This window comes from Dipteris shenzhenensis, chromosome 21 (assembly GCF_047967505.1).
Source record: "Dipteris shenzhenensis isolate YYH24624 ecotype China chromosome 21, Dip_SZ_1.0, whole genome shotgun sequence".
In the NCBI taxonomy this organism is placed as follows: Eukaryota; Viridiplantae; Streptophyta; class Polypodiopsida; order Gleicheniales; family Dipteridaceae; genus Dipteris; species Dipteris shenzhenensis.
Window position 1 is genome coordinate 10649876 of NC_141616.1, and position 144179 is coordinate 10794054.

Here is a 144179-nt window from a genome sequence, read left to right on the forward strand (position 1 = left end):
CCTCCGATTCTCAAGCTGACGTTCCTGCGGCTCATGTATGCTAGTCAGCTGGCAGCACTGCTCCCTTTCTCCGGCTTGCTATGTCTCCCAAGAGGGTGCTGTTGCACAGGCTAGTTGGAGAGGTTGTGGACGAAGGTTGTGCTGCAGCTTTGGAGTCGGGCTTGAGAGCAGGCCGTGATGCCGTTTGGAGCTGCAAGTCAGTGCTGAAGCGTGGCGTGGAGAGACTTGTCCATTGAAGCTCATGGACTGTGGAGAGTCCTATGTTTGCAGGTCACCCGTGAGGTTGGACGTCATTGGTCGAAAGTGAAAGGCCTGAGTGCTGGACGTAAGGGAGGTCGTTTGTAGGCTAGAGACAGTCTCGGCCGCAACGATATCCTGAGGCGACTCTTCCCTTCTCACTTCATACTCATGGAGTTTCCTCGAGTCTTTGCCTGAAGTTTTTGCTTTCCCAAGAGATAGGAAGCCGTGACTCAGGTTGAGCCGACCTTATAAGGTCTTCGAAACAGGAGGCCTTTGCTTGAAGTTGATATCCATTGATGAAGGTCCGAGGCTATAGCTAGTTTTGGAGCAGGGACCTTGCTTGGTGAATCTCTTTGACTAGTCGAGGACCTACTCTCAATCACCAATACTCAAACAATCTCCAAGACACTATGAAACTTGAACATGGAATGGAACCAAGGATCTCTCTCACAATCTAGAAAGCGTCACTATATCTCTCGCAAAGGAAAGAGTATATGAACGGAAATATTGTAAAGAAACCTATGGAATGGAAATTTTTTTGACAAAGAACACTTAAGAACAACACTCTCAATCTAAAACTAAAACTAACCTAGGAGAAAAACATGAGCTCCTAAGGCATGCCTACAACTAATCTAGGAGACTAGACCTAAGCTCTGATACCATGACAAAACATGCGTGCCTCAGGATCTATGGAGCGTTCTAAGGTGGATGGAACCTATGTGTAAACATGATGAAGAGAATGCTCATGACATGTACCTCAAGTCAATTAGGTTCCAAGATAGATTAGCTTGGACTCATAAATCGAATCTTGAGTGAATGTGCATTTTCTTCTATTCAACAATACATGATAGGCCTCTTATATAGAGAGTGCCCTTTGAATAGTCAACACTTGTGGGATCCTCTCATCCACATCTCTCCTTGTGGATATCCCCAATCCACATCTCCACATCATGTAGTCCACATCTTAGGGTGGCTACTTTAATTCTTTCCTATACCATACCTTAGCCCTTTAATCTATGTGCTCATGGCACCATATCTCTCAACACTCTTTCCACTCACGGATCTCGTCCGGAGTCATGACTGGTATATCATCAACTGTGTGATGTGGATAACTCCATGATGGAGGCGGTTTGGTGCTCTGTGCAAGAGGCTTACCCGTGTACCGGCGAGAGTGTCTACCCATGAGAACACTGTAAAGGAGCTGCCACTGGGGGCTTACGCTAAACTGTCAGAACCAAGTCATGTGAGAACTGATGTGTGTGCCAAGGATCAAGCCTGTAGTAAAGTGATGACAACTGTGTGTCGGGAGTAGCCAAGAGGCTATACAAGGCTGATGTATGTGTGTGGAAACCAATGCCAAAAATAGTCAACAAATGTGACTGTACATGGGTGGCATGTGTGCGTGCAAAGGTGCAACAATCCTGAATCCGAGGAGGAAGATCACTCTGCCAAGTGTCACACTGAGTGATGAAGTGCCAAATGCCAAGAGGACTGAACTGGTGTCAGATGTGTGAAAGTGAATACCGATGATAGATCCGATGGGACTGACGCCGGTGGGAACTAATCGGGTAATGTGGCAATGGCTGACTTGGCTTGGTGGAGTTGAATCTCCTCTATGGCAGTGCTAGTCTATAGCTAGACTACACGTCGATGCGATAAATGCAGCAAATGAATTTTATCTTAATTCATTTTAAGTACTGGGTATGCTGCAAAGGATCAGGAGGTGGTTCCGATGAAGAGGAATCAATGATGCTAGCATGTGGAAATCTCGGATGGCAGATCTGAGGTGCTCAGCGCGTAGAGCATGATCTGGCAAGCATTTTTGCCTTTTACAGCTCTGCGAAATTCCCTCTGGATCAAAAGATACAGCCCTCGGAAGGATAGGCCAAACTTTGATCCCAAGAAGGCCAAAAATGATGATGTGGCCTAGGGGGTGATGTGGCAGACTGGTGATCACATGCAGAATACAACTGTGCCTATGAAGAGGCAACTGTGCCTGGCTGGCACTCTGTGTGCTGAGGTGGCACATGGGTGACTGTGCTGCTGAGGTGTCCCATGCTGATGTGGCAGGCTGACATGTCACTGCTGATTGGGCAGGTGAGGTGGCTAGTGACTAAACCAAGGGGAACTCCACCTAACCCTAGCTAGACCACCAAACTAACTTGACCAAGTCCTCAACTAACTTAACCAAACCTATCTCTTTAGGGTTGGCTTAAGTGATGCCACGTGTCATCTCCTAAGGTTTGAAACCTTGGAGGAGATGGAAATGGCGACGCGCTGTAGGTTCGCTGGTCGTCGCGCAGAAGAGCTCGTTTGGCTCACAGAGTTAGAAGCTGCCGCCGTGCGGCCTGAAGTTTCTTTGATGGAGTTCGACCGTCGATGAGGCTTGTGTTGGAGTCGAGCTTGTCAGTTGTTGAAGGAGCCGGTGCTATGGGTAGTCGTGGAGCTTTGATGAAGCTAGGAGGTCTGCTATGTCGGTTGGAGCAGCTGGTTGTAGTGGCGCTTGGAGTAGCTTTGTTTGAGGCTCGTTACGTGAGATGCTGCTTGGTCCATCGGGAGTGCTGGGTCGCCTTCTTGTGAGCTGTCGATGAAGTGTGGAGTCGCAAGAGCGTTATGGAGCAGCCTAGCACATGGGTTGATGCTGGAGAGCCGTGATGCATTGGAGGCACTGATGGACAGAGGTCGATAAACGTTGCGGGAGCCTTGAAGCTCATCGGTGGTTGTTGTTTGAGGCCAGGCTGCTACGTGAGGTCGTCAGGCTGTTGGGGCATAGTGAAGCTGGTTGGAGAGATGTAGAGGCAAGATGCTGATCACAGCTTTGCTTGCAACGCTCTCCCCTTTGCTCTGGGTCGCCAGTGGCCATCTACCGGGTAGGAGCGCCTTGATCTCATCAAGAGCCTCCGTGGGCGTTGATGGAGGAGCTATGCTCAACCGTCTGTGCGGTTATGTGTGCTGGAGTGTCTGCTCGTTGAAGAGGCTGTGGGCATAGGTGAGAGCAGCTGAAGGAGCCGCCTGTGGAGAGGCGGCCGTGATGGTCGTTGGAGACTTTTCGTGGAGCACTTTGTTGAAGCTAGGGGCGCTTCTAACCGTTGAAGAAGCTGGAGTGCTGGAGAGCAGGCCGTTGGAGAAGCTGGGAAGGCCGTTGTAGGCTTAGAGGCTGTTGTGTCGGCTTACATGTGCGCCTCGCTTGGAGTGGCTTTGGCAACTGAGCTTAATGTCGAGCTGTAGACACTGTAGAGAAGTCATTGTGGCTGAGTAGATGCTATTTGGAGGTGCCGACTGCTTCTTGTCCGTCGCTGCTGGAGCTCGCTTTTGCATAGAGTAGGTTGAGGGAGCCGTTGACAGAAAACTCGAGAGGGGGAAATAACCTCTCATAAAACTCTCTAAGTTCTTCTCAAGAAAACCTTACAGAAGACTCAAAAAACAGAGAATACACTCTATGAAAGAACCTCAAAATATGAAAAGGACCATATCTCAAGCTCCATGAAGCAGAATGGAGAGCTTTTTGACTCAAATCTGAGATGAGGATGATCTCTACAAGAAGAGCTGAAGAAGCAACGAAGGTGCCTCAAGGAGAGGGCTTGTGCCTTGACGGAGCAAGGGCTTGCGTGCCTTGATGAAACAAGGGCTTTCACTCTCTCTGATGGAAATCTCTCTCAATGGAAGATGCCTCACACAAGGAGGGCTTGACACTCATGAAGGGAGTGGAGCACCATTGGCTCTGATACCATGATGACGGAAATGAGAGAGAGAGAGAGAGAGAGGAGTGCACACGATATAGCTACCTGTACACTAAGTGTATTGACAATGAACATGAAGATATACATGTGAACCCCTTAGGGTTAGGGTTAGGGTTTGCCCCTATGCCCTATGTGGATAGTGCAATTTACACTATCTTTAACATATTGAGCCACGATACAAGATTTATTCCAATCCCAAGCATTAGGGTAAGGGGCTCTTGCAAAATCGGCCAGTCCAACATAATGGAATCAAAGGAGACCCACCTCTTTCTTATGTCAGTGGTTTCAATGTCTTGATGAATTCGATAATATGGAGTGATAACAAAGGACTTCATTAACTATGATAATGATTCGGGTTGTGAGAGGGGCATGAGCTCATAGATCCTCTTAGGGGAAACAACTCTTCCTCTTTCTCTTAGGCTTGGTTCAAACTGCATCATCCCTACCCAAAAACCATTTCCAACCATTGATATGATATACACCCTAGATTTGTGTGGTTGACTTGGTAGATGAAGAGCTTGACAATGCAAATAAAGATAATTTTGATTGGCACTGTTGCAGAGAGCAGCCAAGGGTAGGCAAGGATGCCAAACTAGAAGCCTTTGCTTGGAAAGTGTTCTTGAGGTATCTCTCTAGCTTAGCTTGGGGATGGACATTGCCATTGAATGCTAGGAACCTTGCTGGCCAATTGTCCTCAAATTATTCATGGGCCTTGTAGTTAAGTTAATGCCACTAGGTTTAGTGTGAACTATGTCTTAGGGAGGATTTGCAAGTGTTTGAATGTCTTGACTGGGAAATGGTGTTTAGGCATTGATGTATTTCACACGACCGAACATTGCAGTAGCTTATACCCTTTTGATTTGCTCAACATGAGATGGGGCCCTCAGACTTTCACTATTGTTGTTCTCTACACCCTTGGGCGGTCTACTCAAGTTGGATGGGAAAAAAATACATTGGACATGAAATTTTACCAATTATTTTGTACCAACAAATTTGAATGCTCCTTCACCCTCCCCTTGTTTGGACATTTGTATGAGTTCACAACAATTGATAACCAAACCTCTGACTGCAGTACTGTAACCATGCCACTTGCACGTTTGGATGGGACGAACGTTTGACAATTGAAATGACTAATTATTGGCAAAAGCTTGGAGCAATAATCTATGATTGGTGGAGATTCCACCAAGCAACTGGGCCTTGGGTGGGGGAGGTGTTGGATGAACCCTCCATCTTTGAGATATGCAAAGCTCTATTCGCCTTTTGCTAGTTCTATGAGCACCCTTGTCTGAGCTATGGCATCTGGTTGATGTGAACCCATTGTGAGTGTGTTGCCCTCTATGTAAGTTGAATTGGTTCCCTCTATATTTTAAAGGATAAAAAGGAAAAGATAAGGATAAGGCAGAGTTTACTTGACATTACTTGCTTTTAATGAAGTGCTTGAGACTCCACACAAATGCTTAAAAATGATTACATCGTACCGTGACATTATTTGCTAATCACTTTCTTCAGTGGGTCAGCTTGACCAAAAGTAAAGGAAAAGAGGTCGTAGTCCTTGATTATGGAAAAATTAGTGCACTTTCCATAGACCCTTAGGCAGGGTTCACACCACCCGGTGGCCATCCTCCAAAACAAGAGTGGCCAAAATTCAAACGTTTGGCTAAGCTGGGGTTGGTGACGATCCAAGATGCTTTGTTGCCTTTCAAAGGTTCGACAATACTTTCGGGTTCCTTGTAGACTATGCTCAATTGTGGAAAAAGGTGAGGGTTTCCCTTAATCATTTGGTAACATTCCACAAGTGTATGACCAGCAACTCTAGTTGGATCAGACATTTAGAAAGCCTCAAGACATAGTGCAACATACGACCAATCAAGTATTCCATATGATGGTGAAGGAGAAGCATTGTCTCACTCAGAAGGCTAATCAAGTATGGCACACACGAAAGACTAGGGTATGGTGGAAGGAGGTACTTTTTTCAGAGATTCCATATCAAGAGAAGGTGTTCATCTAGCACATACTACTGGGAGGTTTACCCATCAGAGACCAATTGTGAAAGCGGCTGATCGCTCCTGGTAATTGTATTTTTTGCACTACATGCTTGGAAACATCTCCGCATCTTTTCATTTCATGTTCGATGGCAACACTAGTGTGGGATTTCATTTATTGCATAGGACTTCATTGACCAATCAGCCCATATCAGTTAAAGATTGGGTTTTTGGCAACATTCCACATGGATTGGATCACATAGAGTATTCACTCTTCTTAATTTTTTTAGATGGACAAATTTATGGCACATATGTTAAGGAATACTTTCATACTTGAGGCTGTAGTTGGTATTCAAGTTCACATTGGTCGTATAAAAGGGCTAATGTGGTGGCAAGTCTCTTCTTTAAAGTCAACCTAGTTGGTGGAGGATGACCTCGCTATATATTGGAGAGGGTACTCTGAGCTACTTTAGTGGTTCAAAGGACCTAGGGAGAGGAATCTTGGTTTGCACATGGTAGTCATGTGGCTATTTATAAAATACTCTCTCTCTCTCTCTCTCTCTCTCTCTCTCTCTCTCTCTCCCCCCCCATACATACATACATACATGGGTATATGCATGGTGAGGTGGTACACTTTTAACTGGTTTTGTGAAGCCTTGAGGAAGTGGTTTTGAATATGAACGTGTTTGAAATTTAAAACTTGTTAACAGATTGCTATAAAACAATCATCATGTTAACAGCTTGCAATCATCAATGCAATAATACTTTTCCATGCATGTATTTCCCTCCACACTTTGCATCGTCACACTTTCAAGCCTGCCCTACCCTGTGCTTGCCTCGCCCACATAGGTCAAATGCACACTCTTGAGCTCTTTGTTGGGTACGTTGTGTTGGGAGTGCTCCAGTTCGAGCAATGCCTCCTATTCATCTCATCATTGGTAAAGGAAAGAACAAGGCGGATGAATATGTGCCCTCTCAAAGGTGAGTTTTTGGTATTGGTTCTCGTTTTTCAGTTTTGGCTCCATTAGTTGCTTAGTCTTCAGTATTCAATCAAATCTTCATAAGGCTCCTTTTTTGCTTTTGGTAGAAGCAGCGGGAACACTAAAGGCCTTTTGCAAAACAAAAGATAACTCCAATTGTGAGTATGGGTTGTGTATGGAGGGAGAGAACCCGAGGGGGCTTGCCAAAAGGGAGCTAAAAATGAAGGATTGGCTTAAAGTGTTTTTGGAGCTTCCTCAAAGGGGCCACAAGGTAAATCTCAAAACTGTCAAGTAGGAACACTACACACGATTGTATACATTGTGTTATTAGGGGCCTCTACTAAATTCTGAAGATAGTCTTGCATTTGCAAGAGAATTTGTATTTGAAGTGTGCACAGGGCCAATTAATTGGGCCGAGTTTGGAGAGAGTGTTGGGAGTAAACTAAGTGCGAAAGGTGGCTTTCTCATCAGTAAGCTACAAAAGTGGTCCCATGAAACTACTAAACCAATTAGTGGCCTCCTCAGCATCAATACTAGAGCATCCATTGATATAGCATGTACTTTAGGCCCAAAAGAATTCAACAAGTAGATTTTGGTAGCCCAAGTTGGTGATGCAGGTGAATCTTTACTAGCAAATATCCTAGGGTTGGTGTAACAAAAACTACAGAAGTCCCTGTTGTCTATGGATTCGTGGCTTGGGAATGTGGAGAGTGCAAAGTCCGAGCTGCATCAAAATGAGGGAGTATTTGGATTGATGGTAACCCTCAGGGAAAGGCTATGTACACCAAAGAAGGCCTTGGAAGAAGCAAAAATTGTAGTGTCGACTGATGCTATTGTTCTAAAGTAGTTCGAAGATGAAGTGGAAGGCTTATGAATAGCATTGTAGTACACAAACCCTTCTGGTGTGGAATCATATGACAACCTGAAAACCTCATTAAAGAAAGCATAGGTGATGACTTTGTTGACTAATTGTTCTTGATATTTATCTTCTTGGAAAAAATAGGAGTTATTTACCCTAGACCTCTCACAATTTCTCACTGCATTACTTTTTCTCATGTACAGCATGCTTACATGGAGAAGCCCACGAAACTGGAACAAATGAGATTGCAAGTTGCATGATTCGTCAAAGGGGAAGCATTTCATTTTTTCCACGACTGCCAAAGCTATAGAAAGAGATATGCATACTTATCATCACTGACAATTGCACTACTTGTTGTAGTATGCACTTATCTGAGAATGATGATGTGCTACATCTTTTGATTTCTCCGTGCAAACACCCATACCACTCGTTCTGCTTTGCACATGCATGTCCTTCCCAAGACAATTACCTGAATAGTAAGTGCGACCATGAGATTCCTCGTTCTACAAAAGAGATGGTGTTTAGAAGATGAGGGAGATCTATCCTGAATATTCCCAAAAGAGGTGAGAGATCAATAGTAGAGATGGTTTTGATATTAGTTTCCACAAAATTAGGCTTTACATTAATGCTATCACAATGGGGATTGAATAATTATGGATATTATGTCGGTGGTATAAATTGGTATCTATCCCTACTAATCTTGGAGAGCTACCCTTCAATATGTTGTGCACTCTATAAAGTGGTATTTATCTTGGGAGAGCTACATTTCAATATGGTGGATATTGTATAGAGGTATAAAGTGGTATCCGTTTCTATGAAACTTGGAAAGCTAGCTTATTTACCATCTGATCATAGGAAACCTATTGTAATACCTATATTGTACTACTAACATCATAGTTATGTTCTTAATATCACTATTAAATTTGTTCGGATATTGTCTATTGGTATGAAGTGGTATTTGTGAGAAAAAACTACTATTAAATTTAGGAGAAACAAGATGTTGGAAAGTAGTAATATCACACTTAGTGTAATACCAGTATTTTACTCGTAGGACTATTATAATATTATTAATGCCACTATTAAATCAAATACAAGTTTTCTATTTGTTATGAAGTAGTATCTACTGGGATGAAACCAAACTTATATTATTAACTCAATACCTATGCAGATGTTGGAAGGTCACTAGTGCTTTTTGTTTGTCAGTCAAGTCATATATGTGATGGAAAGTACTATTACACTTAGTGTAGAACCGGTATTAGACTCCTAGCACTACTAGTCTATTATTAATACCACTATTGAATAAAATACAAGATGGAAGCCAGTGCTTATACACTATTGGTATGAAGTGGTATTTACATTATTAATGCCACTATCAAATCAAATATAAGTTTTCTATTTGTTGGTATGAAGTATTATCTCCTTAGGCACATCACATCAAGGATGTTTTATCAAACTTACACTTATATATTAAGATTAAATCCTAGCAAAAGTTTATTTATATTTTTTTATAACATTCATAATTTTGATAGAACATATCACAATTTAATAAGAAAATGCAATACAAAGACAATATAGATTTTTGACACCAATACAGAAGCCACGCATCGCATACATAGCCTTGGCCTTGAATACTCTACAACTTCTTAAGTCTCTCGAACATCTTGCAAATTTGGTGTTGGAGAAGTTGCCAATTATTTGAATGTCAGAAGCTCCCTTTTGCCATAATCAATTAGCATTTTTGGATCCTTGATCCCGCACATCAAGCCGTACGCTGTGTATGCTAAGTATTAGTTGCTTCTAAAAGCGTATAGGCCAGGACCTTGGCCAAAAGTTCTAATAGTAAACTGCTTCTCTAAAGAAATTATCTTATCTGCTTTCCACTATACATGATACCCCCCAAGATACCTAGATGGTGTTTTTATTATGAACAAGGGGAATTATGCATTGCCCTTTGAGCACCTCCTATGGATTATTACAACCTGTGGAAATTTAAAGTGTTTAGTGTATACTCCCAGGGACGCATCTTTTTCCATCCCCCCTTGGTGTTTGCCTGAAACACGCCGCAAAAAGTCATCCTCATACACGACAAGCTGCAAGACAACCTTAAGAAAATACAGAATGCTAAATATACATCATTATGAACAAACAAATCTTCTGATTCTCATCATCAACAAGTTAATGATCCATCCATAAGTCAATTGATGTGTTGCTCTCTTACATATTGCTCGGTTGAACGATAGGGGTAACTAGTTCCTTTCCCATGCGCGTAATGTTTAGTCTCTCCTTAATTTCTTGGAATTCACTTTCATTGGGAATGGTCCCTTGATAACGAGCTGCATCTTTGTACATCAAGGCTAATGTGTCTGCAATAGAGAGGAACTTAGAATCTTTCATTTTGAGTCCAATAGTAAATATTTATCTATATCTGGCTCCACAAACTCCTCATACACGATAAGCTGCAAGACAACCTTAAGAAAATACAGGATGCTAAATATACATCATTATGAACAAACAAATCTTTTTCTTCTCATCATCAATAAGTAAATGATCTGTCCATAAGTCAATTGATGTGTCACTCTCTTACATATTGCTCGGTTGGATGGTAGGGGTAACCAATTCCTTTCCCATGCGTGTAATGTTTAGTCTCTCTTGAATTTATGGGAATTCACTTTCGCTGGGAATGGCCCCTTCATAACGAGCTGCATCTCTATACATCAAGGCTAATGTGTTTGCGGTAGAGAGGAACTCAGAATCCTTCATTTTGATTCTAGTAGTAAATATTTATCTATATCTTGCTCCATGAACTCTTCATCTTCCTCGAGATTTTGTGCTATGATTGCAAGGCAATAATCCTCCCTTATTTGAAACACCGGTTGAATATCTGTAATCAAAACATATTTGTTGTCACCAATGTGATATGTGAGGAGGATTTGAGTAGGAATGAAGTCAAGATTCTCCTCTAAATTAGATAATTGTTGGAGACTTGAACCACTTTGAGTTTTCTCTCTTGACTGCTTCAATATCAAGCCTATCAATTAACTCCCTCTCTACCTCTAAATCGATCTCCTCAATAATCTCATGGGCTTCATCATCTGCTTCCCTAGTAGTATCTTGTATGTCCTCCTCTCTTTGTTCCTACTCATGGTCTGCCACCCTTGTAGTATCCTACCTACTTTCCTCTCCTACTTCTCGAGTGTCCTCTTGAAATCCATCTTCTTCAAGCAACATATGTAGATAACAGTTTCTTTGATTTGTGAACAACGAAGCTCGACCAATAAGCATTGTGGCCATGCTGAATTGTGAAAATCCCCAAATGTACCCCTCATCCTCTGGAGGATGTAAGTCTGCCACACTTATAGAAAAGTGTGCGAGACTTGTATCTTCTTCTTGCGGATCCTCCTGATCATCAGTATCCAATTTTTCACCTAGTTTTAAATAACCTGCACTTGAACGATTTGCACATGGAGTAGGAGTTATTTTGGCTCCCTTTCTGGAAATAGCTGTGGAACTTGAATCTGCTCCACGATCACTCTTTCTTGTTCCTGTAGTTGCAGCAGTCGATGGTGTAGGTACAATTGGAGATACTGTAGTTACGGCCGGAGATATTGTAGTTACTCTTGCCGGAGATACCGTAGTTATCGCCACAGATATTGGCAGTACAACTTGAGGGCTACATGTTATAGATAGCGTACTTACTACTGCTGAAGGTAAAACACCACCACTTGGAAATGCATCCCACATTTTCTTCAATGCTTCCAAGGTACTAAGTAATTCTTGGGATCCCTCAATTGAATTTGGTAAGGGCTTCAAGAAGTGCTTGTGCGTACCTCGTAACTTGTACACTAGATTGTCATTCTTCCCTTTGCACACAACTTCTATCAAATTGTTTTCTTTAATGTTGATGGTTGAGACCATGCCTCCATTTCTTACTACCTCTGGAGAATATTTCACGCTTGACACATTCTCGGTAGTGATCACCAAAAAATACTTTGATTTGCGCTCCATAAAATACCAAGCATGTTCAAGATATTTCAAAGACACCTTGGAACCAAAACTTGAAGCCATAGTTTTCTGCAAAGCAATCAAAAACAAAAAATGAGAATTACAATGATTTTCAAACTCAAAATATTAAAAAAATTGCTAGTTAAATATTTAAATATTAAAAATTAAAAATTAATTAAATTTTTAAAAGTTCAAATATATTTTTAAAAATATATTTTATTGAAATTTCAAAAGTTCAAATATATTTTTAAAAATATATTTTTATATTTCTAGATACTATTTTTTTATCTAATATTTTTTTACATAAATAATTTAATTCAAAATATTTTATAAACAGACAAAAAATTTTAATTTTAATTTTCTAAAATTCTATTTGATTTTTTAAAGTTTTATTTTATTTATTTAAATTTATTTATTTATATATCTATATATTTAAATTTTAATTTATTTTTTTAATTAAATTTTTTTAAATTTTATTTATTTTTTTTTATTTTTTTTTTAATTTTTAATTTAAATTTAATATTATTTATTTTATTTTATTTTATTTATTTTTTAAATTTTATTTTATTTATTTAAATCATTTAAATTTATTTATTTATTTAAAATTTATTTTATTTTATTTTCTTTCATTATTTTTTTAAATTAATTTTTTATTTAAATTTAATATAACATATTTTATTTTATTTTATTTTATTTTTTAAATTTATTTATTTTATCTTATTTTATTTTATTTTACTTTATCAAATCATTTAAATTTATTTATTTATTTAAAATTTAATTTGTCTTTTTTTCATCGTTTTTTTTTTTTTAAGGCCTAAAGGGCCCCCACTTAAGGGAGGGGTTAATCACCTCCCCCAAGGCCCTCGCGGGCCTCCTATTGCGTGCGCAACAGGGGCCTTAGGAGAGGGGATTAATCCCCCTCTCTTCTCCCCCCTCTCGTCTCCCCACTTCCCCGCCTCCCACCTCCCCCCCTCGCCTTCACCTCCCCCTCCCTGCCTTCGCCTCCCCCCTCGCGCCTCTGCCTTGGCGGTACATTATGTTCCAGAGTCTGTTGTTGGAACAGAGTCTCGAGTACAATATCAATACTCTATGGGGACAAGTCATGAATTGTCTCTTGAGCTTGCTTCTCAGGCTCAAATTGAGCTTGTTCCTTTTGTACCCATTGTTGAAGTGCCTGAAAACAAGCCTTCTCCACTTCTGCATTTGGGTATGGAGCTGCTTTTATTTGACGCTTAGGAGTTGATGTGGATGAGCTTGGCTACTCATTGCTTGGCGGAGGTAGAGGCATTTGTGCAACCTTTTTAAGAAGTCGTCTTGATTGGATTGGAATGTTAGGGTCCTTGGTGGCCTCTTTCTGCTGGCGTGTAATTACATTCACATGTTGTGATATTACACTTGCCGCCGGCCTCAGACTTTGATGGTCCACCCCAATAATGCCGATTGGGACATCATGCTTAACCTCTATTTGCTGTGGGACCTTATTTTTCATGGGACAATCCATGCAAGCATGTCCTATGCCACAATCTCTACAGAGTGGTTGGAAAGTAGCGGGGCTACCACAATGAGGGCACTCCGGTGATTTTCTCCATAACCGTAGCACTTGATTGGCGCTCCATATGTATTGGGTCAAAAACTTGATTTGCATAGACTGATATTAGACCTTCTGCACCTTCTACATAGTACACTGGGTACTGTTATGGATAAAATTGCCTAAGGAAAAATGCATTAATATGTATGTGTGTTTGTATATGTGGCAATAGTATAATGAAATATGGTGTGCATAGGGCCCAAGGTTGAGGTGGCAAGGCATGACCATGTGCCACCCTTCCATGTAAGAGGACCCATAAGGAGTGTTGTACATAATCCATGATAGTAATATTATAAAATGCAAGGTGGCATGGCTCCTCCATGTGCCACCCCTCCACCTAGGATGCATTAAGTGAGATATGGCTCAAAGTCCATGGCGAAGCAATATAAAATGGGTGGAGATGGCTATTATATTGAGTTATTCCCTCCATATGAGATAGGCTCATGTGGGGGAGGTATAGAAGGACAAAGAGAGCTAGTTAAATAATGGGGAAACTAGGATGAGGTGGCAAGATTCCTTGTGCCAACCCTCCACTTGTCCTCCTAGAGGTTTGAACCTATTATAAAATTGGAAAGAGACCAAGGGAGTATCATAGACTTGAGATATGGGGCTTGATTTATGTGGAAAATTGAAGCAAAGGGTTGTCACACACAATTGAGAATGCATACCCACCTAGCCCACATGGGAGACTTTCCCACACACACCATGCATGTGGGAGGATACATTAATGTGGAGAGACCCCCTCTTTTGGCTATAAAAGGAAGGGGCTATTCCTTGATGAGACACGCTCATTCTTGTAAAGCCACCTAGCTAGTATTTTGATATTTCCCTCTCATCCCTTCTTTCCAATAAAGTATGGTTCACTTCCCTTGATGTCTACATCTCAACATTCCTCCTCCTATCATGTTCATGCTTCTCTTCCCCCTCTCCCTTTCCCCTTGTGTCATAGTCTCCCTTTTCCTTCCCTCCCCTTCTAATTCCTTTTTCACCCCTATGTCATCCCTTCGCCCTCATGCTCTCCTCTTCTCTATGGCCTTTGAGCGTCGCCATACTTAGTCTATAGCCTCTGGTCTCGATTACATTTTCGGCTAAAAGTTTTGGTGTGGTTGCTGGGATACGAATCTCCACGGCTGGTGGCGAATCTTCTATTCGTACGGGTTACATCAACAAAACTATACCATTCGATTTGTGCGTCTCCTGCGCAACAGTTCTCTGGACTGTTGCGACTTCTAGTTGCGGACAGTTTTCTGCGCTTCAGTTCTCTGGACTGCTGCGACTTCTGGTTGCGGACAGTTTTCTGTGCGACAGTTCTCTGGACTGCTGCAACTTCTGGTTGCGGACAGTTTTCTGTGCGACAGTTCTCTGGACTGCTCTGGTCGCGGACTGTTTCCTGAGCCCCTGCAAAAGAGTAACAGCAGATCCCGCGCCCCCCCTATCTCTTCTCTTCTTCTCCTTCTCCTTCTCTTCTCCTTCTCCTCTTCTCTCCTCTCTTTTTATTAAAGAGTAGGATTGGAACCCAAGACCTCCCCCTTCACAAAAGAAAGTCTTATCATTGGGCCAACAAGTTGGAAGTGGTAAAACTGTAATGATTTTTGTTCATATATTGAAATTGCGGGAGCTGTAACTCTCTAACCATAAGGAGTTTGCTCTTGCTGTAAAAAGCAAAAATATTTTATTTTATGTGCTCTATCCACGTCTCTTGCTAGATTGCCAATTCAGAACTTCTCCAAGCTCACTTCACGAACGCACGCCTCACGAGAAGGGTGGACATTTATGTCACTTCTCGACGCGTTTAAGGAATTGGTGCCTGTTCCTCCGCACCTTACAGCTACCAATGCACGAGATGTCTTCCTTGATCTTCATGTCGACCTTCAACGGCTGATTGTCCAGTGCATTATTGATGGTGATGACGGGTGGAATGACACACCGTGGATGATTCATGGTGACGAACTACTGATACGCTGGGAGGATTTTGACTTTACTTCTACTCATTGTGCGGTGATCGAACTACTTGCTGCTTCAGAGGTAATCAAAACGGTTTCCTTCTTCGAAGGGTGGGATGCTCCCCAAGCTTGGGGGGAGATTTGGCGCATCTGCTTGTTGATTCCTGTGGAAAAGCTCGTCCTAAATGGTTTATTCACAATCTCATTACAAAGGTTTCTAGGCCTTTGGCTATGGTTGGTAATGTTTCGACCAAGGAATCCATTTGTACCTAATCAGCATTTTGTGCCTCATTTCAAGCTTCAAATTGTAATTCTTTTTGGGCTTAAGATAAACTATCAACAAAGAATTGCAAGTTTATTTGGTGCTGAACGTTTGGCTCAAGTGTTGAATTCTCCCCACCCTCTCCTCCTACCTATCTTGGACTACCGAGAAACTTGGGATGTCCGAATTCTCGTCTTGGTGTGATGACATCTTGGATTCTTCAATTTGATGGAGCTTACAAACCTTCGACCAAGGCGGCTGGCATGGGTGTGAAGCTCACTTCACCGGGTGGTGAGGAGTTTTGTTACAGCAAGTCTTCGCCCGCAAGTACTTGCAATCAAGCTGAGTACTCGGCGCTCATTTTTGGGCTACAAAAGGCACAAGAACATCATGCCAAGCAATTGGAGATGCAAGGAGATTCTCAACTAGTGTGTGAACAAGTTAGTGGAAGGTGGAAGGTGCGGAGCAAAGGCTTGGTTCCACGACATCAACAAGCCTTGGAACTTTGCAACCAATTTGAAGAGGTAAAAATTCAGCATATCCCTCGAGCTCGAAATCTTGTTGCTGATTTCTTGGCACGTGAAGCTTGTATTTCAATCACGCATGACGCGAGTGGAAGCGCCACCCCAACAAAGCCGCAAGCCATGAAGGAGGGTGATCGTTTGTAAGGAATGCAAAGGTTGTGGTCATCATGAAACTAAGTGTTGGGCATACTTGATACGAGTTCACCGACTTCGAAAAATCATCAGGAGGGTTCTCAAAGACATTGCTCAAAAGAAGGATGCCAGACCGCACACCCCTTGAAGAAATAGCATGGCGACTACAAGAACTGGAAGAAGTAGAAGGTGATGTGCAAGCTCTCCAACTGTTGACATTTGTCATGGCATTCTTGTTTGCCTTGATGAACAACCTCATGCAACGCCGCACCTCTAACCCTCGCGTGTAATGATCAATGTGATATCATGAGGGTTGGTCCTTTTAAGATTGTCTATGTGCTATTCTATGCTGAAGATTCTTCTCGTGTAATATTTCACACTACACCAGTCACACCCTACCCTGCCTATGTGTGCTTTTTGGATGTATCTTCGCCCGATTTTCAGTTCAAGCTTCCTCTTACTATTGTTCGTCCATAGATAAGCCCCTCTTTTCCATCTTCCAAGCATGGCTGACATTCCCGTGTTTTGTGGATGGGTAGAGGAAAATCCAAATGAGTATCTTGTGGCTTTCAAGCGCCGTTGTGTTTCTCTCAACTTTCTTACTGAAGACAGATGGCTATTGGTTCTTCCCACATTTCTAGAAGGTTTGGCTCAAGTGTGGTATGAGAAGCAAGCCGAAGATGTTCGCCAAAGCTGGCCAAGGTTGACAGCAGCAATGATTGAGTATTTCGGCAAAGAAGAGGAGCGGGAGAATGTGTACCTGCAGGTGGCAAATTTGAAGCAATCAGAAGGTGAGACGGCGCGTCGATATGTGGATCGAGCGGCCGTGCTCCTAGACCGTTTGATTGCCACACAGGATGACAATGCCGGGTTTCGAGCTGGAATGACTCAGCATGTGCTGGGCTACCTTGTAGCAGGGAGCGAGTGATGAATTCCGCCTCAAGCTTAAATGGGAGAATCCAGAAACTATGGTGCTAGCACATGAGATTGCTCAAAGGTTTGATAAAGTTCAGTCTGTTGACCCCGCTTCAAAGAAGACGATTGTCCCTCCGCATCCCCCTCCATTCCTGCAACAACAACCTGGGGGGTCTAACTCAGGGGCATACCCCCACCCCTCATCAGGGATGTATCCACCACCTCCACCTCAGATGTATGGTCCTCCCTTAGATGCTTACCCTCAACAAGGTGGATATCCTCATCCTCTGCCTCGAAGATTTCCCCAGCCTCGCCCACGAGCTCCCCTCCTCTCTACTCCCGTGGCCCCTCTAACTAAAGAGGCCCCCCCTGCAACAGAACCTGGAGTCAATGACCTAGCCAAGGCCCTGAATGATCTTCGGCTTGAGATGGTGGGCATCAGAAATCAAGCCAACCGCCCTCCAAGAGATCGTGCTAATGTTGTATGCTACGAGTGCCACCAGAAGGGTCATTATCGCACAGAATGCCCCAATATTCCAAGGGTGAATCTTCTAAGTGAGTCGGGCACTGAGGATTCTGATGTGGAGATCCTTGATCTCGGGAAAAGAACTCGTGCTACCTCGGACCCCTCTCCAAACCGTGGACCGGGCCGCCCCAGGAAGAAGGTGTCTTTCTCAGAGCCCTCAGATGCTGAGATGGCAGACCCACGAACAGAGAAGACTAAAAGATCTCGCAGGAGTAAGTGGTCACCCTCGGATTTTCCCATCGGCTCAGGGCAAGAGGACTATTCAGTCGTTCAGGACCTTGCTCATCGGTCTTTGAGCATCACACTCCCTCAACTAATAGCATTAAGCCCTAAGGTGAGACGTGAGCTGCAGCAAGGTCTCTCAACAAGGAAGAGCAAGAAGAAGGGAAAGGTACGAGAGGTATCTTCTATCTCTGAAGAAATTGATCGGCACCCACACACAGTAGATGTCATCATAGATAATTGCCGTGTCAAAAATGTGTGTGTTGATGGGGGAGCTGCATGTAATATCATGATGCCCCGCATCATGAAGAAATTAAATTTGAAATGTACAAGGCGTTCCTCCACTCGCATTAAGGTAGCAGATGGTCGACGACTCGCCACCATGGGAGTCATTGAGGATTTGCCCATCACTGTCAACGGATTGACCACCACTGTCAATTTCTATGTAGTGGACATTAAAGATACAGGCAGAAGTTACCCAGCCATACTCGGGAGACCATGGTTGAGAAAAAGTGATGCAGTCAGCTATTGGAAGACAGGACACATGTCTTTTGGTGCTTCCAAGGAGAAAATCCCTGTGCAACCTGGTGCCATGGAACCGGAAGAAGAAGAGGAGCATGACAGTGATACTATCTCATCTTCAGTGTCTGAGTCCATGGAAGAATCAGACGGGGGGGACGAATTCTCAGAGGAGGAAGTTTACATGATGGGGGTGTCTCCGACCCTGCCACCTGCAGAAAAGATAACAGCTAGTCCTCAACAGCTCGAATCAATGCTTTCTCCAGACCTCACTCCAGGTGAGAAAGATGAGTTTCTTGAAATGTTCAAAGATTTCCCTGACCTCTTTGCAACTAGCTACCACCACCTTCGCCATGTGACTGCCATAGAGCACAAGATAGAGCTGAAGCCTGATGCAAAGCCTGTGGCTTAGAAGTATCAGAGATTAGGGCCCCTGCAGACCGACGCTTTGCGCTTAGAGTTGTAGAAGCTTGTAGAGGCTGGGTTTATTGTTCCGGTTCACAATACTGAATGGGTTTCACCAGTGGTAGTCATCCCAAAGAAAAACAACAAGTGGCGGGTCTGCATCGACTATAAGAAGCTCAATGCTGCCACCAAGAGGGATCATCATCCTCTACCCTTTCAAGACCTCATTCTTGAGAAGGTAAGTGGTCATGAGATGTATACTTTCTGTGATGGTTACTCTGGGTTTTATCAAATCAGAATTGCCGAGGAAGATGTGCTTAAAACCACATTTGCCACACCCTGGGGGACATTTGCATTCAAAGTAATGCCATTTGGCCTCACCAATGCTCCTGCCACCTTTCAAAGATTTATGCAGATGGTGTTTGCTCCTTATTTGGGGGATTTCTTGGAGGTTTTTTTAGATGATTTTTGTATATTCTCATCACGAAAGGAGCACATCATGAAGGTTAGATTGGCCTTCCAAAGGGTCAATGATGCAAATGGCAGTCTCAACCCTGAGAAATGCACCATTGGAGCCACTCAAGGGAGGTTATTGGGACATATTGTCTCATCCGAGGGCATCAAGCCTGACCCCGAGAAGGTAGAAGCCATCCTCAAACTCTCCCCACCTACAACCAAACGTCAGGTACGCTCATTTGTCAATCTAGCAGGATACTATCGCCGCTTCATTGATCAGTATGCTACTTTGACACGGCCCATGACTATGCTATTAAAAGATGGGGTTGATTTTTCTTGGGATGAGGATTGTGATCATGGTTTTGCACAAATCAAGAATGCTCTGGCTTCAGAACCCATTCTACGCAATCCAGACTGGTCAAAGACCTTCTATATCAATCCTGGGTTTGGTGAGCACACTCTGGCAGGTATTCTTCTCCAGCAAGGGGAGGATCGATTCATGTACCCCGTTCGATTTGCTTCTCGACAATTGCTTGACACCGAGCGACGCTATTCAGAGGCCGACAAGCATGCCTTGTCTTTGGTGTTTTGCATTGAGAAATTTAAGCATTATGTGGCTGGAAGGTCCTTCTTTATACTCACTGACACTGGTCTTGCAAAGCAAGTTCTTCAATCACCAAATCCCATGGGCCGGTTGGCCAAATGGTTGGCAGTTCTACAAGAATATGATTTTTCTTTCAAAATTGTAAAAGGGGGTTGTTCCAACTTGAAGAATGCTTTGATTGATTTAGAGGAGTGCCTTGATGTAACCCTTGTAGCAGCCATAGAAGTTGGGGATCCTTGGTATGGTGGTATCTACAAGTTTTTGACCGCTTTCTCCTTTCCTTCAGAAAGTACTAGCTATGAGAGAAAGAAGATCCACAGAGATAGTAGGCGCTATACCCTCCTTGATGGGGTGTTGTACCGTCAAGGCATGGATGGGGTGCTCAGACGGGCCATTGATGCAGATGAAGTGCCTAAGGTATTGAAGCATTATCATGATGGATTTTGTGGAGGCCACTATGCCAGTGACTATACAGCTAAGAAGATTTTACATGCTGGATACTATTGGCCGACCTTGTTCAAGGATGTCACTTTGTATTGCAAAACCTGTGAACCATGTCAATTCTTCGGTAGGAAGGATTTGCGTCCCGGGCAACATCACCCAGTGATGTCCATCCATCCGTTTCAGAAGTGGGGCATAGATTTTGTCGGACCCTTGCCCATGACTGCCCGCAAAAAGAAGTATCTTTTGGTAGCCACTCAGTATGTCACTAAGTGGGCTGAAGCTATCGCCCTCTCTGCTGCAAATGGCAAGGCAGTTTCAAATTTCATCTTTGAACGTATCTGCACAAGGTTTGGGACACCCATGGAGATAGTCTCTAACCATGGGAGTCCATTCTTAAATGAAGCAGTGGAGTTACTCATGGATCGCATGGGCATTGATCATCACACTTCTAGCATCTATTACCCAGCATCCATGGGTCAAACAGAGCGGACCAATGGCCTCCTTTGTAAAACCATGGGAAAAATGGCCGCAGGGAATAGGAGCCAATGGGATCAGAAGAAGGTCACTAAAGCCGTGTGGGCTTACAACATCACTCATAAAACATCTACCGGTCACACCCCTTTTGAGTTGGTGTACGGTACTAAGGCAGTTTTACCACTAGAGATAGAGATTCCGGCCTTGAGATTGGCGCAAGAACAGAGGATGACAGAAGATGAACATGTAGAGGCCAGATTGGTACAACTTGAGAAGTTAGATGAGACCCGACGCCTTGCACTACATCAAACAGAGATCCAAAAGAATCGACAAAAGGCCCGATTAGATGCTAAGATTCACAAGGGATGGGAAAGACACTTTGCTGAGGGGGATGTTGTGCTATGCTTTGATAATAGATTGGACCACCAAATGGATAAGAAGTTTCTGCCACTGTGGGCTGGTCCATACAAAGTCATCAAAGAACGTAGCAATGGGTCTGTACAAGTTCAGGAGCTGCATGAACCATATGGCAAGAAGGTGATCAACAAGCGTTACCTCAAGCCTTTCTTTGTGCGTGATGGTCCCAGGCATGGAAATGCTGTGCATTCCCTGCCTGGGGGGGGAACTGTTATGGATAAAATTGCCTAAGGAAAAATGCATTAATATGTATGTGTGTTTGTATATGTGGCAATAGTATAATGAAATATGGTGTGCATAGGGCCCAAGGTTGAGGTGGCAAGGCATGACCATGTGCCACCCTTCCATGTAAGAGGACCCATAAGGTGTGTTGTACATAATCCATGATAGTAATATTATAAAATGCAAGGTGGCATGGCTCCTCCATGTGCCACCCCTCCACCTAGGATGCATTAAGTGAGATATGGCTCAAAGTCCATAGAGAAGCAATATAAAATGGGTGGAGATGGCTATTATATTGAGTTATTCCCTCCATATGAGATAGGCTCATGTGGGGGAGGTATAGAAGGACAAAGAGAGCTAGTTAAATAATGGGGAAAGTAGGATGAGGTGGCAAGATTCCTTGTGCCAACCCTCCACTTGTCCTCTTAGAGGTTTGACCCTATTATAAAATTGGAAAGAGACCAAGGGAGTATCATAGACTTGAGATATGGGGCTTGATTTATGTGGAAAATTGAGGCAAAGGGTTGTCGCACACAATTGAGAATGCGTACCCACCTAGCCCACATGGGAGACTTTTCCACACACACCATGCATGTGGGAGGATACATTAATGTGGAGAGACCCCCTCTTTTGGCTATAAAAGGAAGGGGCTATTCCTTGATGAGACACGCTCATTCTTGTAAAGCCACCTAGCTAGTATTTTGATATTTCCCTCTCATCCCTTCTTTCCAATAAAGTATGGTTCACTTCCCTTGATGTCTACATCTCAACATTCCTCCTCCTATCATGTTCATGCTTCTCTTCCCCCTCTCCCTTTCCCCTTGTGTCATAGTCTCCCTTTTCCTTCCCTCCCCTTCTAATTCCTTTTTCACCCCTATGTCATCCCTTCGCCCTCATGCTCTCCTCTTCTCTATGGCCTTTGAGCGTCGCCATACTTAGTCTATAGCCTCTGGTCTCGATTACATTTCCGGCTAAAAGTACTCGACTTCATACTTGAATGGCGAGTCTTTTTCCTCAGCTTGTAGTTGTTGTATTGCAACTGCCTGAGGGTAATCGAAGGGGGCAAGCAAGAGAAGAGGGGAGGGGGAAGCGGGAGGAGAGGGAAAGGGAGGGGGAGGAGAGGGGAAGGGAGGGGAGGGGGGAAGCAGGAGGAGGGAGGGGAGGGGGAAGCGGGAGGAGAGGGGAAGGGAGGGGAGCGAGAGGAGAGGGGATGGGAAGCGGGAGGAGAGGGGAAGGGAGGGGAGGGAGGAGAGGGGAAGGGGGAGGGAGGGAGTACCTGGGTAGGGAGGTGGTGGAGGAGCTCGAGGAAAGTTGTGAGAGAGAATGAGGAGAAGTAGAGTTTTATAGGAAATGGGTAGCTTTTAGGTCAAGTCATCTTTTTTTAGTTTTTTAGGTTCACTATAAGTAGAACGTTCTTCATTCTCTCTTTCATTCAAAATTCATTCTTTCACACTCGGCGCTTCTCTCCTCTCATCAACCTGTTGCAGGATTCTCAAAATTTTCAAAATGTTGCAAGAGGTGAGTTCATTTCTAACCTATTGCATACGCAAGAACTTCTAAGAATCAAGTTTTTGTAGATTTGAATTTTTTTTTCAAATCCGATTCTTTTCTAAAAAACCTGTTGCGTACGCAACAACTTCAAAAAACCATCTTTTACATTAAATCTTTTTTTCCACAAATTTCCCTCTTTACCTCAAATTCTCACAACCTATTGTCACAAATTTCTCTCAAACTCAAACTCTCCCAGCCTATTGGGCACGCAACAATTTTTTCAAAAAAATAAATTACAAAACAATCTATTACAAATTTCTCTCTCAACCTCAAAACCACTCAAACTTCCCTACCTATTGCGTATGCAACAACTTCAAAACAAAATTAACCATAAATCTCTCCAAAAACTCTTCTCACGATACTTTATTAATATGAGAAATCCATTTATAATATTTTTACTCCATAATATAATAAATTTTTATTAACTAATGTTAAAATATAATTTTGCTAAAAATATATATTGTTAATCTATAAATTAATATAAATATTATATAATTATTATACAAATACATTAATTAAAAAAATATAACAATGAAAATATTTTTAAAAGGGAGGTCTTCTAGCATATGTGCTTTATATAATACTTATTCTTCAAACAATGAAGAATTAGTGAATGTATTTGTAAGGTAGTTCTTAATATGAAAAATCTCTATAATATTCTTCCTGCTATTAACTAGATATTAAATTTTAGTTATAATAAAAATATACATTATTAACTTAAAAACTAATATAAATATAATGTAATTATTGTATAAATTTAAATAAATATATATTATTATTATTATACATTAATAACATTTAAAATTATGTATATTATATAGTAATAACCTTTAAATTTTAAAAAGTAGTCAATCAAAGAATTGAATTAATTTAAATATTAAATTTTACACACGTGCTTTTAGCATATCTTCCATGTGTATAATACTTGTTAGTTGAAGAATGAAGAACTAGATAATGCATTTGTAAGGTAGGTATTTAAAACCATAGAATCTGGAAGAGGTTTAGCATACTTGCTTATCTTTGTTACAGTATGTAATACTTTGCAAAAGCCTTAAACTTTGTTTAAGGCTTTGCATAAAACTACAATATCATTGAATCCATATTATTTTTCTACTTTAGCAACCACCAGATATCCATGGTATGAATCCATGATATGGAATACATATTTCTTCTGAATATTTCTTATCACATACTTCCGATACACCATGCAGCATGAATGTAAGAAAATATGAATCGGTGTGCTTTTAGCCTATGTGCTTGTCCCTAATCAGTAGGATACTTTGACTAGGTAGACTTATAATTACTTAAAGTAGAGCCTTTGTAAAGGATCGTACCTAGTATTGGATATAAACAAAACACTTTGGAAAGCATATAATTTATAGTCTATATATATCTAAACTAAATACTTTGGAATGCATATTTTATATAGTCTATATACCTTAAATCTTACACCCTAAATCTTAAATCCTAAAGTTCCCTAGGTTATACAATCTAAGCTCTTAAGCTTATATAACAGTTCTAATCCCTAAATCCTAAACCGTAAACCGTAACCTCTATAGCTTAAATTCTAAAACGTAATTTCTAGATCTTAAACCCTAGATTCTAGACTCTAAGCCCATGACCTTATATACTAAACCCTAAACCCTAAATCTTAAAACAATAATCATAAACCCTAAACCCTAAATGCTAAATCATAAATCCTTAACCCTAAACCCTAAACCCTAGATCTTAAACCCTAAACCCTAAATCCTAAACCCTTAGCTTTAAACCCTAAACCCTAAAACCATAATCATAAACCCAAAACCCTAAACACTAAATCTTAAATCCTAAGCCCTAAATCCTTAACCCTAGATACTAAACCCTAAACCCTAACCCTAAAATACAACCAAAATTCAATGATTCTTTTCAATTTATGCAATAGGTTTGATATATCCCCCAACCTATTGCAAGTAGAATGAGTTAATGGTGCACCCAACCTATTGCAAAAATCAAAGAATTTTCTTGATTTGTGCAACAGGTTGGATATATCTCCCAACTTGTTGCGAGAGGTTGGGGGGTATATCCAACCTGTTGCACAAATTTAAAAAAATCATTAAATTTTGGTTGTATTTTAGGGTTAGGGTTTAGGGTTTAGGGTTAAGGATTTAAGATTTAGGATTTAGGGTTTAGGATTTAGAGTTTTGGGTTTAGGGTTTAGGGTTTAGGATTTAGTGTTTAGGAGTTTAGGATTGAGGGTTTAGGGATTAAATGTTTAAAGTTTAGGATTTAGAGTGGTTAAAATGTTTTGGTATTAATTGTTTAAAGTTTAGGATGTAGGGTTCAGGTTTCATGCATTCTCTGCTAGTTTTAATATAAATGTTATTAAGTAATAATAAGCTCAATGATTATTTATTGTGTCTTTTTTTGAGTTGCTAATCTATTTTTGTACATAAAACAGGTATTCACCCTAACAGAGGGTATGGATGTGGTGTTATATAAGAAGAATGAAGTGGTGGCTTTTGGACGAATTCATAGTCTTGATCCTATGAATGTGTGTCATTTCCAACGTTGTGGTGAGAGATGATGTGTAGTGATAATCACCAACGTTGTAAATCCTGAAGTACATTTAAAATATCCACGTGGAGACTTTGAAACATTGGGAGATATCTTACAATGTGACATATTTGATATGCAAGCACATAGAACACTTTGGGACCAAGACGAAATTGTTCCAAAGACATACTTTCAAGATATCAAGAAAATTTATTTTGAGGGGAAAAAAGTAGAGATGTTATCTTGCTCCGGAGAAGTTTTAGCAATCGGCAACTTTAAGAGCTATGCTCAGAGTTTTCTCTGTATAGTGGAGATAATTAAGTTGACTAGTGCAGGTGTCATTCAAAATGCAATGGATAGTACTTCACATCTAGACGTCCATAATACTACGTCTCATCTACAAGTTCATAGTACTTGTAAATGGGGGTTAGCTTTCTTGAAATCAAGTTTGCCCAAGACAGTTTCCTTCAATGTCATGGAAGACACAACAGAATATTATCAGAAGAAAAGGACTATAACACAAATGGGATCCAAATTGATAAGAGGCTATAGTAGTGATCAAGAGTATCATAGTGGCATGCTCACAGGTATTGAGGACATTATAGTAACAGATGTTGATGCAGAAAAGGTTTCTTGTGTTGCAAGTGACTCAAATATACTCATTGGTATAGAAGACTTGTCTTGTGTTGCAAGTGACTCAAACAGGCTCACTGGTATAGAAGACTTGTCCTATGTTGCAAGTGACTCGAACAAGCTCACTGGTATAGAAAACTTGTCTTGTGTTGCAAGTGACTCGAACAGGCTCACTGGTATAGAAGACTTGTCCTATGTTGCAAGTGACTCAAACATGCTTACTGATATAGAAGACTTGTCTTGTGTTGAGGATAATAAGATGGGACCAAAAAGAAAAATACACGCAAAGATCAATGGGATAAGTGATGCAATAACAGGAATTGATGATATTAGTGACAATGACCACGATGTTACTACTCGAATGCAGGGCAAAGGGGGTAGAGAATCTGAGACTTATCATGTTGTTCGTAATATTATTGCTAGCATGCTAGAGAATATAGATGGAAGAATCTTGAGTTACGAAGGCGAAAGAGTTCAACCACAAAATTCAAGAGGCATTGGCAACAAATTGACATCAATGAACATGTCTACTAGATTGCCATTTCCAAGATATTATAAGGCATCAAATAATTCTCAAGCCCACACAGCATTTGATTATAGAGATGAAGATTCAAGGGAAATGGATTCGAGGTTTGATGGTCTTACAACTGAAAAACGCAAGACACTATTTACAAAAAGAAAGTATGTGAGTGTGAAGAGGCGAAGAATCATGGCATCAATTCCAGAACCAAAGAGACATGTAATGTTATCCGAGGAGAATATGGAAAGGATGCTTATGCGAGTTTGTTGCAAGAGACTTTGCATTAGAAAAGTTGGGAAAGATGATTGTGTAGCCATACGCCTTGGTATTTGGAGTAAGACAGCGCCTAATAGACATAACTATCTTCTTCAAGAGTTTTCATGCTTTCTTCATCAAGGCACTGATCAAGATTTGAGCACAAGACACTGTAAACCTAGATTGAAACCCATGGTTAATGGGAGACCCATTTGCAATCGAGGATATCAATGGTTAATTGGACTATCACATGGCACATACTGGACCATCTGGGTTGGGGTTTGGCCATACTATGGGAAAGCTCAACACCACAACAAAATTAAACTATGAATGTTACCATGTTCATACTTGTTTGATGCTCAAGTGACTTGAAAAATGGGGAATATGGCCCAAAATTCAACCTTTGACCTCCAAAAGACTTTGATCGTGCCAAGAAAGGATGAGTTCCAATCCCCCCCATACTCTACATCAACCATGGGATTCTATCAAAACAAAAAGAAGCTTGCAAGACTACATTGCATAAGTTACTACACAATAGTCTTTCAAAAATGAATGCGTAATCTAGAAAACGTTACCAAAAAAAAAGGTTGCGAGTGCTTTTCAAATTCACAAGCTTTGTCGTGAAAAAAGGCAAAGGGATTTTAGGTTTTCTTCTAGCTACTACAAATTTTGACCTATTGGTGATGAGAATGAAATCTTTATTGAATTTAGGCCCAAAGGAGGGGTGTGAAAAAGAGGTATTCTAAGGGGGGAGGGCTTGTTAATGAGGGAAGGGGGGGAGGTGGAAGAAATGGGGGAGTAGAGCCCCTTGTTATACATTTAATGGACCCCATGAATATCGTTCCTAGGAGATTTAAAAAGGGCCATGCAACTCTCATATAAGGCTAGTAAGAGGGCATCCCTACAATAGCAAGAGCTCGAACCGATGTCAAGGGCAATAAAATCTTATGTCCTAATGATTGCTAGTGGGATTGGTGAGAGAATTATAGTGACAACCTAGTAGCTAGATTTTGAGCCTCTCTAGGAAGGGAGGTATAGATGGGAATGGGCCTTGGTCAGAGAATTGTAGTCATAACATAGTAGCTAGATTTTGAGCCTCTCTAGGGAGGTATAAATGGGAAGGGGCCTTGCAACAATTCACGACTGAGAGCAAGGTGCTGAGAGTATATCGAGGAGGGCGTCGCATAGGCTAGCAGTGGCCCCTTGAGTGCCATGGCTGACAGGGTCATCCATGGGTGGTATCCATGTTGCGCTAGTCTGTAAACACCAACACCCTGAGGCTAGGTTCACACTACCTGTCCGCCCATGGAGGAGGAAATAAAATTGGAGGATGGTCGCCGGGTGTGGTGGTTCACACTAGCCGGCGGTCATCATAGTCTAGTAATTTATGTCACCAACGTGTGATTGGTGTAGTGGTTGGGGGGGGGGGTGCTATCTAAATCTATTTGCATGCATAGGAGATGGAATGGGCCAATCATTTAGCGGTTGGAGGAGTGTGCCATGGAGTTGGTGGCCTTCATGGGCCGGACACAAATCTTTTGTGTCGTGTCCATACCCGTCCCTCCTATTGGGCCAACCGGGAAAACAGCCCTTTAGAATACCTTTTGCGGCTTTGTGCAGCTGACGTGGCATCAGCTGTATATGCATGATGTGGCTTTTCATATTTCCTAGAGGTGCTGCATGGATGTTCATTTGCAATTACAACCCATTTCAGCTCGAATCAGAGTCTGTTTTTGAATCTGTCATATGATTCTGTCCACTAAGAATTGCAATCGAAGTCCATTTTAGCTCGAATTGAAGGTTGCGTTTCTCTCTTTGTTTTTGAACCTGTCATATGATTTCCTCCACTAAGAACGAGTAAAGAAATGACATACCGATCTGTGTTGGAAGCAGGCAGTCGAGAATCAGTGGAGCATAAGTTGTCTTTCGGCAAACAGGGGTTGTAGATGCATGACTCTTGATGTTGAGTACTGAGACATTATGCAATGGCAATGGGAAAATGCCGTTGCCGGAGCAGTGGCAGGTCTCACAACCGTTGCGGCTCTTCATCCTCTTGACGTTGTCCGCACTCGCTTCCAAGGTGTTCCGTGTCTCTAATATCTCTTTGAACTCATAGTTTTGAAAACGAGTTAGGATTACATTTACGCGAATAAGCATCGAACCTTCTAAGTTGAATGGAAGAAAACAACTAAGTTCTCTTAAGGCTTTAAGGTCATCATGTTAACAGTTGAGGACACCGCCACCTGGAGGGTATTTTCTGCGAATCTTGTGCTCTGTATTGGGAATGATTTGTCTTGGTTCGTCGTTCTCTTCGCTTTTTGCTCTCTTTGGAGTGATTGAAGCATCCGTGCCCCCTTTGGGCCATGTTCCATCAATGACATTGAGTTTTCTTCTCGTGCAACTGCAGTTCATCTCTCGTCCAAGAAAGGTAGAAAGTTAAGTATGATTTATTAATCAGAGGCTCGATTCAGTCTATGAACCCCTGAGGAATTGCAACGTTTCACTTGCATACTGGAAAATGTACAGAAATTACGGCATCGAAGTGTCTTTGTATGCTGCTCTCATCCCTTGCGAATAGAACCACATCGTCTGTATATAGGAGGAAAGGAGTGTGTAGCCTTTAATCCGAGCTTTTGTCCCATTGTGTGTTCTTAGCCATTCGGTTATGATCAAACACTTCGTATTTATGTTGAGTTTAAGAAGTAATTGTGTATCCCTTTTATAGTTTTCTTTAAGTCAGGGAGAGGGGGCATCCTTGCTTGACATAGATATTGATGCACTATAGTGGCCTTTTGATCTGAATTTGAGCCATCTATCAGTGGCCTTGCTAGTTCAGCCAATACTCAATGTGCTCTGGGCACTCTCTGTCTTGCACGTGGTCTCTGCAGCCCTCTCTCAGCGGCATCGTGTCATCTATCCAGGCTGCCCTCGTGTCAGCTAGCTCCTTCTCCTCCACTCCACTGTGTCTTGGGGCTGACTCAAATGTGTAGAAGTCTATGACATGTTGCTATGCCCGTTCAGCCTCTATGTCCTATGGTCTAACCCCCTCCTGCTGCTCTCTGCTCTTTCGCAGTAGTGTCTCCCGGTGCTGGCACATCTCCATTAGAAAAAGCCCAATGCAAACCTGGTCATGGAATTGGATCAATTGTGATAGTGTACCGAGTCCACTCCCCTCTAGGTAGAGACAGTGGTAGCGTCCCCGGATCTCATAGTAGGCTGGGCAAACACAAAGAAAGTGCTCCTCTATCTCAACCACCCTTAGCGTACATAGCATGCAAATACGTTGCTCTCTGGGTATGCTTGTGGCTCTCCTTGCCTCAATCCTCATTTGATGGGACGAAACCCGTATGTGTCCAATGGCAATGCTTAGTGCGTGTGAAACTCCTCTGTCCTCGAGATACTGGGGTCGGATGACGAATCCCTCCGATGATACTCTCAGAAAGTGGTTGCGGTAGAATTGGGCCTTGGTGGGGAGCTCCTGGCCCTCCCCAAGTCCGAGATGTGTGGAGTTGGAGGAGATCTAACCGTATGATACGGTTGATCTCATCTCGAGAAATTGACCCAGGAGGCGCGTCCATGCTGTACTGGAAGGGGGGGGAGCTTGTCTATCTGGATACTGTGTCTGGCACGCCAACATGCATACCATGTGTCAGCACTGTCCTCTGCTAGTCGTCTGGATGACTCCAAGGCTAGCCTTGGAAGTCTCCAATGAGGTAAGTCCCAAACTCTGTGAATGAAAGTCAACTTGAAGGGGTGTCATGGTGAACTCTGCCTGCACTATCTCATGTGGGGCTGAGGGCTTGCACCGGATCATCCTGCATCCCATAATCACCTGTAGCCTCTCAAGTCTTTTCCATTCTGTCCTTGGAGATCATATCCCCGGAAGGGTGCAGCATACATGGTAGTCGGTCACACTAGCGTATTGAAAAGCCAGCCCTTTGTCAGTGGATCTTGGAAGTGCGTCTGGAAGCAATGTCGCTCTAGTCGAGCCAAAGCACTACGTCCCCATGTGAGTCGTGCCTGGGTTGCATGGGTCATCATGAAGATGGGTCGTGTGAAAACTGCTCCCACTCCACTGGCTCGCTGCATCCCTGGAACACTTGATAGCTCAATTTTACCATCTCTCCTTCTTGCTTGAACTTCCCTCTCCCTAAAGAGGGAAAGATTGTCCCTGCAACCTCCTTTTCATCGATAGAATTGGCGATTGTCCCAGAACCCCTTCAATTATACAAAATCAAGTTATAAAAAGCAATTTACTGTCTCTCTACACAATCTAAATGAAGCACCAACAATAAAATTATGATTTTCATACCCAACAGTTCAGCAGAACAGGCAGCAGACAGGAGCAGCCAGAAGACATTTTCTTGGGCCTCATCTTGGAGGTGAAGGAGATTAGAAGGTGTGCTGCAGACTGAGCTCTCAAGGGCTGAACCTTGGCTGTCTCTCAGGGCAGCAAGGTGTTGTGATCTGGACGGAAAGTCTACAAAAGCTCCAGGTGGAGCACGCGGACTCGAGTCTAGAGATAGCCAGTAGATAGGAGAAGGACCTTGTGGTAAGATCAGAGGACCACATCATTGGTGGGACTCTGGATCTGTCTCTTTTGTATTGTGTCCATAGTTGTGGACGGAAATATATATTTTGGTGGTTTCTCTATCTGGTTGGTTCATTGTCTATTGATGAGTCTGCACACCTATTGTATGCACATAAGTAAAGAAGTTTGTGATTCCACACCCACATCGCACACTGTGTTAGCTCCTGGGCATTATTATAAGTCTTCCGCTGCGTGTACCCTCTGTTGGGTCATTTCTAACATGGTATCAGAGCCCAAGTAGGAGGCTCACAGGTGTGGGAGCTTGAAGGCAGGGACCTTGCTGAAGGACGACCCTGATTCAGAAGCTCTTGGGAATCGACTTCCACGACTGGAGGATTGTGCCCTTGCGAGAAGGAGGGTGACTCAGGTTCAGTCAGGTGCGTTCAGAGTTGTGGTTTACTAAAATTGAGTTTGGTTGACTTTGCTGTGTGGTATATACAGCAGAGATGTCGACCTCTACAGCCTCTTCAGCCCCTGCTTTCCCTTCCTCCTCCCCCAGTTTTCTCTCTTTCACTATCCCTAATTTTGGAGAGTCTGGGAACCTGGACGGGACTAATTACCCGATCTGGAAAGTGAAGATCTGGAGTCATTTAGTGGCTCGGAAGTTGTGGAAGCTGACCACGGGAGAGGAGTCGAAGCCGGAGGACATGGTGGACAGTAAAGGGGAGATACTCATGGCAGTAGACAGAGAGGAGCTTGAAGCTTGGGAAGACAGAGATGCCCATGCCCTGGCAATAATCATAGGGACTACGGCGGATTCCGTTCTTCCGCATATCCAGCTGGCCGAGACGTCAGTAGAGGCGTGGGTCACCCTGAAGGATCTGTACGAGACAGACAATACCTCCCGGATTGTGCTTCTTCAGCATCAACTCTACAATCTTGATATGGAAGAAGGAGATACGGTACATAGCCATTTGACGAAGGTCAAGGTGGTGAGGGATCAGCTGGCAGCAATTGGTCAGAAGACAAACTCATGCCATCTGGCCTTGATGGTACTGAGGAGACTGCCTCGGAGTTTCAAGAGCTTTGTTACGGCTGTGACAGCAGGACAGAGGACCAAACCTCTGATGTTTGAGGAGTTGTGTCCATTACTGCTACATGAGGAAGCTCGGGAGAAGCTCTACAACGAGGATAAAGATGACAAGGCGATGCTGGTGAAGGATTCCACTGGCAAAGGAAAGGGCAAGCCTAACGGTGGCAAGTCCAAGCAAGATGACTCTGACGACGAGGGGACTTCGAAGAGGAAGCACAAGAAGAAGTGTTTCTATTGTGATACGCCCGGACATGTTGCAAAGGACTGCAGAAAGAAAAAGGCGGATCTGAAAAACAAAAAGGAGTCTGACTCAGATTCAGAGGGAAAGGCCAAAGCAAATGTGGTAATCGAAAAGTTGTTCCTGGTGACATCATCGAGTGTTATCGAGGTCAGATATGTTGATCCAGAAATCACAGTAAGGATGTATGACATAGAGATGTGGGTCGACGAGGAGTCAGATGCCTTTGTGAAGGTGAAGGATAGCATGGAGCGCTTGGTACCTTCCAGGTGTGTAGCTGTTGACACTGACACAAGGGTGGATTCCATGGAAGGCCCTGGGGTGTCATGGTCAGATGGATGCTGGAGTTCAGAAGGGGACAGTACAGGATTACACAAGTGCTTGGTGGGTGCCTCAATGAGAGTTTGCTTTCAGAGTGAACATTCAGGCAGTACAACAGTCTGGTATGTATTTGATATTCTGCATTTGAGCCTTTATAGCATGCTGTGGAGAGACTCTGCTCTTCATTTGTCTCAGGTGATATGAGATTGGAAGGACTTGGCCTTCTTCGAAGGCAGAAGGGGAAGTATTGGTGCTTCTTCAAATCTTGGACGCAGATTGCTAGAAGGTGATGGACAAAGAGTACTGAAGCCAAAAGAGTACCTGCTTGAGAACTCAGCGAGAGTTCATGGTCCAGGTTATCTAGAAATATTCATTGGTTGCAGACCTTGCCAAAGGAAGGACGGGTTGAAACAGACCCTCAGAGCATGGTGCTTGGAAGACTTCAGGTTGTTCACTCATTATGAGGGGGACGATTGGAAGATCGTGACGGCTGGATTGCTCGAGTTCAGAGGCGGGAACGTGACTGAAGGAGGTGGTACCAGCAGGTGCTACCAAAGATGGACCTGTGTACCAGGATGTGTGGAAGCGGAACTGGACCTGGTGGAGCAGGAGCCACTGGATGAAAAGCCAGGAAAAGATTTCGACATCAAAGAGTCCTAGAGGACTACGACCAGGGAGTTATTGGAGCATCATCATCGACATGTTGGCATTGGGCTGAGATGTGTCGGTGAGAGGGGGTGTTGGAAAGGTCACCTCCCCATCTGTAAGCCCCCAAATGAGGAGTGCGTGGGGGAGGGAGACCTAGGGCAGGATGTGCCCAAGAGAGAAGAAAGAGAGGGGGCTGCCACATGGGCAGCACCTCACAGGATTGGGACCAGCAGATGGCGTCAGCATGGCGAGGGTAGTGGGCAGGAAGGGCCTGCAACAGACCCTGATGATGGCGCGGTACAGGCGGGTCAGGACAGTAGGATGTACAGGAGTACGGCGCAGGACACATGGCTGGGAAGAGGACCTGGCAGAGGCACAGATATGTCAGGATGTGCAGGCCCAGATATGGAGCAGCAAATATGGCTGTCAGTGGGCAGAAGGCAGGCCTTATATAGGCTGGATCCTTGCCTTGAATGGAGGGCCAAAGGGCCCTGGAAGTTTGGGCCAAAAGCCCTGGGTTGTGTGCCCTTTTAGGGCTGGACCAGCCACAGACTGGTCGGCCAGTCTGCTGCAGGCTGGTCGGTTTTTTTTTTGTCAGCCCCCTTGGGGCCTATAAAAGGAGAGGCCCTGGGCCTCATTTCATACCCAACAGTTCAGCAGAACAGGCAGCAGACAGGAGCAGCTAGAAGACATTTTCTTGGGCCTCATCTTGGAGGTGAAGGAGATTAGAAGGTGTGCTGCAGACTGAGCTCTCAAGGGCTGAACCTTGGCTGTCTCTCAGGGCAGCAAGGTGTTGTGATCTGGACGGAAAGTCTACAAAAGCTCCAGGTGGAGCACGCGGACTCGAGTCTAGAGATAGCCAGCAGATAGGAGAAGGACCTTGTGGTAAGATCAGAGGACCACATCATTGGTGGGACTCTGGATCTGTCTCTTTTGTATTGTGTCCATAGTTGTGGACGGAAATATATATTTTGGTGGTTTCTCTATCTGGTTGGTTCATTGTCTATTGATGAGTCTGCACACCTATTGTATGCACATAAGTAAAGAAGTTTGTGATTCCACACCCACACCGCACACTGTGTGAGCTCCTGGGCATTATTATAAGTCTTCCACTGCGTGTACCCTCTGTTGGGTCATTTCTAACAAGGCCCAGGGTTGTTACAGCAACCAAGCTATGGGCTGTTGAGCATGGCCCAGGCTGTTGTGCCATTGACGCACAGCACAATGATTCAATGGCGGGTTCACTTGCTGGTGCACAGGGCTGGCCGTCAGCCTGTGATGTGGACAGCAGCCTCCACGTGGAGCGACGTGTCACGATCTGTGACGTATTCCTTTCTCTATACCTTAGACTTATGGATGGTTTGATGAATGTACACTTGTGGAAGGGTATGCCCTTTCGACGGGACACTTCCTATAAGGAACAACCCTTCACAAGAGACATTCTATTGAAGAGACATTCCTATTGTAATGTACCCTCTCATCAAGGGTCACACCCTTCACAAGGGGTACACACCTCTTCATGCACATACACTTTGGAGTACACACCTTTTCATGTGTGACTCTTCACTCTCTATATAAGAGAGGCCCAATTGTATGGATGAGACACTACAGATACACTACAGACACTCAAGCAATACAATTATTCCTTGTTCTCTGCTATTTCAGTCTCCTTTCAGTTCCTTAGCACATTTCTAAATATAGTAAATCTAGGATTTCTTACAGTGGTATCAGAGCAAATTTCGCTCCTGCCTGTAGGAAATGCCCCCCACCTTCTAGCACCTATCTGATACATCTTTCTCCGCTAGAAGGATAACCGTGCACATTGTGCATGGAAGAGATGGAGAGGATGAGCGTAAAAATTTTTAGCACCAACCCTGCCTAAAGTTCATCAATGGCCTCTCCATCTCCCACAAATCATGAGTTGATGTGAATGGACACGACAAAAATCGTGTCTTTTCATGTGCTTGGGCTGTCCCAAAACCAAGGGACGCACCTTTTCCACCATCGGACACACCTTTTGATGATGGAGTCTTGACTCCTCACCCATGGGACACACCCCATCGTGGCAAAAAGGACACACCTATTCATGCGGGGACACCCCTTTTAAAAACAGGGACACACCCCTTCATGAAAAGGTGCACCTATTCCAAAGGTCACACCCCTTCGAATAGGCACACCTTTTGGCACCAAGCACTTATAAAAAGGGTACCTAGAGGGGTTAAAAAGAAAAAAAAACCCAGCCCCAAACTTTAGGTCTACCCTAGGTTACCCAAGGGTCAAATAAACCCACCTTTTAAATTTTTTTTTGGGCAACCACCCAACGTAGGCAGCCCAAACGAAAAGACAAAAGGGACGATCCCTTTCAAACGCCCATACAACGTTTTTTCGTCAAACACGTTTGCCTACCTGCGCAGCCCCTAGCCTCGCCATTTCGCTGCCCTGCTCCCCTCGCCATATGCAGCCCCTAGCCTCGCCAGTCTTTCGGCCCTGGTTCCCTGCTTGCAGCGCCAGATCAGCGATAGCCTCGCCAGCCTGCAGCACTAGATTCAGCGTCAGCCTGCCATTTCGGTCGCAAATCAGCCTTGGACGCCTGCAGCCTGGTTTCGCCAGTGACAGCCTGCAGCCTGGTTTCGCCATCAGCCTGTTTCGCCATTGACAGCCTGCCCCCCCCCCCCCCCCCCTTGTTTCGCCACCTTTTCCTGCCAGTTCAGCAGCGGTTCAGCCCTCCTATCGCGATGAAGACAGCCTGTTAAATGCGCCCTGTTCCTGTTTTCAAATCCGGACCAGCCAGGCCCCGATTTGCTCCTCGCAACCCACTGCAACATGGACCTCCGGACAGAAATCTGCAGGCCTTTTCTACGCAACAAATTGGCAGATTAAATCATTGCCAGGTGGATTCTTTCCATTCTACTTCTAAGGATTCTCTTGTCATTATCAACTTACAACAAATGAAAGACGCTCCCTTAAAGCATGGAAACCCCTGGTAATTCACCCGGCCTTTCAAGGACACCTCAGGCATCATCTACCACACAATATCGTGTTCAGATTGCACAACTAGCCCATTTCGGAGCTTTGGCATCGTGGGTCTTCTGTGTCACGTGCCCTCCTAGTGATTTGGACCACATCCTATACCTTCTACGTGAGGCACCTCAGTTACATTACTTCCTCAGCACCGTCTAGGTTGTGTTCCACGAGACACGAACATACCCAGAACATGATATTCCTCAAGAGTTTGCTGTCCATCTTTGGAGAGAATTTTACCCCTCACCTTCGGCATCTCCAGGGTACTCTCCACCCCCTTCAGCTCCCGGATATCCTCCTATACAGGTTGTACCTTCCCCAAGACAGTATTTACACTCTGAAGGCACTCCTTCCCCTGGATATCCTCCCCTTCCGACAGCAGCTCCTTATCCCTTCTCAGATCCGTGGACTCTGCAACCTACTCCTGTCCTCTCACGAGCAGTAACACCCCTTTCGGCATCACCAGTGTTACCTCAGACAGGACCTCCTTTACCAAATTTCCATGGGTAGTTCCATCCTGCCTCGCCTGCCCCCTCCAACATGAGTAACCTCAGGGAGCAGCCCGAATCTTCTTCCAGAAATGGTACAAACTAGAGTGCAGGTTCGCGCTTTTCTCAGAGGGATCTCCGATATGTCGCAATGCTTGCGTGAAGCCTCTCCAGAGATCAAAGACTAAGTCCAAAAAAGACCCCTGAAGTCAACGTACAAGGCGAAACACTACTGCAACTTCAAATTTCCCAGCTTCAGGACAGCATCTCCGACTTGGTCCAGAAAGTCCAACAACTTCAAGAATCTCGCAATACCACACATACAGAGGATGACGTGACGCAACCAGACGACCATGCGGATTCATTCCCACCAGAGGTAGAAAACACTGAACTACGTGCCCTCTATGGTTTACTTCAAGCTTCCAAAACTAAAAGACTTGACATCAAACTTCCGGAAGCCTACACTGGTCAACGCAATCGCCAAACAGTTGACCAATGGCTCGCAAAAATGCGCATGTATTTTGATACTGTTGACCTCACTGAAGGCAAAAAGATCGCCTTGGCAGTCTCCCTCCTCAAGGATACAGCTTTTCTATGGTGGCAAAGACGCTTAAAGGACGGCATAAGTGTGTTAACATGGGAACGTTTTGAACACGTGCTCCGTAAGCAGTTCATACCTGCCAATGCGGACTTCCAAGCACGATCAAAACTCCGTCAGTTGGAGCAAACAGGCTCCCTGTCTTCCTACATCTCTCAGTTCACCACATTGGTGCTGGAGATTGATGGTTTAACTGAGGATGATCGCCTTCATGCTTTCATCTCAGGCCTAAATCCCTTGTTACGCATTGATGTCCTTAAAGCAAACATCACCACCACAGCTGGCGCTATTGCTTACGCAGAGCGCATTACAGATTTCCAAAACACAGAGAAGCAGAGTGCTAATCGCACACAGAACTCTACTATGGCCAAAGGTGCTCGCCCTCAAGATAACACCAGGTTTCGAGAAAACTCCGGTAATCAAGGTCAGCGACAGTCTCAAGATCCCCCGAAGACTCAGAAATCATATGTTGGATTCCAACAGAAGCACTCCTCCAAGGATCGCGCCTCTTCTTCTTCACAAAGTCATTACCGACATCCCCAACATAAAGGTGCGGCCACTAACATGAAGAACAGCTCCAGCACAAAAGGACTTTGTACCATCTGTACAGGCGACCATAGATGGTTCGATTGTCCCAAGCGACCAAAGCAAAATTCCAATATGAAACCTAGCACTTCCCAAACAAAAGATGCTATCCCAGCACAAGACAAGAAAGGCAAAGCTGTTCGAATGGCAAATACCATCCACCTGAGCCTTGCCAGCAACCCCGAACCTTCCCTGGCCACTCAAGTACTTTGTGTTCAAGGATCGATTCGTGGAACAACGGTCACTGTCTTCATTGACAGTGGCTGCTCTCATAACTTCCTAGCTAGTTCTATGGTCGACAAACTTCGGTTGACCACCAGTCCTAGTCTCATGGACTATCAGATTGAACTCGCAAATGGAACTACCTTCTTGTGCAACACTAGGATTAAAAACTTGTCTTTTCGCATCCAACATTATACGGACAAGTTGAACTTCGACATCATGCCTCTTTCTCGGTACGATGTCATACTTGGACAATAGTGGCTCTACGACTATGATCCATCAATTAGTTTTCGCAGCCATACTATCCAGTTTGTCCACCAGGGACAACTTATTGAGCTAACTGGTTCTAGGGACTCTCCTTCAACCCCAGTTGCCTTTGCCCTACAAGTAAAGAAGTGGGTTCGTAAACGTCAAGTAAAGACTTCACTTCTGTTGGTTACGGCAGTAGAGGAGACACCAACAAAGGATCCTCCTGAATACCTCAACCAACCTTTTTTCCAGCCCTACCTGGATATTTTTCCACAGGAATTGCCAAAGCAGTTACCACCTCGACGACCAGTGGATCACCCAATCGAACTTATTCCCGGCAGTAATCCACCGTCGAAACCTCCTTATCGGGTTTCTTACACTCAAAATGAAGAAATCCAAAGACAGGTCACCGAACTACTCGACAAAGGTCACATTCGGCCCAGTCGCAGCCCTTTTGGATCTCTTGTACTACTTGTGGAAAAAAAGAATAAGTCAATGCGCATCTGCATCGACTACCGAGCCCTCAACAAGCTCACTATCAAAAACAAGTATCCATTGCCTCGCATCGATGACCTCTTCGATCAACTTCTACATGCAACACAATTCTCAAAGATTGATCTTCTTTCAGGTTATCATCAAATTCGCATACGAGAAGGCGATGAGTACAAGACAGCTTTTCGAACAAAGTATGGACACTATGAATGTTTGGTCATGCCTTTTGGGTTAAACAATGCCCTGGCCACATTCATGACACTAATGAACGACATCTTCAAGCTTTTCCTCGAGAAGTTCGTCATCGTTTACCTCGATGACATCCTCGTTTTCAGTAGATCCCTACATGAGCACAAACAACATCTTCACCAAGTTTTTGAAGTTCTCCGTGCAAATTCTCTCTACATCAACATTGAGAAGAGTGAGTTATTCAAGACCCAACTCGAATATTTGGGACATGTTATTTCAGCTCAAGGCATCTCTGTGGATCCCAAGAAGGTCGAGGTAATCTGAAACTGGCCTACTCCTAAGAATGTTCATGATGTCCGCTCTTTTCTCGGATTGGCAAACTTCTACCATACAAAGGTCTATCAGTTTTCCGAAATTGCAGCTCCTATGTCCGAATTATTGAAAAGCACAGCAATTTTTCAGTGGCTTCCCGAAACAGAGTATAGTTTCCAACAACTCAAGCAAGCACTCACTACAACACCAGTTATGGCTATTGCTGACCCCAACCTTCCATTTGAGGTCATGACCGACGCTTCCGACATCGCTACAGGAGCAGTCTTGATGCAAGAAGGCAGAGTTATTGCTTTTGACAGCCATAAACATTCCGATATCCAAACCCGATACCCGGTTTATGATAAGGAGTTTCTTGCCGTTGTACATGCTTATCGCTCTTGGAAACATTATCTCATGGGAGCCGACTCGGTGGTCAAGACAGACCATCACTCTTTAAAGTATATCTTTACTCAACCAGTCATGAACGCTCGACAAGCACGTTGGGTTGAGTTTCTGGCCAACTTTCACATGACCATTGAGTACATTCCAGGACTACGCAATGTAGTTGCAGATGCTCTCAGCAGGTTAATAGCATCAGCTATGGTAATCTCTACATTATCTGTGGATGTTCCGAATTCATTCAAAGGAAGTTCAATGATAAAGACTTCGGCACAGCAGTACAAGTTCTTTCCAAAGATCAACCTTCGACTTCCGAACATAAGATTTTCTCATCCTATTCTTATACGGACAACCTTCTGTATTATCAAGATCGTGTCTGTGTACCACATGACAAGGAGGTTCGACGTCTTTTGTTAAAAGAGCATCATGTAGTTCCTGATGCTGCCTATCCAGGCATCAACAAGACTTATCGGTTACTCAGTGTAACATACTACTGGCCTCAGATGAAAAAGCGACGTCATCAAAATGGTTACATCTTGCTTATCTTGTCAACAAATGAAAGCAAGCCGACGATTTCCAACAGGACTTCTTCAGCCTCTTCCAGTTCCAACTGAAAGGTGGGAAAGTATTTCCATGGATTTCATTACAACACTACCACGATCCTCCAGAGGTAACACTCAGATTATGGTAATTGTTGATCGATCGTCAAAATGGCACACTTTGTTGCTTGCAAAAGTAGTGCACAGGCTTCGGACATCGCCAAACTCTTCATACAACACATCTTCCGACACCATGGATTGCCGAAGAATATCATATCCGACAGAGATCCTAAGTTTACCAGTCACTTTTGAATTTCACTGTTCGAATCTTTGGGTACAACTCTACTGTTCAGTTCAGCCTACTACCCAGAATCAGATGGCCAGACTGAAAGAGTCAACCAAGTTCTGGAAGAAATGCTTCAACATTATATTCAGTCATGCCTAGCAGCTTGGGAAGAGTATCTACTACTCCTTGAGTTTGCTTATAATAACTCTTTCCATAGTGCCATCAGCATGACTACATTTCAAGCAGCTTATGGACACACTCCGATCGTGCCAACGAATTTTGTACTTCAACATCGAGTGGCCCTAGCTGATCAACTGGTTCAAGAAGTGCAAGACATTCTACTCCAAGTCAGGGATCATATGCGAAAAGCGCAAGAGCAGTATCAACGGTCTGCCAACAAACATAGACGTCACCTGAAATTTAACATTGGTGACATGGTGCTATTGTTTGTAGCCCCACATCGCTATAAGACGATTAAGTCTGTGTTTCCTAAGTTGCGACCAAGATACTATGGACCTTTCCGGATCATCAAGAAAAATTCACCTTTAAGTTACAAATGGGAATTACCACCATCATGGGGTAAAATCCATCCGACATTTCAAATTTCTTGGCTAAAGACGTACATTCCAGGTGATGAAGCAGTTCCTCCTGCAGGTGATTATGTCCTAGAAATCGAAGACGATTATGTTCTCCTTATTCCTGAGCGTATTCTGGACCATCGACAGCGAGAGACTCGACATCGACTTATCACAGAATTCCTTGTTCTTTGGCGAGATTTGGACGACTCCGACGCTACTTGGCAATATGATGAAGACTTACAACAGTACCCTGACATTTTACAGCAGTATTTTCAGAATTTACAGTGATATTTTCTACATCCGTTCATTATCTCCACCAGGGTCTTATTTTGAGTGGGAGGGGATGTCACGATTTGTGACGTATTCCTTTCTCTATACCTTAGACTTATGGATGGTTTGATGAATGGACACTTGTGGAAGGGTATGCCCTTTCGATGGGACACTTCCTATAAGGCACAACCCTTCACAAGAGACATTCTATTGAAGAGGCATTCCTATTGTAATGTACCCTCTCATCAAGGGTCACACCCTTCACAAGGGGTACACACCTCTTCATGCACATACACTTTGGAGTACACACCTTTTCATGTGTGACTCTTCACTCTCTATATAAGAGAGGCCCAATTGTATGGATGAGACACTACAAATACACTACAGAGACTCAAGCAATACAATTATTCCTTGTTCTCTGCTATTTCAGTCTCCTTTCAGTTCCTTAGCACATTTCTAAATATAGTAAATCTAGGATTTCTTACACGACAGCCCCTATGAGGGTGTTGGTAGCAGCAGTAGGTCCGTATACCTGGTGGCTGGCCTTGGTGAAGAACCCACATCAGATGGAGAGGCCTGTGAGCCTCCACAGGTGGCCCTGTTGGAGAGGGGGCGGTGCTCCAGCAGGTCCCGTGGAAGGCAAGTACAGGTCGAGGGCCCTGGTAGAATAGGTGATGGGCTGAGGGAAGGCGGGTGGGCCCTAGCAGGCTAGGCGACAGACTGAAGGTGCTGGTCATGGCTGAGGGTTTTAGGAGGACGGGCAGGTGTAGAGATGGACGGAATGGAGGAGCAACCAGAGGTGAGAGGTGGCAGGAGGTGGTGCAGAGGCGGCGGAATGGGAGCTGGTGGCATAGCAGCGCAGGAGGTGCTGAGGCAGCGGGGGGTGGGGGGTGGTAGAGGATTAGTGGGAGGATGCCAGAGGGGTATTGAGGGGTGGCGGAGGAGCAGCAAAGGGTGGCGAAGAAGTAGCAGAGGGGTGGCGGAGGGATGGCGGAGAGGTAGCAGAGGGGTGGTGGAGGAGTAACGAAGGGGTGGCGAGGTAGCAGCAAGGGTGGCAGGGGGGTAGCAGAGGGTGGCGAGGGAGCAGTGAGGGTGGCGGAGGGGTAGTGGGGGCGTGGCGGAGGGGTAGCAAAGGGGTCGCGAGGGAGCAATGAGGGTGGCGGAGGGGTAGCGGGGGGGCATATGCATGGATGTAAAAGAACACATATTGACACATGAAGAGGGATATCCTTTCATTTGTGACCCTAGAGTTCAATCAAGCTCCACCTTCCCTTTCATTTGTGGCCCTAGAGTTCAATCAAGTTCCAGCTTCCCAGTTTACTCTACCGTTATCCTACGACTTATAGACGTACATAGAGTTCCATCAAGCACCACCTTCCCATTTTGTTCTGCCTTTATCCTACGACTCCATCCTAATGCACCCTTCTCTGTCCCACATCCCTAGGACCTTTGTCAATAGATATTGTACAATCAGACATTGTTTGCTGGTAGTATCTGTATTACTCGGTCCCATCAAGACCTGAGGGCTTTGCCAAAAGCCCCAATTGAGATCTAGGTCACAAAATAAGGCCATCTCGATCGTAATGTCAATACTACAGCTAATCACATAGCCATGGCAATTACTAATAAGATGTACACAATATTGACACTATCAGAGCCTCAACTATAACCATATTGGTGATTTTTTTAAATCAAGAAGGCTAATGACCCTTAGTAGGAGAGTGTGGCTACTTGGAGGATTTACTGTAGTTTCTTCAGCAGTTTTGGGCCAGATATATACAATATCCTTTGTTTATCTTCATCCTTTTCATGTGTGTAGTTTATTGCTTTGCTTTTGTGCTTTCGTGATGGTGTTTCTCTCACATTGTGGATATTCTCCAAATAATTGTTGAGTTACTTTTATGTTATTCTCACTCTATGAGCTCTACACAAGTATTAAGGTCTTCTGCTGCTGCTGCTTGTGCCTTTGCTGCACCCTGCTGCTGCCTTTGGTCCACCTTCTCTTGTGCCTGAATGCACATTAAAGGGCTGGATGATGGCTGAAATCTCTGCCTTGCTGCTGCCCTCCCTAGTGCCTTGTGTGCACTTATGAAGGCCTCTTTTGCAGCCTGCAAAGGGCTTAGCTGAATCTTCTTCTGCCCTTAATAGGGGCTTTACAAAGGGCTAGAAGCCCCCTGCAGGCTGATCCAATTAGGTTTGGCCAACATGCTTGCCTAGGGTTTGGCTGACGAGCCTAGTCTGCTGGCTGATCAGGCCATACCCTCGGGGCCTATAAAGGCCCTCCAGATTGGTGCCATTTCTGCCCATTCTGAGGGCCAACAACAGCCTCTTGTGCCTCTCCTATGGGGCCTTAAACAGGCTGGATACTTGCCCTAAATCAAGGCCCATGTGTGGCCCGAAGGATGTCTAACACCATTGCTGTCCCTTCTAGGACAGATCTGCCCTAAAGTATATGCTGGCCAAGTGGCAGCCTGTGTGCTGCCCATGACAGCCTCTCCCTGCAGGTCCCTTTATCACCCCACATGTCAATTCCACATGCTCTCCTCATTTGGGGGCTTACAAAACAGGGAGTTGACCCTTCTCTTCTGACATTATCGACTAGTGTAGAAATTTGAAACCTCTCTACCACCATGGATCATCACTTGCGCTTTTAATAAGTAGGCAATTTTCATCTGCAATTGTGCTCTTCCTCTGGCTGCTCTGAAAGTTACTGCTTATCCTCATCGAATGCATGAAGGATAATCTTAGCACATTATTAAATTCCCTAGGCATCTGGTGGTTGTCCAAAAAACTGCATAGTTTGCCCATTCTCAAATGCATGATCCATTGCTCACAGCTGCAAATTCTCATCTCTCCGCCTTTTACTTTTGCTGGCTTTCTTTGTTGATAACATTTAGCCATACATTGTCCTGTTGGTCATCTGTATATCCTGTCATATTTTCACGATATTTGTATTTACAAGCAGTCATTATTTGTGCAGTGCATGACGGGCGTGTAGCAGCGGTGCCCAAATATGGCAATACTGGTATTGCTTTGCTCACAATCGCACGCACTGAGGTAATGGATTTACATTTTGAGAATTGGTAGTAATTCGGATATGCTGTAATTTTCTGAATGACAGCATGCGACACCCTTGTTGGATTTGTGCATTTTAAATTTCTCAAAAAAGTTCTGATACATCTTTCAGGGTCCAAGAGGGCTGTATGCTGGGCTTATTCCTGCTCTTTTGGGATCGAGTCTATCTTGGGGAATGTATTTCTTCTTGTAAGTATGCTTTTGAAACTTGTATTTCTTCCAGTTATAATTGTAAGCTATTTCTTCTGGAAGAAAAAATGTCACAGTGAATATCATGTGAGAGTCCAAAGTGTAAATTACATATGATGGAGGGTTCTGTGTGTGAGTGAAGGAAATTGTAAATTACACATGTCAGTGTGATGGAGGATTGTGTAGAGTGCATGAAATTGTATAAGTGCATAATCATGTGGCATTTATTTTTAGTGAGCTGACAGCTTTGATCGGTTCTTCCAGCTACAACAATGCGAAATCATATAATAAACTATGGGGTGGAGAAGAGCTTGGTGCTGGACTTCATCTCATATCAGCTGCAGAGGCTGGTGCTCTTGTATGCAGCATCCTTTTCATTCAATGTTTTGTTGTATATTCTTATCTCCCTTTATGTTGGTGAGCATCAAGTATTCATGTTCGTTTGTAGTGTGGCTTCTTTTACTGCCTACTTTTACTGTGCTCAATCCTGGGAAAGACATTATTTTTAGACACTTGTTTGTGTGGTTTCACCCTGTAAACGTTCTCAGCTGGATAAAATGGCCTATCAAGAAAGGTGACGTGTGCATTCCCCTAAGTTTTTGTGAGGTTTTTGTAAGGAGGGGAGACAACGGGAGTGGGAGGGCTGGGGATGGAAGGGTAGGAGAGTCTGGCAAATCTGGGGGAGCAGGGGAAAATAGGTAGAATGGGAGGGCTAGGAGTTATTGGAGGCAATGGGGAGGAGGGGGGTGAGAGTGGAAGCATTGTCTAGGACAGCTTGAGGGACCAGTGTCGGAATTAGGCCTGGGGTTGGGAGGAGGGGTGCAATAGAGGTGGGGGAGTGAGAAGAGGAGGGGAGAAAGGGGCTGGCATACTCTACTTGGAGAAGGGGAGGGGAGGCAGGCACCCTAGGGGGAACATCAGGATGAGGTGGGGAAGGGACCATCGAGGCTGTACAGTGTAGAGCCCACGGATGGAAGAATTGTGGGCGCTACCAAGGAGGGGGTGGAAGTGGCTTCTCCTTTGGCATTCCCTTTAAGTGCTGGGGGGCTCTCTGCGCCATCGCAGGCACCCTAGGGGGAACATCAGGAAGAGGCTGGCACACTCTAGGGAGTTGGAGAAGGGGAGGGGAGGCAGGCACCGCAGGGGGAACATCAGGAGGCGGCCGGGAAGGGACCATCGAGGCTGTACAGTGTAGAGCCCACGGGTGGAAGAATTGTGGGCTTTACCAAGGAGGAGGTGGAAGTGGCTTCTCCTTTGGCATTCCCCTTAAGTGCTGGGGGGGCTCTCTATGTCATCGCAGGGTCCCATGTTTGCAGTCCTCCTTTTGTAGGCGAAGTAGAGTGTCCTTGTTGGGAAAGGTCACCTCCCCATCTGTAAGCCCACATATGAGGAGAGCGGCTGACCTCAGCAGGAGTACGGATCAGTACGGCGCTGCACACGTGGCTGAAGAGAGCCTGGCAGAGGGCAGAACCAGCAGGACAGAAGGGGCAGAGGTGGAGGCTATGGTGGGCCAGCCACCTGGCCATAGATGTGCCCAAGGGTAGGGCCCAATGGGGGCTGCCCTTGGGGCCAGGCAGCAGCCCAAAAGAGTCCAGCAACAGCCCTTATATAGGGCGGTAAATTCGGCCCAGGAGGGGCCAGAAAAGTCGGCCAAGGGGGGCAGGAAGAACTGACCAGGTCGGCCAGATCTAGGGGCCTGGGTCGGTGGAGTTCTCAGCCCTTGGGGGCCTATAAAAGGAGGGCCTCCAGCCCTCATTCATCATCTTCTGGAGCAGCCTTTCACAAGCAGTTTGGAGCAGTGAAGCAGCTGTCTTGGGGCCTACATTCAGGAGGACCAAGAGGACCTGTGTGCCGCAGACAAAGCTTGACAGGGGCTGCTTTCCTAGGCTGACATGCAGGGCAGCAAGGTTGAGAAGATCATTCTGGACAGAAAGTCTACAGACGCTTGAGGTGGAGCGCGCAGGCTCGAGTCTAGAGATAGCCAGTAGATAGGAGAAGGACCTTGTGGTAAGATCGGAGGACTGCACCATTGGTGGAACTCTGGATCTCTCTTTTGTATTGTGTCTATAGCTTTGGACGGAAAGATATTATTTTGGTGTCTTATATATCTGGCTGGTTCATTGTCTATTGATGAGTCTGCACACCTATTCTATGCACATAAGCTTAAGAAGTTTGTGATTCCACACCCAACACCACATTGTGTGAGCTCCTGGGCAATTCTATCAGTCTTCCGCTGTGCGTGCCCTCTGTTGGTCCATTTCTAACAGTCCTTCCCTCCTACTCCCTACCTTGTGCTTGCGGGGGAGAGCGAGTTTCCATCTCCATAGGCGTCCCCATCTTCTTCCTTACTTATTTTCGCTTTCGAGTTGTCTTTTTTTGCATTCTTCTTTACATAATGTTGCTTTCTCTTGTTGTGGACTTGTACTCGAGCTATGCCTAGGGAAACCTGTGAAGGGGATGTTAGAATTAGGCAGTGACCAATGTAATCCATAAGTGAGTTAGGGGCACTTTTCCCTCACGAGAGGTTTTTCCCCCTAACCATAGTTAGTGGGTTAGTGTGGTTTTGTCACTTAGACAAAACCACCTCCACACTTGTAGTGTTGCTATCTTATCTATTGCAATCGCGTTTTGCTCTCTGCTCTCTTGCATCCTTTCTTGCTCCATCTTCAACATTTGGTATCAGAGTACAAGCTCCTGCACTTGCCTTTTGCTCATTCGTGCTCACGTATCCCAGAGCTCTAGCCCACATACTTGATCGTCCGTACAGTCCGTACGACTATACGGAATTCTGACCTACACGTACCATCGCAGCTTGCAGTTCGTTCATACAGTCTCCTGTCAACTTGCCGTACGTTGTCTCTCGTCAGCTCGTATTGCAGCCGCCGTACAACGCCAGCTTCTGTACTGCCAGACTCCGTACAGTCATACAACGCTACACATCCGTACTGTCAGTGCCGTTCGTACATCGCTTGTGTTGTCAGCACTGTCCGTACATCCGTACAGTCAAAGTAGTACATCACTTGTGCGTATTGTTGTTGCCCGTACATTCGTATTGTTGCTGTCTGTACAGCCTGTAGATGGTGTTTGCAAATGCACATTGCATACTGTGCATTCCCTTGGCGCACAAGTACACTTTGCAGGGTGCCATTGTTTGGCGAAGCTGATTTTTGAGCACATTCAGTGAATTGGGCATTTTGCAAAGTTTGGGGCTTTTCGTGGATTTGCCCCAATTTCAGTTCAATTTCACCCCAAAATTTGGGGCTTTTGGTTTTGCACTATAAATTATTGCATAATTGGGACTTTCAGTTAATTTGCCCTCTTTTGGATGCAATTTCCCTGAAGAAATTGGAGCTTTCGGCATTTGGTTGCAATTGGGCAGTGTACAAACCATTTTGGACTATTGCAGGCAGTTTTAGACTCATTTTGAGTGACATTGTAGACATTGACAATTTTTGCAGTGTTATTTGAGCGATTTTTTGGGCATTTGCAGAGCATTTTGCTGCATTTTACGCCTTTGATAGGCTGTGACAGCAAGCTGTCATTTTGGGCAGATTTTTGCAAACTTTGGTTGTGCATCTTTGATCCCAAGAAGGGATTTCACTTGTCAGGTTTGCTAATTTTTTGTTTTGTCTTGCAGATATGGCTTAGAACAATCCTAATGAGGTTTTTGGTGTCCTCACACAGGAGGATAAGTTGGATGGCACCAACTACTCTTTATGGAGTTTTATGGTTCGCAACGTCTTAGTTGGCAAACCTCTATGGGATTATGTCAACGGAGATGAGACAAGGCCAGAAACTGTGGTTGCACCTGTCACTCCTCCTCAACAAGGTGGAGGAAGGGGTAGAGGTCAAGGTGCAAGACAAGTGATAGGAGCAGCAGCTGTTGCCTTGGTGGCTCCCACACAGGAACAGAAAAGGTGGGATTAATGTGATGCACAAGCTCTTTCAGTCATTTCCCTTTCTATCAAAAGGTTTATCATTCCTCACAATTCAGTCATGCAAGACCTCGAAGGCAGCTTGGGATGTTTTAGAGAGCATGTTTGCAGCCAGAAATGATGCGCGGGTCTCTTTCTTGAAGAGAGAGCTATCTCACACACATATGGATGAGGGTGATTCCATGAATGCTCACCTGACCAAGCTTCAGGATTTGAGGGAACAATTGCTGAATATAGATGAGGTCATTCCTGATCCAGAGATGATTACCTCCACTCTGAATTCTCTTCTTGAGTCATATCTTGGTTTTCATACCTCGCTGAATTTGTCATTTGAGGGGGGGTGCCAATCCTCTCTCTTTTCACGAGTTGGTAGGACTCTTGTTGTAGGAAGAGAAAACAAGGAAGAACATGTCCACACGGGTTGGCGAGCATGCCATGCTTTCAAAATTCAAGCCCAAAGGGAAAGGGCAGCAAAGGCAACATGCAAATCAGCCTACACATCAGCATAAACCTGATCCCGGACAGCCCTCTCACAAGGCTAAAGGTGATGCAAAGAAGCCAATGAGGAAGGGTATTTGTTACTATTGCAAGAAGCCGGGTCACTACATTGGTGAATGCAAGAAGAGAATAGCAAAGGAGAAGAAAAAGGATTCGGGTATGGTTGTCTCAGATGCATCAGCCCCTAATGCACATGAAGGAGCGGATGCTACAACCAACTCTGTGGAAGAGGATTATGCCTTTTGGTCTTGCATTTCAGATTTTCAAGTGGCTGGTCCAGATACTACAGCCACTCTTGAGGATGACTCGTATGCTTTCCTGACTTGTAGCTATGACCCTTCGAAGGATGCATGCACTTTCAGTGTCAATGAGACATTGAACACATGGTATTTTGATAGTGGTGCATCCAAGAACATCACTTCCAGGAAGAGTCTTTTTGCATCTCTGCATGCACCACCCGCCGGGAAGAGGGCGACTTGTGCAAACACTTCTTCTTATTCAGTGGGTGGAGTGGGTGATATTTTACGTACCTCCACAGATGGCATAGATTTCAGAATTTCTGATGTTCTTTATGTGCTTGGTATCAAGAAGAATTTACTTTCAGTGTCCTCGCTCAATCGAGGAGGATTTTAGGTTATCTTTGATGATGCTAAGTGTGCAATCCGAGACAAATAAAATGATTATGCTTTGATGTTGTCTGGCACTTTGTATTGGGGTCTTTCTCAGCTTGATGTTAATGAGAACTTGCAGTAAACACTCCCATTGCTGCCATGCAGAATGCGGAGTTATGGCATGCCAGATATGGGCACATGAGCTATGGCAGCTTGATCACACTTCAGAAGCATGCTATGGTTGATGCATTGCCTCCTTTGGAGTCACCTCCTCCTCATGCCTGTGAAGGATGCATCCTTGGTAAGATGCATAGATTTCCCTTTAAAAAGGATGGTGCAGTACGAGCTGTCTGGAAATTACAGCTCATACATAGTGATGTCTGTGGCCCCATTGAGACACCTGCTTTTGGTGGTTATCTGTATTATGTCACATTTATAGAAGACTACACAAATTACACTTGGGTCTATGGCTTGAGCAAGAAACAATCTAGTGTGGCTACTTCCTCATGTGAAGCTGAGTACAGGGCAGCTTTCACAGTGACAGTTGAATGTGTTTGGTTGCGTTGTTTGTTTGCTGATCTTCATCTCTTATTGGAGGGTCCTTCTCCAATTCTTACTGATAGTCAGAGTGCTATAGCAGTGGCAAAGAATCCTGTGTTTCATGCTCGCACAAAGCACATTGAGGTTCATTATCATTATGTCAGAGAGAAGTTGCATGCAGGGGAGATCAGTATGATCTATGTGTCAACACATGACAATGTTGCAGATATCTTTACCAAAGCACTTCCACATGAGAAGTTTGAGGCATTTTGTAGTGCCCTGAACTTATCTCCTTTTGATGACCTTGTACTTCATCACATTGGCACTGCAGGGGGGTGTTAGAATTATTGGCATTTTCTAGGCAGTGACCAATGTAATCCATAAGTGAGTTAGGGGCACTTCTCCCTCACTAGAGGTTTTTCCCCCTAACCACAGTTAGTGGGTTAGTGTGGTTTTGTCACTTGGACAAAACCACCTCCACACTTGTAGTTTTGCTATCTTATCTATTGCACTCTACGTTTTGCTCGCTGCTCTCTTGCATCCTTTCTTGCTCCATCTTCAACAGGCGAGTCTTGTGCCAAGCTCCAGTAGGGGCCTAATGCTAGGCGGGCTCCTATTGCACTAGCTCACCATCCTACTATGCTCCATAGCAACCAACGAATCTCAAGCAAGCCTTGGCTAGATGGCCAAGCTCCCTACAATGATGACACTATCTGCTAGATTATGAGTAGTGTGGTGTGAACACACACTTGGGCACTTTTTCCTCCAATTAGGAAAGCTTTTCCCTCAGGGTTAGTTTTAGAGTTGGCTTCCTTCATATATTCTTCATTTTAGTATTTCTTTGTAATACAACTTTTGCATTCTCAATACTGCACATTTTGGTGTTCTCATCTGAGTTCCATTCCCAACCTTTGCTATCAGAGCCCTACTCCTCTACTAGGTTAAGCTAGTTCTACCTTAGGAGAAGTTCCTCTAGCAAAAGCACCTACCTTTCAATGACAAAATCTTGATGGAAGATAGAGAAGCTGACTCAATGTGCGATGAAGTAAGGGCGGGAGTGGCTTCTATTTGTTGATACAATCATTCATCTGGGTTCATGACAAAATAGGTACTCTTAGGGGTTAGCATCTAGCAAAATCTATGAGCTCCGCCATCTCCCTTTGCCTGCTAAAGGTCGTATGCCACCACTCTGCTCGTTGTGTCGCACAGCTGGTCTCTTCGCAAGCTGTCCTCGCCCATTTTGTCCTCCGGATCCATGTGGCGGTCGTCTTAGTAGTGTGGCATGAGCTGTTTCTTCCTTGCGACCCGTGTGCCACCTTGCGACCCACAGCCACCTTGGTATTGTGCACGACCTGCTTCGACGTGACATACTTTGTTACTGTACATCTGTACATTGGTCTATTCGTACAACCACTCTAGCCCATAGTCTGTTTGTTGTATGTGGTTGCTCTTTGCTTCTGTATTGGCAGGCAGATTGAGTTAGTACATTTGGACATTTGCAACATTGTGCTATGTTGGCATTGCAGATTTTGGAGCATCTACAAATTTCAAACAGATTTGCAAATCGACTGTGAAATTCTGGTCTTGTGTCAATTACAGGTCTATTTGTCTGTAAAAGTGTGGGACTTTTACCTCAGATTTTCTTTTTGCAGACAAACAAGTGCAAGAACTCGCAGAAAATCAGAGTTTTGCAGGTTCTTTTGCAGACATTTTGGGGCTTAAGCTACAGTTGCAACTTTTTGAGTCTAGCATCACCAAGGCTCAACCCCATGGCCATTGAGGGTGTTAGGAGAAGAGCTATCGGGTATGGAAAACCCGTATGGCGTCATCAGTCTTGTATGGCATGTTGATAAATTAATATTAGGTGGAGTGATCTGGTAGAATAGTCGTTTGTCTTTAACTTCACGCACGTGAAGTGGACCCCATGCACTAGCTTCCTACATATTGTCACTGGTTGTGGCTATCATGGATATTGGAGATCCATGACCGTACTAAAGAGGGTGCATGGTATTGTATTGAAAAACGGAAACAATAAACCATGCTGAAGATGGTAGATCACATTGAAGGTGATAAAGCCATGTTGAAGGTGACAAGATCTCTGATATCTTATAGAGTCACACTGAAGGTGAAAAGAGCTATACTGAAGGTAGCATGCATTGGTGATCAACCATGGAAGAGTACTTTGAACTGCAAATGAGTATGTGCACATGATAGCAGAAGATGCCCGGCCTAGAGATGGAGTCATGCAGCCACAACTAACATACAGTAATACACATGTGTGATTAGGAAAAATGAGATTCCAAGAAAATAATAGAGAATAATGTTCCAAAAATGTGGCCGTAGAAGAAGAGCTATGGTTACAGCCTCATTTGAAATGTGGTTTACAAGATCAGGTTTTTATAGAAATAGAAGGAACTTCATATTTCTCTTGATTATAAAAGTTTGCTCAACATAGAATATCAGTTAGTTGTCTCTGGCCAAGTTCTCACCTTTCACAATTCAAGGCGTTACATCAAAATTTTGCAAAAGTTCTGGAACTGTGCATGTTTGGCAGCCACTTTTTGATTGATGTATTGTCTGCAGCATTCTTATTGAAATACACAACAGTATAAGGTATATGTGTAGAGGAGTTTCTTTATCCTTTACAAATTGCCGTGTACTGCGTAGTGAAGGCTAAAGCAGATGTAACACTATAGGGTGTAGTGTATACACTCAAACCTATTTGTAATGGATTGCTTCCTATTGGATTTATGCTACATCTTGGGTGTCAATCGTTTATGTACAGAAATTCAGAGTTTCATTGTAGGATTTTTAGTTTTCAAAATCAGTGGTTAGTACATCCGCTACATCCAACGTTTGCAGCCTTCCGTAATGTCTATAGGTATCTATGGGTTCCCAGTATTGATAAAAGATGTCAAGGTGCATGATTAACATAAACACTACACTAGATTTTATTGTTTTTCTGCAGTGTGGGGCCATTGGCACAAGGGACAAGGCTGCCCAAGTTCTAGGGTGCTCACACATTCATGCCATCCCATGGCGTTCATACAAGGTGAGAGTTGAATGGTAGCTTGTCATTGTGGAACATTTAGAAGGCTCGATGTTCATACACTGCTGAGCAGTGATTCCAAGGCAGTTCCAAGGCTGTCACAAAGGGATTTTGTGGACCTGTTGCCAGAATTTTCTATTTTACACAAGCAAGGGGGGGCATTGAGTGGCATTACTCTTTTCTATATCGAGTGTTTGCTAGCTAGGTCTTTTAATATCTACCTCCTTAGGATACTTTGAGCTATTCAGTTAAGTGTTGTGCAACCAGGAAACAAGGAAGTTTGGATTTGACACCCTTCAGCAGAGATATTTGCAAGCAAGGCATGAGTTTTTGGTTCTGTATTCCACGCTAAGGAAGATCTTTTTTCGTAAAAGTAAACACATTTTCTTTCTTAGGGTTGCACTTTCCCATGTGCATGTTCTCAAAAGAGTGGGCAAGCTCCCTTTTGTACCGAGTCTTGTGATGTGTTCAATGTCCCTGCAAAAGCGTTGCTTACATATTAGGTGAATTTTTAGACAAAAAGAAAAAGATCAAATGAAACATGTTGTAGAATGCTCTTTCTTTAAGTTACATTTAGTCTTATGTTACTAGAATCTCAACTCTTCTTCACACTTTTAATCAATCAGTCTTTTTGTTGACTTGTCCAGGTGTGTCTCCTGACAAACCCTGTATGGTTAGTGAAAACCCGTCTACAACTTCAAGCTCCAGGCCTTGGAGCACACAAACCATACTCAGGGTTTGCAGGTTTGTTCATGAAGTACCAGTTGAAGAATGCAATGTTACATCTTCAGATTATATGTGGAAAGAAAATTGTGACTATTTTTGACTTTGGCAAAATGAACATTGTAGCTGCAACTGCAGTTGTTTGTTTGAAAGATTAATGCCACATGAGAAGAAGAGTGTTGTCCTTGTGGTGACCAACTACGGATATACATGAAAAATGCACAAAGAATAGCCACTGAGGAGTATCTAGACGACATATATACAACAAACTAGCTCTTGCTTTAAAAGGTGCAAGAAACGTATTTAAGATAGCAGGAGGTTATGCTTTTCCTTGACAGCAACACACTTCTAGCTAGTTCTTCCCGAACAGAAGATTGGAGCCCGTTTGACTCCTCTCAACTCCGTAAGGGCAACAACAGATTAGCCAGCTATGTAATTGTATAAGGCCTTCATTATTCTAAGGATATTGATTGTCATTTCTCTCATTCATTGTGCGCATGCTTGCTTTTTTTGTCCCCCAAAGAAAAGAATCTTCTATTTGAGAATTGAGGAAAATACAAATCAGCAATCCTTGGGATGCATGACCAATGGAAGCTGGATGCTATGCTACCTGCTTCTCAGACTCTCACTGCCTAGGATGTCCCGGGAACAGGTGCCAACATTGAAGGTGGGGGCTGCCTGTAGGTCCTGCCTTGCAAGAACACTCCTGCCTTTTGGCAGTCTTGGTAGATCCGTCTATGTCTTCTGCTGTGTGGCCGTAGGGTGTAGATGATATCATGCCATGTTTGACGAGGGTGGCTGCAAGCCAAATTTGCTGCCCTCCCATCATTATACTGCAGCACACTACCCAGATATTCTAGGCTTAGACGTCGTCCTCTGGAGAGAACATAGGTCTCCCTTTGTCATTGTCGCTCTAGTCTAGCCAAAGCACTATGCCCTCGTGTGAGCTGTGCCTGGGCTGCATGGGTCATCGTGAAGATGGGTCTTGTGAAGACTGCTCCCAAATATGTGTACGACTGCACTATCTCCACTGGCTCGCCATGATAGGTGAAACTTAGTCGGCGAATCACCGCTCGTGAGGTTGTTGATGATCATAACCTTAGTTTTCCCAAGGTTGACCGTCAGGTCTCTCGCGTTGCAGAACACCTCTAATGCCTCTAGATCTCTCTGCAGCCCCTCCGCCAAAGAGGATATCAGCGTATAACAGTATCTGTATGAGGAGATCACCCAGTAATGAACCCTCACCCCCTAGGCGATCTATGAAAGATGAACTTGGGTCAGCGAATCTGCGTGGATGGTATTATGAAACCATAAAAGAAGATCAAGTCATTGATGAGCCCACCATAAGTGAGGAGGACTTGGAAGATTTGCAAGGGTCCAAAGGGACACCTAGTAAGCTTAACAGTATCAAACAAAACAAAACTTGGAAGGTTAGTGTTTTCACCACGAGTTAACTCCCATTGATAAAAAATGGGTCTATCGAAATAAAATGTTAAGTGATGGAAGTGTAAAAAAGTCCAAAGCTAGGTTGGTCACAAGGGTTATGAAGGCATAGACAATGGCAAGACCTTTGCACCAATAGCCAAGCACAACACTACCTTATGCTGTTTAATCCCTGCAATTTGCTACAGGAGTCTACTGCCACCAGTAGTAACCGAGGAGGGGCTAATCAGGGCAGATGCTAAGGCTCTTCAGGTGCTGTAGAGGGGGGCTGGAACTGAGGATAGGCTGGTAGAACTGAATGCCTAAAAAGGACCAAAGGAGCCCTTTATATAAGGCCGGGTCAGTCTTTGAACAGTCAGTCTTTGAACAATCAGCCTTTGAACAGTCAGTCTTTGAATTTGACCAATCGACCTTAGATTGGTCAGCCTTTGACTTTGACCAGTTAGAATTTGACCAGTCAACCTTAGCTGGCTGCCAGAGGGAAAAAATCTTTTGGCGAGCTTTTTAATGTGAGCTTTTTTACCATTTCCTTTGTTTTTGCGAGCTTTTTTTAGAAATCCATACATGTTTTTGTTATAAGAAAGCTGGGGAGGTTAGAAAGAGGGGGAGAGGATATAGGATATGTTCATTTTCATAGCATGTGGAAGGGGTGGAAGAGTGTATACTATTCACAAGGGGGGGGCGGATATGAGTGGCAGTAGGAGGCCAAAAATTATGGAAGATATGTCCATATTCAAAGTAGAAGGGAGGAACTATGGGAGATATGTTCATTTTAAAAGTGTATAATTTGAAACTTTTGACCTCATATTTGGATTCCTCGTTGAATTCCGGTCATTTTGAGTACCAACATGACCATATTCCGATAAAAATTGAAAAAATGGTGTTTTTGTCATTTTGGCCTGTTTTGGGCCTATTTTGAGTCTGCGCTAGGGAGTAGAAATGGATCCGAAGAAAGTGGCTGCGATACTAACTTGGCCAATCCCTCAGAGTCTGACCGCGTTGCGATCATTCTTGGGATTTGTCCAGTTTTATAGAAGGCATATCAAAGGATATTCCGGAATAGTATCGCCATTGACTGATCTGACCTCAGATAAAGTACCTGTTAGTTCGTTTTTTTTTCTAAGTCCCGCGCAGACTCAAAATAGGCCCAAAACAGGCCAAAATGACAAAAACACCATTTTTTCAATTTTTATCGGAATATGGTCATGTTGGTACCCAAAATGACCGGAATTCGACGAGGAATCCAAATATGAGGTCAAATCTATCAAATTATACACTTTGAAAATGAACAAATTTCCCATATGCTCTCCCTTCCCCTTTACATTTAGTAGATGAACATAAGTTTCACATTCCTCATCCTCTTTCTCCTCCTTGCACTCCTCTTTGCATACCTTATAAGTTCCCCCTTTAACTATGATAACGAATATATGTTCCAACTCCCCTCCCCTCCCTTCTCCATGCCACTTTACCCATGCGACCATCCCTCCCCTTTTCCTTTATCTCCCCTCCCCCCCCTCTCTCCTCTTAACTGCAACCATAACACAAACTTTCCACCCACCCCACTCCATGAACCCCCCCCTCCCCCTCTCTCTCTCTCAGGTGAATGAAAAGCTCACAATATTCATGAAAATTGAAAAAAAGCTCATGACAAAAAGCTCACAAAAAAATCACACCTCTGCCAGAGCAGTCCCAAATCCGGTGCTTGTGGCCTGCCTAGATTTGGTTTTTAAGGCTGCCTCCTAACCTAGGCTGGACCTAGCTATCCTAACTAGTTCTTCCAGTGGGTATAAGGTACTTGTCGCTGATACTAAGGTTGGGAGTCGACCTATGCAGCTCGTGCTTAACACATCCCCAGTCAAGGGCTCACACTAGGGCACTGCATATGACAAAGGCACCTATAAAGGTAATGCTGTTGTACATTTATGGGCTTAATGTTGAGTCCAGTGTGTCACAATGCAGCCTAGTGCAGGGGTGCATGTGACATTCTGACCATGAAAGACAATGCTTACTTTGGTCAGATGGCCATAAGTTATAATGAAGCTTGGACCACCTTGGAGGATTAGTGCAAGATAATCAATCTATGGTTCATTCTAAAGATGGGAGGATTTGAGATTGTGGCAGCCTCCAAATCTCAAGTAGTGTGCTATGAAGGGTTTGTGACTGGAGGAAGCTGAAAAGTCCGCTCAATATTAAGGAGTTGGCTGTCATGATGACTCAAGAACAGCTCTGCAGGAAGATGTATGAAGGAGAATCAAGGAGCAAGTCTTCAAGACCTGCCCAAGGGGAAGGGAAAGACCAAGGATTACAATTAAAAGGGGGCACTTCAAATTTTTTTAGCTCTAATGGAAAGCAAAAGAAGGATATATTTTCATGGCAATGAAAAGGGGCATTATGCCAAAGATTGCAGAATGAAGAAAGCTAATGCTAAGAATGGTACTTTAAGCCCAAGGTAGAGTCCAGCAATTTCGGTAAGGTGGACTAGCCTTTCATTGCTTTAATAGATGATTTCTATGTCACCCTGAAGGAGATATGAAACGTTCATGTTATTGATTCATAAGGTATTGATAGTGGTGCTACAAGGACCAGTCCATTCGCAACGAATGGCATAGCTCTAAGTGTCCAATGGATAAGATGCCAACATAATCATCAGTAACAACACAAAGTGACGAATAAATATAAAAGGTACGATTCTTCTTCATACCAAGGCATAACAATATCAAGTTTTCAGTTTGCTCTTATGTTGTGCCAAAATATGCTCTCTATGAGGAAGAAATGAACATTAGGCAAGATTTAGCATTGTTGACAAAGGCATCAAAGTTCTTGCAAAAGGGATTGTAGAGAATGGGCCCAGTATTCTAAGAAACGTTCCCGAAATGGTCTATAGATTTAGGAAACCAAGGGGGGATTTCAGATTTCCAGATCAGTCCGTCAGGGATGCCGGCTTGCCCCTTTCCTTTTCCTTTTTGAGGCTCAGGCTATGAGCATTTTTCTTAGGTCTCGAGTTGACATTTTTGGGTGGCGGAGGACCTTGTTGATTGTGAGCGGAGGACCTTGTTGATTGTGAGCTAGCAGATGACACTGCTATTTTCTTGGAGGCCTCCTCTTAGACTCCCACTTCCTTTAGGACAGCCTTGGACTTGTTTTGTATTGCAGCAGGTGCTCACATTAATTGGCACAACTCCAATGGCTTTTGGATCAGTGACGATGTCACTCCAGATTGGGGGGCTGATGTGGGCTTCACTTGGACTCAGAGGGGTGTGTCAGTCAAATATCTAGGATGCCAGGTCAGTATGGGTATCTCCTCTTGGTAGCAGTTTTGCTCCGGTGTTGGAAAACTCCTAGCAAGGACCATGGCCAACTCCCCTAGCAGGATACCCGAACCGCCCTCATGGTTGCCATCCCACGCACCTGCCAACTCATCCTCCAAAAGTTTGCTCTTCTTCTTTACGTAACTACGTTGCATGCATGTGCTAGCCTTCTCCAAAAATCAACCACGTCATCCTTGATTAGCCACCTCACTTTTGTCTTTTTACCACTCCCAAAGTTTCCCCACAAAACTTAGACTAAGGCAATTAGTGCACCACACTTAGACTTTGCGCACACTAATGCATACCACAAGCACTTAGTGCCTTGCTCACAGACTATCTACATGATAAACCCAATCTCGACACACAAAACATTTACATGACACCCATGACGTAAAATGCTCTTACTTTCATGCACATATGACTCCGGACAACTATGAAGAGCATGTCATCCCGCAATAAAACACTGCCACACACTAGATACCATGCTCTGGGATGTCTGGTGCACCCACACTAATCACATGAATTATCAAGATCACCCAGGAGGAAACAAACATCCTTCCCACCTCAAGAATGCTCAAACATATCAGCACACTCTTTGCTATTCGTCCTATCCTCACTGACATCTTCATTCCCTGAACAGTCACGAGAAGTACATATTTTCTTGTCATTTCCAACCACACATGAAAAATCCATGAGGGTATCATCAAGTAAAGCATCTAGCTCGTCATCAACCACACTATCACTACCATCGTGCTCAACGTGCATACTAGTGTTTACATTCTTTTCTGAAGAGATCAATGCTAACATATTATCCAGTGCATCATCAAGAATGCAATCCAGCTCATCATCTGAATCGCCATCATCGTGTAAACATTGAATCTTAACCTCATCATACATATCAAAGTCCATGCACACAATCAACACTTGTTGGTCCCACCCAAACTAAGAGTTTTAACTGTAGGTCTTTTACTTTATCAGTAATAGCCACATCAGCCTCATCAGTGTCAGACATGATTGAGCTCTCATCTTCACTGCTAGTTTCACGTCTCTCTTCCTCACTTGCTGAACCTGAAATCTCAGTCCCTTCGGTATGCACAATCACAATGTCAACCATGAATTGATTGCATTCAGCCATGTACTCCTTCTAAGTCTTGTCTTCAAGTGGCTGTATATCTGCTGCAAGGTGACCAGCCAGCATATGCACATCATCACACGAAATTGGAGCATGACCACCATCTACCACTACACACAGAGACTCATCTTTAACTGTCATTGATGGGCTCTCAACATTTCTGCCACCTGTGGCAGCAACCCCTTCACTCGGGCTCTCCACTATCTCCTCATACAGATCTGGCTTAGTAACGCCCTCCTCCATAGCAACTGACAAGCCTCCATTCATAATAACTGTAATGATTTCCAGCTCCCCTACATCATCAACACTGTATGCATCCGATTTCTTCAACAGTGAAGACAACTGACTCTCTTCCTCTGATGAGATGCTCTCTTCCTCTGTCTCACTCTTTGTCTCTTTGTCTGTGACTGTCTCCTCAGGCTCTTCTTCCGATTCCAACCTATTTATCATATCAAATTGCATGGGTACAGACATAACCTTTGGTATGGTCTCCATTCTGATCACGCTGATTGCCTTTCCTTTCCCCTTATCCTCCCATTTCACACCACTGGTAGAGGGTTGATTTAGATCTCTCACCTCCATACTATAATCACCTGTCGGGTAGACACCTCCCCCTGCCCTTTCTGGCTTATCACAGTGAGGGTTGATATGTCCCCACTCCCCACAATTCCAACATTTGACATTATTGAGATAACCTCGTCCTCTCCCTGCACCAGCTGAACTTCCTTCTCCTCTAGCCATAGCTTCTCTCCTGTTATTCGGTGCACCTTGGCCTCTGCCTCTTCTTGCAGTCTCCATCTAGTTCGGGCTAAGTGACTTCATAAGCTCTACAGCATCATGCAAGTCCTTTTTCAGGGAATCATCCTGCACAGGAACAGATACCAGCTCTCTCTCTACATAAGACCCTCGCTCAGAATCAAGAAATGATGCTGCATGGGGAAAAGCCCAAGCAGGTCCAGAAGGATTCCAAAGCCTTGCAGCAGTTCTCAAACCTAGCGGGTAAAGGTGATCAAAAGGACAACCAGTATCATAAGAAAGACAGCCAGTCCTCTAGTCAGCAGAAGGAGTCCAAGCCCACGATGACTCCAGATGAAAAAGCTAAAGCGGGTATTATAGGAGGTTACTTACAGCCCGACGAACAGAAGCGGTACCACCAAGAACATCGATATTTCCATTGGAAGAAAGATTGTTTGAAGTGGCTGGCCGAAAAGGCAACAACAACATTAACTTCTACCGTTGCCTCTGTGATAGCTCTTCCAGCCCCGTCAGCACCAGCTTCAGCTACCAATTCAGTTTTACCTGCTTTGAACGCCTTTCCAGTGGGTGGTCTTTGAAGGTAAGAAGGAGGGCGACCTCACAGATCAAAATAAGGCTCTGATTAGATCATATGGCACAGCTAAAGGACAACAATTTGTTGTTCTCTTTGATATGGGAAGTTCAGAAGATGCTATTTCCTCACAGTTAGCAAAGAAGATGGGGTGCACTCTAGTACCTCATGAGCCGGGTTCACACTCGGGTTACGCACACAAATCACGCATCAGGCGTCTCAGTTTGCTTTCACCATTCAGAAGGCCTCATTCCAACGGGATTTTATCTTTACACCTTTACTGGGATGCGACATGATCCTTGGGATTCAGTGGTTCCGTGAGCATTCACTGGTTCTTGATTGGCGGCATAATATCTTTACTATTATAGACGGTCTACCTGAGCCAGCCATTATCCACGGTGATCGGAGTATACCAAGGATTTCGCTGAACCGCAAGGGCGCAATGTGTGCATTGATCTATGTCAGCTGCCAGCTTAATGCAGTTCAGCCCTCTCCTCCATTGGTGCAAGCCATGGCCGCTCTATTGCGGGAGTTTCAAGATATCATGCTCCGCGACGATTTGCGACCTCAGCTTCCACCACATAGACCAAAAGACCATCGTATTGAGTTGATTCCTGACTCCACTTCTCCAAGTAAGTTCCCATATTGTCTTTCCAAATCTATGGAGGGGGAGTTGAGCAAAAATTGTACTGCGCACCAGTTTTATACAACCATCATCTTCGCCATTCGCTGCTTCGATTCTATTTGTACAAAAAAAGGACAAGTCAACACGCTTATGTGTTGACTATAGAGCACTCAACAAGCTCACAATAAGCAATAAATTTCCCATGCCCCGCATTGAGTACATTTTGAGGCGACTCAAAATGTACGAGTTCGTTGTTATGCCCTATCGTCTCAAAAATGCACTGCCCACGTTCAACAAGATGATGTCATGGGTCTTTGCTCTGCGTATCGGCATGTGCCTATTCAGCCTTTTAGATGATATTCTTATATTTTCAGCTACAACAGAGCAGCATATTAAGGATGTGTGGAATGCTTTACAGTTATTGCGCGACAATCAGCTCTGCCTTAATGCCAAAAAGAGTGAATGGGCTGATGGAGATTTAGTATCTGGGCTACATCATCAGTGCGGATAGCATTCGCTTTGGATCCCAAAAAGATTCAAGCTATCACTAGTTGGGCTATCCCCACGACGGCTCAAGAAATCCGATCATTTGTTGGTCTTTGCCAGGCCTATAGCTCTCATATGGATGGATTCTCGAGTTCTGTGGCGCCTCTTATAGATCTATTAAAGGGGGTTAAGACATGCCGACAAAAAGTGTCAGTTACAGGTAAAGCTTTAGAGGCTGTCCATGACTTACAATGGTTGGCCACTACAGCGCCAGTTATGAAAATAGCGTCGTGGGATGATCCTTTCTTGGTCATCACCGATGCAAGTAATGTAGCATCGGGGCAGTCTTACAACAGGAAGATCGACCCGTTGCTTACTACAGTTGGAAGCTCAATGACGCCGAGAAGAACTATTCAATATATGACAGGGAATTGCTCGGGGTTATTCAGGCATTGAAGCACTGGAAGCCGTTTCTTTATGGGCGGACTTTCACAGTAAAGACAAATCATCAAGCTCTTAAGTGCTTCAGACAATGCCAAGTTCACATTGGAGTGATTGGCAACAAAGATGGAGGCAGATTTTTCAGCAATTCGGGGGTATGATTGAGTATGTCCCTGGTAAGAACAACCCCGTCGCCGATGCTCTTAGTCAGAAGGGCTCCATTCAGACCATTCAGAAGGCCACTGTGCTCAAGATACAAGGGAAAGACCTTGACAATATGAAGGCATAGTATGTGGATTCAGCAGAGTTTGGCACTCAGTTGCACTTAGCCACCACTCTCAATCCCGGCCATTGTTCAATGCAAAATGGTTGGCTCTTCTACAAAAAATAGGTTGTGTGTGCGTAAATACAAAAGACAAGCACTTCTCCATGATGCCCATGACTCCCTTGCAGGTGGCCATCAAGGCATCAATGGTACATTGGAGAAGCTAGAGCGCTACTTTTATTGGCGAAAGATGTGGAAGGATGTTTATGATTATGTGCAGCAGTGTTAGATCTGTCACAAAGTCAAGGCATCCCACAAGAAGGCAGCTGGTTTACTTATGCCTCTGCCTATTCCTGATAGTCCTTTCCAAACATAGCCATGGATTTCGTGATGCCTCTTCCGGCATCAGCAGGTATGGGCAACACACAATGCTTAACTATTATTGACCGTTTTAGTAAGTTTTGCATACTTATTCCTTGCATGCATATGGCCACCGCAGAAGATGTAGCACGCTTGTTCATCCGGTATTGGTATCCTATTGGAGTGTTGCCACGGTCCATTACATTTGACAGGGATTCGAAGTCTACCTCTCATTTCTGGAGGGTCCTGTTCGATAATTTCGGTACCAAGTTGCAGATGTCCAACGATTTTCATCCGCAATCCGATGGACAAACAAAAGTGTATCATGTGCTGGCATTCGACGCCCTTAAAGCTTATTGTCATGATACACAATCAAAGTGGGACCAGTTTCTTCCACTTGTGCAGGCCATCCTTAATGACACTTATTCAGCGAGTATCGGTTGCACTCCATTTGAAGCAGCTTTTGGTAAGTGGTTCTCTCTGCTCCTCACGAGGGCGATATCTCCTTCTCTTGAAGCCAATAAAACGATAGAGACCATGGCAGAGATTACAGAGTCAGTTAAAGACCGCCTCGCCAAAGCCAACAAGTCTTTAACTCTATCCTTTATCTCTCTCTCTCCTCTCTTTGTGGTGTATAAACACGATGCCTTGCTAAAGGTTTAAAGAAGGTCTTGCTGTGATTAAATGATTAGATAACTGCTGCATGTTACAATGGAGGACCCTGGAGAGTGGGAATGGATTGTTGCAGGGAACCAAGAGAAGAGTCTCTCCTTCTTAGGTTACACGATCAAGAATGCCAGGAGGTTCGAGATCAGTTGTAGAGGTTGGAGACCTTCTAGAGCCCCTCATTGTTATGAGGTTTCTGCAGTTTTGCAGAATGTCTTTTAGAGGAGGCTCTCGAAATCCCGAAGAAATAGAAATATTACCTTACTTTTTTGGCTTTCTATTCATTGCACTGAACACGTGGAGGTCCAGGTTTGGGGCAGACTACACTTGTCCTAGGTGCTCGTCTGCAGAGGAGTCGATCGGTCATTGCTTATGGGACTACAGGCATGCAAGGGATAGGGGCTGCCAGGATCCTCAGTACCTTTGTCCCTTCTTGTTTTTGCATGACTTGGGGTTCAGTGGCTTGGCTCTCTTTGTTAGGATCTTAGATCTTCTATGAGTGGCAGGATGCTTCCTGGGCCATCTCCATTCGACGACACCTACTCGAGCCTTGCTCTCTGGAGGATGTGCCTATCTCCCACTATCGACCATTACATGTTGATGTGGATTCTTCTTGGGAGATAGTGGCTTGTATTACGGCTTGGTAGATTTGGAGGGCCAGATGCACAGCGGCCTTAGATGGATTTCTGGTCTACCCTACCCACACTTTGGCCAATATCTCGGCTGACACCTTTCACACTTTGATGGCCAGTTGGGCGAGTATACAGGGATCCGCTCAGGCAGCCTCTGCCAGGAGTGTTATATTCCTTACGGAATGAGACTACAACAGGGTTGAGGTGGCATTTTCAGCCTCAACCTTGGTTTCTTTCCAGCTCTTTCTGAGTTTTTATTTACTCCTATGGAGTACTTATTTTCCTCATGCCTAGTATAATGTATTTCTGTTTCGAGCTTGCTTACGCGGGTTTCTTTCATACTTAATAGAAGTCTTTTTCATGGAAAAAGAAAAGTGCTCAAGCTTAGTTCTTTGCTAATGCAATAGTGCTTGCTGCCACCCTACTCCCCCCCCTTCACAACTCGCCTCCCCACCAGGCCCCCATTATATAAAACATGTCTAGATATCTTCTATTGCATCTCCTCCTTAACATCCCATTCTTGGACTTATCATATGGGTCCCTCATTGATCAGATCTTAAGATTTTTATGCACATACACAAGATCAACTTCCATTTTATGTCCAAGGGGATAATTCCACTTTACAGAATGGACGAATCTGCATTAAGCAAGCTCTATGGGTTGCTTGGTGGAAGCATTACGGCTCAGATACCCCTGAATTGCAAAAATTACGAATCGAGCTGCTATCAAGTATCCAGTTCTTCAGCAATGTGGAACTGGTCCACGTATGCCTAGCTGGCAAAGGTACTTGGACAATTGATCCTCTAGCAAAGTCTTATGTCACGTGCAACATCTTTTCCCAAACATGAGCCATCTATCCAGAATTTGCTAATCTCATCCACAGTTTCTCAGGTGTAAATTTTAAGATATGCTGGGTTTTTAAAGGATGAGTTTGGGAATATTCCTGGATTCATCTAGGTATATGCTTCTGCCGTATTAGCGGACATGCAAATTTCACCTTGTGAATTTTTTGTCCAAGTTGCGGTCTGCTGGTATTGTGATAATTCTTTCTATCTTAAATGGTGCGTTGCCCTATCAGCTAGATTTAGATTTAGATGCTTGTTGGGGAGAGACTAAAATGAAAACGTTTAGACTTCACAGCAGTTGTAGCTTGATTGAAGAGATTTTGGAATACCTTTTGATTAGCCTTCTCCTTTAGTGCTAGCCTTCGTCATGGCTGAGTCTGCCCTTCACCTCCGGAGTGCCGACAGAAACTCGGTACGAAGACTTTGTATAAATGGATGCTCAAGTATGTGTGGGTGTGTGGATTTGTATGTGTGAGAGCATATTTTTATACTATGGTGTACACCCACTGTTGGGCGATGATGACTTCAGTGGGGATGTCATAGTAGCTAGTCCTTGCTATGCATGATGGAGTTTATGGTTTTCAACCTTGTGAGTGACTATCATGAGATTGAAACTGCACTATGTTGTTTTTAAAGGATGAGTTTGGGAATATTCCTGGATTCATCTAGGTATATATTTGCCATTCTCCCTCAAGGTGAGTATCACAAGCCTTTCTAGAGTTCAAAAAATAAGTAGATATCGCTTTTCCTTTGTGACTCCTCTCATTGCAACAAAGTCATCATTTTTGAGCGCTTATTTCTAAATCCTGCTTGTAAAAGTGCCTTTGTACATTTTCCTCTCCCCACTTGTTGTGTTCAATGAGGGGACCATACAGTTCCATAAGGGGACTACCATTACGGGCTCATAACTTTTTGTCTCTTTCTTGTTCATGTGAAGGTCAAAGATGTTCTTTTTACCTTACGTGTTGGGGATGGGGGGGAATAAAGGGGACAGGAGGTGTGGTGGCAGGTGGAAGGGGCGGAGCTAAGGGTGGCACAATTATAGAGGGACCGTTGTGGTTAATAGTAAGCCTCTTGCTGTTTGTGGTTGGAGCAAATGTTATGGTCTTGCAGAACTTCTGAACTTACAAATTCAAGATCCATAAATTGGTTAAGTCAACGTTCCAATTATGTATCGCTCTTATTATTGCAGCTACTATGGGCAGTGTTGGCAATGTGCATCTGGTCCTATCCACCTGAATTTTGCTGAAAAGAGATTTTATACTCGACAGATGCATTGCGGAGTGTTGTGAAGGATGAGGGCTGGCGCGCACTTTATAAAGGACTTGGACCCAGTCTTTTCCTTGTAAGTATAAAATAGTGCTTTCCAGATTGGGATACTTTTAACGGGAGACAATGAAAGAAATATGGTTGCGTATGGCATGCCCCCATTGAAGAAGAAGGGTGCATTTTGTTTCTTCTTATACATTAAGTCATTTGTTTTAAGTGGATGAAAAATCTTCACATTCCACTTTTTTAAGAGTATTTGAGTTTGTTGCTGATATATTTAGTTGTATTAAAATGACAATGAGCTGTTGATTTCTTAAGAAGGTTCGTTGTTAATTTTGTGAATATCCTAGTGAGCCTTGAGTTCTATTGCTTTACATACTTGATATGAACAAGCCTAAATAATTCACTCCAACTGGATTAAACGTTCTTTAGTAAGGAGTTTCTTTCCAAAAACTTAAAACCCATTGTAGAATAGGCTCAGAGAACATTCCAGGCTGCAGCCTGCAGCCAAAAAACTCCACGTCAATAACACATGGGTGTATCAGTTTATTTTGGTAATCTAGTCTTTTAGGATATTTCAGCAGTGAGTGCATTTTTTTGACACCTCAAAAACCTGTCGGTGTTTAAGCTGGCCTGGAAGAAATTGTACGAACAAGCCATGAATTGATCACTGTGCCTTTGATTAAGTCAGTATCAGCAGTGATGCATTATGGTTCGTAAGATCATAATGGCATAACTGTTTGATTCACATGTACCTCTAATTATCAGAAGTGATTTCAAATATTAACTTTACATGCAACATTTTGACTTCCAGGTCTCTCATGGCTCGCTTCAGTTCATGGCATATGAAGAGGGACGAAGATTTACCAGTAAGGTTCGCAGTCAAAGTATTGCTAATGACAATGGACTTAGTGATGATTATTTGGTAAGTTAGCATTTGCCTCTCAGATAAATAATCTACAAGAGCTCTTTTAAAACACCTCAGGTTATGCATGGGCTCTGATACTAGGGGAGTAGCTAAATTTTCAAGCCTTTTCAAGGACTTTCTGTGTGCATCACAATTGTGTACTTAGCTACCGTGGTTAAAAAGGCTTTTGCTTAGCTACAGTGTTTAAAAACGCTTTGTAAAGGAAGACATGTTTTTGAAAAAGAAAGGTCCGGCTTGCCATGCGAGCTATCTTTTTGTTTTTCTTTAGAACGAAAAGATCCTTTTATAGAACAGGAAGAGCTAGAACAGTGAAATAATAACATCTATGGCGGCATACTGTGAATTGTGTAAGGAAAGTGCTGCAATATGAAAGAAATCAAGATATAACACAGAAAGTGTACTAGTTGGAGTGTGGATCTTGTTCACTCCAGAAGTTTGTATATCATGTAGTGCTGTCTAGAACATGGGCATACTTTACATTAAATTTTTAAATGTTTCTTGCTGTGATTGCTTAATTTCACTAGCAGGAAGACATCTGTTCATCTCTGAAAGAAGCTCACTAAGTTGTTGTTTGTTGTTCACTAGAGAGAACTTTGTTGCTCTTCTAATATCTGTTGGTGAAAGGTTACATTCAAGTGCAAGATGATTCTTTGTCAACCCGTCACTGCTTCTAGGTGAATATGCTCTTGCTGCTGACCTTGCACTTTGGATCCAGCTGCCCCTGAGTGCCGCTGTTCTCTGGCTTGATTCAGTACTCCCATGGCCTCAAGCCCTTGGTCTACTAATTAAACCTGTGTTGGCTGTGCCTTCTCTCGAGGATTACTTAGCAGAGAGAGGCCCCTGAGAGCAATTTATCTTCTCTATCGAAGGTAGAGATCCTTGGAAGGAGCCTGAGTTCACTAGATTACAAGGCAGCCTAGATATTACTTCAGTGAACAGCAACGATGTGACAGGCTGTTAGAGAGGCTAGACTGCTTTCATGATGGAGATTGGACTGTTGTTAACCACCAGTAAGTTTAACTGCCCAACCCGAGTAGCCGAGTAACCAGGTACCAAGGCACCGCCAACCAAGTGTCCAAGTGGTGAATTATTGAGCGGCAAGGACGAGCAAGTGAGCACTACACAGTTGGGTCCAATCAGTGAAGATGGTTTGTAGATGATTGTAACAGGTTTTGGAAGGCGGTTAACAGGAGCGTCCGAACCTAGATACTTCTTCAGATTATGTAAGTGGGAAGTCCAATGTAGAACAGGTTCTGAACAATTGTGTCTGAGTGCTAGGGTCATAGGCATACTATTGAGCCCGTGTTGCTCAAGGGAGAGATAGCTTAGTGCCTCGAGCCAACGCGAGTGTGCGTGACTGTAGGCACGCACCACGGCCATGTAGTGTAGGTCAGTTGCCCACCAAGAAGCTTGACAGTTTGGAGCCCAGAACAAGTCTAGGAAGAACGATACCAGACCGAGGAGCCCCAAGGTAGCGACAACCAAGCTAAAATCTACTCAGCTCATTAGGGTAAAACTCCAAGACTTCGAGGGAACTGAAGAAGATCATCCTTGCAACCGTTTTAGACTTTTTGTGGGTTTGCCACATCATTGGGGCAACGCCCAAGGAGTACGTGAACTATTTTCTGTGTACACTGGTCAAGACTGGCCAGAGATGGTTCAAACAATTTCCAATTGTCTATTTCACGAAGTGGTAGCACATGTCTGTGGCATTTCCCAGGAGATTTAGGCAGGAGTCCGAACCAAGGTGAATGACCTGAAGTAGAGGAAAGGCCAGCCTATAGAGGGCCCTCATCAATCAACAACTACATACACCATTGGATGATAAATCCCTGGGTACTTGATGGATTACAAGCTTACACATGGATTTGCTCTCATTGAACCCAACCAAGACATATGGCGAGCTCCTGAATTGAGCCATTGCCTTGGAGAAAAGTGATGCAGCCAAGTCCAAGCAGAAGATGAAAGGAAAGGAAGTGAGGACAATGACACCTCGTCAACAATGAAAAGAGAGAAACTCAAGTCTATAGGTATCTGAGGTAGACGTGGAATTGATCAGAAATGGTGTAACAAGTGCTCTCGGCTCGGGCACAACGAGGATGAATGTAAAACCAAGTATTGTGATGCATGATCAAACGGAGTGTTGGTATGCCAAGAAACACAATGTGGATATTAACTAGGTGGCTCAGGAAGCCAAGCCAAAAGACTAATGCCTACTAGGGCCCCAGCAAGGCCAATGAAAAGGCAAAGGTGACAAAGGTCAGCGCCAAGAGTGAGGACCACCTAGGATTAGATGCTTTTTCTATGAAGAAGATGGACATACCAAGGGTTGGAGCACATCAAGCTACTCAAGAGTAATACCGAAAGATGAGAGAAGTCGTCCTTTCGAAAGTGACAGAAGTAGCTGACATCAATGTAGTTACTGTATCTCAAGGATCGGTGATTAGCTCCAAGAAAGGACCATCTCCAACCAGGGACATCAATTGGAAAGAGAGATTTGAAGGGCAAGGCTCGTGCAATCGAACTACTGACCCAGCAGAGCCCCGTTGTTGCTGTTGCCGTAGGAGAGTGAGGTCATCATCCAAGTAAAGCCTAGTTCCTTTTTCGAAGTTGCCCTCATGCTCTTGAGGGTGGACCTGTCCATTGCAGTCCAGAGTTTCATTACTAGTGGCCTTGTCACGTCCACCTTGCCCACTCATTAGGGTGTGTCACATGTAAGACTGACACCCATCTTGGTGAACAAAACTTTAGCATCTGCCATTGGGGTATCTCCCACTGTTAGGCCTCTTACCAAGACATTGAATGCTATGGTGTTCCTCCTTTTTCTTCCTCCGGGACCTCAGAGATAAACTCCTTCTTGGGGGGTGTTAATCCCTTTTCCATCAATTCTTTTCATTCAAGGATCTCCTCCTCCTTCTTGGTAAGCTGTTGCAGCCTGCTGGTGTTGTGATAATTCTTTCTATCTTAAATGGTGCGTTGCCCTATCAGCTAGATTTAGATTTAGATGCTCGTTGGGGAGAGACTAAAATGAAAATGTTTAGACTTCACAAGCAGTTGTAGCTTGAATGAAGAGATTTTGGACTACCTTTTGATTAGCCTTCTCCTTTAGTGCTAGCCTTCATCATGGCTGAGTCTGCCCTTCACCTCCGGAGTGCCGACAGAAACTCAGTACGAAGACTTTGTATAAATGGATGCTCAAGTATGTGTGGGTGTGTGGATTTGTATGTGTGAGAGCATATTTTTATACTATGGTCTACACCCACTGTTGGGCGTTGATGACGTCAGTGGGGATGTCATAGTAGCTAGTCCCTGCTATGCATGATGGAGTTTATGGTTTTCAACCTTGTGAGTGACTATCATGAGATTGAAACTGCACTATGTTGTGTTTTTAGAGGATGAGTTTGGGAATGTTCCTGGATTCATCTAGGTATATAAGCTGTTGCGTGAATTCAGCGTGCTTTTCTTGCATGGTGGCTTGCATAGCCAAGAAAGAGAGAAGTAGAATTTTATTATCATCCTCGGGGGGCCAAAAAATGACCCATGGGACCTAATCCTCAGTACAAAAATCTCCTCCGCTGTGGAGGGGTCAAGAATTTTCAAGTTCTTGACGGTACATATGAGACAAAGTAAAATCAAAGAGAGAAGAAGAAGAAGAAGAAGAATATATTATCGTCCTCTGAAGACCAAAACCGGCCTATGGGACCTGAGCAATACAATATCACAAGTACATGAAAGCTCCTCCCGAAGATGAGAGAGAGAGAGAGAGAGAGTTGTATTAACGTCTTCAGGAGGCCTCGCGGGCATATGAGACAAAGTAAAATCAGCAGAAATAACTTGTACAATCCACTATGGGCTGAATCAAAGGGCTCGCTAAGGCCCTTGGTGAGTGCTAAGCTAAGCTAAGCTAGTAATCTCAAAGTCTCAAAATCTCAAAATCTCTCAACTCTCAAGAGATTCCAATAGGTAGTGCGAAAGCTCCAAGGACATATCGAGGAGTCATGGTAGCCCTTCGGTGAGATGCAAAGATGTCAAGTGTCTATAGTTGTCAAGTTGTGATTTGGACAAGTGGCATGTTGCCAAGAAAGTATGAGCTTGTGAGCTCTTTGTAAAAATGATGTATGTACATTTGCTTTTCAGCCTAGAGCTAAATCAATACAATCCTTTGGGGGGGTCCAGCCGAACATGTTGTCCTAGGCCCTAGTGCTGTGTGTGTGTGAGAGAGAGAATGAGAGAGAGAGTGTGTGTGATCTCTTAGCAAAAAGCTTTGCTTAGCCAGCTAGAAAGAAGAAACCAACATTGTTTTTCGAAGGTTTAATTAGGTGTGAGGTTTCAATTGGTATTAGAGCTGTGATTCATAGCATTCCTAGGTTGTGACGATCCAGGAGATAAGGAGGTTTCTATGTTGCTACGTGAAAACGATTGCGAAGTTTTTACTTGCTACACAAAGCCAATCAAGCTGTTTTCTGTGTTTGCATGAAGCCAATTGAGTTCCAAATGCCGTGGATGACCATTGATGATCAAACGGCGTTCTACACTGCTCCTATCTAGGCGCTTCATCGTTACTCCTGTCCGAGTTTCAATTGGTAACGCCTAGCTTGTTGGCGACTACAAAGCATGGTGATCATGAGTTTGCTGACGGAAAGCCCAGAGGCTTGGATTGGCGTGGCGAGAAGGCAGCATTGGCTTCCGGTGGGGTTGCTTGATCTGTGAGCACTGCTCTTGCGTAGGTGGTTGGATTTCATTGACAGGGTGTTGTATGCTAGACACTGATGAAAGGTTTTTCCGATGGAAGTCTTACGGGATCAAAGTGAGCAAACAGGGGAAGCAAAGCTCCAGGGGCGGAGATCAAAATCTCATTGCTCTGCTCAAAAAGTGTCGCGAGTGTTGAGATCCTAGGCCATAAAGGCATCTTTTTTTTTTAAAAGAAAATTACTTCATCAAGTATGAATGAAAATCGCGAGAGCAAGCTCAAATGTGGGAGTACATCATGCAATGCATGAGGAAAAAACAGCTCAAAGTGAGCTAATAAAGAACCAAGGCGGAGGCTGAAAATGTCATCTCAACCCCGAAAGAAACTCAGAGAAGAAAGGAGATCCCCTCCAAACTCTGAAAAAAGTAACTCTCCTGGCAATGGCTGCTCTGGAGGATCCCTGCATGCTCGCCCAAATGGCCATCAGAGTGTGTACTATGTCAGTCCAAATATTGGCCATAGTCTGGGAAGGGTGAACGTGGATACCCTCCATCACCTCTATACACCTAGCTCTCCAAACATGCCAAGCTGCAATGCTAGCCAAAATCTCCCAAGACGTGTCTATTGAGGCATGAGCAGCTCTGAAAGGAGTGAGGGGACATCGTGGAGGGAACAAGACTCCACTGAATGTCGCCGTACAATGAAAGTTGGATCTGGATCATGTCTCTCGAAAAACACTTGTGGGCCAGTAAGAGATAACCAAGCCACTGAACCCCAGGTCATATAGAAAGAAGGTGTATGAAAGATGTTGAAAATCCTAGCAATACCTTTCCAGATCGTCCTTGCCTGTCTGCACTCCCAAAGGCAATGCTGTACTGACTCAACTACCATGTGACAACAAGGACAAGTAGGGTCAGCCCGGAACCTAGATCTCCATAGGTTCACTACAATCACTCCATGAATAGAAAGCCAAAAGAAAAGAGTGATCTTTCTATTCCCGAGGGATTTCCAGAGCCTACGCTAAAAGTTCTTCCGCATAGCTGCAGAAATCTGAAAGCCATAAAGGCATCTAACTGGTGCATCCAAATATTCAGCTTCTTGGATGCTCAAGCGGGTCCCATGACCCTACGCCAAGAGACATGACGTGAAGATTCTGTCTTTTTTCAAGAAAAGTACTTCATTAAGTATGAATAAAAAACGCAGAGCAAGCTCAAGTGCGGGAGTACATCATGTCAAGCATGAGAAAAAACAGCTCAGAATGAGCAAACAAAAATCCCAGGTGGCGGCTGAAAATGCCACTTCATCCCTGAAGGAGAGTCAGAGAAGAAAGGACAATCCTTCCAGACTTTGAGAAAAGCAACCCTCCTAGCAGTAGTAGTCCTGGAAGTTCCCTGTATGTTCGCCCAAATGGCCATCAAAGTGTGTATAGTATCTGCTCAGATACTGGCCATAGTCTGAGAAGGGTGAACCTAGGTGTCCTCCAAAGCCTCTGTACATCTGGCTCTCCAAATATGCCATGCTGTAATACTAGCCAGAATCTCCCAAGATATGTCTACAGAGGCGTGGGGAGCTCTGAATGGAGTAAATGGAACATCTCGGAGGGAGCATGACTCCGTCGTCGAACAAAAGAAGATGTGTCCGTGTCATGTCCCTCGAAGAAAGCCTGTGGACCAGTGAGTGACAACCAAGCAACTGATCCCGAGGTCATGAAGAAGGGTGCTCTATGAAAAATGCAAAGTATCCTAGCAACAGGCTTCCAAATCGTCCTCGCCTGAGTGCACTCCCAAAGGCAGTGCTGCTGAGTGTCATCGAGGACATGTAGGGTCAGCCCCGAACCTGGATCTCCACAGGTTCACTACAATCCCTCCATGAATAGTAAGCCAGATGAATAACATGATTTTCCTATTCCTGAGGGATTTCCAAAGTCTCCTCCAAAAGTTTTTCTGCATCTCTGCAGAAATCTGAAAAGTATCCCAATGAGGAGCTCTAGAGGGCCTCCAACCTCTACAACTGAGCTAGAATCTCCTGGCATTTCTAACCATGTAACGAAAGAAGGGGATACTCTTCTCGGTGCTCTACATCTATTTACTCCCATTCCCCTGGATCCCACTGCAAGGATCTAATAGGGGAACCTCCATATAACCAAAGCGTCCAAGATCCAATAGCCAGGAGAACGGGGTCTAGATCAAGATACCACTGTGAGTCTCTACCCATCTTCATGTATCTTGCAATCCTGATAGGCTGAAAGGGAGCCTCCAAAAGAATGTCCTCTGAAGATCTATGGAGTCTGCCTCCTACATGAACCTGAAAGACAAGGGTATCCTCATGTGCATCCCACAAGGTTATAACCTGCAGAGGGATATCTGTCCTCGAAAAAGCCCCCAACCAGGTGGACTCCGAAATAGGCAAATGGTATGTATCCATCCACTCCACTGGTATGGCTGCATCTATCTCCTGCATCCTAGCTGAACTTCCTCTGAGGTGACTAACTGAAGGAGCTCTCTGATCCTCTGGAAGCATCCTGAAAGCTTTCCAAGCACCCACCGTGGATGCACGTGCCAACTCCCATCTAGATCATTGCATATAATGTGACATGCCCAATGATCTGCCATGCTCATCTAGAATGCAATCATTCCACATGACGGGCTGCTTGTCAATTTCTTCACGAGAGGAGGGTGCAACTCTCCGAAGAGTACTTTTGAACCTGTCCCAAGCTTTCAGAATGGCAGCCATGAGAGGGGAGGTAGGAGATCTGAGACGGGCTGACGTAAAGATCCATCTAGGGCTGTCCATCCAATCAAAGGGGGCTAGAGGGCATCCCTGTCGGACTGATCTGGATATGTGAAACCTATCTCCCCTGACTCCACCAATGAGTACCTGGCTATGGGCTGACCTATAGAGAGCAGAAACCCCTCTAATCCACAAATCTGAAAATCCAAAGCGAAGAAGGGTTCCCTCCTTCGTTCCATCACAAGGCAGTGAAGCTAACCTTCTTGAGAGAGTGCTTGACTTTGTACATAGGGGTAAAATGCAGCGTGTGGTTGTCAGGAATAGAGGGGAGACCATCTCCCTTGTATCTAATGTTTCAGTTGGAAAAGCAATAAAGTCTCCAGTTTCAGCTTAAATGGTTTTTATAAAAGAAAGAGATGTTGAAATGCATGCTGAAATGAATGAGGCAGATAAAGATAAATCTCAGTTTCTTGTAAACTTAAGGATTGTTTTTTTGACGCTTTGCTAGGGGAGTTACCCCCCGAGAGACCTGAAGATCATTGCATAGAACTTATTCCTAGCAGTGAGCCACCTAATAGACCCCCATAAAGAGTTAGTGCAACGCAACGAGAAGGAATCATGGCCCAAGTGCAAGACTTGTTGTCCAAGGGGCTGATTCAGCCCAGTTCCTCTCCATTTTGCTCCCATGTATTGCTTGTACAGAAGAAAGATGGTTCCTTTTGTATGTGCGTTCACTATCGCGCACTGAACAAGATGACCATCAAGAACAAATTCCCAATTCCACGCATCGACGACGTGTTGGACTAGTTTAATCGAGCTTTATTTTTCAGCAAGATAGGCTTAAGTGTGGTTACCACCAAGTCAGGTTACAGCCACAAGATGTGCACAAGACAACGTAGTTCGAAAAGCTCAAGAAGAGTTTTTGTTTCTTTGTACATCATCGGTAGAGCTGATTGATGGTTCTTCAGCTAGCACTGATGTTACCCAAAATGGAGAGATGGCCAAGTTGGCTGATCAAATAGCAAAGGAGTTCTCTGATTGTTTTAGGGATGAGTTACCTTATGGGTTACCTCCAGAGCGGAATGTTCAACATAAGATTGAACTAATCCTGGGGGTAGAACCTGTAAATAGACCTCCCTATAAATTTAAGTTTTACTGAAGAAGCGGAGGTACGAAGACAACTGGAAGAATACCTCGAGCTGGGGCAGATTCAACCCAGTTTCTCACCTTTTGCTTCGCCAGTGATATTTAAAAAAAAAGAAAGATGATACTTTTCGCCTCTGTATAGATTACAGAGCATTGAATAATATCACTATTAAGCACATGTATCCGATGGCTCGAATCGATGATTTGCTAGATGCGTTACATGGGGCCGTAATTTTCCATAAGATAGATCTTAAATGTGGCTACCATCAGGTTAAAGAGCTTTAAAGCAATCATCATTTATTTTGTCCCTAGTCAACAATTTCATGACTTTAAAAATGACTGAGCTAACGCTCAAGTTGCACCAGAGTATAGCAAACTCCCAACATTTCAAAAAAATCAATGGTTGTGCTCATTGCAAACCAGACATTTTGAGCTTTTATTTTTGAACCAAGTCTTAAGTTGCTTTAGGAGAATCTGCAGTAAACAATGTGAAATGCCTCGTTTCTGACCTCATGGTAGCCGCTCACAAAGTTTGGAACCATCGAGTCTAGATATTATGACATCGCATTTTTATTTTGGTGAACGGTCACATCATGGGTGTTGATTAATACCCTTGATCAAAGAATTCCTATTCAATCCCTTTCTAGTCATATGTTGACAAATTGAACAGTACATGTTCATTTGAATCAAGTATTTAATATGCTACATGAAATGGCCTCAATGGCACTCCTCACTAATAGTCCCAATTGCTTACCAAAGTAGTGAGGGCTTCCTAGGGCACACCCAATTCCAAGCACTAGTCTAACTTAATCCCCAAACTTAAATTCATGTTTGCTATATTGGGTTGTGTTAACCCCATATAGCAATAAATCATCATGGATCTTCTATCTTGCTACTGTTTTCCAAGAGCTGCGAAATCATCAGCTCTATGCAAATAGCAAGAAGAGTGAATTCTTTCTAGAAGAGATGTACTGTTTGGGGCATATAATATTCAAAGATGGGATACTGATGGAACAAGAAAGATCCAAGCCATTCAGGAATGGCCAGAGCTGAAGACTATGCATGAAGTCCGTAGTTTCCTAGGCGTGTGTTCTTACTACATAAGATTTATCAGGAATTTTGCAGATATGGCCGCTCCACTTCACGACCTAACCAAGAATAATGCAGCTTGCAGATGGGATACTCCACAGAAGAAAGCATTCACTGCACTCAAAGAGAAGCTGACCATAGAGTCAATTATGATAGTTCCTGATTTGTATCAGCCATTTGATGTGGATTGAGATGCCTGTGGGGAGTGTGTTGGGGTTGCTTTGCACCAGAATGGTCATGTAGTGGCTTACTAGAGTCGGAGACTTCGGGATGCTGAGAGATATTTGGGAATCTATGAGAAAGAGTTGTTGGCTTTGATTCATGCCCTCCATATATGGAAGCATTATCTTTTGGGTGCAGACTTTGCGATAAAGACTGATCACCAAAGTTTGAGATATTTCTAGACTCAGACAAAGCTCTCCTAGAGGCACATGAAATGGGCAAATATGCTATCAATGTATCATTTTCAAATTGTCCATACTCTGGGAGCCTCAGAACAGAGTGGCAGATGCCTTGTCTCGAAAACCCCAGGTGAACAATGTAATTATTGCTTATCAAAGGGATCTGGAAGACATGAGGGAGCAATACGCCAATGATGCAGATTTTGGTAAGATTTTGTAGCAAATGCAAGTGGGGCAGTCCACTTGAATGATGGGTATCTAATGAAAGATGACTGCCTATGCATCACCCAAGAGATGAGGCAAAAGATTTTGGAGGAATGGCATGCACCTTTATATGTTGGGCATAGAGAAATTGCAGCTACAACTCAAGCATTAGAGAGGTTTTTTTTTTTGCCAGCTATGCGAAAAGATATACATCAGCTTGTTATAGAATGCCTTACCTGTCAAAAGGTCAATATGACAGACGGAAAGCACCTGGCCTACTTATGCCTCTTCCCGTTCCCCAGGCACCATGGGAAAGTATCTCAATGGACTTCATTTTTTATTTGCCAAGATCAAAGTCAGGGAATTATGGGATTTGGACTATCATTGATAGATTCAGCAAGCAAGCTCATTTTATTCCAGTACGCAAAACTATAAAGGCATATCATATGGCTAAGATTTTCATGGCACAGATCTTTAAGCACCATGAAATGCCTAAGACCATTGTTAGTGATTGAGATCCCAAAATGACCAGTCTATTCTAGAGAACCCTTTTTGATAATATGGGGACGAATCTGAATTTTTCTTCTTCTTTCCATCCCCATATAGATGGTCAAAGTGAGGTAGCAAATTCTACGGTGTTGGATTATTGAAATGCTATGTTGCTGATCATAGTTCAAACATGGAAAAGTACCTACCATTGGTGGAGTTTGCATATAATAATATAGTTCACAGCTCCACAAGGAAAGCCTCCTTTGAGGTCATCTATGGAAAGGTGATTCTGCCACCTATCCTGAGGATCAAAGATGAAATATTTGCAGCTAATCAGTTTGTCAGAGACCTCCAGACAGCTTTCATCCAGGTCCAGACAGCAATAGAAAGGTCTCAAGAAAAACACAAGAAAGCTGCAGATAAACACAGGAGACAATTAGATCTCAAGCTAGGGTATTGGGTGCTTTTGAAGCTCGAGAAAGCTAGGCTCAGCAAGCTTAAGGGCAAAGAAAAAGTGTATGCAAAGTTATCTCCTAGATACTATGGCCCTTTCAGGGTTACAGATGAGATTAATGAGGTTGCATACAAATTGGCACTGCCAGAGCATTTGAGGATTCGCAATGCCTTTCATGTGAGTCTTGTGAAGATATATTAGGGACCCGAGCCTATAGAGCCAGTAATAGGGTATCCATCGGAAATGGATGTGTTGGAGGAGGTTCTTCAGCAGAACAAATTGGTATCCTAATGTATGCAAAGCCCCCAGGGCAAGGAATTGTACAGGTACCTTGTAAAATTTAGGAACTATTCGGCATTGGATGCCAAGTCAATGGATGAAGACATGTTGTCTAATCATCCACAGATTTTGGATATTTACAAGGAAGCTTTTCAGTTGAGGTCAACTGAATAGAAGTCGAGGGGATGTCACCAAGTTGTAAATACTCCAAGTCAAAGTTCCAGTTGACCATAATTAAAGAGTCTTTCATTTATTTAATTATGTTCAGAAAGTTTCTTTTATTGGTCAAAGTATTGACTCCGGTCAAAGATACTTAACTCCCGTTAAGTAGCCTAACCTCGGTTAGAAGACTTGACTTAGGCAAAGATGGTTATAACTAGGGTTAACCAAAGAACCAACGCGCTAACTTTGGTTAGAGAGTGTTGACTTTGGTTAATGAGACTTGGCTTACGACAAGAGGATTAACTTCGGTTAACCAAGATGTGCCAAGCTCGGTTGGAGAGACTTGGCCATAATTAAGGCACTTTGACTGTCGGTCAAGCCCCTTAATTATGATCAAGAGGGTTGACCTTGGTCGACCAGAGAAATTGTTTTATGTTATGTGCACATGTTTTGCTTGGTGGGGACGCCCACAGTGACGAAGAATAGTCCAGAGATTATTATTTGCATGCAAAGCGCTGACCATTAATGGATGCCATGGTTGTGCGCTTTAAATAATGATCGTAGGTACCAAGAGGGACTGAAGGCCTAAGCAATATGGAAGCCTAGCAGGCGACCGAGAGTGGTTCACATGACCCAATGCTACGAAGACCCTAGAATTTGTCCTTTGAGGCATGTAATTAAGGCTAGTCTAGATTTGGACAAGTGGCATATTGCCAAGAAAGTATGAGCTTGTGAGATCTTTGTAAAAAGGATGTACATACATTTTGTTTCTCAGCCTAGAGTTGAAGCTTGCAAACATTGTCTGATCAATACAATCCTTCGGGGGGGGGGGGGGGGGTCCAGCCCGACATGTCCTTGATCCTAGAGCTCTGTGTGTGTGTGTGGGTGTGTGTGTGTGTGTGTGAGAGAGAGGAGAGGTGAATTATGTACTAGTGTGTGTGTATGTGTGTGTGTGTGTGTGTGTGTGAGCGTGTGTGTGTGTTGTCTGGATGTTTGGATGCTTCTCATCTCAGATGTCTCCATTCCTCCTTTTCTTTCACTGGGCTCGTTTTTGGGTACTATGGACTATTTGGACACAGAGATTGCATTTTAGGATGGGACAACAGTTTCCTCAGGCATATGCTTTCTTCAAAATGTCCCTCAAGCAATCTTTATATGATAGTTATGTTGCGAGGGACTTAGATGCTACTAGCCTTGAAGTGTTTCTAACTGTTTTTGAGTTCTTCCATTAGGCTCTTTTTTGGAGTCTAATGTCATGTACATTGATTTCATGTTAATTTTATAGTTACTGGTTTCACAAAAAAAAAAAAAGTGTGTTGTGAATTAGCTAGTGGAACTCGGAATCAACGGAAACCAGAGAGATTGCAAAAGATCGTTTCATTTGCCGTTATGCAGGAGCGAACAACCAGGGAGCTTTCTTTGGCATTCATCAAATCTGTGTTTTTTTTTCCGACCTTAGTCTTTGTTGATGCTCCGCTTGCATGAAGAGGTTCTCGGGGATATTTAGTCTGCATGAAGGTTCGATGCCATAGCAGGGTACATAGCAGACTTGGTATTTTTTTTACTTCTTCAAATTCCTGTGGGCAAACTAGGAGATTATGCTTGTGCATATGCCTTTGTGATAAAATCAGTTTGTTCCCTAGTATAGGGAAAGGCGGTATTTGGACATATGCCTGTGTCAATTACCTAGTCAGTATAGTTGTCAGATTGCAGGTATAATTGTGTCAGTTTGTAAATACAGTGTTCTAGCGGTGTTTATTTATTTATTTATTTTTTTAAAAAGCAAAACACCCATTGACCTGAATGGAAGCAGAAGAAGGAACTTCTTGGATGGACCCTGTAAAGTCAGGAGTTCGGCCGACCCAGCAGGTGTCGCGCCCAGTAGTTCACACCTTATTTGGCAGGATTGCATTACTTGAGGATGCCTTGCAGCAGTTATTAGTGCAACAGTTACAGGCAAATGCAGGGCAGTCTGAACTTAGAAGAGTGATACACAGTATGTCTGCCAGACCTTCTCGAGATGAGAAAGGAAAGGCTCCAATGGAACTGGAGTCTAGTGTTCATACGGTCGAGCCTAGGAAGGCTAAAGTACCTAATATTGCCAATTATAGGCCGGAAAAGTATTCTGGTCGGATGAATGACCGTAGTTCTGATGTCATTGAGACCTGGTTACACAAATGGGACGAGGCGTTCACCATTTGTGAAATCAGAAATGATATCAAGAAAATCCACGAGGCCACCCACATGTTTAGTGAGGCAGCGGATAGGTGGTGGATTAAGAAACAGAGAGATGGTATAGCATCCACTACCTGGGAGGGGTTTAAAAGAGAATTCAGAAAACACTTCTTACCTCCTGACAAAGCATCCCGAGCTTGGGATCAGTATAGAAACCTTCGTCAGAGAAATTTATCAGTGGCAGAATACACTAATAAGTTTCGAGAGAGCGTAATGAAGGTTGATGAACCCCTACCTCAATCAATCCAAGTGAAAGATTTCATATTTGGATTGAATGATTGGATTAAAATGGAAGTTCGGGCTAAGTATGCGAACACGTTGGATGATACAATAGTCTTGAGGATGCATGCTTCACATGCAACATAGCACTTGTAATGCTTTAACGGTCTCGTTACATATCCTTATTCCATAATTTTTTGCTTTCATGTTCAAGTTTGGAATGTGTACTATAACTTGAAGACAAAGTTTGCTGAATTTCGTTGAGCAATGCATAAGGATCGTTAATGCTTTAACTTGAAGACAAAGTTTGTTGAATGGGTGCATGTACAAGACCTGTTTGTGGATTTTGTTTGGTGCATATGATAGCATCCAAAACTAAAAATAAAACTAAAAAGATATCAGAGTAGTATGTGTGTATGTGTGCATGGTGATGTAATGTAACCAACCTTTAACCTCAAACAACCCAATCCTGTTCTAACCCAGGGTTGAGAGTACCCGGGTTAGTGTGAATCCCTATTCGCCACATGTTGGCTTGGGGACTACCAAAATTTGTAAGATGCCATTGGAATCTTTGAAGATTCCGATGAAAGCCAAAAAATATGTCATCATCTTTATTTGAAGAGGTCGTTTGCCTTTGTTGATGGTGGCTGTGTGGACGCTAAGCATGGAGGCTTGCTCGTCGTCATCTAGATGTGGATGGCATGGCACTGGGGGCTTGTGAGCTACTTGATGTTGGTTCGAGTCGCTGCTGTGTTAGTTGAAGGCACTTTGAGAATTTATGGCCATGTTGAGGAGATGTCATTCGAGTTTTGCACTATAGTCTGCCTTAGTCGATGTGTGTCGGAGCCTCCATTTACCTGCTACCAAAAGCTTGTACTCAGCAAGCGAGTGACATTCTCAACTAACTAATTATTATGAGCCACCACTTCTGTTGCCTCTGATGCGTGTTGATGAAGGTCATTGAGGTTGGAACTTTGAAGCTTGTCTCGGTTTGCATGCATGGAGCTTATCAGGCCATAAGCTATGTTGAAGAGTCGAGGAAGCAGTCGTGTTGGAGGTGATCATCGTTGCGCCATTTTGTTTGTGGCTATAGAGGGTTGCCTGAGTCACTTAAAGTGTTGAGGCTTGTGGGCATTGCCTCTGAGTGTCACTATGGACTACGTTGTGCATTTGCATTACATGGAGCCGTGATTTTCAGCAAGATAGATCTTAAGTGTGGCTACCATCAGATCCGGATTAGAGCCGAGGATGTGCATAAAACCACTTTCAGAAGCAGGTTTGGTCATTATGAGTTTTTGGTAATGCCCTTCGGACTTACCAATGCTCCAGCTACATTCGTCATGCTTATGAACGATTTACTACGTCCGTATATCGGAAAGTTTGTAGTACATTATTGACGATATTCTAGTGTTCAGTAAAAGTATTACTGAGCATCGTGAACACTTAAGAATAGTGTTCAGTACTTTGAGGAAAGCCAGTCTTTATGTAAATAAAAAGAAAACTATACTGTGTATGGTTAGGCTTGAATATTTAGGATTCATAATTACTCAAGAGGGGGTAGAAATGGATTCAAAGAAAGTGGCTGCGATACTGACTTGGCCAATCCCTCAGAGTCTGACCGCTTTGCGATCATTCTTGGGATTTGTCCAATTTTATCGAAGGCATATCAAAGGATATTCCGAAATAGTATCGCCATTGACTGATCTGACCTCAGATAAAGTACCTTTTATATGGGGACAGAATCAACAAGAAAGTTTTAATACCATAAAACAAGCTGTGGTCATAGGACCGGTGTTTTAAATAGTTAATCCCCAGAAACCGTTGTTCCTGGAAACCGATGCAAGTGGCAATTGCGGTAGGAGCAGTTCTCCTTCAAGAGGGAAGGCCAGTAGCCTTTGAAAGCAAGAAGCTTTCTCTCTCTCAAAGGAATTGGCCAACTCATGAATTGGAGTTGTATGCTGTTATCCATGCTTTGAAAACATGGAGGCATTATTTGTATGGTTCAGAGTTTTATGTGGATGTGGATCATGATACTTTGAAACATTTTTGTAAACAGCCTGACTTGAGGGGCCGCCAAGCTAGGTGGGCAGAGCTCATGCAGGAGTTTAATTTAACGATTTGGTACCGAAGAGGGAAGGATAATAAGGTTGCTGATGCGTTGTCTCGCATTATGCACAATATGAGTTTTACGGTATTAGAGAGTGCTCTAATGACCGAGATTAGAGAAACTCAAAAGGTGGACGAGTTTGTCCAGAGCTTATGGCCTAAAGCTCATGTGTTTAGACCTGGGGAAGAAAAGGATGACCTGGCATCCAGAAAAGGCCAAACATACACAAGATATATTATAAGGGATGGTATGCTGAAAAGAAATGGCAAGGTTGTAGTACCTAGTCGGAATGATCTCAGGCAGAGAGTCATTCGACAGTGCCATGATAGCCCATGTGCGGGACACCCAGGAGTCGAGAAGACATATGATCTCGTGAAGCGAGATTTCTTTTGGTCAAAGATGAAAAAGCATATTCATGAATATGTGACACGATGTTTTTCGTGTCAGGTAAGCAAGGCCGAACGGGTGAAGCCACCGGGACTTTTACAGCCGTTGGAGATACCACTAAGTAAGTGGGAGAGCATTTCCATGGACTTTATTGTAGGGCTGCCTACGACACAAAGTGGATATGATTCTATCCTTGTGGTGGTTGATCGTCTAACCAAGATGGCTCACTTCATTCCGACTAGAGAGTCTGTTAGTGCCCCGCAAGTGACGGATTTGTTTATTAGACATATATTTCGTCTGCATGGATTGCTTGAATTATGGCTATAGACCAGCAAATCCAACTGCAGTTGGAATACCTCAGAGAGTGCCTAGTGCCGCGAACTTTGTGGTTCAGATGCGGGAGATGCTAGCACTTGTGAGAGCTAATATCCGCCAGGCTATGGATAGAGCCAATGCGTATGCGGATGAAAACCGGTCTATAAGAGAATTTAAGGAAGGAGAAAAAGTTTTTCTCAGAGTTCCTTCGCACTCGAAGTCGTTAACTTCAGGAGAGTGTGCTAAGTTATCACCTCGATACTGTGGGCCGTGGTTAATTCTAAAGAGAATAGGCAAGGTAGCCTATAAATTAGAATTGCCACAGGGTTGCAAGGTGCACCCAGTGTTTCATATTTCTCATTTAAAGAAATTTTTGCATATTGGTGACTCACTAATCGAAGGTGTGGTTTTGTTTCAGGAGATAGAGGATAATGCAAGGCGCAAACCAACAAGAATCCTGGACCGAGGAACAATGCAAGTGCGAAATCGGAAGCTACCCACGATGTCGGTTGCATGGCATGGTCAGCCTCTATCAGAAGCTACTTGGGAATCCGTATACCAGTTGCGGAGAGTGTTCCCAGACTTTATCATCGAGGACGCTGACGTCTGAAGAGGGAAGGAATGTTATGCTCTAGCCGAGGTAGCATGACCTCGGAAGAATCAGTCGACATTTCCCTTAAGGATCTACGTTTGTAATATATTTGTTTGCGCTTCATGTAAATGATCGGGAGGGAATTAATATCAAGGTCCTAGGTGAGGGCTGATAGCATCAGACTAGGTGGATCTAAGGCTAAGGGCCTAATGCAAGCAATGTGTCTAGGGGCAAAGGAAATCAAAGTATCCCAAGAGAGGGGTGAAAAGATGCATTTGGAAAGGCCCTATGATGATGACATGTGGCATTGGGATCCATCTAGGGAGATGGGGCTGTTGAGGTAAGTAAGAGAGAGAAGATGAGCTTCACGTATGATTCTGATTTTTGATTTTGACTTCTCTATGTGTTTTTACGCTTCAACAGGAATTGGCTGGGTGGAATTTAGATGGTGCTACTCCCGTGATCTGCAGTAGTAAAGAGGATAAGTTCGTGTCATGTGTCAATGTCAAAAGTGTGATGTGTGTGTGTGTGAGAAAGAAAGAAAGAAAGTTTATTCAAGTCTTCGGAAGACCGATGGGTCTATGAGACTGTGAAAATCCTGATACAATGAGCTGTGGTAGTGGAGCTACTAAACGAGTGTCCATACCAATGCAAAATGCAAAATGCAAAAAATGCAAAAAATGCAGAATGACAGTACTAAGTCCTAAGTACAACATGGTCATGTCGATGGTCAACTATATATCAATCTCAGCATCATCATCAATATCATCATCATCCCCAGCAACAGCAAGATATCAGGATGGATGAGGTAGTGGAGGCATGAAGTCGGCAATAGAGTGATGTCGGCCACTCAGAGGTGCAGCCCTGGCACGTCTCCTGGTCGTAGCTCTGCGTCTAACCAGGGCTACTGTGACCCCCGTCGGTCGGGCTCCAACTCTAAATAAGGAGGAGATGTCTCCAAGTGTGATTTGTGTGTCGACCCTCTGTCTGAGCTGTCGGGTCACGGGCTCCAGGTCACGGTCATGTCGAGGCCTCGTCTCGTTGGGGTCCATGTGATCTAGCTGAAAGAACTCCGTGATAGAGCTCTGAGAGGGATCAACCGAGGAAGAAGTTTGCTCCTGTCTCCGTGCTCGGAGTATCCTCTCGCAGTGTCTTAGTGCCTCATGAATGAAACCTGCCAAACACCGCTGGTCTGGGTAGGAGAGGAAATGGGCTAAAATCCCATAACTATCTCTGAAGAGGCAGTGGAAACGTCCTCGGATCTCATAGTGCACAGGACACATGAAGATGAAATGCTCCTCTGTCTCAACCTCCTGTATGTCACATGGTGTGCATATGCGCCGCTCCCTGGGTAGTCGCTCTGCTTTGCCGCTCTCGATGCGAAGTTTGTGTGAAGAGACCCGGAACTGCCCAAGAGAGATCCTCATCGAGTGGGGTAGGTGAATCTGTGTGTATCCAGGTGGGTCAATGAAACCCTTGGCTGTGATATGTAAGAAGTGATCTCTGTAGAAGCTAAGCTTCACTGGGAGTTCACTCAGTTCCAACGAGGTCCGAAAAGTGTGTAGCTGTAGTAGATCCTCCACGAATAACCTGGTTGATCTCGTGTGATAAGAGGGGAGAGAACGGAGCATCCATGCTGTACTGGAAGGGAGGTGGTCTATCCATGTGGAGGCCCAGTCGCTCAAACCATCTCTCTATACGTGCATACCAACACCTCTGATCTCCTCCTGTTGCAAGTGCCATAGAAGAGGATAGAGCTATCCATGGTAGCCTGCTATGCCCCGAGGTATAATCCCCATATTCCCTAACTCGGTACAGATATGTGATGACCTGAAATGCAGCATCTAGCTATAAAGGGGGTGATCCAAACTCGGCATGAATGATCTGGTGAGGAACGGATGACTTACCACGAATCATCCGTGATAGCATGAGAACCTGTAGCCGCTCCACACGGGCCCACTCTGTATCCGACAAGTCTGGCCCCCAACAAGGACTGCCGTACATCCCCGCTGGGCGAGCCAAGGAGTCAAAAAGCAACCCCTTGGTGCGTGGATCTTGAAAGTGTGAGCGGAAGCACTGCCTCTCTAGCCTGACCAATGAGGCATACCCTCTACTCAAGCGTGCCTGCATCGCGGGTCTCATAGTGAAGCTTGGTCCGGAGAAGATAACCCCAAGATAGGTGTATGATGAAACTTTCTCAACAGATGACCTCGCAAATGTGAACTGCTCTTGACGCATGATGGCTCGAGATGTATTGAAGATCATGACCTTGGTTTTACTCAGGTTGACCTTCAAATCATGAGACTCACAAAAGAATTGTAGTGCATCTAGGTGTCTCTGAAGCCCCTCTGCTGAGGAAGACAAGAGAGCCACGTCATCTGCATAGAGCAAAATCTGGATCAGCGTGCCCGCAAGAGAGCAACCTACACCCCCCTGTGTCTGCATCACTGTCTCAAGCTCGTCAATGTAGAGGCCAAACAAGGTAGGCGACAAAGGACACCCTTGTTTGACCCCGATGGTACTCATGATCTCGTCTGTCCACCCGGATCCTACCCGAACTTTGCCAGAAACTCTCTCGTAAAGTGCCATGACGGCCCAAATGATCTCCTAGTCATAACCCAAGTCCTGTAGGCGCCGCATGAGGCGGGCTCTCGGGACCGTGTCAAATGCCTTGCGAAAATCCACAAAGCAACAATAAACCCTCTGCTTCCGTGACCTCGCCTCCTCGATGATACATCTGAGCGTCAGAATGTGGTCCATGGTTCCATGATCACGCCGGAATCCGGCTTGTCCTGCTGCTCTGAGTCCTCGACACTCTGCAAGTCTGCTAACCTCGGAGTCAAGTACTGATGCATAAATCTTGGACATGACATGTCCAATCATAATGGTCCTGTAGTTCTCCGGGCTCATGGGATCCCCTGCCTTGTGGATGGGTGAGATAGTGTTAATGGTCCAAGTGTGTGGAAATCCCAAACAAACCGCTTCATTAAAAAGCTTTGCTAAGGTCGGGGCTAGGAGGTTAATCCCATATGCAATGAACTCAGTGCATAGTCCCTCATGATCCTTCGCTCGGCCATTATGAAGTTTCATTACAACATCCTTTACCCCTCCTCTAGTGAAGAGAGAGAGGGTGTGTGAGAGAGAGAGAGAGACCTTTGAGTGAAAGGAAGTGCGCCCAAAGCTCCAAAGCCCCCCGCAACCAGTCCGTGGACATCAGCACCCTGCTGCGCTGCATCAACGCCCTGAAATCGGCCTTTTGGAGCAGTCATCAGCCGCCGTACAGCCTGTCAGACTTCCGTACAGCTTCCGTACAGCTGTACGGCCTGTACGGACCATTTCGTCTGTTGCAGTCTGCTGCTCCCACATCATATCTGGTTTCTGGACTGTTTTCCACGCAGGGCTCTGCCTTTGGACTACAGCTGCGCACTGATCTTGAAGGCCTTCGCTCCCGTTTCTCCCCTCTTCAGTCTCTGGGTCTGCTACACCTTTCCCATCGCCAAAATCTTCCATTTTCCTCTGAAATATAGTTCATCTGGGGTTTTTTACTGGTTTTTTCTCTCTTCTTCCTCTACAAAACTGTTTTCTATCCTATCTCGACCTCTACATCCCTCTTTCCCTTCTTTCTCTTTACACGTATACTCTTTTTCTCTTCTTTGTGGGTTTCCTGTGGGCTTTTTTTGGGACTGGTTTCTTTCCTCCAATACCACTTTACAGGTACCTCCTTTCTGAGTTCCACTTTTTACAAAGCTATGGCTGAATATTCCTATGAACAGACATTTCAAAAGGAACGTTCGGTTCACTGCAAGCAAAAGCAGGCTGAGGGTCAGCATGACCCGGTACATGATACTCTTGAGGCCCAACTGGTCTATGATGTCATGCATGAAGGATTTGTAGACACAAGGAAAGAGTGGAAAGACTCGGTTCCATCAGTTGGCCTCATGGTGGAAGTAGATGAGATTGTGGATCCTGTCAGAGAATATGCTAAAAATGCAGTCACTATTTTTTCCAGGCTGGATACCACCTGCTGTAGAGATAGGCAACTGGTTGACTCGCACACTGGCTGGCTCGTTTGTTCGCAAAGTGCACTATGCAGCCAGGGGTTTTTTTGAGGTTATTATGGTGGATGAGCTACACAGACAAATGCTTTTGGAACATTCGCCTCTTTTTTTTGGGCAGCAAATGGTGCATGTATTGCCATGGTCTCCCACAAGGGATTATCAGGCTTTAATCCGACACAGATGCCCGGTTTGGGCTGAAGTTGTAGACTTCCCACAATGCATGGCATTACTCTTGCCTAAGATTGCAGCTTCTTTAGGCAAAGTGGTTTGCCCACCACGGCCTAATGGCAACTCAAATCGATTTTGCATTCTTTGGGATACTGATAATCCCACACCTGACTCTTATTCAGTCACGGTGAATAATGTGGACATGGACAGTGCCTTTTACAAACTGAAATGGGAACTATTTGCAGTGGCTTGTTTTGACTGCAAAAAATTTAGACACATGGCTTCACAGTGTCCAATGAATCAGCATAAAATGCCTCCTACTACTTTGCCGGTTCAAATGCCCACTAAAGATGCTCCTACTACTATTGCAAATAAAAACAAAGGTAGTAGACAGTTTGCTGGAATTCAAGATAAAGGCAAAGCTCCAGTGGTTTCAAATGGGAATGTTCCTTCACATTCACCTCCTGCTATTCAACCCTCGGCAAAAGGACAGAAACCTCCAACCGATGGATGGCAAAGTCCAAGAAAAGTTATTTCTGCTAGAAGACTTCCCTCCCCTCGCACTTGGAATGGTGCGTCTTCTAGTGGAAACACCCCAGAGGTCAATACAGGAATTGGGATCACATGAGCTGCAGTGACAGCTAGCAAAACACTCTTGCCTGAAGAAGAGGTTGCTGCTTTGTTGTCTACTCCTCAGGTGGATATTTCTTCTCTGGGGAGAAACATTAACCTTGAGATAGAAATGTAGGGCTGACATCATGAAATTTGCTGTTGTACATAGTTGTTATATTGCTATAAATATCTGTAAATATGACTGCTCATATCAAATGCTTTACACTCAATGTCCAGGGGATGTGTGACAGTAGGAAATGGAAAACAGTGTGGCTGTACATCAACAGATTTCAGCCTGACATAGTGGCATTACAAGAACACAACCAACATGTCTTTCCGGCAGGACACTACTGTGGCTATGACATTTTCTATGGTGAAGAGCAATCTTTCTCAGGGGTGGTCATTTTGATCAAACATGAGCTTCAACCCGTTATTGCCCTAAATGACAACAAAGGCAGATGGCTTGTTCTTCAATGCATTATTCGAGGAGAGGTGTTTGAATTTGCCTCTGTTTATGCACCTCAATCCTCTAGAGAAAGAACTGAAATTTGGGATGCCATGCAACAATATCCATGGAGATATCATGCCTTTATATGTGGGGATTTCAATAATGCTCCTCAACAGGGTGACAATACCTCTAGACATACTCATATGTTAATCCCTGAAAGGCATGCATGGTCTCAATTACTGATGCATCTGGATTTGGTGGACCTTTGGAAGGAATTGCAGCCTTTGTCACCTGGATACACATTCCAACATTATCAGGCACGTCTGGATCGATGGTATAGTGTAGCTCTGTAACAAAATGGGGATTTTACATGCAAAATGTGGATTGACTATGCCTTTGTGCATTCTGATCATGCACCTCTATGGTTGCGGTTATCCTTTCATGATATGCCAGATGATAGATTGCCACAAAGGCGACATCTGATCGTGAACAATAGCTACTTGCAACATGATGCTTTCAAGGCCATGGTTACTGAAGCATCTCATTCTCTGTCTTCTCGCAGCCATATTCATATTGATGATGCCTGGGATTCTTTTGTTTCCAAAATGCAAGTTGTGATAAGAGGTTATGGCAAGTCCTACATGAAGACTCTGAGGGAAAGTCTTGCTCAGGCCAAACTCACTTGTCAGGATCTCACTGAACTCAGCCATCTTCGTTCGTTGTCCCTGCATGAGCAAACAACACTATGCCAGGCTAGACATTGTCTTAGACTCAATGATCACATAAAACTGGCTAAATGGGAGACCAGAGCCAGACATTTGCAGGGTGCTTATGCTTGATGGATCATGGACCACCTCGCGGTCACAGCTTGCTTCTGTTTGTGTGCATCAATTCACTCAACAATTTGATTCTACAGTTCCTTCCTCACAGCAAGCTTTGATTGCAAGAAATTTACTGTTGCAGCATGTTTCTCCCATTATTTCCACTACTCAAGCTTTGGAATTGGAGGAACCTTTTACTGAGAGAGAACTGTCAGATGCAATCGAATCTTGCGGCAGATGGAAATCTCCAGGATGGGATGGTCTTACAGTTGAGTTTTTTCTAGAATATTGGCCTCTTTTGAAGCATACATTGCTACATATGGTGAATGCTGCATGGCAAAATCAGAAAATGCCAGACACATGGAAGAGAGGTCTTGTTAAACTCCTTTCAAAAAAACAAATTTGTGAATCTTTGGCAGACTGGAGACCTATCACCCTTATGCCAGTCCTTTACAAAGTCACTACAAAAATGATTGTCGATCGGCTAAAAGGGTTTTTACATGATGGGTTGCATCCTGCTCAATATGGTTTTGTCGCGCGTAGGCATATCACAGATAACATTGCTTTTGCCTATGTTGGAATTAAATATGCCAAATACACGCAGTAGGATGTTTTATTACTGCAAGTTGATATTGCCAAAGCCTTTGATACTGTTAAGTGGGATTTTATTTCATCGACTATGCAGGCATTGGGATTTGGCACAAAAATGCAGCAAGTCATCACTTGGTTATATCAAGATAGTAAAGCTGCCTGCATACTTTCAGGGGATATTTCTACATCCTGGACTCTTGGTTGTTCTGTTAGGCAAGGATGTCCCCTAAGTGCTTTACTTTTTGCCATAGCCACTCATCCAATGCTTCAATATCTGGACCACCTTTTGGACACTGACCAGTTGCATGGTTTGGAGATTGCTGGCAGTCACAGCATGATTGCTCAGGCATATGCTGATGATTCATTCTTTACCCCAAAAAATACTCGGAGTGATCTGTCCATGATTATGTAGGCTCTTTCTACATATGGATTGGCTGCTGGTCTTCGGGTAAATTTTCAGAAATCAAAATTGTTGCCGTTGCATGAATAGGAATGGCACAGTCTTCTGTGGCCTGGGGAAATTGTCCCCGCTTCTCAATTTATTCGACATCTTGGCTATCCTCTAGGTTGGGAACTCACCCGTTCTCAACAAACTGATTGGGTGTTGACAAAGTTGAGGGCAAAACTTGAATATTGGAAGCTTGCAACTTGGCCACTGCATGCTCGTTTGCGAATCGCACAATCCATTTTGATAGCATACATACAATTTTATCTGCCTCTCATTATGTTCACTAAGGCAGAGCTGAATTCCTTTATGTCAGCTATCATGGAAATTTTCTGGTGTGCAAAAAATGGCAAGAAAAGTCTCAGATTACTCTTTACGCATCGTCTCTGTTCTCCAAAGATGCACGGGGGTCTGAACATTCTCAATATTCAAATGCATTTACTTGCTCACAGGGGAAAAATGATGTTGCAGTTTATGCAAGGAGATCAGCCTTGGGCTTTCATGATCCGCTCTCTCTTATTACATATTCATACTTCTGCCTTTGGGCATTGGCAGCCTACTCAGTGGGATTTCATATTTGGCTCTATCAAAGGCAAGATCAGAGGCTGCCCTTTTGTTTCTCGCCTGCTTCTCGATTGTCAGGAAACTCTTTGAGGGCTGAGAATCTTTATTGGTCTAAAGTATTCCACCCTTCTTTGGCCATTCAAGAACCAAGACGTTCTTATTTTCTCTCCTTTAAAGGCATTACATCTGTGGCGGATGTACTTCAGGATGATGGCACACTTTTATCTTTTTCTATGGCTGCCAGCAAATACGGTTTGGGAGCTCATTATCGTCCTTTATGGCATAGGATTTCAGCAATGCTTCAACTGTTTTTGCCGGTACCTTGCTTGGAACTTCAGAATAGGCTTGAGGATTGGATTTTACGCTCTTCCTTCTCTTCAGCCTGTCCTTTGAAGCTCTCACATATCACAGTGCCATCACTGTATAAAGTGCTATTATTTCCGCCTTGGATTTCTGAAAGAGCAAATACTGTTTGGCATATGGATCGCCCACTAAAGTGGTGGAGAAAAAGGCTGCGTCTCCTTTGGCATTACAAAGTCCCTCTTCGACAACAGCTTTTCCTTTGGCGAGTCCTACTTGGCATTTTTCCATCTGGTCAGCTACTAGCACACAAACATATTGCTCTGGCTGTTTGTCACAGATGCTTACACCCTACTGAATGTGTGCTGCACATCTTTTGGTTATGTCCACATACTTGTGACTTCATCGCTCTCGTCCGATAGAGGCTTCGAGCGAGATTTCCTACTGTTACATTTGGCAGGCTTTTTTGGTTGTTTGGTTTTCATCCAACGAGACAACGCTACTGAGCACTATGGACTTTATGGATGGACAGAAATCATAGAGTCTTTGGTGATCCACTTTTTTCATCCTTTATTTTTTTCAAACGATCTCTGCAGCAATCATTCTATGATTGTGTTCAGAGTCGTTTGATTGATCAGGATGTGTATACAGCTTATACTGAGATCTTTAGTTGAGTAATAGTTACTCCATTTCCGAAGTAACTATGAATGTAATTATTTTACAGTAATAAAAGATTTCTTCTCACAAAAAAAAAAAGTGTGTGTGTGTGTGTGTGTGTGTGTGTGAGAGAGAGAGAGAGAGAGAGAAATCTTGGCAAAAAGCTTTGCTTAGCCAATTAGAAAGAAGAAATCGACGCTGTTTTTCAAAGGTTTAATTAGGTGTGAGGTTTCACTGAGTGCTATGCTAATAAGCTCAAAACTACTACTCAAAATAGTTCACTAGGTGCCATGGCAGCTCTCCAGTTAGATGCGAAGATATCTCATACCTGTATGTGTCGAGTTGTCTTGGGGGGTGCAGTCTTTGTGATCTCTGTATCTAGAAGCCTTATCAAGAGTACTTCTTGGCTTGGGCGGTCCGCTCTAAGGAGAGCTAAGATGGGCTTACCTCCATTGTGCATGCTGTGGACTTCCTCTGCATTGTACGTGGTCTCTGTGTCTTTGGCTCTTGTCTCACATACCTATGATACAAAGTGCACTAAAATGGTATCTTATACAAGGCACTATGGGTTGATGCAAGGGCTCGCTAGGGCCCTTGTTGAGTGCTTTACTTATAAACTTAAAAACCAGAACTCAACTGAAAATCCTCAGAGAAATAGGAGATGTGATAAGCTATGATCCTAGTACCTCAGTAGTTGTCTGATATGATATCTCATACCTGCCTTTGTCAGGTCATCACTCGTCATGTTGGGAGGCGTGGCCTCCGTGATCTTTGTATTCGATGGGCCATCTCAAGAGTGATACCCTTGCTCTAACAATCGATTTAGTGGAGCCAGGATGGATTGGACCTCCATCGTGCGTGCTCTAGTCTATCTTTGTGGCTCTAGCTCCACAACTCCTCATCTCCTCTTACCTGCTAATCCACTCTGCTCTCATAATAGTTAGCTCCTTCTGTAACCTAGTGTCAGCCCGAACGTATAGAAGTTTGTGGCATGCCGTTGTGTCTGGTCTACTCAGTCTCCCATGTCACCGTCAAGTTCAGCTATCCGATCTGTCTCAATAGACCCTCTCTGCGTTTTCACATCTTGAGTAATGTGTAGAGACCGATGTAGACCTGATTGTGAAAGTGGATCAGTCGAGAAAGTGATTTGAATCCATATCCCTCTTGGAAAAGGCAGTGATATCATAAACAAATCTCATAGTAGACTAGGCATGTATATAGGAAGAGCTTTCTTGTCTCCACCTCCTCCAATGCGTGTAGCCTGTAGATCCGTTGCTTCCTAGGTGTGCCTGTGGTCTGTCTTGATTATCAATTGGTGGGATGAGATCCGTAGCTATCCTATGGCAAACCTCAATGCATGTGAGACTCATTTGTTTTCTAGGTACTAGGTTTCATAATCACTTCATCCTCGGATACTCTCAAGAATTGATTGTGATAAAATTGGAGCTTGGTGGGGAACTCGTGGTTCCCCCTAAGTTCGTGATGTATAGAGCCGGTATAGAACGAACCATATGATACACTTGATTTCATCCCTTTGGAGCTGAGAGGGTGGGGCATCCAAACTATACTGGAAAGGCGGGAGTCGATCCATTTGAATACCTTGACTTGCAAACCATCTAGATATATGTGCATACCTGGTAGTCTCCAACTAGGCAAGGCCCACATCTGATGAATATAAAAATGGCATCGATCTGGAGTGGGGTCATGACAAACTCTACTTGTACAATCTGATGAGGGACTTAGGGTTTACTTCGAAACATTTGAGATCCCATAATCATGTGTAGCCTCTCAAATCTACTCCACTCAGTCGTTGAGATATTGTGGGGGTAAAGGCACTAATGCCACCCTGGTACAGTTAGTACACTTAAGTACAGTTAGTACATTTGTTTGCTAGGTACACTAAGTACAGTGTACTTAGTGGTTGTAACCTTATCCATTAATATAAAAGGTCTACCGTGTGCTTGGGGAGGTACACACATTACTCATTGCTTATCCCCTAACTTGTGTGTCACTGTGCTCTCCTCCTCTCTCACTCAAACTCTCAACTGGTATCAGAGCGAGGAACACAATCTCTCCCTCTCCGGGTTGCCCATCCCCCTTCTCCCTCCGAGTTCTTCTAGCTCTTCTCTCCGTCTATCTCATTTTTCAGCTCGTCCTTGTTTCTTCGAAGGAGTAGCTCTCCAGGAGCCATCGAGGCGGCTGCATTGCGCACGAGTCTATCTACCTCATTGCGCGTTTTGAAGCTAGGCGTGCAGCTTGCTGTCACATCAGGTCGTGCGAGGGATTGAGCAGGGGTCGGCTGCATAACAGCCGTCTGCTGTGGCAAGGGCAAACAGCAGCCGGCAGCTAAGCTGCGGCTGGACATCTGCAAGAGCAGCCGAAGGCCACTAGTCTTGGCCTAAGGCAAGGTCAGAAGCAGCACGCGGGCGCAAGGACTGCCAGCAGGAGGTGTGGAGGAGCAGATAAGCGCGCAAGCGAAGCGCGCTGTCGCGCGCATCTACTGCAGGCAAGCGCGCAATACAGGCGTGCTGTCGCGCGCATCTCTGTCGGCCAGGAGCAAGGCCGACAGGGTCGACCTCTAACAGGTCGACAGTCGACCTACAGCTGACTGCCGACTGTCGGCTGTGGGCCGACAGCCATCTGCCTCCGACTAGCCTTCCCTCTTCAATCCTCGTCTTGCGCACCTCCTCTGGTATAGAGGCTTTTTCCCTTTCATAGCGCACCTGACGAAGAAAAAGAAAATGAAAATCAGATTCTTTGTCTGAAAAATCAGAAATACAGCAAGGTACATCTTTGTTCTTTGCGGATAAGAATGTGATTTGAGAGAACAAGTGACAGGATAGAAGCAGAAGTTTTTTTTGCATTGGGATGCGTGCAATCAGGTACAGACAGTAGTACAGTTGTACAGCAGGTACAAAATTGTCCTTGCAGGTGCAGGAACAGCCACAGGGTCCTGTGAGCTCTAACTGAGCATCTTTAGTGTCAGATGCAAATACAGTGAGCTTGTATGCCACTGTGTGAGGAAATCCTCAATTTCCTTTGCAGAGTCAAGGGGGCTTTTGTAGCCAGAGCCTACATTGGCCTTGTGTACGCAGGAATTGCGTCTCTGACTCCACATTGGAGATTGAATTTTGCAGATTTAAATGCATTTGTGACCAATGGTACACAGGAAGTGAATGCAGACTTCAGCACGGAATGTGCTAGTCAAACAAGGGGCTTTTGCAAAGGGAATGTTTTTTTTTTGCCAGAGACTTATGCATATGCCTTATAAATGTCAGGAGAGCAGTAATGCAGTGAAATTGTGATTTTTTTTACCTCCAGTCAAGGGGCTTTTGCCCAATTTCTGTCCTAAACTGTTAAATACAGTTTTAGGAGTGTCAAGGAGGTTGAAATTCATGACATTGAACTGTTAAACAGTGAAAATCTGTTGCTGTACTTTCTGGTACAGTCAAGGACAGTTAAAAGTCAACAGGTTTGACTGAATTCAGTCAGCGTACAGCGGTACAAAAAGCTTTTATTATTGCTATTTTTTACTGATTTTACAAGGGCAAATGCTTCTGATTTTTCAGAGATAAGCTGGTTGTACAAAAGTGCATTAAACGATGCAAACAGAGTTGCTGTACTGAAACTGCAGCAAGCAGTAAACAGTGATACATCTCTGTTTAAGTGGGAGATATTGTGTGCATTTCAGTTCCTATTTATTCCGCTGCGGGAATTAAATATTTGAGCACAGTTCAAGTGCAAGTGTGCACTTGGTTTGCAGTGAGTAAGGCACCCAAACTTGGGTTGAATTGTTTATTTGCTGATTATAATGGCTTCATCATCGGAGTCTTCACTTCTTAACATCAAGAAGTTGCAGGGTGCTGCTAACTACCCTATGTGGAAAAAGATGGTCCTGAATGTTCTTATTCTCAGGCAGTTTCATGCTCCAATAGTGCACAAAGGTGTAAAGCCCACGGGCATGACAGATGATGCTTGGGCACTGGCTGATTTGTCAGCAAAATCCATCATTGAATTGTCACTCCATGAGAGTGTTGTTTGGAATGTTGATGGTGAGAATACTGCCTGGGGTGTGTGGAAAAAGTTACAGGACACATATGAGCAGCAAAGTGCAGCAACAAAAATATATTGGTTGAAGAAGTTCTTCAACCTGAAGATGAAGGAAGGCACTTCCATTGATGCACATCTGAATGAGTTCAATTCTATCATAACTCAGCTTGCAAATCAGAAGTATGTGGTGGACGAGGAAACCAAGGGTATGGCACTCTTGATATCCCTTCCTGAGAGTTGGGATACGTTCGTCACGGCTGTTACAAATGCAAATGCTTCTATAAGTTTTGCAGATATTACAGGGCTGATTATGCAGGAAGAGCAAAAGCTGAAAGCTCAGAATGTGTCAAAGCCTAACAATGCCTTGAATGCAAGGGGAAGAAATCAGCAAAGGGGTAAATCCCAGGAAAAGGGAAAGAGTAGGAGCAAGTCCCGCTCCAACAAAGATATTGAGTGCCACTACTGTGGCAAGAAGGGACATACAAAGAAGCAATGCTATAAGCTGAAGAATGATAAGAGAGACAAGGCCAAGGAATCTGATGCAGATGCAAAGGCAATAGTACCAGTAAGCAAGGGCAAGAGTACAGTGAAGATTGAAGAAATTCATTCTACACATGGTGATGACAGTGAGGGAGAGGTTCTCTTTCTCTCTACTTTGGATGCTCATTCTCTTCATGCAGGCAGTCTTGCAGATATGCACTCTTGGATTATTGACTCAGGTGCCTCATTCCATGTTACACCTTACAGAGAGTTGTTTGTCAGGTACACAGGAGGCAGTAATGGAGTCGTGTTTCTGGGAGATAATCATGCATGCAATATTGTTGGCATTGGAGATGTGAGGCTTGTATTTGCCGATGGTACTCAGCTTATGCTACACAATGTCAGGCATGTTCCTGAAGTCAAGAAAAATCTGATTTCTACTGGTATGTTGGATGATGAAGGTTTTGTGACCAGCTTTGGTCATGGTTTATGGAAGGTCACCAAAGGTGCCTTGGTTATTGCCAAAGGTCCCAAGGCTGACACTATGTATTCTCTTCATGCCAATGTATGTAATCATGCTGATATTTATGCAACCGAGCTGCCGAATATTTCTATGTGGCATAGCCGGTTGGGACATATGAGCATAAGTGGAATGGAGCAGTTGGCTCGTCTTGGCTACTTACCGTCTCTCAAATTTTCTGATCTTAAATTTTGTGAGCATTGCATTTATGGCAGACAATTACAGTGCCCTCATAAAAGGAAAATAGGACATAAGGATGCTCAGCTTGAGCTTGTACACACAGATGTGTGTGAGATGCCTAGTCCTTCACTTGGAGGTGCACGGTATTTTGTTTCTTTCATTGATGACTCCACACGGAAGGTGTGGGTGTATCCTCTTCGGCTGAAGAGTGAGGTCTTTACAGTGTTTCAGAAATGGCTTGCCATGGTTGAGAACCAGACAGGCAAAACACTGAAGGTTTTGCGTTCAGACAATGGAGGGGAGTATTTATCTAAAGCATTCAGTGATTTCTGTGATGCTAGAGGTATTCAAAGGGAACTCCCTGTTCCTTACAGTCCACCGCAAAATGGTACAGCAGAGCACATGAATAGAACTATACAGGAAAAGGTCCGCTCTATGATGTCACATGCTGCTTTATCTTATGGATTTTGGGCTGAGGCTGTGAAGACAGCAGTACATCTCATAAATAGGTCGCCTAATAAGAGGCTAGCAGGCGAAGTGCCTGAACAGCTTTGGACAGGGAAATCTCCGTCCTATAAGCACTTAAGGGTCTTTGGTTGCACTGCGTACGTGCACATACGCAGAGAAGAGCGCAACAAGCTAGATCCTAAGTCTCTTAAATGCATATTTCTTGGATATGGTGACAAGGGTGAGATGGGGTACCGCCTATGGGATCCAGTCAGTAGAAGAATTGTACGCAGCAATGATGTCTTATTTGATGAATCATGCATGTTTAAAGCTGTAAAACAGCCCTCACATGTGTCAGATATTGACATTGATGATTTGGGACATTCTGTAGAGTTCAGGCAAGCTGTAAATCAGCCACAACAGGCTGCAGCAGGTCCAAATGGACAGCCCGCTATGGCGGAAGACATCTTAAATGATGTACCACATGTGGAAGATGTTCCAGACATTGTTTTGCCACAGAATTTGATGGAACAGCCACCTGTTTTAGGTGAAAACCAGGCTGGACAGCAAGACCAATGGGTCAGAAGGTCCACTCGGAGGACAAGGCAGCCACAAAGGTTTGTTCCAGGGGCAGACTTTATAATGCTTACTGATTGTGGGGAGCCTTCCTGTTACAAGGAAGCTGTGCAAATGCATGATAAAAGGCTATGGGAACTAGCCATGAAGTCCGAGATGGACAGTCTCCATAAAAATGGTACTTGGGAATTGGTGCATCTGCCAAAGGGTATGAAAGTACTACCATGCAAGTGGGTATACAGATTGAAAGTCACACCTGATGCTAAGCCAAGGTATAAAGCCAGGTTGGTAGTCAAAGGATTTAAGCAGGAATATGGTGTAGATTTTGATGAGATCTTCTCTCCAGTGGTCAAGATGACTACACTCAGGACTGTACTTGCTTTGGTTGCATGTGAGGATTTGGAATTATGCCAAATGGATGTGAAGACAGCTTTTCTTCACGGAGATCTTCAAGAGGAGATTTATATGCAGCAACCAGAGGGATTTGCAGTCAAGGACAAGGAGTCACTTGTATGTAAGTTAAAGAAGAGTCTTTATGGGCTCAAACAGGCACCAAGGGAGTGGTATAAAAAGTTTGATACCTTCATGAGGTCCCAAGGTTTCAAGAGAAGTGATATTGATCACTGCCTTTATACTAAAAGGGCTGCAAATGGCAGCTTACTCATCCTTATCTTGTATGTGGATGACATGCTTATTGCAGGTAAAGCTCGTAAAGAGCTTGATGATCTTAAAAGGAGATTGCATGAGACCTTTGATATGAAGGACCTTGGTGATGCAAATCACATACTGGGCATGCGGATACGGAGAGACAGGAAACAGCGGTTGTTGTACTTGTCTCAGTCAGAATATATTGGCAAGGTTTTGCAAAGGTTTCACATGGAGAAGGGGAAGACTCTTAGTTCTCCATTGCCTCCATATGTGAAACTCAGTGCAATGGACAGCCCACAGTCAGATGTTGACAGGGCTGAGATGGCCAAAATTCCGTATGCTTCAGCTTGTGGCAGTCTCATGTATGCCATGGTTGCTACCAGACCTGATATTGCTTTTGCAGTGGGAATGGTTAGCAGGTATATGGCAAACCCTGGTAAGAAGCATTGGGAGGCAGTGAAAGGTATTATGAGATACCTGAAGGGCACACAAGGGTTGTGCATATGCTTTGGCAAGCAGGATGCAAAGGTGCATGGTTTTGTTGATTCAGATTATGCTGGTCATCCCGATAACCGAAAGTCTACTACCGGTTATGTATATACATTCACAGGAGGTGCAGTGTCGTGGGTATCAAGGATACAGCAGTGCATAGCTTTGTCCACCACTGAAGCTGAATATATTGCAGCTACAGAGGCATGCAAGGAAGCCTTATGGCTATCTCGGCTAGTGGGAGATTTGGGCATTACAGGTGATATTCCATTGTTGCATTGTGACAGCCAGAGTGCTATTCAGTTGGCACATAACCCTGTCTTCCATGCAAAGACAAAGCACATTGATGTGAAGTATCACTTCATCAGAAAGGTGATAGATGATAAGCTGATTCAGCTTGTCAAGGTTCATACGGATGACAATCCAGCAGATCTGTTGACAAAAGGTTTGCCTGCAGAGCGGTTAGCACACTGTCGACACTTGATGGGTATAGGATGAGCCCAACTGGGCTATGTACTCCATTGTGTATATGCTGTTTTTTTTATTTACTTAAGGGCACTTTGCCTTTAAGTGGGAGGTTGTGGGGGTAAAGGCACTAATGCCACCCTGGTACAGTTAGTACACTTAAGTACAGTTAGTACATTTGTTTGCTAGGTACACTAAGTACAGTGTACTTAGTGGTTGTAACCTTATCCATTAATATAAAAGGTCTACCGTGTGCTTGGGGAGGTACACACATTACTCATTGCTTATCCCCTAACTTGTGTGTCACTGTGCTCTCCTCCTCTCTCACTCAAACTCTCAGATATCACTCCACTAGAAAGCATAGTCACATGAAAACGTGTTTCGTCTTGTCGAAACATGACGAAACGTTTCGTCACGAAACGTTTCGAAACAAGACGAAACACTTTGCACGAAACACTGTTTCGCCCAAACCTTGAAATATTTTTTTAAACAATTTTTTTCTGTTTTTTTTTTTTCCAAAAAAGATGACTTCATTAAGTATGAATGAAAGCCGCAAGAGCAAGCTCAAATGCAAGAGTTTTTTTTTTCTCCTATGATTCAATGTTCATATATCTAGATTCTAGAATACATATACTTTCAATCCTTAAAGATTGATTTATCTGAAGTTGAAACTTGAGAATCAAGATTGAAAGCTTGAAATAAATTTGAAAAATGTGTTGGCGTTTTAAATATCCTTTTTGGGTGTCTTCACTTATACTCCTCTTTCTTAACTCTAAACTTGAGTATAACATATCTTAGTAGCCACTATCCTTGAATATATATATTATCATTTCGAAACCTATCCATTTCGTCTGACAACACGAAACGAAACGAAACAAAACGTGTCGAAACGGCGAAACAGACGAAACGTTTCTTGTGACACTGCTAGAAAGGTGCTGAATACATGGCTGTTGGCTGCACTAGGGTATCAAACAATCATCCCTTCATTGAGGGATCCTAGAAATGTGCTTGAAAGGAATGTTGGTCTTGCACTAACTGCATGAATCATTGTGAATATTGGTCTCGTAAAAACTGCATGAATCGTTGTGAATACTGATCTTGTGAAAAACTTTCCCTCAGTAAGTGTAGGACTGCATGATCTCCACCAGCTCCCGTTGGTAAGTGGAATTATATTGGTAAGTGGAATGTTGGTCTTGCACTAACTGCATGAATCATTGTGAATATTGGTCTCATAAAAACTGCATGAATCGTTGTGAATACTGATCTTGTGAAAAACTTTCCCTCAATAAGTGTAGGACTGCATGATCTCCACCAGCTCCCATTGGTAAGTGGAATTATATTGATCCAGTATTGCCCGTGAGGTGTTGAAAATCATAACCTTGGTCTTACCAAGGTTGATTGTCAAGTCTCTCCCACTACAAAATACTTCTAGGGCCTCTAGATGTCTCTGTAATCCTACTATTGAGGAGGATATGAGAGCGATCGTATGCGCATAACAATATTTGTATTGGCAGGTCGGCAAGTAGAGACCCCTCACGTCCACGGCAGTCGATGAAGGTTGTGATCTCATCAATATAGAGTCCAAAAAGTGCCAGTGAGAGGGGGCATCTCTGTTTCACTTTGATCATGCTTTCATTCCAATCTCAATCTTACATGCCACCTAGGACACTTACTTTCTCTTTGATTGCAAAATTGATGGGGAATGCAGCTCTTGCCACTGCGGGTGACTAATACTGGTTCTTTTAGCAGTAGGAATGTGTGAGTAGTCCAATCTTATACTTTTTTTTACTGAGAACTATCAAGGTTTTTACATTTAGGAATGGTTTTTGTACTCCCCTTATGTTCAAGACCTTGGGTATGAACTTAGCTACTTCTTTGCATATAGGATCTAAAATTATATGAGTAAACAGGAAACCTGAAGATGAAATGCTCCTTTGTCTCAACCTCATGCATGTCACACAGTGTGCATATGCGCCTCTCCTTGGGTAACCGCTCTGCTCTGCCGCTCTCGATACGAAGTCTGTGTGAAGAGACCCGGAACTGCCCAAGAGAGATCCTCAGCGAGTGGGGTAGGTGAATCTGCGTGTATCCTGGTGAATCAATGAAACCCTCCACTGTGATATGTAAGAAGTGATCTCTGTAGAAGCCCAGCTTCACTGGAAGATCACTCAGGCCCAACCAAGTTCGGAATGTGTGTAGCTGTAGTAGACCCTCATGGATAACCAAGTTGACCTTGTGTGATAGGAGGGGAGAGAATGGAGCATCCATGCTGTGGTAGTCTGTCCATGTGGAGCCCTAGTCCCTCAAACCATCTCTCTGTGCGTGCATACCAGCACCTCTAGTCTCCTCCTACTGCAAGTGCCATAGAAGAGGACAGTGCTAGCCATGGTATCCTGCTACGTCCAGAGGTGTAATCCCCATACTCCTTGACTTGGTACAGATACGTGATGACCTAAAATGCAGCATCTAGTTGTAATGGGGGTGACCCAAACTCCACCCGAATGATTTGGTGAGGAACGGATGGCTTACCACGGATCATCCGTGATAGCATGAGAACCTGTAGCCACTCCACCATGACCCACTTTGTATCCGACAAGTCTGGCCCCCAGCATGGACTGCCATACATCCCCGTTGGGCAGACCGAGGAGTCAAAAATCAACCCTTTGGTTCGTGGATCCTAAAAGTGAGAGCAGAAGCACTGCCTCTCTAGTCTAGCCAATGAAGCATATCCTCTACTCAGTCGTGCATGCATCGCGGGTCTCATAGTGAAGATGGGTCCGAAAAAGACGACCCCAAGATAAGTGTATGATGAAACTACGTCAACAGGGGACCCATCAAATGCGAACTGCTCTTGGCACATGACGGCTCGAGACGTATTGAAGATCATAACCTTGGTTTTACCCAAGTTGACCTTCAAATCATGAGACTCACAAAAGGACTATAGTGCGTCAAGGTGTCTTTGGAGCCCCTCTGCTGAGGAAGACAAGAGAGCCACGTCATCTGCATAAAGCAGTATCTAGATCAGCGTGCCCGTGAGAGAGCAACCTACCCCTCCTTGTGTATGCATCATTGTCTCGAGCTCGTCAATGTAGAGGCCAAACAAGGTAGGTGATAATGGACACCCTTGTTTGACCCTGACAGTGCTCATGATCTCGTCTGTTCATCCAGATCCTGTCCGGACGCTTGAAACTCGCTTATGAAGTGCCATGACAGCCCAAATGATCTCTTGGTCGTACCCAAATCCTGTAGGCGTTGTATGAGGCGGGCTCTCGGAACCCTTTCAAATGCCTTGCGGAAATCCACAAAGCAACAATAAACCCTATGCTTCTGTGCCCTCGCCTCCTCGATGATACATCTGAGCGCGAGAATGTGGTCCATGGTCCCATGATCCCACTTGAAACCAGCTTGTCTTGTTGCTCTAAGTCCTCAACACTCCGCAAATCTGCTGACCTCAGAATTAAGTACTGATGCATAAATCCTCAGTTTCATTACAGTATCCTTTATCCCCCCCCCTAGTGAAGAGGGTGCAGGATGTGGGACGTGGCATTTGTGATAGGTTAGAGATTGGTTGATTTGGGATATCATAGTGTGTGTGTGCATAATCAAACCACACCTGAGTGTCAGTGAGTGGTGAGGGGGATCGTCCCTTTAGAAATCTCCGCCAAAAGTCCTTAGAGTTGTTACTGAACAGAATGTTCAGTAGCTCCTCCTCGTTCTGGCACACAAGGTCAAGTTTCTTCCTGTGTACCAGTCGACGGTACTCACGTAGCTTCTCTGGTTCACTCGAAGATTGTTTTTGGTTTTGAATCCGAGCTGACAGCTTAAAGCCTTACACTCATCATCGTACCAGCTATGCACGGTCCTCTAATAGGGGTATAAAGTCAATGTATGCGAGAAGTATGTACAGAGGCCAGATAAGTAGGTGAGTGATCGCGATCAAAGCGTATATCATGGTAGGTGGAGTAAGAACTCAACGGGGTAGAAAGTGTTGTGCGAGGGGGGGTAGAAATGCTAAAGAAAAGATAGGTATGATCAGCCCTTGCAGGGAGAGGTGCTACGGTAAAGTCAGTGATGCGAGATGTAAAGGCAGGGGATCCCATGATGTAGTCCACAACACTAAAGCCTCCCCCATGTGGAAAGCACGTGAAGCCACCTGATGTAGGCCATCTGTCAAGACCGTTATAAATAATCATGCATCATGCCGAGGTCTAATAGGGCCTGTCCATAAGATGTGAATGGTCCTTGTCTGTCAGCCGAAACTCGTAGCATACCTGCCTCCTCGAGGTCAATGTCTGGCAGTAGAGTGGAATCATCCTTGAAGTCGAGGAGTGGTGCTTGACGAGGGCTTGTTCTCGCGTTGAAGTCCCCAACTAGGAGGACTTCTCCGCGGCTAGAGAAGTCAACAATGGACTGATAAATAGCATTAAATGGGGATGTCTCATCCTCCCTTCGAATATCTCTGGAATGGTCCTTGTCTGTCAGCCAAAACTCGTACTCCTCGAGGTCAATGTCTGGCAATAGAGTGGAGTCATCCTTGAAGTCGAGGAGTGGTGCCTGACGAGTGCCTGTCCTCGCGTTGAAGTCCCCAACAGGGGGCTGGCTGAGCGATGGAGAGACTAAGAGAGGAAGGGGCAGCACATAGACTTGGAGAGAGGCAGGCTGCTAGGAAGCAGTAGAGTTTCGAAGAGGGACATATTAACGTGAGAAAGAAAGAAAGAAAGATGTATTAATATCTTTGGGAGGCCTCACAGGCCTATGAGACAAAGTACAATCATAGAGGTAACCCATATAAGCCACTGTGGCCTAAAGCAAAAGAAGAGGGTTTGCTAAGGCTGTTTGCTAGGTAATATGCTAAACCAAACTCAAAATACAAGAGTCAAAAACTAGTACCCAATCTCAGCGTCAAAATACATAACCCGGTGCCAAAGTGGCTCTCCTTTGAGCGGCGACACTGTCTCGTATCTGTGTCATCGGGCTCATCTCTCTTGATAGCTGCAGGCGTGGTCTCCGTGATCTCTATATCCGGCAAGCCATGTCGATAGTGACACCTCTGAATGGGCACCCTCCCAAATATAGATATGATGGGCTCAACCTCCATCGTGCATGCTTTGGTCTGTCTCTGCATCGTGGGTAGCTCCTGCATCTCTGGCTGCATTTCTCCTCATTGTCGTCTCATCCCACCGACCCACTCAGCCCTCATGTCATTTATCTTCTCCTCCTTTACTCCGCTATGTCCAAAGTCAGACTCAAATGTGTAAACATATGTGACATGTTGCTGGGCTCGATCTATCTTTGTCTCATGTGTCACTGTATCCTCCTGCTCTCTGATATGGTGCAACAAGGTCTCTCTATGTTGTCACATCTCCATTAGATAAATGCCAACGCCAAAGTGGTCATGGAAGGGAGAGGGGCCCAAACCCGTGTCCACTCTTCAAATAGGCAATGATATCATCCTCGAATCTCATGATATACAAGGTAAGTACGTGTACACAAGTGCTTGTCTGTTTCCGCCTCTTCCATTGTGCATACTCTACAGATCTGTTGCTCTCTCGGTGTACCTGTGGCTCTCCCTGCCTCAATCCTCAGCTGATGGGAAGAGACTTACATCTGTCTGATGGCGATCCTCAAGGCATGTGAGACTCGTTTGCCCTCCAAGTATTGGGGTCTGCCAATCACTCCATCCATCGATACTCTCAGGAAGTGATCATGGTAGAATCAGATCTTGGTGGGAAACTCTTGATCCCCCTCCCCACCCCCTCCCCCACCCCCAAGTCTGTGGCGTATGAAGCTGGAGGAGGTCCAACCGTATAATGTGGTTGATCTCATCTTGTGGGATCGAGCGATCAGGGGCATCTAAGCTGTACTGAAAGGGGGGGAGACGGTCCATCTGGATACAATGACTGCAATACCATTTGGATATGCATGGATACCAAGCCATGCTAACCCCACTCTCAGCTAGGTGTATAGACGACTCTAGCACTAATCTCAGTAATCTCCCTCTAGGTAAGGCCTAGACCTTGCATGTATCCTGTTACTGTAGGCAGCCCTCTCTCTCTGGCCTCTCGTGTGTCTTATATGGATATTGGAGGCTCAGATACTCAAAACTTGGGGCCACATGTTGTGTCAGAAGAAGGTCCACAATCAATGAGATATCTGCCCTCAAGGGTGTGACCAGGAGTGTATGGGGAGACATAGTATAGCATAGAATGGGACGTGGGTCAAAGAAGGATGAAAATAATAGAAGTGCAGGTCAATGGAGCAAGAAGGCTGGTAAGGTCCTGCAAGCACAGAAGCAAGCATATCAATTTTCCAAGGCAACCCCTAGGAAGAGCATTTGATTCAGTTATTTTTTTTCGCTCTTTCAAATGGAAATCTTAGGGCACCTTGCTTTCAAGTAGTACTGATTCCTGATCTTGCACTTTGTAATCAAATGCATGCAGAAGCCAATGGACTTTGTGATTTTGGGTGCACTCTCCAAAGTATTTGCAACATCTGTAACATATCCTTATCAGGTTAGCCTTGCATTCTCTTCGGATATATTTGCTATAGTTCTAATTTTTGACTGGTTCACAATGATAATGTTTACTTTTCAAACGTCAGATGAGGATGATGTCTCTTTAAATGCATCTGAGAGGTATGTTTTTGTGTCAGGTTATTCGAACCCGGATTCAGGTAATTCTTTTACATTAATTTGCACCCTCTTGCCAGGATTTCTGACCATAGTATAATTGGTGGTTGAAATGCTATCAATTGTATCAAAAGAAACCACATGCCTATGTGTATTCCTTTTGGGTTGTCATTTCCCCGTTCCACGGTTTTGTATGCGTATAACTGCTTCACAAGTGCTACACTCAACAGATTTTATTTTGGGTTGTCTATTATCATCCATCTTTATTGGAATCCTTTCCTCTGCCAGAAAGATCCTTAGTTCAAAAGCATTATGGTCACATGGAGAATAGAATTCAGTCTGATTTAACAGTGAAGAAGAGTTGTCTCTGCAAACAGTCCACTAGTGGGCAGCAATCTGTGGCCTGAAAATACTTTAGATAGTGGTTTACCATGCAAAGAGAATGCTGTGAATCCTTATGCGATGGAAGTACATTTTCATATGTGTGATGGCTGACAGAATCACCATTTTATTTTTCAATGCTTCAGTGGCTATGCACATGTGATCCTTTGATGAATGTGCAAACCACTTTGAAATAGAGGGGATAGAGTCCCATGACCTATGTTTATCTGGCTAGCCAAATATGTGCATGCTGAGATACCTTCAGATCTCCATATTGTGTTGGTTGTTAATGTGGTGCCTCTGTTTCTTGCAACTGGAAGCAAACCACTAGTTGGTAGGTACTGCTTCTAGTTTCATGCCATTGAGAGCACTTGTAGGCCTTTTAGTGTGCTATTCTGTTATGGAGTATATGATATAACTTCATCTCTTCTGCCACATTGTTCCAAGTAGGCTTGAAACTCATTTAGGAGATATTCTCCCCCTCGTTTTTCCAACCGATGTGTCTTGATCCTTGTTCTCATCTGATTCTCTGCTATAGCTTTGAATACTTTCAAGTTTTCATAAGCATCATGCTTTTTGGTGTGCTGTCTTCAAGATCCTTTGCGCTTGGTATGCTTGACCTTGTGGAAACCTTTTTGTATTGCAAACACACATGTTTCATATATTCTGAGTTCTCCCCTTAGAGAGTCGGGCTTTATCTAGTGTTGTAGACTTTGACAGTCCAATCCTCTCATGCTAATGGTGTTCACCATAGTAGCGGCAGTTGCTTTGTTATCTCTGCAGAGTTGTGTAGAGCTTGTAAAGTTTTCCGTTTGTCTTCTTCCCTTTCCTATATGAGGCTTTTATCTTTGTAGAATTCCATAAAATTTTATTGCTCTGTTGCGCAGCTGCAAATATTTCACCAATTTATGAGTATGCATCATTCTTGAATTGAGGTTCACATTACCATTTGGCATTTTAATTTGGAGCCTCTTAGTGTTGATGAAGTGCATTCACAGGTGTTGGACTGTTTTCTCATCCACCTCCTTTATATCTTTGAATTTCTTTTCGATTGTTGCTTTGCTCAGCCGATTGTTTCTTTTCACATGTTGTTCATGATGGCCTGGTTTGTTATAATAAATATCGTTCCCTTTGTGGAGGGTGAATCAATCTTATAACCTTGATTTTTGTTCCTTTGTCCTTGATTTTGATTATTGTAGTTGCTGTCATGATTTCATATCTCCACTTGGATAGTTGTCTTTGTTGACGGAACCTCCCCCACGTCCTTTATTGTTGTGTCTTCCATCACTTTGGGATCTTCCATGTCTCTCAGAGCCTTACATGATTGTTTGGTCTTCAAGCTTGCTTGGGCTTGCTTTCAAGAGATGGTGCTTCTCCTAAACTCTTCTTGCAAGAGCGAGCCTAAGGGCTCTTGAAGGGTGAGTTGCTTGCCTCCTGTCACCATTATGGATAAGACGAAGTTCCAATCTCTCATTGAAGCTTTTGAAAGTAGGCACACAAGTTAAATGTCGTCTACCTCGTATCCCTAGTAGCAAAGATCCTCTTGAGGTTTGGAATTTGCCTCTTTTATAGTTGTAATCTTCTTGTTGAGTTGAGAATTTGTGAATTGTCAGCTTTCTTGATGAAGTGGAGAGTTATTTATTCCCTACATTGCCTTCATCTAATTCTTTGGATCTCTTGATACTAAAAATGCGTGCATTATAAAGAGGAAATTTTTTTCTCAATAAAAAAGCTGATAACGTGATGAAATATCATGGCTTGATTGCCTTTCTTGTCAAGCTACGTTGATCTTTGTCTGCCATTCTAAGTCTTGTTTTTTGTCGATCACAGTCTCCTCGTGCAACTATGATTTGCTTCATCCTGTGGATCTACATGGACTACACTTGAGCTAATAAAATAAGCCATCACAAGAATGTGAATAATCCATGTGTTTTATATTTGAAAGTGATTTGAAGCCTCAAGAAATGACTACAATTTAATGGCAATAAATCATTGGTTAGAAATCGTTTGTACAACTGTCGTGATGAAATGGTTCCGGGTATGTACAAGGCCTTAGGACGTTTGTACTTAATGCTAGCACATTGTTTCTATTTACGTAAACTTACTAAAGTCAGTGTTCAGGGGCGTGCTAACCTCATCTGTTCTTTGGCAAGAGGGTTGTGTCTTCATATATCTTAATGCGTTTTGCCATGTAGCTGGATTTATTATGATTCTTTTCGTTCTGAGTTCTTATGATATTCACTGCAGCAAAGGCCAAACATTGAAGGAATGGTGAAATATGCAAACAGTTGGCATGCTTTTAGAGAAACCTTGAGGTAATAGCTCTATGCCTCATATGAACTAATATGGAGAATTAGATTCGACAAGTATTCATAGAGGTGCTTTGTGCTCAATTGGAAAGGTTTGATTTATTTTTTTTGAAATATCTGTTCTTTGATGAAGAGTGTTGCACTATTAATTATAAAAATTTTGTTTGTAACTGATGTGAAGGTATGAAGGTATACCTGGCCTCTACAGAGGAATTGTACCCAATTTTTTGAAGAATGTGCCAGCATCGTCGATAACATTCCTTGTTTACGAGACAGTTTTGAAAATGTTAAAATGACAATTCTTTGGCTTTGGGAGAGGGAAAGTCATTCAGGATTGAGTATGTAGAAACGTCATTCAGGATTTAATATGTAAGTTGAATCGAAGGCTGCAGCAATGAAACCTGACCAGAGCTCAAAATTTTAGTAAATCCTCTTAAGGTTTTCTCCACGACTGTGAAATCATTTTAGATTGGCTCCCTTGATCATTTGAGATAAGATAATTTTTGGCCTTATGATTTTCCTCATAAATTCATTTTTGTATAGTGTTATGTATCATGCACAAAATCTATTGTATATTTTTAGTAGGGAGTCTTTGGGAGAAGGTAGGACTCCTCGGGATGAAGGTGTTGGGTTTCTAATTTACGTATGTTATGGCTTAAACCAAACTCTAGAGAACAGGCATGTAATGACCCACTTCCATGCTGTAATGACCGACTTCCATGTTGTAATGACCAACTTCCATATTGCTACAAGGGTTTTTAAAGAACACATCAAGTTGTCATATATACTGCTATGAACTTTACTGTGATACGCACCTCTCATAATCAACAAGTATAACAAGCATGTGAATTAATTTTTTATGAGGCAATTGAAGATGAGTGTTTTGCCCCCTTGTCTCGCCTCTATAGCCCCTTGCCTTGTTGATCCCCAACCCCCTTTACCTTGTAGCCACCCCTTGCTTTGCTCTAGAACACCTTGTTATTGCCTTGGCTAGCTTCTGTCGTCATACCCATGCTTTCCTTTTGCAAAATTGCAAGGCATGAAGGGCACATGCTCTTCTCTCCATTGTGAAGCCGAGGGAAAAAAAAGCACTAGCATGGGTAACACTGGAAGATCGTGAAAGCGAAACATGGTGAAAGAGACAGTCCAAATTTGAAACCAAAAGATAACATTAACAATTGACGGACGTGTGATGCAGACTATAGCTTGATAGTATCGTTGTGTAGAAGGTTGCAACCTCATCATTAGTTGCAGCCTTAATACTAGTTGGATTCTCATCATCAATGATATTCATCAGCATCAGCACTGGTGTCCCTAAAGTTTGAGCCTTGCTACCATAGTATCCCCTTTTGCCCCATAGTATTCTACCTTCATGATGACTCTCCCTCTAAGCTAAACCCCCTTCCCACCTACTGTTGGGCTCACCTCAGTCCCCCCTCGTATGTGTTTTCCTCTCTCTCAGTCGTTTGCCATGCCCACCCTTACCCCTATCTCTTATGCCCCTCATCTAGCCTCCTTTCACGACTTCCCTACCCATTGCCGCATTCCCATCCTCCCACATCTAGCCCTCTTCTCCCTTGCATGCCTAACATGTCTATATTAAAGCATCCTTTAATTCCTGTAGCTCAATATTGGTGACAATTACACTATTTACATTTATCTCCGAAGGATCTAGTAATTAATGGAATGTTTTTTGGACATCATTCAAGGCATGCAATGGTTAAATTAAAACAATATTCTTTGCTTGCAAAGAACTATTTTCCTACGTGAGAACATCTAACTAAGAAAAACACTATGTCTACATCTCATCTAACGAAGGCTAAAGATTTCGACTTGATTGTCAACTTGTGGGCCATCTCTATAGTTTGTCTCTGATGCTGCTCTACCTGTTGTGCAAATGTGTTCGGACTCTAGCCTTCAAATTGTGTAGTGTGAGTTGTTGCTTGAGCTATTGCTTTGTATTCTTCTTTTGAACCTCGGTTGTTGCCTCGTTTAAGTGTTGTTGCACAAAAGCATTTAAGGTGGACAACACATCTTGTGCTTGTTCAATACTAACTTCTTCTATGCTTTAATTGACCTCTTGGTTAATAGTAGCGAACTTTGTCAAAATTTAAGATTGTAGAGCACCTCTTAGTTTTAGATTCAATTTTGTTACCTTTTGACATAACTAAGATGGAGATGTAATTGGTGAAGGTGTTGTTGATCCTGACATCGAAGTTGACCACATAGTTGAGATGGGAAAACTTCTTTATCGATTGTCTTGCTTCAAGTAAGTTGCCTACCTTTACCAAGTCTGTTAATATGTGGGGGGCTAGTCTTCCAAACTGTTTGTTCTTGTTATTTCCATCAAGGGAATTCTTGGAACTAATGGAGGATGACGAGTGGGAATAGTTTGAGTCTGTGTATGTTGTAGTTAATTGAATGATAGAAGTGAGCGAACTGCCCTTCGTTAAAGATAGCCATGCCGGACAAATGTCGCACATTGGAGGGAGAATTGAATAAAAGGTTGGAAGATGTGGATTTCAATAGAACAACCCATTGACATAGGCAAGAGGTGGGTCTCCTTTGATTCCCTTGGGTTGGATTGGTCGATTTTGCAAGAGCCTCCTAATGCATGCTCAATCTACAAACTCACCTACAACAATGTGAAACACCTAATATGCTAGCAATATTGGCACAGTAGCATGGGATTGGAATAACTCTTGTGTTGTGGCTCATTGCCTATGGGTCTCCTTTGATTCCCTTGGGTTGGATTGGCCGATTTTGCAAGAGCCTCCTAATGCATGCTCAACCTACAAACTCACCTACAACAATGTGGAACACCTAATATGCTAGCAATATTGGCATAGTAGCATGGGATTGGAATAACTCGTGTTGTGGCTCAATAATCCCTTTTCTCAAAATTTTTAAACTTTTAATAGCCATTTTAAATGATCGCCTAAAACTATTTAAAAACTAAGAGAATTTCTAAATTAGTGTAGTATTTATGAAATGTTTTTTAGCATTTTTTTAAATAATTGAGGTACCTTAAAAATCCGTGGACTCCAAGGGGGCAGCTTGGTCACCAAACTGAGCTACAAATTTCTAAATAGGGACCTTAATGCCAACCTATCCTTCTGGCCTTATGATATATTTTCCAATGCCACCTTGCGGTCTTGAGGTTATCTAGGTCTTCTTGAAGCTCTTGGTTTATAGCTTCTAGTTGCTTTTGCCTGTGAGGATTGTTGATTTCCTTGAGGATAGTATGGCGTTGTTTCTTGATTGTTGAATCACCAACCTTAATTGTGGTTTACAATCTACCCGTGGCACTTAAGCAACAACTACATTATAGTTTCTCGCTTAGTTCTTGCTAGCTCCATGGATTTCTCTTTTCCTTTGGTCAAGGATTGTCTGTTGACAAGTGTCTTCAACCACTTTGATTAGGCTTTTTGTGGCTTTTGCCAAGATTTGGTTTATGAAAATTGAGGATTTGATAGCAGCCACTTTCTTCTCCTTTTCTGCAGCTCGCCATTTGATGATTATGTGGCATGAGGTCTTTGGTCGGGGTTTTCATACAAATTTTCATGCACATGGATGTGTAGGAACACCCCTTTTCTTGGAAGTAGAGCCAAGAAAGTCATAAAGCAGGTAGGTGTCTAATCAATGTGGCAGCCACGAGTGGTGGGAAAGTACAGCAGCCATCATCAAGGCGCCATGAAGGAGCCACTACAATCGATATAAAAAATGAAGAGTGTATGGCATGTGTATTGGTCATATAATGTTTTTTAATTTTGATGAGGTGAACATGATTATTTTTACAAAATACAAATATGATTATATTTATCTCAGTTCGGTGCCAAGTATTAAAGCAAAGCTGATTGCCTTGCAGAAATGCTCAGCTCCATAGGTACTATGCTATTATCTCTAGATTTCCAACTGCATATTAGTGTTACGTCCCACCTCTCCTCATCGGCACTAGCCATGGGCCAATGGGTAGGCCACTACGGGCCATCAATCGGAAGAAGTATTAAATGTTTCTTGGGTGGAGGTTGGTCCATGACGTTGAGCGGCACCTACTACTCCAACCCATGGTGCTCTTGTGAAGGACTCCAAGGCAAGGTATCCAACGATGGATCTATCTTGGAAGGGACAGCCATGGTGTTGTCCATCCTTGGACCCTGATATAGTAGTGTTACATCCCACCTCTCCTCATCTGCACCAGCCATGGGCCAATGAGTAGGCCAATGCAGGCCATCAATCGGAAGAGCTATGAGATGTTTCTCAGGTGGAGGTTGGTCTGTGATGTTGAGGGGAACCTACTGCTCCAACCAGTGGTGCTCTTGTAAAGGACTCCAAGGCAAGGCATGCAGCTGCAACTTGTTAGAATATATGGGTCCCGGTTGTAAGCCCGAAGTGAGGAGAGCATGGGGGAGTGACATGTAGAAATAAGGAGTGTGCCACATGGGCACCACCTAGGTTACCATGTAAGCACCAAACAATTGTCCTTCATAGGCTTTACTTGGACCCACCCTTTAGGGCAGATCTATCTTGGAATGGACAGCAATGGTGTTGGTTATCCCTAGGCCCTGACATGGGTCTTGACAGGGGATGTTATAGATGGGTTATGGCCCAAAGGAGGGGCATGGAGAGATGCACAATGGCATGTAGGCACAAAGCCCATAATGTGGGCAATAGTACTTGGCAAGAGCCTAGCCAAAATGAGCCCTAGGTGGGGGGTGTTATGGGTCCTGACCTAGGGAGGATGGTCAACCAACAATCTACAGACTCTAGAGACTGGGCCGGCCAAACCCGGATTTGGTTGGTTGGTTTAGGGTTCACTCGGCCTAAGCCATGGACGACATTATTGACGAGGCATGTAGCAATAGTAGTGAGCAGTAGACCGGGCAACAGTGTGGCCTCAATTCCAACGGCTCTCACTTATTTCTATTTTCTAAGATATTGTATGGGATTGAGAGGATGACTGGAATGGATCATTGTAAATACCATGTGTATGAATGATAAATACCTTGGTATGGGGTGAGAGTTCTTTGTGTATGGGATATTATGGGGTTTTTAGAAAATAGGAAGAGAGTCATATAAAGAGGTGGGCTCATGTCCATGTGTTCCAATAATATAAGAGAGGCCACATGCCAAGCATGTGGAAGGCATGTGGAGGAGTGTGGACTCAAGAGGAATCCTTCTAGAATTCTTATGTGGAATAAGGCGGATGTGGACATATGGAAAAGAGAGGGTCCCTATGGGCTCCGTGTGGGGAGACTCTTGACTTTCTCAATATTTTAAGAGTCTTGAGCATCTTTTGATGGGACACATGCAAGAGTAGCCAAAAAGGACATGGATGGTGACATACGAGCTTATGTGAGATTGATGGGGAAAGGAATCTACAGGCAGCAATTGTAAATGGGTGAAGGAGGGTGACAAAATCTCTATAAAAGGAGCCCTCCTCTCCCTTGTTCAACATCTCTTCCACCATTAGGCCTCATGTTGTTGTAGCTCTAGTCTCCTCAAGCCTCTTCCATGAGCCTTCTCTCGCTCTTGTAGATATTCTCTTATGTAGACTCTTGAGTCCATGTCTCTAGTTTATTCTCTCTCTATGAGTAGTCTTGGAGCTTCGGCTCCCTCTTTTTGGAGAGTGTTTTGAGCTAAGTGTAAAGGTGTCCATGAAGGAGGTGCAATGTTTCCTCGGAACTTACCCATCCGACCCAATCAACCCCTTCAAACTCCTTGATATATATTAGTTCATGTCATGTTGAGCCGCAAGATCTTCTTTCAACAACGTATCGCTCTTCTCTTTGGCGCAAACCAGCTTGCCGAGATTATGGCCTTTGCTGATCCTTTCCTTCTCCCTATGCTTGAGTACATCACTTGGGACGTTACCATCTTCATTCTCATCTAAGAGAGGATAGTATGGTGTGGTCTCTTGGTATAAAAGCTTCTTTTTAATGTCCCTTTCCCAATGATGAATATCTCTATCACACTCAGTTCGAACGCAGTAGGAAGTGAAGAGGTGCATGAAGTTTATTACCCCCAACTTCATGTCACATCTCTTTTTTTGGTAGAGACGCCAGGTATGTTTGGTATTGGGTTCATCACACCTTACTAAATGGTCTCAGGTGTACTTGATTGCATGTAATGCCTAGTATAGGCATGTGTTTTCTGATGTTATAAAGAAGATGCCTGGAAGAACTCCGTTAGAAGAGATTGCAGCCCGTTTAAGAGAACTAGAAGATTGTGAAGGTGATGCTCAAGCTATTCGCACGGTCATCATGATCATATCCTTTATGTTTGCACTCTTGAATATGTTGGTGAATTGACAACGCCGGCAGTAAGCACAATGATAGATTGGGGATTGTTACATGCCTAAGGGTCTATGGAAAGTGCACTAATTTTTCCATAATCAAGGACTATGACCTCTTTTCCTTTACTTTTGGTCAAGCTGACCCACTGAAGAAAGTGATTAGCAAATAATGTCACGGTAAGATGTAATCATTTTTAAGCATTTATGTGGAGTCTCAAGCACTTCATTAAAAGCAAGTAATGTCAAGTAAAATCTGCCTTATCCTCGTCTTTTCCTTTTTATATAGAGGGAAACAATTCAACTTACATAGAGGGCAACACACTCATGATGGGTTCACATCAACCAGATGCCACAGCTCAGACAAGGGTGTTCATAGAACTAGCAAAAGGCGAATAGAGCTTTACATATCTCGAAGATGGAGGGTTCATCCAACACCTCCCCCACCCAAGGACCAGTCGCTTGGTGGAATCTCCACCAATCACATGCAAGTGGCATGGTTACAGTACTGCAGTCAGAGGTTTGGTTATCAGTTGGTGTGAACCCAATGTAAAGTAGGGTTCATACAAATGTCCAAACAAGGGGAGGGTGAAGGAGCGTTCAAATTTGTTGGTACAAAATAATTGGTGGAATTTTATGTCCAATGTACTTTTTTCCCATCCAACTTGAGTAGGCCGCCCGAGGGTGTACAGAACAACAATAGTGAAAGTCTGAGGGCCCCATCTCATGTTCAGCGAATCAAAAGGGTATAAGCTACTGCAATGTTCGGTCATTTGTGAAATACATCAAGGCCTAAACACCATTTCCCAGCCAAGACATTCGAACACTTGCAAATCCTCCCTAAGACAAAGTTCACACTGAACCTAGTGGCATTAACTTAACTACAAGGCCCATGAATAATTTGAGGACAATTGGCCAGCAAGGTTCCTAGCATCTGATGGTAATGTCCATCCCTAAGCTAAGCTAGAGAGATACCTCAAGAACACTTTTCGAGCAAAGGCTTCTAGTTTGGCATCCTTGCCCACCCTTGGTTGCTCTCTGCAACAGTGCCAATCAAAATTATCTTTATTTGCATCGTCAAGCTCTTTATCTACCAAGTCAACCACACAAATCTAGGGTGTATATCATATCAATGGTTGGAAATGGTTTTTGGGTAGGGATGATGCAGTTTGAACCAAGCCTAAGAGAAAGAGGAAGAGTTGTTTCCGCTAAGAGGATCTGTGAGCTCATGCCCCTCTCAAAACCTGAATCATTATCATAGTTAATGAAGTCCTTCGTTATCACTCCATATTATCGAATTCATCAAGACATTGAAACCACTGACATAAGAAAGAGGTGGGTCTCCTTTGATTCCATTATGTTGGACTGGCCAATTTTGCAAGAGCCCCTTACCCTAATGCTTGGGATTGGAATAAATCTTGTATCGAGGCTCAATAATCCCTACTCTCAATTTTGTTTAAATTTTTGTTGCCAATTTTTCCAAAAAAAAGAGTAAATGATCACCCCAAAACTATTAAAAAACTAAAAAAACTTTCTAAATTAGTGTAGTATGTATGAAATGTTTTCAAGAATTTTAAAAAATTGTTAACGTTCTAAAAAACTCATCAACTCCTAGGGACAGCTTGGTCGCCAAACTGGACTACAAATTTCTAAATGGGCCCCATAATGCCAACCTATCCTTGTGGACTTATGATCTATTTTCCAATTCCACTTTATCCGTGCGATCTTGAGGTTGTCTAGGTCTTCTTGAAGCTCTTGGTTTATAGCTTCTAGTTGATTTTGCATGTCAGGATTGTTGGTATGCAGTATGGCGTTCTTTCTTGATTGTTGAATTACCAACCATAGTTGTATTTTATAGTCCACCTGTGGCACATACTTAAGCAATCTCTCTTAATTCTTGTTGGCTCCGTGGATTTCTCTTATTCTTTGGTCAAGGTTCCATTGACAACTATTTTTAATTTGTTTGTTCTTCAACCACTTTGATTAGACTTTTTGTGGCTTCTGCCAAAATTTGGTTTATGAAATTTGAGGATTTTTTTGGATTGACAATAGCCACTTTCTCCTCCTTTTTGGTAGTTGGCCATTCGATGATCACTAGGCTTGATGTCTTTGGCCATGGATGTGTAGGAACAAACCTTTTCCTGGAAGTAGAGCCAAGAAAGTCACAAAGCTGGCAGGCATCCAATTAAGTTGGCAACCGCACGAGTGGTGGGAAAGTATAGCAGGCACCACCAAGGTGCCATGAAGGAGACATCTAACAGGCGTGGGGAAAGCAAGGGCCAACAAATACATGGCAATCTCTATAAAAGACAGCAGGAGGATAGAGCTCGTAAGGGGATATTAGCATAGAATTCTATATACATCGCTAAACTATTCATAGAGCATCATACACACCCCTAATTGTATCTCATTGTGGCATCTCTTTACTATATTTCAAAAACTCTATTAATGCAAGAGCCATTTTTGTTGCTTCTATCTCCCTCTGTGTGAGAGTGAGTGAGAGTGAGAGTGAGTCTACATCATCTCATGAACTCCATCTATAGCATGCATCTCTAATGCATGCACTATACATGTGTGGCCCTTCATGGCAGACTGCTTTTCCTTAAACATTGCAATGTCAGTTACCAAAACACAAAGTACACATTGATAAACGTCCCATGCTTTGTGTGAATTAGAGGTCACTCCACTACTCCTAAAAGAGTGGCTACTATTTATAAAAAATATAAGTTACAACTTGGGCTGGCTTCTGCTTAGCTCTTTGGGTTTAAGGCATGCGTATTGGTCATACAATGTTTTTAACTTTGATGATGTTAACATGATTATTTTAACAAAAGACTAATATGATTATATTTACTTTAGTTCAAAGCCAAGTGTTAAAACAAAGCTGATTGCCTTGTGGAAATGCTCTCGCCTTTCGAAAATATTCTGAGTAGTCTCTAAACCCTACTCCTAGATAGCTCACATGGTGTAAAGGATATCATGCCAAATACTAACAAAGGTTACTTCCCCTATCACAAGACAGGATTGGCAACCTAGATATTCTAGGCTGCAATGCTTGCAATCATCTCCCAAACATTATCCTCCAACAAGAGCTCTTGGTATCAACAAGACAGAGGTAAGGTCTCGTGAATACCTTGCTAATGGCCTACTATCTTGCTAATGGCCTACTATCCATCTATTAGATAGCTCAATGAAGTCATCTTAACATGCCTTCCCTCTTGCAACCAAGCCACCATACCCGAGGTAATGTCCCTACGTATCCTCCATGTCTTGGCAATGATCACTATATGCAAGCATGCGTAGTCTGGGATTGAAGGGAGCTTCCAAAATCCACAGTCTTCGTTTGCAAGGAAAGAAGCATCTCCACCTTTGGGTAGAAGGATCCTTGTATCCTTTAGATCATGCCAACCAAAAGAGCCCTCCTTTCCATACAATGCATGAGCTAGTTTGGTTTGTTGGAAATGGACATGCGGGGTTGCTTGGTTATTGCAATCTATTAAATAATGCTCAGTCAATGTATGCAAGCAAGCGAGATGCATAGAGCCCAAGCAGAGATGCTAGCACATTTAGGAAATAGCACCATTGTTGCAATGCATAACTCTATGCAGGATCTTCAAAGGAAGAACTAGGATCTTCATGATAAAGGTTGTGGGACCATGTTCGAGTACCTGTAAAGCCTCCACGAAGAGTTAAGAAGCCATACAGAGCAAAGCCAGGAGAGCGGGCGCTAAGGGAAATTACATAGATGCAGAAGACCACTGACAACCTGATCCCGCATGCTCCCTTCCAATGTGTGGTACGGGAGATAGCACAAGGATACAAGGATGATGTGCAATTCAGCACAAGAGCTATGGGGGCGCTCCAGGAGGCTGCGGAGTAAGTGACCACCACTCTATTTGAGGACACCAACTTGTGTGCCATCCATGCAAAGTGTGTCACGGTCATGGACAAGGACATGGCTTTGGCAAAGTGGCTATGGAGTGACCCAAGCTTGAAGCCCTAGATTCTCTTGCAGCCACTCTTAGGACTTAGACCGCCCCCTACCCTTGAAGGCACTATCTTGTATCTGAGGCCCAATGACTAATCTTTTTTAATAAAATATATCCACATTCTCTACACTATCGCATTGTTGTATATTCTCCATGTTTATGACTAAAATTATTGATCCTAGAAAGTCTCAAACCCGCCATGGGACCAAATTCACGCTGTGGTGGGTTTTAGGCTTTTTAGGCTCCTAGCAATGTCCCAAACACTTTTTCCTTTTGTGCCACCGTGAGATTCCTCCGAGATTTGACAGAAATGAACTTTTGATAACCAGAATTAGTGAAAATGATACTAAATTAGCTAGAAATGCATTAAATTAACATGATTAAAATGATGGAGAAAATATATCATCGATGACTTAAACAAAATACAATGGAATAAATATTATGAATTCATGACAAGTAACGATAACATAAAACAAATAATAAAGACATGTAGTCATGTATCCATAGAAATATCCATTGAAATATATGTTTATCTGTACAAAAGGCCTCACAGGCTATCTTTCTTCTTGGCTAGTTCGAGTACATTGAGAATAGGGGTCTTTGAATCCCCTAGTGGATTCCTAGATGTAAACTTAGCCGCAACAGCACTAACATCCTCCTCTCCTACTGCCAAAGACATAGTTGTTGCCATCAATGCCTTGCCATGAATGTTCGATCCAAAGGCATTGATAGCATGCAAGTGGTGTACCAAAATGACTTTGTTGGCATTTCGAGTAATGTTGGAGTATCCAATAGCGCACAACAATGCCTTGCACCTCAGCAACTCCGAAGGACCTCAAGGAGAAAATTTGCTGTGGAAGACCACGATATGCTCTACGAAATGATCTCAGCCAAATGTGCTACCAACATTACCCCATCGAGATGAGAATTCATCAAGCTCAAATGCATCCTGCAACAATTCAACAAACATTAGAAGACTGATAAAACAAGTTATACCGAAAGAACATCAAAATAAAAAATATTGTTCGAACTTACCACTACATTGTTGTCGGCTTCTGTCCCTTCCTCATTTGCAATGTTGATGGAACCAGGTGCTGTGTGATGTTCCATTTGGGAGGTGGACGCTTTCTGCTGACTTGTGTTGAGGGTGGAAGCTTCTACATGAGAGGGTTGTGCATCATATACGGACATGTGTGCATCCCTCATTGAAACCAGCATCGTCAAGAGAAACTCTTCCATTGTCTGGTCTTCAGATTTGCATCTAGGATGTCTTTAACTTCAACCGTCCTAAACCCTTCCTCTGTAAGGTTGTCACAAAAGTGGGCCAAACACTTTACAAACTTGGGTTCCTCTAGGAACATATACTTTATGTAATCTATGGGAACCCAACTCTTTGAAGAGTAGTCAAGTGTGTGTATAAGCAAAATTTGAGAATCTTCCTCATGATCTGCAAATGCAGTTTGTGAGATGAATTCATGGAACGCAGTTCTAGCTGAATCCATGGCAAATAGCAGTAGCAATTGATGGAGGGAGTAACTTTTGAGGTTGGCAGTCTCTATGGCTCTCTAAACGTGAAAGTGAGAATGTGATGTAAAAAGGGCTCTTACCCCTTAATATATATCAAAACCCTAAAAAATAAAATTAATCATAAAATCCCCAAATTTTTTGAAAAACATTTACCATGAATTGAAAGGAGAAAACATTAAAAGAAATAACATTTGAATTTAATTGTCCATCATCTTTTGAAGCAATAACTAGGATTTGACATACAAAAAATGAAATGCTGCACTAGTCAAACACATTGTTAGCAACCTTCAAAGTTGCAGGAGGAATGAAATTGGCACTGCACTTCTCCACACAGCGGCTGATCTTACCACCATTTAAGGTAAAGTAGAAGGACTCTAATATGCTGAAACCTTGGCTCGCATATATGTGCCTAGGACATCTAAAGTCCTATCAAACACTAAAAATAAATCTTCCTCATGATCTGCAAATGCAGTTTGTGAGATGAATTCATGGAACGCAGTTCTAGCTGAATCCATGGCAAATAGCAGTAGCAATTGATGGAGTAACTTTTGAGGTTGGCAGTCTCTATGGCTCTCTAAACGTGAAAGTGAGAATGTGATGTAAAAAGGGCTCTTACCCCTTAATATATATCAAAACCCTAAAAAATAAAATTAATCATAAAATCCCCAAATTTTTTGAAAAACATTTACCATGAATTGAAAGGAGAAAACATTAAAAGAAATAACATTTGAATTTAATTGTCCATCATCTTTTGAAGCAATAACTAGGATTTGACATACAAAAAATGAAATGCTGCACTAGTCAAACACATTGTTAGCAACCTTCAAAGTTGCAGGAGGAATGAAATTGGCACTGCACTTCTCCACACAGCGGCTGATCTTACCACCATTTAAGGTAAAGTAGAAGGACTCTAATATGCTGAAACCAAAAGGTATTTCTTTCACACACAAATTTGTCACTTAATCAATTGGAGAAGAAGAACACAATCACACCACGAAAGCGACAGTAGGCTAGGTACAATCTCCGCCCCCTGGATGAGTGGCTCGCGCTTCCTCATCTAGAGTATTTATGATATTTCATAAAAGCACCAAGGAGCCAAAATTATCCCTCTCTTCCAAAATGAGGGATTTGCTTTACATAGCCATCTTAGGGCCCAAAACTGAATTATGTCCACTACAAAATATATTGCTCAAACTTGCAATAATAAAGCAAATACAAAATTGGCCCATGGCCATATAAAATGCGTTGTGCGACACCTCGATCGGTACCCTTGCACTAACTCCAATCCTCGCTATGAGTTCCATCACCTGTACTCAAGCTGCTAATTACATTACTTATTATTAACAATCGATTGAGCGAATCACCGAATCAACCGATCCCAACATAACTGCGCTCAAAGCACAATAATCAAGCACAATACCAATAACACTAGTGACATCAGTATTAACATGGAATCACCCACAATACCAACCATCTAGCATGGCAAAACACAAGCTAGTTAGGCGTCCCCAACTAACCACACAAAGTATCCACTAGGACCCCCGCCATGTCTGGTGCACTCTTATGGAGTACTTTGCCATAGTCACACTTGATTAAAATAATAATGTCCAAAGCAAGATCTATCAAAAGTATAATTTTTGTAACATCCCTCTTACTTGGATTGCAAATGACCTCAGTTTGCCTGTTTGATTATAGGAACTAATGAGGTCTAGAAAAGTGCAAAAGAACCACTCAGGCATCCACTGAGCATCATCTCTCGAATGATTCTTAAATTTGAGCAAGTATTTAATATAGACATTTCCTTTTCGAGTCGAGGTCTATTGATGATCAATAATGCATTCAGGCTCTACAATTTCTTCTTCATCAACAATCAATGGAGCCTCTTCATAGAGAGGATGTATGGGTAAAAGTCCTTTGAATGGCTTTAAGAAGCTGATATGGAAAGCATTATGTATTTTCCAATTATCAGGTAATTCAAGCCTATAAGCTAGATCATTGATTTTCTGAATCACCTTGAATGGTCCATAAAAACGTGGGGACATCTTGATTACTGGCCATTTCTCAACACTCTTCAATCTTCTTTTCTCAATCCGAAGAAGTACATAATCACCTTCTTTGAAAAGCATGTGTTTTCGTTTCTTATTAGCTTGTTTTTTGTACTTCTCTTCAGTGATTGCAATGGCTTCTCGAACCTCTTTGAGAATATTTTGATAGTCGTGGGTAAATGCATCTGCTGCCTCTACTCTAGGAATAGGTAAAAGCTTCCCATAGATAATCTCAAAGGGTGCTCTTCCAGTTGCAGAATGAGGAGTGTTATTATAAGCAAACTGTAAGAGATGAATGTATTTGTCCCAAGTCTTTGGTTGACTTCCCGCATAAGCTCTTATCATATCCAGAATAGTATTGTTTGTAACTTCAGTTTGTCCATTCAATTCTGGATGAAAAGTTGATGAGAAATCTAACTTAGTGCCTAGATTATGAAATAATGCAGTCCAAAAATTACTGCAAAACTTCAAATCTCGATCAGACACTATAATCTTTGGCAAGCCATGATGAACAAAGATATGCTTGATGAATAAATGTGTAGCTTGCTGAGCTATTAAAGTCTTCTTGCATGGGAAGAAATAAGCTTGCTTACTAAAGCGATCTACTATCGTCCAAATCATATTATTTTGATTCGATGTAGTAGGAAAACCTGTTATGAAATCCATGGATATTTATTCCCAAGGTTGCGTAGGAATAGGCAAGGGCATTAGCAATCCTGGGGCCTTTCCTTTATAACTCTTAATCTTTTAACAAGTGATGCATTCGGCTACAAACTTAGCCACACCTTTTCTTATAGTAGGCCAATGAAATTCCCTCGCTATCACTTGTAAAGTCTCCCTTATGTCCCATATATGGTGGTTGGTGCATTTCCTCCATTACAATTTGTCTAAATGGTCGAGTGATGCATAATTTCTTTTGATAAAAGAGGTATCCATCATTGCATGAATAGTCCAACATAGGATTCCAACTATTATCCTCTAATTTGTTCCATATATCGGAAAAGTTTGGATCCCCTTGATAAGAATTCTTCATACCTTCGAATGGCTAGGTCTCTACAGTAGTGATGTGATTAATACTTGGCTTTCTGCTAAGAGCATCAGCAAATAAATTTTCTTTTCTAGGTTGATACTGAATCATGGGCTGAAAACTCTGTATAAATGATGCCCACCTGATATGCCTATCGGATATAAGTGGCTGATATAAGTGGTTGAGTCAACAAATGCTTGAAACTTTACTGATCAGTTTTGATAAGAAACTCAGATCCCATCAAATAGTGTTTCCACATTCGTAAGGCATGCACAACAGTGGTTAATTCTTTATCATATGTATTATAATTGCATTCCGTTGGTTTTAATTTTCGACTCTCATATGCTATTGGATGTCCATCTTGCATAAGTACGGCTCCAATTCCATATCCACTAGCATCGGTTACAACTACAAAGAATGGTCTAGAGAAATCGGGTAGTTGCAACACAGGAGCTTGTGTGAGAGCTTCTTTCAAAGCTATAAAAGATTTATCTTGATGCTCAGTCCATAAGAAATGCTTAGTTTTTTAAGAAGGTCTGTCAATGGATGTGCAATGCATGCAAAATTCTTGACGAACTTTCTATAAAAGCTACACAATCCCAAGAATGATCTTAATTCATGTGTATCTCGGGGTTTAGGCCATGTGACTATGCACTCAATCTTCTTTGGATCTACTCGAATCCCATCAGTGGATACAATGTGACCCAAATACTCTATCTGGTCTTGAAAGAAACTACTCTTTTCACGATTTATGTACAATTGATTTTCTTTCAAAAGTGAAAAGACTAGCTTTATATGTTCCTTATGCTCCTCAATGTCTTTGCTAAACACCAGAATATCATCAAAAAATACTACCACACAATCTTGGTGTTTAAGAAAGATTCGGTTCATCCTTCTACTAAAAGTCGCTGGAGCATTAGTTAGCACAAAAGGCATAACTAGGAACTCATAATGTCTTGTTGGAGTTCTAAAGGTAGTCTTGTATATATCCTCTTCTACCATACAAACTTGATGATAGCCGGTAGATCTGAGATCTATCTTACTGAAGACCTTGGCCCCTTTCAATTTATCCAGAAGATCATCAATTGTAGGGATTGGATATTTGTTCTTCACTGTGATTTTGTTTAGTGCACAACAGTCTATGCACATTCGATAGGTTCCATTTTTCTTTTTAACTAATAAGATAGGTGCTCCATAAGGAGAACTGCTGGGTCTTATCAATCCTCTCTCTATCAGTTCCTCCACTTGCTTTTGAATTTCCTTTTGTTCTAGCTTATTGACTCTATAAGGAGCTTTGCAAGGTGGAGTATTGCTCGGTAAGATTTCTATCTTATGATCTTCAGGTTGAGAACATGGTAGACCAGGCGGTAAATCCTCTAAGAAACAATCAGAAAACTAAGAAAGAAACTTTTGGTGTGTAAGATTAGTGTTTAGCTAAGTAGCCGTTACCGTATTCACCAAAATCATATATGCCTTCTCACGTTTCCTAATTGCTCTTTTGGCTTGTGTGTGGTTGAGTAAAGGACTGATCTCAGGTTTCATTAGACTTTTCAGGCATATTTCTTGTCTGTCCTCAATCCACATCTGATGTGAATCGTAATCTATCTTAGGATTATATTGATGCCTCCATGGCATTCCTAAGATGATATCCACTCCCTGTAGGGACGCCACTAGAAAGTCTCATGTATCCTTGTAGGGTTTGATTGAGATTTCAAGATTCTTGACTTCTCTAGTGCAATTGTACTTTGTTTTGGTAAAAGCAACTTTGACCTTATAGTTACATGGGAAAGACTCTAGGTTTAGCTTTGCTAAGGTTCTTTCCAAAATGAAATCATGTGTACTACCATCATCATGCAAAATAACAACCTCTTTGCCACCTTTCATTTTTAGAAGAGCATGACAATTATACTTAGCTCCCTCTTGCTTGGCTGCTTCGTCGTGAATCATGTGCACTTTCGCCGTTAGGGTCTTCTTTCTTTTGGGACACTCAGTGGTTATGTGTCCCGCCTTGTTACACTTGAAACACCTTATTTCTTTCTTTGGAAAATTTCCACCGTTCGGCTTTGAAGAAGAATCTTTCTTCTGTGGAACAAAACAATTTTTAGATTTAAAGAAGGGCTTTTTATCAAATCTCTTTTTCTTGTGGAAGGGTACATGCCATTCCAAATCTTTCCCTTCTTTTGGGATCCCATTCTTCCTCTCACAATTCATTGCAAGAGAAATCGCAGAGTTCAGTGAGCAAGGATGAAACATGTTATTCTCGGCCCTCAACTTAGGTTTTAGACCTACCACATACTTCTTGCGTTGATCTCACTCATTAACTTTCTCTAAGGACTGTAATTGGATCAATGTTTGCCAAAATCTATTAGTATATGTGGAGATCGTTTCCTTATCAAACTACTTGAAAGTATCCCACTATTGTCTAGCTTTTGCTTTGAAATGTGAGGGAAGAAAATCTCTCTTGATGAGATTTTGAAAGGACTTCTAAGATTTGGGTCACCTTTTACTGTGCTTAGTGATGTTCCACCAAAGTGCAGCACTCTCTATTAAATGATTTGCAACACATTTAATCTTGTCTTTTTAAGAGAATTTCTCCCCTGAAAAATAATCATCTAGCTGACTGATCCAAGACAAGACAGTGCATGCTTCTTTCTTTCCATCGAAATTTTGAAATGAGAAAGCTTTTCTACTTATCTTACTCTGCTTCCTTGAATTATGTGCTCTCAGTGTGGCTTTGACTATCCTGATAATATGATCATCATCGAAAATCATCGTCGGATGACTCGTCATTAGATGAATGCCTCTTCCTTTTCTTACCATTGGTTTTTTTTTCCAATCTCTCTCTATACTCACACTCATTGGCCAACTGTGTCTGAAGTGCATCTAGTTGCCCTTAGAGCATGGGTGGTTGTGGCTGATGCGCCATGATAATGCGATAAATACAAATAAAGTAGAGCGGAGAAAAATAAGGATACTAAGAGTATGAAATTTTAAATGTATGAAAGAAAAATGTGACTCAAGTGTATGGTAAGAAATGGATGGCGGCAAATACTAAGTGTATGAAATATAAAGCATAGAAATCATTTATCTCGCTCTTTGATCGGAGGTAGAAAAGACTAGAGTGGGAGATATGTGACCGATGATGTCGCTCGTAGTCATCTTTACGCTCTACCGATCTCCAATTAATTGCATGGTGATTTCATGGTTCCAAATCGCCTTCTTAATTCAAGCTTTCTCAGATTTTGCTTTGCTCTTCTTCTCTCTTTTTTTAACATGCCTTCATTGGTCGATGGAGTGGCCTCGTACTTTGTGTTGCAGATTGCGAAAAAGAAAAGAAAACGTCTTTTTTTTTTTTGGGAACTTTAGATCCTTTACCCTTGTTCCATCTATATGGTCCAAGGAAAACTCTGACTTGTAGACGTTGAAGCTTGCAAGAACGACGTTGCTAATTCCGAGGGAAAAAGAGACTGATTGCAGATACACTCTCTGAGAGGCCGGTCAGCTACTCCTGATTATGGTGCAGTCAATGGCCTGAGGGTTGCACAACGTGGGCATCTAGGGATGCAATAGAAACGTGCGCTCTGTGCGGGGCGAAATTGACTCCCAATGAACTTCAATGCTACCAAAGTAATGGAGGCTCTGACAGCCTCTGAGGCAGTGCATCTGCACTACGTGCAGATAGAGATTACTATAGGTCTGCACTCTGCAAATGGGCACATAGACAGAGAAGAGACTCTTGAGTCCCAAAGTTTCCAAGGGTGGCTACTGCACAGGTCATGGAGGGCTGGAGGTGATGGGTGACATGACTTGGTCTCTCGGCCGATGGACGGTGGTTGCACAGAGGTTCAAACTCTGCACAGTGCTGGTGGGTGGCGCGCTAGCTGAGGCATGTTGCTCCGCTCGGGGCAGCTGCTCTATAAGGCTAGGCCTAGTAGAATGCATGACCACCAAGGCATATTAAATGCATGCTTATGGGCATCTAGACTCTATGCACTGTAGGCTTTGGAATTCGCATGGTTGCAGGTATGTGAGCGAGCTTGAACAGGGCTCCAAAAACACATGTGTGGCATCGTGGGAACATCCCTCAATGCAAGCTTCCTCTCCCCACAAACTCTGATTCTACACTCGACTCAGTTTGTCTTCTTGAATCCTCCACACTCCATCGGACTACTCCTTCTGTCAATTTCCACACGAGGGATATTCTCTTTTCTTTCTCCACAAGAGCATCACCAAAGCTCTGATACCAATTTCTTTCACACACAAGTTCACAACTTAATCAATTGGACAAGAAGGACACAATCACACCACGAAAGCAACAGCAAGCTGGGTACAACCTCCCCCTACTAGATGAGTGGCTCACACTTCCTCATCTAGAGTATTTATGATTTTTCTTAAAAGCACCAAGGAGCCAAAATTATCCCTCTCTTCCAAAATGAGGGATTTGCTTTACATAGCCATCTTAGGGCCCAAAAGTGAATTATGTTCAATACAAAATATATTGCTCAAACTTGCAATAGTAAAGCAAATACAAAATTGGCCCATGGCCATATAAAATGCGCTGTGCGACACCTCAATTGATACCCTCGCACTAACTCCAATCCTCGCTATGAGTTCCATCACATGTACTCAAGCAGCCAATTACATTAGTTATTATTAATAATTGATTGAACGAATCACCGAATCAACCGATCCCAACATAACCATGCTCAAAGCACAATAATCAAGCATAACACCAATAACACTAGTGACATCAGTATTAACATGGAATCACCCACAATACCGACATTCTAGATAAGAGCTCTTAGAAACCAAACACAAAATTTCCAAATGGACTCGACACGTACATGTGAAAAAGGTACATAGATAGAAAGGCTTGCAATGTCATGGTATCCTAGATTCATTGAATGATGGAGGAGGCCACATATCTTTTCCCATGTAAACATGTTGCACTTTTGCGAGCCATCCTTTCTTCCCAAACTTGAACTTCAAGATGTGCCCCTTCTACTCATGCAAGATGTCACCTCTCTTGCTCTTGGGGAGCTTATGTGAACCTTTGGCCAATCCTTTCATCACTATCTAGTCATTTAAGCTATAGGTGCAAGGGATCCACTCATCCAATGCATTTTTGGTGTTGTGGAAGACACAAGAGGTCACAACATTGCATGGTCTTGTAGCCTTGCTCCTCACCATGCTTGCAGAGGTTGCAACAGCAAGAATGGGACTCCTACACAGGGTAATGCAACTCCAACAGAGGCACAAAAGAGGGAGAAGGAGAGGGATAGAGCAGTAGTAATAAAGGCATAGGACAGGGAGAAGTAAAGGGATAGAGCAGCTCCAACAGAGGCACAAAAGAGGGAGAAGGAGAGGGACAGAGCAGCAGCAATAGAGGCACAGGAGAGGGAGAAGGAGAGGGATAGAGCAGCTCCAACAGAGGCACAAAAGAGGGAGATGGATAAGGACAGAGGAGCACCAACAGAGGCACGGGAGAGGGAGAGGGAAGAGAGAGAGAGAGAGAGAGGAGCTACAACAAGCGGGCTAGAGCAAGAGGGAGCAGAGAAAGAGGGGAAATGCGTGGGTTTCGGTCCAAATGGAGGGATTTGGCAGGATGGACCAGAATAGTGTAGGGCAGAGGCCCTAGAAAGAGGGAGGGGAGAAGGAAAATTCACCGGAAGGGCCCTACCATCCCTTTGAAGGTAGTTTTGGGCTCATGAGGGGGAGGTGCACCTAGTAGGAGTGTCAAACATGGGGGAGGTGCACCTAGTAGGAGTGTCAAACATGGGTTAAGAGCGGGGGGGATGGTTTGGGTGGTCACTAATGTAAGGGGAGCAACCAATAGGGGCTCTGTGTAGGCTTGCCCACCCTCCACCTCAACATACCATTTCTCCACACCTTCTAGCACTCTCATTGGTACACCTCAAATCACTCTCTAATCCCTTGAAATTAGGAAACACTAATTGGAGGCCCTTTTGAGACCCTAGTTCTCCCCTAATATTATTTCTTTGAGGAAAGCTTTTGTTTAATGATGCCAATCGTCTCCTTGCGAAGATGTCCAGCATTGGTCAATCCAAAGTCATAAACAAGAATGTCAACCTCATTAAGAACAAGCACACTGACATGTGGTTGATGTTTTGCTCCTCTTCGCTTTCCCCTACCACAAGCAATTTGCAACCATTTCAGGGGTGTACTTTCCATTGTACGCATCATGACTCTTGGTTCTAAACCAATGCACTTGAAGGGAAATAATATCTTCAGTTTCATATATGATCAAACCAATCACCTTTGAAGTCCAAAATAAATGGCCACGAGGATCATTATCGGAAAGTGCTGCAACCATGGAGTCCACCTTTATATCTTGCACACTTCCACTCCACATTTTTACAAGTCACTCTTGTCTTTTATGAGACCTCCATGCACCCAAATACATTTCTCATGGCTATACATTAATCAATATACCTTGCAATTATGTATGAAAAGAAGTTGTTGCATTTTCAATTGGAGTTGCATGAATTGATGGCTAATAGAAAGGAACATTTAGAGTGACATCGTTATGCTCAAACCTAGAAAGAATTAGGGATTGATCTTCAAAGAACTCATTCCACCATCTTGTGTCCTCATCCCTTGGATATGTGTGGGCCTTCTCAATGAGATCCTTCTTTTCTTGAAGGCATCTATGGTAATCAATTTCTTATTAAACCTCCAGTGGATCTTGCAAAGAAGCACAAATCATACGATTAAGAATGAAAGATAGAAATAACAATCACAACAAGACAAAGCACCCATACACGTGCACATAGACGAGTTTCCTTAACCAAAAAAAAAACTTATGGGCGTGTCTATTTGCGGGTCTATAGACCCGCATCTATAGGCTCGTCTATATAACATACAGACATGCCTATAGATGCACTTTTAGACGCTTTATAGAAATTTTAAAAAAAAAAGAAAGACGCGTACATAGATGTGCTTATAGATGGTCTATAGAATATTTTTTTAAGTAAAAGCAAAATTTTGTGTGGTTGAATAGAATGCTATGTATGTTGTGTATAGCCCACCAAATCCAGGTTTGACCAGCGCAAGGCCTCACGAGAGTCAATAACTTCTAACTTGTAAGAATGACTAAGGATTCTACATCTTTTACATCAACCTTTATCACTTAATTTTCCATGAACACATTTAAGAAATTAACTCATATTTCATAGAGTTTACAGTATGAACATGCAACAATGAGATACTAACTAACATTTTACAAAACCAATAGGCAATAGCACTTACATATACTCTAAATAATCAAAACATTGCAAAATTAAAAAAACATAAGCTTTTGCATACCTCAGACCTAGTAGCAGTCAATAGTCTTCTCTCTGGAGTTACCAATGTATAATTTGAAAGCCTCTCTATCGTCTTCACATGTGGTCCTATATAAAAATTATTATTGAAAAATACATGCATGTAGACTGCAACACAAGCCTAACAATACAAGATACACATGATTCAAAAAATAATAACACAATAGTGAGATTTTCTTTAGGACATATATTGCCCAGAATAGGACACAATGACCAAAAGTCAACCACACAACAAAACACAAATGCAACTAAGACGAATGGCCTCCTCAAGGATTAGTTTTGCCCAACTCACTATAGGATAACTAACCCAAGATTCATCCATTGCACAATACCTATGTCATAAATGTCACACGAGGACTACTACTACCTAATAATAGGACTAGTAGCCCACAATACACAACATATAGCATACAATCACAATCAACACGTGAGAATAGATATTAGGAGTACTCTTGCCCAAAGAAGGACAAATGGCCCAAATACCTAAACACAAACTCTACAATTAACATGCTGAGTGTCGAAGGTTCTTGCAATGATATGTATCATGGACTACCCTTATCCAACAAAGGACAAAAAGCCCAATCCACATAACAAGATAGATCTCATCAACACTCTAAAGAAATGTCTATATCGAGGACAAACACAGCCCAAGTAATCAACAAATCATTTCATAGCTTAGTTCTAAGAACAGTGAACAAGCAAGCCTTAGCAAGGGTGTATTGCCCAAGGAGCTGTCTAGATTTACACGCTTCTCTAAAATTGGGGACGTTTATATTATGTATTAAGAAAGCCCTCTAGGATTTAGTCATCTCCTGGCAGGGCCCATAGGGCTATTGCAATAGCCCGCTGGGAATAAAATTTCCCGATGGGATAATTAAATAGCCGGTTTATCGGTTAATCTTTGACCAGTTACAATAATACACACGTTATTAGCATGAGTTTACAACGTAAGTACACAACATTAATAACATGCTCACAATTACGATATTACATTAACATAATCCCTGCCCGAGACTATTTCTTGCTTGGGGTTATGGGCATTAGTGACCCACAAGAGTGATGGCCTCTCTTTGAGAGGGACATCTAAAAACCACACCCCACCTGTACCTAAACACGGGACCAATCAAATGCAAAGATTGCATACTGACCTAGGAACCATTCAAGAGAATGTTCCCTAAGCTTTGGGTGTGGGCCCGGTAGCATGCCAAGAGTAATGGAGATACAAGATAAGACGACAAACAAATGAGCTCAGTATGGCTCAATAATGACCTTAGAGCACGTCAGTAGATAGTCCAAGCTGTTAGGAACCCGTGGATGCGATTAGAATTGAATTTTGACAACTTTGAAATTTTAGGGTTTTTAAAAACGACACGTGGCAGTTGACACGTGGTAAACTGCCACATGGGATCTAAGCTAGCAGGTCAGTCCACCTGTCCCACAAATGTGGCAGCATGCATGGCAGGTGGCAGGGCATGCAGGCCAAGTGTCTGGCCTCAAATCTGATAGATTTGGGGTAGGTTGTGGGCTGTCCTCTTTGGGACTACAGCCCACCAAAAATCTAGGACAAGTGTCCACCTTCCACTCTGGGCCTTGGGGGGGGGGGGGGGCTAAGCCTATAAAAGAAGGCCTCTCCCTTTCATCCCTACATGAAAATTCTTCACTTTTCTTCTCCCTCCTTTTTGTTGATTTAATAGAACCTCTCCAACTCCTTGGGTGTAGCTAGCTTCTCCGCAGTCCATTCTCTCACCTCAGCAGCACTTTCTCTCTCTACAACACACTCTCTCTCTATAGTTCTAGCCCCTCCTCTCAAAAAATCTGCCTCCTCTTAGCTCTTCTGGAACAGCAGCAACATCCTCTCTCCTTCTCCTAGCCTGGAGCAGCCACAACTCCTTTCTCTCTCCTGCTGCAGTCTTTCTCTCTCTACTATATAATTTCTCTCTCTATTGTTCTAGCGCCTTCCCCTTGCAGAAATTTACCTTTCTCTGCACCTCTGGAACAACACCAGCTCCTCTCTTATATCCCTTCCCTTGGGGTCAGCATTGGCACTCTCTCTCTATAACTATCACTCCATAAAGGCTTTCTCTCTCTAGCTTATAGGCTATTTTTCTGAGTCATTCTCACTGCAGCCCCATTTCCACACTCTCCTCACCCAAGGGAGCTTCAGAGGCATCAAGGACTTCATCTATAAAAGGGTCAAGTCATGAAGGGAGTCTGTATTTGTTTCTACTATCTTTCTAGAAACTAGTGCTTGCCTTAATGTAAGTGGTGATTGTTGCAAGCTTCTGCCTTGTGGATTGGGCAAGCCAAGAGTTGAAACCTGAGCTTGAAGTCCTCCTTTCTGTTGTCTACCTTGTACATGTGCTCTTGAGTCTTGTATCTAGGTCCTAGGCTTTCACTAAGTTCCTCAGTTTGGAAGGTGCATTGCACCTTGGTCTTGTATCTCCATTTTTAAGAATAGTGAGCCTGGACAAGGGGGGGGGCCATCTTGGCCCCTCAATCATATTGCAATTTCCAATGATGTCACTTTGTGTTTGAGCTGTATAAGTCTTAATTCTAGCTTAATTGCAATCTCTTAAGTTCAAGTATATGTGTTTGGCAACTCGCAATCATTTCATTCAAACGCCTCTGCAAAATCCGTTGTCTGAATTGATAGAAAGCACCGAGTAGTTTATAGTTAGATGCTCAATGGTTAAGCCCCTGCATGTGCACAAGTGGAGTGCATGCAATGCATTTGGTGGACTTCACGTTCACTCCTCGTGATTGACCAGCTACCTGGGTCGTGGATGACCCCAACATCCCCCCTTCAAACACGACCTAGGGGAATGGAACTTGAACCTTGATTCGTTTATGAGACGCCAGAAGGTATGTCTAAATGAACACCTAGAAGATCTTTGAGATGGGTAAATCGAGGCCGAGGAAGAGGTTTGGTGAGTATGTCAACTGGCATCTCTTCAGTTGGAAGATAACAAACCTGAAGACTTCCTTCCTTCACGAGGTCCCAGATGATATGAAAGTACAATGCGAAATGCTTTGTACGAGAGTGAAGAACTTGATACTTCGTCAGTGCAATAGCACTCTAATTGTCACACCAAAGTATACTTGGTTCAAAATGATCTAGATAAGTGAGTTCCTGCAACAATCATCGAAGCCATACAACCTCACATGATGCTGTGGAATCCGCAATGTACATAGATTCGATAGATGACAATGCTACCACCTTTTGTTGTTTACTGATCCAACTTATTGTAGTGCCACTAATGAGGAAACAACATCCCGTTACTGATCTTCCGGTGGTGATATATGTGCCCCAGTTCGCATCCGAAAAAGCATGAAATTGTAAGCGCAATGCACGAGAAGATTGAAACTTGAGCCCAAAATCACTGGTCCCTTTTAAGTAACAAAGAACCCGCTTGAGCAATTGCCAATGCACAAGGGAAGGCTTGGAGCTGTACTAAGATAGTAAAATCACGGGGAAAGCAATATCGGGTCTACAATAGACCATGGTGTAAAGCAAGCTACCAACCAAACTTCGATATGGAAACTGAGATGCATTGTGATCAAGAGATGGATGATTTAACAATGCGGTGGCTCCTGGTTCCATTGGAGTAGCTATTGGATTATACGTACTCATGTTGTACTTAGTAAGCATGTCCCTAATGTACTTATGCTGAGACTAAGGTGAATCGTGCCAGAGGAACAATCCCTATGAATCTCCATGCCCAAACAATGCTCAACCTCGCCAAAATCTACCATGTCAAATGCAGCATGCAACTAAGCCTTGGTGGGCTGGAGAGTGGAACAATCATTGAAGAAAAGGAGATTGTCATCCACATACAATGCTAACATTACGAGAGCTAAGGGTGAGTGAAGCATGTAGAGATTCGAGTCTGCTTGCTACTAATGTAGTGAATCCAATTGAATGCAAATTGAATGTACTAAATCCAATTGAATGCAAATAGCCATCAATTTTCTCAAACCATGATCTAGATGCTTGTTTGAGACCATATTTATAGACTTGTGTAATCTACACACATGATCAAACTGTTGAGTATCCACATACCCTAGAGGTTGCATCCATGTAATATCTACTCCCTCCCTTAGAAGCAATGGGGGTCCACATAGATCCAAATGTACTAATGCAAGAAGTTCAATGGCCTTACGACTTTGATGTGAAAATGGACATCTAACATGCTTGCCTAACACACAAGATTCACATTGTCCTAACTTGGGATGATCAGGAAGAGACAAACCTATGGCCAAATTGTGAGAAAGAAGACGCTTAATATTTTTGAAGCTCATGTGAGCTAGACATTTATGCCACAAGTCTGTGTTACTATCACTAGTGGCTACTAACACTACATTTTAACTTCAGATGTATCCGTGAGTAGATACAAAGATCGATGCTTAACACCCTCTGCTACTATTTCCTTTGAATATTCATGACGAATAATGCATGAATTTGTGTTGAACTATACCACAACTCCCATGTCGATCAATCTAGCTACTGAAATCAAATCTCTTTTCAAATTTGGGACGTACAATACTCCTAACAGGCAAAAAACATCACCTGAAGGAAGCTCAAAGTCAATATCTCCAACTCCTTCAATTGCATGCTCAGTGTCATCTCCCATCTAAATAGTTCATTTTGATGTGCATGGTGTGTAGCATACAAACCAATCTTTGTGAAAACTCATGTGTTGATTTGCTCCCGAATCAAGTATGAGGCTGTCCACGACACATGTCTTGCATTTTGTTGGTGCCTCATGAACATTGTGCATTCGTACCTTGTCTCCTCCAGATTTCATTGATGATGACCCTATTTAAAATTCCTTCACTTGGCGCTCCAAATCTGCCAACTTCTTTCGACACTCGAAATCAAAGTGTCCTTCAATTCCACATCATCTTCACTTACCCTTGCGTCTAGATGATCAATTGCCCATAGAAAATTTCAGTGGAGCATTCGCCATCCAAGCTTGATCTCTTTCTAGAGTACTGCCCATCAATGCATGGTCATTCTTTCTTGCATGTAATCCCATGTCAATTCTCATGGTCTCCTCTTCATATAGTACCTCTGCTACTTGTTCCCACATCAAATCCTTATGAGTCATCAAGGTGCTTCGAAATGCATGCCACTTGCTCAGGAGAGATTGATACAGTTTCATCTTTTGTTACTCTACCGGAATTTTGTATGCTTTTTCTGCACATGCAAGCTTATCATAAATTATTTTTTTGGGCTGAAAAAGCTTTTGTTATATTAGGATATCATCATCATCATAAGTATTTACATGTTCTTTGGTTTGGTAAAGAACAACCAGCCCCCATGGGGAGAGTTTCATCAAAACATTTCTGAGTAAAACATAAATAGTAGCAACAAAATCAAAAGAGAGGGACATAGGAGTCCTCAATGTCATCTGTATTGTCATCATTGAAGTAATCAGAGTAATTGAAACTCTCTGACTCTCCAAAGCTATCAGTGACAAGGTGAGTCAGGTTCCTTTTTTACCTTTGTGGAGGGTACCTTATTAAGAAACTCAGTGATCTCAGTAGGGACTTCAAAGGGTGTGGAATTATTGACCTTTTGGTTGATGGGATCATACAACTTGTATGCTTTGCTTTCTTCACTGTAGCCAACCATGATGTATTTGTGTGACTTTGCATCCACTTTTCTGCGATGATGATCATGTATGTGGGCACATGCTATGCAACCAAATATGCAGAGATGCCCAATGTGTGGCTTGTGTCCAGTGAATGCTTCATAAGGTGTCATACCCTGAATCGGTTTGGTAGGAAGCCGATTAAGCAAGTAGTTTGCAATGGCTATTGCTTCTGCCCAATACTGATTCAGAAGATGCTACTCACTAACCATTGCTCTAGCATTGTCTACTAAAGTACCATTCTTCCTTTCAGCTCTTGCATTCTACTGAGGAGTATTTGCTAAAGTGAATTGTCTTTGAATGCCGTGACTTCTGCAAAAGTTCATGAATGCTGAAGACATGTATTCACCTCCTCTATCCAATCTCATGGCTTTGATCTTTGTGCCTATCTAGTTTTCTACCATGGTTTTGAATTCTTGAAATCTAGAAAACACTTCAAATTTCTCTTTAGAAAGTAGACCCCAACAATATATGTTGTAGTCGCCGATGAAAGTCAAGTAGTAAAGTGAACCATTGATACTATGGGTCTAAGCATAACCCCATACATTTGTATGTATCAAATCAAGAATACCTCATGCTCGAGAGGTACTTATGCTGAAATTGGTTTGCTTTTGTTTGCCGAAGCAACATGCTTCGCAAACTTTTCCAAGAAACTATAGCTTTGGAATCTCGATTGCCATATTCTGATTGTTGAGATCTAACAAGCTCTTGAAATTAACATGACCATATCTCTTGTGCCATTTGTAGATATGGCATCTATTGCAGCTGAGTTGACATGGCATCTGGTATTGTAGCTAGCATTCTATATAAGCGCCCTTCCTTGACACCTTTTCCTACTAGTAGCTGAAATCTTCTGGATTTGTCTCTGATAGTGCATTCATCTCCATTGAAGATGACTCGATAGTTGTGTTCCGTCATTTGACCTACTGACACAAGAGGTTCTTGCTGAGCTTTGAAACATAGAGTACATCTTTCACCAATCCTTTCATACCAGTGAAATTGTTCATGGGGTTAATGGATGTCCCTTGAACTGGATTTGGTGTATTATATGTTGTGTATAGATGACATTCTTTTTACCTTCTAATGGTTTTAACTCTAAGAACCATTCCTGATGATTTGTCATGTGAGATGATGCACCGATGTCGATGTATCAAGGATCCACTTGATAGCTGAAATCTTATTTTGGATTGTAATCAGTGTTTAGGTACATTGTATCAATTTTCTGCATTTCCTTATTTGCAAGAAACATATTCCCATGTTCATTTGCAAAATGACTATATCTAGGATGTCCACCATGATGATTTCCTTTGTCACAAAAATTCCCTCGATTGCTACTGTACTGACCGCCTTGGTCGTACTGCTTCTTGCAGCAATCTCTTTCATAATGTCCAAACTTATGACAATGGTTGCACTAGATTTTTGACACATTGGTGGATGCATTCCCTTGTCCTTGGAATCTTCCTCGATTGGAATGATTTCCTCTTTGCTAATTCTAATGTTGTTGAGGATGATGCTGATGCTAACTTTGTTGATGACTCTGTTTCTGATGATGACCACTTCTTTGAAATGATCTACCTCTACCTTTGCCTCTGCCTCTGCTTTTATCTAAAGCTGTGATGTCTGATCATTAGAATGACCTTTGCATGCATGAATGGCCTGAGTCCTAAGTTCTTCACCAAGTAAGACTGACTGAAGTTCTTCCAGTGTTGGAATTTATCATTGAATGGCAATACTCTAGACTAGATTCTCGTATCCCTCTCCTAGTCCATTCAGGATGACTTGAACCATTTCTACTGGATTCATACTCTCTCCTACTCTACTGTGAGTTGATTGTTGTAGCCTTTGATCCTGAGTACGTAAGCATGACCGGTTTCACTGCTATTGCAAAAACTCTGGTTGATTTGGTTTCTTAGTGTGAGAATCCTAAAAGTGTTCTTGGACTCATAGAGAGCTGCAAACATATCCCATGCTTCTTTTGATGTCTTGACGGTGTTGATCTGTCCTAGCATGACATCTTGCACATTCTGATTGATTAGATGATATGCATACTTATCTTTCTTATCCCATTCTGCCTATGCTCAGGCAATGGCAGGATCTGCTACAAGTGCAAAAATTGCTGGTGTAGCTAGAGATCCTGCTATAGATCTCGCTACTGGTGTTGTGACAACACATGGAGTAGAGCTACTACTGGCTAGATCGTTCAATGGTCTAGGTGTAGATCCATCGACATACTCCCATTTTTCCTAAAGTACAAGAATAGTCTCCATTCGGTATTTCCATGTGCCATAATTGGAGTTTCTAGCTTCATATATGCCTCCAGATTGAGGTTGATAGTCATAGACATGGTGCAAGAAATGTACTCAAAGTTTTGTGAAAATCACTGTTTAAATCAACTGCAAGAGACTGACTGTAGCAAGTGAAATCTGAACCGTCGGTGAAGGTAGAACTACAATATATAATCCAATTTGAATTACAAGGCTTGTGGCAAATGATGTCAGGAATAGCCAAGAGGCTTTACAAGGCTGGAAATGATGTGCACAATGCCGTGAAATAGCCAAATAGGCTTTACAATGATGGCATGTGTGTGTGAAATCAAATCGTGTGCTATCAGCCCACTGATCAATCAGCAATGCCTCTGAACACTCTGAAGTCTACTCACTAAACTGATGAACATCAGGTTTTAGGTAATGTAATGATGTGAAACCATATGTAAGCGTAGGGACTAACTCCGAGTAGGAACTAGTCGGGAATTTTGGGCATGGCTTAGATTGGCAACTTGGGAAAATTCAAATCGTCCCCTCTATGGCAATCTAGTCTACTCTGATCTAGATCTATACCAACCATTGATCAATGAAAGAACAGTAAATAATTTCTTTTCTTTGGTTCTTTTTATGTGCTAGGTCAGATGCATCGATGTAGAGGCTGATGTGCATGTAGAAAGTGGATTTGTCGGTGAGGCCCAAAAGTGTGTGTAACTTGTGCTGAAATATGTACGTGATGTGATGAGCACGTAGAGCACAAAAAATTGATCGTTTCACCTTTTTGTAGCACCCTCAAATTCCTCTTGGATTAAGAGATACTGCTTGATCTAGGTGGAGGGACAAAAATTACACAATGATGATGTGGCACGGTGAGTCGTGAACATACAGTGATGATGTGGCACTATGCTTGTAAAGGCCTGCTAACTTGTTGTAGACTAGTTCAAAACAAGAAGGAATCCTTCTCTCAAACCGAAATATGTTCTCTTCCTCTCAAATCTAAGGGAAGGAACTGGATTACTCAAACTCTCTCAGGAATGGAAGACTCTCACAGAGAATGGAAACCTCTCTCACACAAATAATATCTCACAAGTAGCTCAATGCCTTAGGACTCTGAGTCTCTCTCTCTCTCATGAAGAACCTCTCAAGAAGGATGAATGGAAATCCTCACAAAGAACTTAAGCAATGAATGGAAATATGGATGGAAATCGAGAGAAGCATTTTGTCCTGCTGATTCTATGGATTTTGATCAGCTTGAATCCAAGAATAGTGTTATCAGAGATCTACAGAACCCCATTTCTTTTCAAAGGTCAAGCATTGTTTCTTTTTGGGGTGCCATGTGGATGATGTATTTTTCACCTCTTGTGACCATGCTTAATTGGCAACGCTATGTGGGTGGAAATACTTAATGCCAAGGGAGATAATGCACTGATGATTCCCATTTACAACAAAAGAAAGGGTTGTTTGTCATGGTAAGCAGGTTATTTGTTTGAGGGAGACCAAGTAAGTGTGTATTCCAACTATGTGAATGTAAATTATGATTTTATTTATTGCAAAATGGGCATACTACCCGTGAATAGTGCCATGGAAGAACTTGCCTTGAGAGTAGAATGTGTTGCATGAATTCTTCATAAAAATCAAAGAATTACACCTTGAAGTAAGGATATGCATGATACTAGATGCGTGAATTCCCAGTTGGTGAAGTGTGATGCATAAGAGCATTTGACACAAGCTTTTGCTAGTAAATTAGAATTCGAGAATGCAAATAAGGGTGTGAATGCCCAAAATTGGATGTGTTTGATGCCCAAAAGAGAGGAATAAATTACACTTTAGCAAGTCATTGTTGCAAGAGCAAGCTTGGAAACAATTTGATGGCCATTTGATGCCCAAATACACACATTTACAAAAAGTGGGAAATGCCATCAATGCATTAGTAAATGCTTGAATTTATTTCCAAAAGTGGATTGGTTGATGCCCAAAATTGAAGCTCTTGGATGTCTAAAAATAGAGCAAGGTTGAGCACTTGAAAAGAGGGTAAATTCTTAGATTTGGATGCCATTTACCTCACTTGAAGTGAATATGCCAAGAAAATCAGAAAAGCACCATTGATTTGGGGTTTTGGAAGTAGCTATATGCATAAGGCTTCGGAACCAAGCATGGTTGAGACCTCACAAGTAACCAAAATAGTGGGTGAAAATTTGACTAAATATAATTATAGCACATGGTCCTATAGAATGGAGAATTTTCTCATGGGAAAAGGTGTTTAGAGACTGATTATGGGCAAAGATGATGGACCAAAGAATGAGAAAAAATTGGAGTACAAAGCATGGGTGGAAAAATCAAGAAAAATATTGC

General features: G+C 43.2%; 1 protein-coding gene across 1 annotated transcript; it reads left to right on the forward strand.

Moving 5' to 3' along the window:
- Window positions 1-28626: 28626 nt before the first annotated feature.
- FOLT1 (folate transporter 1) lies at window positions 28627-112394 on the forward strand. The gene is made up of 12 exons (XM_087392220.1): window positions 28627-28747; window positions 28841-29027; window positions 44987-45063; window positions 45194-45270; window positions 45535-45628; window positions 54551-54647; window positions 67428-67501; window positions 68240-68350; window positions 108812-108883; window positions 109023-109043; window positions 111628-111695; window positions 111871-112394. Exons 2-12 carry the CDS (start codon window positions 28928-28930, stop codon window positions 111983-111985), a joined length of 906 nt encoding a protein of 301 aa, XP_087248346.1. The 5' UTR covers window positions 28627-28747; window positions 28841-28927; the 3' UTR covers window positions 111986-112394.
- Window positions 112395-144179: the final 31785 nt, after the last annotated feature.

Bases quoted from the DNA above. Each gene is read 5' to 3' on its own strand.
- FOLT1 (XM_087392220.1), top strand. From the start codon at position 28,928: ATGCAATGGCAATGGGAAAATGCCGTTGCCGGAGCAGTGGCAGGTCTC. The intron at 29,028-44,986 runs GTGTTCCGTGTC...TTATTTGTGCAG, and splicing joins TGTCCGCACTCGCTTCCAAG to TGCATGACGGGCGTGTAGCA. The intron at 45,271-45,534 runs GTAAGTATGCTT...CGGTTCTTCCAG, and splicing joins TGGGGAATGTATTTCTTCTT to CTACAACAATGCGAAATCAT.